The sequence below is a fragment of the Thermobia domestica genome, chromosome 12, assembly GCF_964235325.1.
Source record: "Thermobia domestica chromosome 12, izTheDome1.hap1.1, whole genome shotgun sequence".
NCBI classification, from domain to species: Eukaryota; Metazoa; Arthropoda; class Insecta; order Zygentoma; family Lepismatidae; genus Thermobia; species Thermobia domestica.
Window position 1 is genome coordinate 197,135,380 of NC_137465.1, and position 144,179 is coordinate 197,279,558.

The following is a 144,179-nucleotide window of genomic DNA, read 5'->3' on the forward strand; positions in this document are numbered from 1 at the left end:
TCTAAACGATGTAGTCTGAAACTCAGAATTTTCCGTTAAAGGTTTATTTTGCTTTCCGTTGTCCGCATAACACAGTTTCCGCTTAATGAAGGGACTTTTACATGTCATTTACTCCAAAATCCATGGGACCATGAAATATTTCCCTTTAAGACAGTTTTCCGTTTAATAAAGGGTCCGTTGAAGGCAGGTTTTACTGTAATAATAATAATAATAATAATAATAATAATAATAATAATAATAATAATAATAATAATAATAATAATAATAATAATAATGTGAGAATAATAGTTTTAGAGATCATAAACGATTCTGCATGGGAGAAATGCGCTTTTGAAAACCATGCTTATATTAAAAGGCATATAGGAGACTCCTAACTTCGATTGCGTCTAAAGTTACCACATTACACAAGAAAGTAAGAGGAGAGAAGTTGGAGTTCGTCAGTGAAAATCTTCGAGTGCACATATTTTCGTGGTGGTGGTGTGTAGAGGAAGGAGATCAATACTTTCCTATACTTTACACTGTTTTCACCTATACTCTACTCACCTATACTTACATCTCTCTTCTTTGTACATTTACTCGTTCATACATCCACTTACTCATTTGCACTTTTTCATTTTTCATTATACATTTCTCACTTTTCCCCACATTTTTAGCCCTGGCTACAGGGATGTACGCAGGGGGTGGGTCTTGGGGGTCCGGATCCCCCGAAAATTCGACTTTTGTGTAAATTTAGCCTAATTTTAGGGGCGATTTTAGGACCCCTTTTAATTTTAATATAAAATACCCTCATATAGACTTTGGACCCTCTCCGAAACATATTCCTGCGTACGCTACTGCCTGGCTATTTAGCCCTCTTTCACTGTTTGATCTTCTCTCCCGATTTTGACCTTTGGCCTATGTTTAGCAGAAGGGGTCCAGTTGTTTTCTCTAAAAAATGATACAATTTTGGTAATTTCTGTTCACATGCGGTTAATTTAGGGTAGGGTTGGTTAGTTTAAGTTAGGTTAGGCTAGTTTAGGTTACGTTAGGTTAGTTTAGTTTATGTTATATTAGTGTAGGAATCCCACATAATTTTCCAAAAAATGATAGAATTTCGCTTATTTCTACTAATATAATGTTAGTTAGTTTAGGTTAGTTCAGGTTAGCTTACGTTAGTTTATGTTAGGTTAGGATAGATTTGGTTAAGTTATGTTACATCTAATTACTTGCATCATTCATTTCTCCCGTATTTTTTTTTTTTTTTTTTTTTTTTACGAGCTTCTGGACCCCTTGTACTAAACATACTCCCGACCTTTTCCCAATTTTGACATTTCCAGATTTTTACTTTTGTACAATTGCCGTTTACTTTTGTACAATTTAGTTTTAATTTAAAAATCTTCATTGTGAGGTATACTAATGAAAATTTAGATTTGTGGTCTACATATTTATGTCCAATGTAGGTTTTCATAAGTTCGTGGTTTTGAAGAAGAAGAAGTGAAGCAGGAATTTGCCTGTTATAGTTTCTGTTGGCAAGCGCATTTGCCTTTTTCTGTCAATCCGTTCAGATTCTGCAAATTTCTTTAATTACAAAGCACAGAAATTGCAGTAATATAGTTATAGATTGGTTGTTTGGTGTTTTATTGATTTTAAATAAATTTCCTGCAAATTTCGACCGTTTGTTGCTTTCTTGGAACTTGAGTTGGCAACATTGGACCAGAGGTAAAGTTCTGTAAGTTTACGTATTCTCTGTATAAACGCGATTTATTTTACACATTGAAATATATATTACTGATTAGTTCTATATAATATGATCTGTAATTATAGTATAGTGTGATATGTCACTGACATTTATAATCAGAATGTTTAATGGCCTTTATCATCATGTATTCAGCAAGGACATAAGTTAATTGCAGAATGTTTATGTAGATGGTATGAACAGACACCTTTATACACTCGAAATGAAACTAAACATTACATTTGTTTTCTTTAGACCACTAATAATAATAAGAGATGAAGCTAAGTGCACACAATTTACGAAACTGTAAAGAAGTCGCTATATTCAGTTCTATTTATACAAGAATTGATGCTATTAAACAATGCCTTGTCATGTTGCTTGTAATGACAAGAATTAGGCCTACTTGTTTTCGGGACAGTTCCATACATTTACTGCAAATATGGGAAGTAAGAAATTTTCGTACAGGTTTACTTTAGGCACGCCACTAAGAATTTACTTTAGGCACGCCAGGAAGAACTTAAAAATTATAATTCTTTTCACTAATTTCCTTCCTATTGTCCCCCAAAAGATTGGATTTATTCCAAAGTTGGTCGTCCGATTAGTTTTTGGCTAAAAGCGCAATAATTGGTTTCTTTTTGTATAAAAGATTAATATTTAATTCACATAGTATTGCCAAGCGAGTGTCAGCGACAGAAGGCGGTTTTGAGCTCCTCAGGGCACGTTGTTTTCTGTGTGTATTACGACTAAATGGGAAGGGGAACCGTGTTCTAGAACCTTGCCGTTACATTGAAAAGTAACTTTCTCCACGTTTCTTTACAGTTATTTGCTTGCCGCATTTTCTGCAATTTATTTTTAGATTTAGTAAGCTATGACTTACACTAGCTTATATAGATTTTCCTGATTATCACAAGCCATGTTTTAGGAACGGACGACCAACTTTGGAACTTAACCCGTTGAAACATTAAAATTCTTTTACGATTTGTATATACAAGGGTTGTTCAAGGTTGACCAGGACTTTTATTTCTTCAGAGGAAACAGGTTGCACAAGAAGCACCAAACTATGTCAGTTTTTCAAAGTATTCTCCGTGCGCGTCGGAGCACTGTTGCCATCGTTGTGGCAGCTCTCTGATTCCTTTGGCGTAGAAAGAACTTGGTTGTTGTCGTGGCCACTGGAGGACATCCTTCCGCAGTGTTTCATCTGTCGTGAATTTCTTCCGTCGCAGATGGTCTTCAAGGGATGTAAACAAATGATAATCACTGATAGCTAAATCTGGACTGTAGGGGGAAAGGGGCAGGATTTCCCAGCGCATATCGGTCAGAGTTGTTGATGTCATTGGCCATGTGAGGGCGGGCATTGTCATGGAGAAAATGACATTTCTAGAGAACATCCCAGGTCTTTTCTTCCGAATAGACGTTCGTACAGCACCACTCAACGATGTGGAGTAATACTGGGTATTAATTGTGCTCCCTTTGTCCAGAAAATCCACATGGATAACACCCACTTGCTATGATCTTTCCAGCGGACGCCTGCGTTTTGCTTTTCTTGGGCGACGGGGAACCTTTATGCCCCCAATCCATGCTACTTCTTTTCGTTTCTGGAATTGAATTGTGCAAGCATGTTTATCACACGTGATGATGGATTGCGACAATTCATCACCTTCGGCTCGAAACCGATTCACGAGCTGTTCACAGATTGTCATGCGTGTCCACTTCTGCTCAAATGTCAGCTGGCAGGGAACCCATCTTGCACAGATTTTGCGGAAGCGTAAGTGGTCGTGAATGATTGTCTCAACACTCCCGACACTGATATTCACCGCGGCGGTAATATCCCGCACTGTTACTCACCGGTTCTCAAGAATCATTTGCTCAATACGTGCGATGTTCACTGGTGTGACTGCAGTCGGGCGAATTTGTCCATGCCTTCATTTGTCACCAGCTCCCGTCCTTTGCGAAAATGTTCACACCTTTCGTACATTATTCTTTGTGACATCGTTTGTCCATCATACTGTGCTTGCATACTTCTGAAAATCTCAGCTGGTTTAGCTTTCTCCTTCACAAGAAATTTGATTACTTACCGCCGCTCGACAGACAAACTGCTTGCCGCTATGTTGGCTGCAACTGCTGCGCATGCGCCGAATGCGTCATGCCGGGTGCTAGTTACTCGAGAATAATTCATTACGTCACCCGCAAATTTCATCATGATCCGGCTATTCATCGATTATTTATGTAAGAAAATCCCGGTCAACTTTGAACGACCCTTGTAAATATGGATTTCAGAAGTGTAGCATAAATACTACAATGTAAAAACACAAATCAACCTGTGCTAGGTGGTCACTGCACGACTGCTATCTAACCGGGATAGGCAGGGTGAAGCTGGTGGCGCGGGTGTGTCCGAATGGGACAGGTAGGTCATTGATGGTGGGTTTGCGCGCAAAGGAGAGAAGTGAAAGAAGTGGGTTTTGGAATTGATACAAGTTTCAATAACATGGCAGGATTTCATAATATAATGCTCCACTTGTAAATATAAAATACAGGTTCTGTCAGGGTTCGACCCACCTGAAAAAAAAAAAAAAAAAAAAAAAAAAACACCTTGAAACCCACCTGGGTTTTTTACCTTTCTGTTAGTATATTATTGGTACAACTAAGGTGATCACTTTGAAAGTTATTTTTATCAGATTTTTAACTTTCTTTGGGCGAATTTTGTATGCTTTCATGTTAAGGTAGTCAACAACATTCAACATAACACCTTTATAAAGTTCTGAATGCACTAACTAACTAACTAACTCTATGGCCTATGGAACCCGGAGGTTCAGTACCGCGTTCACAAAAGCTCTCCACTGACTTCTCTCCTTAGCTAATTGCATCCAGTTTCTACTTTGTATTCCTATCTCTGCGAGATCCATCTTAATATTATCCTCCCATCTGCGCCTAGGTCTTCCTAATGGTCGTTTTCCTATGGGTCTACCAGTCAAGACTTTGAAAGCGTTTCTACTTTCTTCCATTCTAGCTACATGACCTGCCCACCTAAGCCTCCTAGACTTGACGACCCTAACAATGTTGGGTAAACCGTATAAACTATGTAGTTCCTCGTTATGAAGCTTCCGCCATTCCCCATTCTCGTTCCTCTTGGGTCCGAATATTCGTCTCAGGATCCTGTTCTCAAATACTTTCAGTCTATGTTCTTCCCTCAGAGTAAGCGACCATGTTTCGCAACCATACAAAACAACAGGCATGATTATCGTTTTATATATTTTAAGCTTCAAATTCCTCGACAGAATTCGCGACGACAAGAGATTTTGAACCGAATAGTAACACGAATTCCCTGCTTTTAGTCGACATTTAATTTCTTCGTGAATATGATTCTCGTCTGTTAATATTGATCCTAAATATTTGAAAGTATCCACTTTATCAAAAGTATTATTTAATATTTTAACGCCTCCACAATTTTCAGTATTACGGTCCCGACGCACTTCCATGTATTTAGTTTTCTCTGCATTTACTTCTAAACCCATGTCCCTGCAAGCGTTTAACAAGATCTCTGCATTTATTTCTACTGTTCTCCTATCATCCCCTATTAAATTTACATCATCAGCATATGCCATAACCTGGTGAATGCCGTTCAACTCTAGGCCCTGGTTGCTATCTTTGATCTTCCTTATGGCGTATTCCAGCACAAAGTTAAATAATAATGGCGACAACGCATCTCCTTGTTTCAGGCCATTTTCGACGTGGAAGCTCGTGGACAAAAATTTCCCTACCCGGACTTTACTTTGGGATTCACTTAAACATATCTTAATTAATCTAATTAGCTTTCTCGGTATTCCAAGTTCTGGAAGAACGTTGTATAATGTTTCTCTCCTAACCGAGTCGTAAGCCTTCCTAAAATCAATAAATAGTATGCACTAAATGAATGAATTTAAAAAACTCAGCTTGAGATAATTATAGAGCAAATTAATGTGTGGATTATGCTTATAGGCTATTTGAAGTAAAATAAGCCATTTTGTACTTTAGAAAATACTTTCCGTGAATAGTGTGCTTCCTGACTCGGTGCCGCCGAGGGACGTTATCCCTCATAGGTTGACAGGTTTAAGAGCAAAGGTGCCGGTACTAACAGTAAATATGTAAATACATTAGTAAAACTATTAGTATTATTTCTTACCTTTCACGATAACAAAAGTATTCAGTAAAATTTGGTTTTCCAACAACAGTTAAGTTCAGTCATTTGTTGCTACCCTTCAAATAAGCATTCTATAGAATCAACACCAGCAATAGCGTAAAAATTCTTGTCAAAATTAAGAAGCTTAATGCTCTGAGCTCCCAAGACTACGTAACGCTTACTATTTTCAGTGCTGAATTCAAACTTCAGTATTAAGGGAAGTTTCGATGCACAGTAAAGGAAGCTGCATTTTCAAGGAAAATCCGTCGTGAAAGAGGTGTTCGGGAAATCCCCGCAATTAAACCGACAAGGCATCGGAAGTGAATACTTCAACAATAAAACTATTTCTTTTACGCTGGAAGATATTTAATTTCATTTATGACATTTTAGAACATTTGCTTTAATAACATATGAATTATAGACCTATCTTTGTTAATTGTTTTAAATTAATTTTCACATAAGAACCGTCTTCCAACAAGTGCTCGGGAAATTCCCGTAATTGAACGCACAAAGCATCGAAAGTGAACTTCAACAATAAAATAATTTATTTTAGTTGAAGAATATTTATTTCATATAAGACATTTTGATGAATTGTGTCTTAGCTATTTGGTATTCATATTTGGCGAACTTCACAGACTCCTGTACCACACAATGTTCAACTTTTGTTGTTTTAACTTTCAGGATACAAGCTGGAGACACTAAATTTTCTGTATAGATTTTTTCGGAATACCAACGTAAAATTACAAAATGGCGCCCTTTTATTTCTTTCTTTCTTTCTTTTTTTTTTTTTTAATAGCGGATATCCACGCTGCAAAGGACATTTTTCGGTCTTTCAAGTTAAAATTTTCAAAGTAGAAGCACGAGAGATTAAATTAGCTGTATATATTTTGGCGGCCATTATTCAAAATAGCGGGTAACCATGCTACAGGTTGCAGTTTTCGGACTTTTCAAGTTGAAATTTTGAGGGTAGAAGCACACGACATACTAAATTTGATGTACAGATTTTTTCGACTATCCAGTATAAAATTTCAAAATGGAGGCCATTTTTCAAAACAGCAGTGAATAGAAAATTGTTGCAAGTTGTGACAATGACAATCTTGATATGTAAATCATATTTTAATTTTTACCTCAAAGACATTGAAATATTTCGAAAAAAAAAACCAATTAAACCCAAAAATCACATCGGCCCAGGTGTTTTTTTTTTTTAATATCCGGGTTTTTTCAAACCCTGGGTTCTGTAAACTGTGCAGAAATATGCGGAAGGTGGAAAATAGCATCTAATAGAGCCATCTTTTATACGTACACTCGCTTATTGTATCCGTCGTAAAACACTTGTAATGATTTTAGACTAGTACCCTTATACTTGTGAACCTAAAGTGCACCTGTATTATTATTATTATTATTTTTTATGTAGTTCTGTCGCCTGCAGAAATTTGTTTCTTAAAAATATGTCTTTGCATGCAAAGTATTGAATTTTACCTGTAAATCTTCCAAAATGTGGTGCCAAAACTACACGTGCACCGAAAATTGGACGTGTGGGTCAAGTTTACGCACACCAGTCTAACTAATTGTCGAGAAATTGTAACTCACTAATTTCGTCGTTATTGTTTTCCAGAAGATTTACGCGGGCGGTATGACAGTATCTTGCCTCAGCATTAGTAAGGTTCGGCGGAAAGATCAGAAGTAATTGTTGAAAAATCATAATTCTTTCACGATTTTGTACAAATACACTGACCGAACATATGCCATAAAAGCTACAATACAGTAAAATACAAACCTACCTGTGTTAGGTTTCCACCAAGATGTATGAATTGTATCTAACTGGGACGGGGCAGCGCAAAGCGGGTGGGATGCTAGAGTAAGTCCGAAAACAGTAAATACGTAAGTGAAGGTAGTGAAAACCCGTTGATTTCGCAGTGATACGAATTCCTGTAGTACTTTTAATAGTTTTAACATTAGTAACCAGTTTCCGGAATGTTGGCGTATATGCCACAGCACTTACTGTGTGGTTAGAGATTCAAAAATCCAACAGGAGCACATTATGTATATCCCAAAAGATCGTTGCTATCAGATTGTCATTGCTGGGAGACCTTATGAGCTTTTGATTGTTGGAAATCCTGGATGCTTCCATGGTATTGATTATTCTTTTGACTGACTTCGTTTTGTTGGAGATTAGAGATTTACTCGTATGGTTTGGGATTAAGATTAGTGAGAGGAAAAGGGGAAGATTGCTCACTTCAGTAACGCAAAGCGTCTCTACCATTTGAAAAGTGAAATTTTTAGTGTTACGTCTCACCGTTATACCGTTTACGCTGAAGGAGACAGATAATTTAAGAATATGAACAATTATGAAAGAATTGGTGGTATGAAAATATTGGAGAATGCTGGAGTGCCTCTAGGAAACACACGTAGAAACACCACAGATTCACATCGCCCGGGATCGAACAAATATCCCTAGCATCAGAATTGAGCCGTCACTTGATAACTTAACGCGTCGTATCATATATGCGGCGAGTCGGAAACTTTAAGACGCTTTTTCTCCGCTATTTCTTTCTATTGCGCTCTTACAATTTGTAATATTAACACTTTAAATGTGTACTACTACCTCGCGAAAGATGCCCCCCTCCCCGAAGATCATTTACCAAAGTCTGCCTTCCCCTTGTTAGATGGACTGAGGAAGAACGAAGATTTGCTTAGAAGCATTGATTATTTACTTTAGGGTTTGCTGGTTTAAACAAGATGCGTTTTTTTTTATTTCTTTCTTTGAAGAAACGTTTTACCAAAAAATAATGAATTTAAAAGCAAAAATGCCACACATCGTGTGAACTTCATTGTGATATTTCTCGTATCTCAAACCATCCGCATTAGTTGTATCTAATTTTTGCCCTGTAAACAAGTGCTTCCGGGTTCGATTCTTGGTGAAAGCATAAAATTTCTTTCAAGTACAAACCGAGTAGTGGGACGGATGGATTAGATCCCGTTCTTCATGACTTCACTATTTCATAAGGACGTTAAGACCTGACAAACCAATCGAATCCAAATTGTGTCTCGCCTATCTGCTTGCTTGAATGTCTGTTGCTTCATAGAGAAACCAATGCTTAAATATATTAATAAAAGTTGGCAAAATTTATCGACTACATCCTTAGCTTATCAATACTATATATTTAATTTCTTTCAAATTAAGATCTTTTCGCGTACGTTACAAACTCAGGAAACATAATAACATTTTTTATTTCACTTAAACTGATGTTGCAACCATTCTTCTTGCACTGTTTTCTAATGACAGAAATACTAAAGTGGGCGTCATAAAGAGTCGCAACATAACCTTTCCAAAACCGGCTTAGTTTGGGCGGCATTTTGGTCAGAGAGCGGAAGCCCACACACTTGGAAACAAATTTAACACAACACTCACAACAATGGTCCTGTTTTGTGCGTTATTGTCGTTCGCGCGGAAAAAACAACTCCGTTCCCAAGAAGCCAGTGCACAACACTGCAGGACGCCACGAGCCAGGTCGGGTGAGTCCATTCTGTCCGGGAGAGGGAAGGAACGAAATCGGCCAAACGTAGGCTGAACAACCTCTGTAGATTCTATCTTTCATAACCCTGCTGTTGCATAAGGACATTAAGACTAAATAAATGATTTTTTGTTTGTAAAAACATACTTTTTTTCCAATCTGGTTTAGTGAATATTTTACTTTTACTACAGAATTATGCAGGTCTAATATTATTCTTTAATTTCTTCGATATCTTGAAACAAGTGAAAAATTAAGGAAAACTGATCCGTATCTGTAAACATTATGAACTTCCTTAACATTGTGAACGTCCATGGGAAAATTTTTCACTGCTCGGGTCAAGGATTGCTTCAGACTGTCGACAGATGGATGCCGTTTATGGCAGACCTTTGCCTGAAAGACTGCCCAAAGTTTGTAGTCCAACGGGTTAAGGTCCGGGCTGCTAGAAGGTCAATCAGCGGTAGAAGTGAAGTCGGGGACGTTCCGTGCCAGCTAGTCCTGGGTTGTTTTCGCTTTGTGGCCTGGAGCGGAATCCTGCTAGGTCCATCTTTCTCCAGGGAACATGATGACACAGTGGTTTCACTATAGGTGTTAGTACTGTGTCCTGGTACACCTTGGCAGATGTTTTAACACCTTGTTCGCAAAAATGCAGCTGGATTGTGTGAGTAGCTCACTTCTCACCAAACCATCACTGAGGTAGGATGATGTGCCCTCTGAACCCTTGGAGCTGCCTCAGCAGCTGCAGTAGATGACGTGGCATACACACGGTCATTTTGGGCGTTGTAGGCCTGCTCAATTGTGAACACCTTTTCGTGAGTGTAGAGAATCTTTCTGTACAGATTGTTGGCGTAACGCCGCAACAGCCTCCTTTGATTTAAGGACCCTCTGCGACATTAATGTTTGGGTCAGAAAGTGACCAGTCCGCCTCTTATACGCCCGTAGATGTAGGTCACTCCTGAGCACACGAGACATGGAATTTCTGCTGATGTTCATCTCAGCAGCCATCACACTTTGTGTTCGAACAGGATTTCTTCGAATTCTTGCTGCGACTGCTTTCTGGACCTGTGGGGTTTGTACCGTTTGTGGTCTGCCACTCCTTGCGCGGTCAGCTGCCGTTCCAGTCTCAGTGTATCGCTGTATGGCGCGATATACGAATCTCTTGCTGATTCGTAGGGGTTTCAGGAGTTTGAAAATCTCACCTGCTGTCTTCCCGACCTTGTGTAGTGCAGTTACTGCTACACTATTTTCGTAATTACCCCACTCCATCAGAACTCAGTACAATATCAACGTATGGCATGAACAGTCAAACACACACTACATGCATCTTCCGCTTTATAAACAGATGGTAGCACTGTGCCACTCCGGATGCCTATACCGCCACTCCAAACTTTGTGACAGTATTTATGATGTAACTAGGTATGTAAAGATTAGTACAACGTATTTTTATCAGGAGTGCTTCGTGAGTGAGTTGGTAGACTCATTGTGGTGGCCAATTAGTCCCGGTTTCGAGACCAAATGGAGGACAGTTTCTCTCGGATGTAAGCCGAGAAGCAGTTTGGATTCCGCTTTAAGCTTATGTGACTTCTTCCAGCATAACCCCGTTATTGCATAATAACACTAAGGCAAGACAAACTTATTTCTGTCCATATATAATATAAATGTATAGAGGAAATCATTTAAACAAACAAACAAACAAAATAAAAAAAAAAATAAACCAAAAAAACAAGGTTGTTTGGTTTTTTCGAAAGAGACCATGGTTTTTGCCAACCCTGTTTATAAGTGATCTAAAAGAAAATACTTTTTACTGGATTTCCATATCCACCAGCATTTATATCCTGGAACAATACAAGAGAACATCTTGAATTACACACAACAAAAAGTGCAACGCAAGCTCGGAACTCTTGATTGAAAATTTCCCATATATTCTTACAACAACAACAACAAATTATAAAAGGGGAAATGTTTGGAATCTATCCTCTGTTCGGCACAAAATCATGTATCTCTAGAACAAAATGAAAGATAATACAAAACCTCACTAGATCTGACACATATTTAAACAGCTAGATCTGATTCGACTGCAGCTCGCCGCAGGACCAAATTTTATCGGTTCTCTCCACTGTTAAACGAATAGCCTGCGCGAACTTCAATTCTGTTCGTTATGGCAATACTACGTAATGTTTATTTTTTTGTTTCCAATATAAGCTTTTCTAAGTGTTTGTCACTTACCACTATGAGATATTCTAATTATGAAAAAGGAGTTAAATCTTGATTATAATAATTTAAATGATGGTGAACTAATTTTATTTTGGAAATAAGTCATGAAAAGCAACAGGATCAGAGCAGAATCAAATGGTCGAGTAGATACATTAAAGTCTATAACATGACATATAAGACCGTAGTTACCTAGAAAATGATTTTTTTTTTTTTTTTTTGTATACAACTGTCATACAAATTATAATAAGTTGAGTACAATGGCTTTGTGTTGTACCTTGTAATGTACGAGAGCAGTTTGATAAGTAACTTGGTTCGCATAATAATAGATAGCGCTATCGTCATCTGTATTTGTAGTCATAAAGTTCCCTTTCTATGAATAAAATAATCCCTGCTTTCAAGTTATTCTGACAGTTACTTGAACAGAAGTTTCGAGAACAGTGAAAAATAGATAAAATTGGAATTCGTGGTGTGATTCAATTATTTTTTTCTGGAAGGAAAAACATCGAAGGAGATTTATGAGAGGACTTTACATACATTGGATGACTCATGTCCTTCTAATGAAACTGTTCGATTTAGGATCAATGAATTTGAGACTGACAGAACATTGAAGATCGTCATGTCCTGGAGCCCAAAATCGTTGATAAAGTCCATGATTTGTTTTTTTTTCCGACATATGAATGCGCGAGTCAGCAGAAGCCACAAGCATTTCAAATTAGCGGGTCTATTTCATTTTGCATAATAAACTGTGCATGAAAAAAAAAAAAAACGCGCAAGCGTCGCGTTTACTCACTCTAGAGCAGAGAAAAAGCGATGCCACTGACCAAAAATTTGAACTGCTCTGCCTATTCCCCAGATCTCCCTCGGACTACCATCTGTTTCTGAAACTTAAAACTTTCCTGGCAGGACGAAAATTTGAGTCAAATAAGGGAATTATACAGGAAGTAAACGAGTATTTTGAAAGCCTCGAAGAAACTAATTTCTTTGAAGGAATCTCGAAGCTGGAGAAACGGGGCAAATTCAAGGAAAGTGTCGAGAAATAAACTACGTTTAAAAAAATGTTCTTTTTTTTAAATAGATATTTATTAAACATATCAAGCTATTTATCAAACCAACCTCGTATGTTTTAACTTATTATTATTATTATTATTATTATTATTATTATTATTATTATTATTATTATTATTATTATTATTATTTACTTCTTTAAGTCTTCGGCCATTATTTGGACCGAAATATCAATCAATACTTTTCACAAGCCTACAGAGCGGAGAGAGAGATTATATTTCAATTATCTACAATCTAGAAGCTCCAGTGCAGATTTGATAATACCATGTTAAGTACTTTTTCTTTTATTTCTTATTTTCATGTAACTACTAGCTGAACCTGCGCTCTCTACACACCGCATCATTCACATATGAGCATGAATCTCCTTGTTATTCCTCACATCTGTACATGTCCCTTTACAGACACAAGTGAAAGACGTCTTGTTAAAAATTGGCAAGGAGATACCATAAAAGGGAGATTTTTCGATTGCTTTTTCAATATCTCGCACCGTTCACAAGATCTGAGCCTACTTCCGGTTGGAGTTTTTAATTCATGTACGATCAGTGTTTTCTTTCTTCTTGCATGTAGTAGGTAATAAGCAAATATACTACACACACAATTAATTATAATGTTAGTGATATATGGTGTTCATTGGGCAAAACACTCCAAACAATAAAGATTCAACTTAAGAGTGGAGAAGCGGTTATCCTTCGTTTTTCATTATCATTTGGCCATGAAACAAACGCCTGAGTGGTATGCAACTCATGTATACAATTGTGTGGTATTGGAATGTATAATGTGTAGGATATGATGCTTTAGTTTTTTTTCTCTTTTTTAATTTCAACACTTCCAGTGTACCCGTAAAAATGTAATAAAGAAATAATGGCCGTGTTTTTTTAAAAAAATATTCAATTAGAACTGGACAATCTACACAACATTTGCAATCGATCAGTGAAAACGTCATCTTTCTAGAGCCTGTAGTTTCCGAAATCTCATTGTCGAAAGGATTGGCCACAAACATATAAACGCCCCCAAACATATAGTTTAAAAGAACTCCAAAGATGGCAGCACAATTTATTTGCATTGATTTTGGAAAAGCCTTATTAAAATACAAAGGCTTTGAACAATAATTTTAAAAAGATAAACTTTATATGAAAAAGGTCTACTTAAATAATTTATTTAAAGTACACATAGTTTAAAATATTTGATTCTGTTAAGCGTGAAATCACAAATAACCGCAAATCAAAGGTTTGAAATCAAAGGTTATAGGTTGGAGCTCAGGTTCTTATGTTGCTATTATAGCATTTTAATAGATAGATAGATGCTGGATTTCTTTTATTCTAGATACAAACATATATCGAGTTATATGCTCAGTTGTCTCTTATATTAACGTTTTTGTTTATTTTTTCTCCGTAGGATGTAGCTTTCCACATATATGCCACAGAAATTTGTATTCCTGAGAAACGACAATGAAGCTGATAGTAAAACTTTTACAAGGAGGTGAAAGTACATTTAATGTGAGTTGAGTTTACTTTTGATTTGTTGTTGTTTCAATACAGAGATACTGACAAGTACATACTTTCTAAATATCTCTCTAAAATAAGAAAAAATATTTGTAATTTATTATAATATCACTGAAGAGCCAGAAATACGAAAGCGGTTTATATGAAAATTCGAAGAAAAATATTTAAACTCGGAAGAAGACCGACATAGGAATTAACCCTAGAAAGACCAAGGAGGAGGAGGAGTGTCAATCTTGCCCACGAATTCTTTTTTACTTAGTTTATATGGATGAATATGTATTCAGGATTCTCTATTTTTGTTATTGTTTCTTTTGATGACAGGTTCATTTTCGTTTTATATATATATATACTGGAATATACTGCCTTGTTTTTGTGTAAAAGCATATAATTCATGTTGTGCGGGCCGATTTGACTCCTCCTTGGTCATAGGTGCTACCCATTTTTGTTTTCCCCAAAATTCTTTTCATTTGGTTTTTATATCTAAAACTTGTATTACTTTTTTAAAATGATACTTTTCTCCTTTATATAAACACTTAGGCTTTCATAGAAATTGTGTAGTGTTCGTTATAATACTGGTTTTCTGCATAATATTATAAGAAACTTGGTATAATATATAAGCAGTTTTACGCACTGTATTTAGCTCATTTTTTTTACAAATAAAAAGCACAATTCCTTCAAGAGTTCCTGTTTTGAAATGTAGTTCAACACGTTAACTCAAATTGAACAAATATAGTCTGAAAGCTACTTAAAACCAACGCGGGCAAATTGGACCTTCCCCCCCTCCTTGTCCACGTAGCAGATGCGAGCACCGACTTTCTAGGGTTAACGGTGGTAGAAAATGAAACTTTGCATACATCAGGCTGCAGAAGTAGTAGGATATTTCAAACAAGAGAGACACAGATAAACATTGTGCTACGGAAGAGAAGGTGAAGAAAATTAATGAAACTACTGTTTGGGCAGAACACAGAGCTGTTGTAAAGGATGAGAAGATGATTTCTTAGAGACAGTAATGATAACGTTAACTCAAAAGATAGAGCATGGAAAGATGCGAGGATTATTACCTGCACCGAAAACCTCTTCAAATACTGATGATAAATTTACATGGGAGAACAACAACAACAACAAACAAAAAAAAAAAATTTGGGGATGATCATTTTTGTTTTAGAAGGAATTACAGAAGCTAGTTTTGACATGCAAACTGCATATGGGCCTTATAAACAGGTGTTTGTAGTGACGATTCGAGGACGTATGAGTACATAGAAACAGCCAATCAATATATACATCTATTTCGATGTTAGATTTCCGAAGGAAGTATTTGACGAAATCGTCCAAGCTCTTGAGGAAATAACTGGAACTGGACCTGTTTTTGCTAAAGTTGCAGACCTTGGAGGTATTAATATTTAATAGATGTCTTTGAAAAAGACTTGGAGATACCCTAATGCAACGTATTCTCTTTCATGTCGAAAACAATATTTTCTTTTTTTCTTCTTTACCGATATAATTCACATGATAAAATTCTTTACAAAAATAACTTTCTAAACATCATCTTCATGAGAGATGTTACAAAATTTCCCATTAGTCGATTTTGTGTAAGACAATTATATTGAAATTAGTGTGTTCCAATCTTTGTAATATCCATATTAAAACTCGTGGAACAAACAGACAATGTGTTAAATATGCTACAGAATTTCTTCCGAGAAGTGTTGCAAAGACAAAACTCATGTGTTCTCCAAGAAAGAAACATGACCGATTTTAATGTTGACTATAGATACATTTTCAACGTGTTTATATTGTGCTTCTCTTATGAGTTTAGAAAATCCTTCTGATGGAAATTATTCATCTCAACAAGTCTGTTATCGTCGCAAATGTTGATTTTTACCTTAAATTTAACGAATATGGGCGGCAGTAGTCTTTTAAGTATTTTGTCATTTCAGGGAGGTACTGATGGATCGATCAAACTTTTATTATTTCAGAATATCTTAACACAGTGCTTCCCAACCGATATGTCGCGCGGTCTCGTATGATGTGTTGCAAAATTATTGAATTAAAAAAAAACTATGAAACATTCGATAATTACTTAAAATCAATTTTGAGACTGATTATACTAGACAACACTTCCAGCTCAATACTACAGTCACTATTTTACAGAAAATTATAACCTTGCACTATTGTGATACATGTTATTATTAATAAAAATATCAAACAAATGTGTCGCGATGTTGTGACAAATGTGTTGTCATTCAGAAAAGATTGGTTACCACTGCCTTAACAAGTAGAAGGAAAGCAGAACTGGTCAGAGAATTTTTCACAGTTACGCTGTGCTGGTGTACAACATAATTGTTCCTTGTTTAACACCACAGTGCAATTGTAAGTGAAGGCAGCGAGGAGCTGTATGTTTTTTCTAAATTTTATCTTAGAATTTTCTTTTTTAATTGAAGATCTTGCATATTATAGTAAAGAATTACTCACCATTATCCATACAGATGAACAGTAGGTACTCCTACGGAAACCGTTAAAGAGCTGGACGTGGTCAACAATACAAAACTAAACCTGTCAATGAAGGATTCTCGTGTATATATAGTTTTCAAGAAAAATTTAAAAAAAAAAAAAAAAAAAAAGTTCAACAGGCTAGAAAGCAATTACAGTAATGAAAATTTCTTGGCTGATGTTTTTATCTAGGTCATGCTCATCCATCAAATGAATTGTACAAAGATGTAAATTCAATAAAGAATTGATGCAGTTTCGTGGTTCCATTTCATTCCATCAGAGAACAAAAATTGTGAAAATACTCATTGAATTGAAGGCGTGGAATTTACTTCATGCTTCTTTCAGTGTAACCGAGAAATTAGTAAGACACATAGCTATTATTAGAAGTAGACACATTAAAGATCATCAGGCCACATTCAGTGAAAGAAATAGAAAAGTTACATTAAGCAGACCTACATATACAGCGTGGTCCGGAAGTTGGCATACTCCTAATTGGTGTTTTCTGACGGTTTTAGGTTTTACCCTTACTTGTTTGGTAACATTGCTGTGATACAGCAAGATGGAGCACCAGCACACTTCGCGATTCACGTTCGCAATTACCTGAATCAGACGTTTCCTGACCGCTGGATTGGAAGAGGTTGTGCATCTTCACCAGCTTTCTTTGCCTGGCCTCCAAGAAGTCCCGATCTGACGATACCAGATAATGCTCTCTGGGGTTTCATAAAGCAACAAGTAAGAAACACTCGATATCACACAATACACGAATTACGAGCAGCTGTAGAATACGCCTTCACCTTCGTGACTCCGGAGTATCTCCGCAAAACATCTGCGAGAACGGCGCAGAATTCAGCTGTGTTACGACATGGATGGTGATCATACCGATGTTTATGACTCATAAGCCTTCAAGGTAACCGTATACAGACATTATACCATAACTAACACTATACTGTTGAAACTAAGGGAGGGGGCTACACCCACTTCCGGACCACCCTGTACAATTGAAAATTTACATTGTTACGTAGTGGAAAGACTAATCGAATAACTAAATTCCTTTATGTTAACCCTTTGACTACCAACGGGATACATGTGTCCCATGCGAATAATTCAAACATTGTTGGGATTTTTTTTTTTAAAGTTCTCCCATCGGGTCTCCAAAACGTATACAGATGTCAGGAATATCCCGCATTAGAGTCGTACATACAAAAAAAAAATGTTCACATTTAAAAAATTGGTAGTCAAAGGGTTAACAAATAGAGGAAACAACCGATTTTTAACTCACCAATTCTTCTATGAGTATGCTAAAAACATTCTCTTGTTCTAATTCAATGACACGCAAACAGTGAAAAAGGGCCTTACTGGGCCGGGACTTGAATCCAGGGTCTTTGGCGCACTGGTGACGATGCGCTAATCACTACGCTCCCTGAACAGCCATACTCTCTTTCAACCTTGAAGTCGGTGATCCTTCACTCAGAATACTTCTGACGGTTGTATTATTATTATTATTATTGTATTATCTCTCTTTGTGAATCGTTGAATTCGCACCTATAGAGGAATTGTTGTGTTAAAAATCAGTTATTTTCTCCATTTGTTAACCTAATGATAATACAACCATCAGATGTGTTCTGAATGTAGACATTGCATTGTCCAAGCAAACAGGAAGTTCTGGTCTGAGTAAAAGAATACCGACTTCAAGAGTTGTTTAGGGAGCGGACGGGTAGCGTAGTGGTTAACGCATCGGCACAATACGCCGAACATTCTGGGTTCGAGCCAAAATCCAGTCAAGCACTTTTTCATTCTTTGTGTATCATCAAATTCCTTTATGTCTCAAAATACTGTATGTGTGTGTGTGAAATTAAATTCTGGTAATTAACTTCTTATAAGTAATTTTGGGTTGTTGCTTTTTTTTTCTTTTTCTTTCTTTCTTTCTTTCTTCATAAAGTGAATGATATGTGATTACTAATATATTATTTGACTTTTAGGTTTCAGAAACTTCAACCGTTCTTGATGTAAAGCATCTCGCAGCGAAAGAATTTAATATTCCTGTACCTCAACAGAAACTTATCTTCTTAGGAAAACCATTGACAGGTGGGTATTACATTTTGTGTATTTACTAAGGAAATATTTAGCTTAAAAGTTTAGTCCCATGAGTGGAAACTAGAATGAACTTATGTTGGAGTGTGGGATAAATAATCCTACAGTAGAGGAAATAGTAAGACCAGTTCTTTCTTAACTTGGCCATGATTTTAAGAAAGTTTGAACTTTGATAGAGGTAGAAGGATCAAAGATTGTTATAATTTTCAATTTATTATTGTTTTTTTTTAAATGTGACTCTTTATTTACAACTAATCCAAAAAATATACCTCAGTAAAACTTTACTTCCCTTCGTTGTAACTACCTGCGCTACGTACAACCCGTTCCAGCAATTTGGAAGTCGTAGTATACATATAGCAAACTTGCTTTGTTGATGGTTCGAGTGGAGTGATCTATTGCCTCAGTAATCTCTGGAACAGTTTGGAAACGAATGCCACGAAGTGTTCCTTCTTCTTAAGAATAAAATCACTGTCACAGGAACTAAAATTTAGGGAGTATGGGGACAGTAGAGCAGTTCCCACACCCATCGAGCATATTAGCCATAAGTTGCATTATATGCTTGAGCTTGTGCTGCAAAATTACGGATTCTGGAGAAAGTGTTACGGCGTCTTTCGGAACGCTAGCTTTAGGTTATGTTCTTCAAAAACTGAACTCTAATACTGCTTATTGACGATCTGCCTTTCGGGTATGGTATGCGTTAGGATAATATAATCACAGTTGTAGACGAGAATCACCGTAACCTTCATATTGCTGGGGTTATGAGGAACTTGAAGATTTGACCCATAATAACACCAATCACTCGACTGGCGTTTTTATTGTGGCTCGTACGATTTTACCGTCATCTAGCGCAATGATACGCTATAGCCTTTACTTCGCGCTCATAGCTCTCCAAGTAGGTTTGAACAAGTCGTATTGTAATCTTTCTGTATTTCTTTCAAAACATGCGGAATCCATCGGTCGATGTAATTTTCCTCATGCCGAACCGTTTCTTCAGAATTTGAAGTGCTCGTATGCGATAATTCTGTCTCTTGGGCTAATTGACGTCCAATTATCTCCAGGAACGCTCTAACATTCTCCGGCAATTCCTCGTTATTGACATTGTGTATACCCAGTCAAGGCATATTTGGCATACTTTGACCTCATTCATTGAAGGCTAGTGTGTGAGGTAATTGAAATTTTTGATGATATTGTCGAGCTGTACGGTCTTGGGCACATTCAATAAATATCCAGCTTCGCTGTTCCTGTTTCAAGAAAATTTTGACGGCACAACGTGGGATCGCCAACATACACGAAACTGTATTCGTCTCGTCACGGCGCAAGTGCGTAGCGTTGGAAGAAAGAGTCAGTTTACTGAGGTAAGTTAGGATCGAACTAACGTGTGGTATAAGGGAGAACCACTTTTGATTCATGGCGTATATACAACACTGGGCACACAAGTCATCTCATACGGGAAGCCAGGTCCATTAATAATTAAGAATAAGTTTGCACCGTAAGTTAATCACTTGGATAAGTTACATATTTTCACATTTTCTGTGGAAACGAGGATAACTTAGATCAGTTTTACTTTACCTAAAATACAATTTCCACATAGAATGAAGGATAGCAGTCGAAATATGTTTGTGCTTTTTCAGGAATGAAAAGACAAGACATAAACGGTTTTAAAACGGGGCAAACATACGATTATATAAGGAAATCAGCTAAAAATATATACAGTAGTAATGCAGCATAACGCTAAGTTAAAACTGTTATGTGTGTAATGCTAAAGAATGCAGTGTTTCCCCTGGTATTTAATAAATGACTTGGCAATAGTTCAGTTAAAGTAGATAACAGACGACAACTATGATAAATGCATGAAAATAGAAGCAGGTCATCGGGCTGAGTTTTCAGTTATGTAGTAAGATAATTAATATTATGATATTCCTATTATTTCATAACCTAATTTATTCCTGAAGCGAATTTATTCCTAGAATGGGCGTGGTGCCTCAGTGGTAGAGCGTTCACCTCCGGTGCTTGGGGTCCGCGCCGTGTAGACTTTGTGCTGGACAAACACCGTGCTCGTGGGTTTCCTCGGGGTTCTCCCGTTTCCTCCCACTTTCTTCATTCCACCATTTTCACTCATTTCTCATTATCACCATCTCCTTTAGCCTAACCGGCATAATCATGGGACGTAAAACTTAAAGATTTCATTTCATTTCATTTTCCTTTCCTAGAATACAGTTCGCAAAATGCAATAGTTAAATTGCAGAAAATTGGCTGATACAAAAAGGAAGATACTAACTAAGCAGACATTATACAGGGTGCGGAACGGTCCAATATCTCGCGAAATACAGATCAGCAACAAACAAAAATACGTGTTAAATAGTTTTGAAAAAGCTATCCAATAGTGTCAAACACAACCCCCTAGCTCCACCCCTTTCGGGGATACGGGGGTAACTTCAAATTTTAAGTGGAAACCCTCATTTCGTATTGCACGTTTGGATTCTCCAGAAAAAAAAAAAAAAAAACTGATTTGATCCAGAATTGAAAACAGTGCCGTCACGGATGGCGCTTGAATCGACATACAAAAAAGGGGGTAGTGAAATATTATGAAAACGTGAATTGTCAGTCCCGTACTCTATGGCCATAAGGTTCGTGTACAGGAATGTGGAGTCAGAGGTCCTGAGTTCGATCCCCGCTCATGCAACCTTTTTTCTTTTATTTCCCCAGATAATAAGTCCATAGGTTTTAACTTCAATAGTACTTCATTCAAGTTACATACAACACAAATTTCAATAATTGTTTTGCAAACTAACTTCATGAAATGGTTCTTAAAGGGTTAGACGTCGTAGGATTATTAACAGCAAAAACAAATAATTTTTGTCGCAGTTTGTACTTTTCTGCAAGTTAATAAATTATGAACAAATTCATTATTTTTATCGAAGTTCAAAATGTATGAATTCATTACTTGGATACAAAAAATATACATACAAATGTTACTCTGCGCGGGAATCGAACTCAGGACCTCTGACTCCACAGTCCAGTACGCTAACAATATGGCCATAGAGAACGAGACTGACAATTCATATTTTCATAATGTTTCGGTACCCTCATTTTTGTGTGTCGATTCAAGCGCCATCCGTGAAGGCACTGTTTTCAATTCTGGATCAAATCACTGTTTCTTTTTCTGGAGAATCCAAATGTGCAATACGAAATGAGGGTTCCCACTTAAAATTTTAAAGTTATCCTCGTACCCCCGAAGGGGGTGGCGATAGGGGATTCCGTTTGGTGTCATTGGTAGCTTTTTCAAAACCATTTAACACGTGCTTTTGTTTGTTTTACTGTTCTTCATATTTCGCGACATATTGGACCGTTCCGGGACTTTTCCGCACCTTGTATAGTACTCATGTTAGGATGGAATCAGCAGTGTAAGTTACGAGATGAGACACAGCGCGCCACATGACTTATTTTTTCTTTCTTTTCTTTTAGATAACAAGACGCTGAGCGACTATCATCTGAAAGATGGTGCAAAGATTAATTTAGTTCTTAAGAAGAATGAAAATTCTGTTAACGATAAGAAGGAAGTGACTGTTTTATGGGACGCTTTATATAGGTTCCTTAGGAAATATTATAATGAAGGTGATTCGAAGAAAATACTAGAAGAATTCAAGAAGGTACGTATTTTTGATTGAAGAGTTCGCAAGTTAAAAACATATAGGGTATAATCTTTGTAAGTTAAACTAAATATTTCATTTAATTCGATTTTGTGATTTTTTCACAATTCCATTAGAAAAATGGATTAATCTTCAACGCAACCAAGCCTCTGATTGTATCTGCCATTTTGCATTTGTATGATTTAAATGATTACGTGCGGTTAAACAAACAAGCGAAAATCAATAGTCATTACTCACGCTTACCTTGAGTACCCTGTAGCAGTTGTGCAGGATACTTTGTATTTCAACTCCAGATTTTATCTGAGAAGCACCAAACGTTACTAAAGATAAAAAGGCTAGCTAAAAATAAAGAAATGAGCACAAGCAATAATCGTTAGTTAACACCATTTTTATAAAAAATAATTATTCGTTATCCACGACTTCTGGTAATATGCCTGCGGCTACCGCTCCAAGTTGAATTTCCGAATACCTTGTACTTCGAGTTGATATACAACTTTTAATAGGTAGTCGAAAGTGTAATAGAGAGGCACTTGTTTTCGCTCTCAGTATTAAATTTGTAGATTTTTTTTTGGTCAGGGATAGTGTGATTTCAAGGATAGTCCAAAGTAGGCAGGAAGTAAGCCTTGACAACAATGGACATCCAGTGCTTCGGAAGGAAGTCGGAAGTGTTAGGAAGTGGTAGCTCCATGTTTTTTTGCGTGTGTGTGTTCGGAATAACGTGTGATGCGATGTATTTCGTCATAGTATATGTAACGTTTTCTTCACTTATAAATGTGAAAGAAAACATCGCACCATGCGTTTTCCCGAGTACGAGAGACCGTTCTGCTGACGATCCTTAACACTTCCGACATTGCACCAAGTGATTCCGTGTTCATTGCTATCAAGGCTTATCATTTGCCTACTTTGGACCAATCATAAAGTCAGAGCATATCTCAAAATTCGGTTGATGTCATATCTTGGAATTACACTCTGCAGGGAATAATCTGTACACCGATTGAGCATTAATGAAATATGCATTTTTGGATTGCGTATTCGTGACTTCCTTTACGCTGATAAGGACCACCATCCACAGTTTCGCAATTTCGAAATAGAGGCCTCGTGAAATTTGGCTTTTTCGCGATTTTGGACAGCCCTAGCTGTGAAACTATGCACTTTTCCCCACATGTCCATATGAACTTTTTCTATTATTTTGATGTAAGGAATCATTTCTTACAGTTTGTCGGTATAGTTCATTAACATCCTGTATAACTACTTGAATAGAGGAATAAGATCAAAGATAGAACCAGTTCCTCGGATGCTGAATCCATATGAAAAAGCCATTACTCGCTATCTCTCGCTGCTTTTGCTTTATGCATAGTATTGAAACCGGAAATGCTAATTGATATTTACTACTTCCTGTTGCAAAGGGGAATAAAATCAGAGGTGAAATATATTTTTGTGCTATTGAATCCATATAAAAAAATGCTTGCCGCTATGTACGAAGTCTTGCTAAAAAAAATAACGGAACTGGTGTCAAAAGTACGGTTTATTGTCATAAACTTACAAATTAAAGGTGATTCCGTTCAACATACTCCCTCCCCTCTCTATACACGTTTGCATACTAAGTTTCTATTGTTGGAAGCAGTTGTGGAAATCTTCAAGTGTCACCATCTTGAGTACCGCGACCATTTTCTGCTTCACCTCTTCCACAGTCTGAAAATGAGTTCCTTTGAGGGCAGATTTCACTTCCGGAAAAAGAAAAAAACTCCGGCGAATAAGGTGGATGTTCCAACACTGTAGTCTTCTTGACTGCCAAAAACTGCTTAACGGTCAAAGCAGTATGCGAAGGAACATTGTCATGATGCACAATCCATTTATTGTTTTTCCACTAGAGGTTTTTTTTTCTTTGTCACATGTTCTCGCAGCTTCACCAAAACCTGCTGATAGTACTGCTTATTCACTGTGTGGCTTAATGGTACCTATTCAATCAGGAGGAGACCATTCATATTAAAGAACACAATGAGTACGACTCTTCACTTTCGATTTGCTCTTGCGTGCTTTTTTCATTCAGGGTGGTGAGAGACTTTTCCAATGCATGGATTACCTTTCGTTTTAGAATCATACTGAAAGATTCACGTCTTGTCACTGCTTCCATTGTATCACTGCACATGTAATGTATCTGCTCCTGCGTTAGTTTTTTTTTTTTTTGTTTGTTTGTTTGTTTGTTCGTTTGTTTGTTTGTTAGTTACCATCTTAGCGGAGACTTTGCGCATGCTCAAGTAGTTGTGCAGAATTAAGCGGACATATTCTTTTTCGATGTCACTATGTCTGCTGTCATTCGAATGTTGAGTCGGCAGTGCAGAATTAAGCAGACATATTCTTTTTCGATGTCACTATGTCTGCTGTCATTCGAATGTTGAGTCGGCAATCTTTCCGGACAACATCAGTCACTTTTATCATCAACGTCCTCGCGTCGAAAGCGTTTGTGCCACTCAAACACTCGCGAACATAATATTGTATTATCACCACACACATCTAGCATTATTATCACACACTCACTTGGCGACATCTTTAACTTCACAAGGAATCTCAAGTTAATGCGTTGCTGAGTTTTCACATTTGGCCGTTCTTCCAGCAACAAGATTGCACACCTCTCTTCAATCGCTACACACAAACTAAACCCGACTGAGAGCGGCAATTCATGTGTATCATTCTCTTCTCGAAGGTCTATTTGCGCGCGTGCGCTCCCCACTGCTTAACGTATACTACTGACAATGTTGCCTGTTTTTTATGCCAAACCTTGTATTTCCGTTTTATCACTGGTGTAACTGGAAATCGTAAATTTTCACTATTTCCGATTAGAACAGATAGAAAAAATTCGAGACAAAACTCTTTCTTGGGACGCCGAATCTGTGTTAAAAACTGCTTTTCAATATGTTCTATTCCGACGTTAAGCTGTAGGTCTCATATAGCCTCGCTGCTGAAAGAGACGCTAGACTGAAAATGAAATCAAATCGATATCTCTTATGGTTTTTGCTGTATGAAAATAAGTATTGGAATTGAATGTACTTTTAAATTTCAACCATTTCCGGTTTTGGCAATGTATTACAGTTGGTGATGTTATGTTCTCGTGAGACGCTGAATTCATTGCAAAAAGAAGCTTCTCGCTATTTCTTACCGTTTTTGCACTGATACGTCTCAACAGGCAAACGGACGGACATAGCAGTTCTATAAAACTTCCGACACTTATGCATAGCATAGTTTGAAAGTCTAACATAAAATGATAATAATGTCAGAGACCATTGGGCAGCTCAGTTATAGATCTCAGGTCTGAAAAAAATGCATGGCCGACGATGACTTAAAAGCAGGCTCCTACACAATGTATTCTTCCATAGTTATTCGCTATTCTTTTAGAGTATTTTCAGTACTCATATAAGTGAATTAAGACATCATGTAATGGTCGAAAACGTAGTCTGAGTAATAAAAACTCAGATATTAGTCATATTTGCAGGTGATTTTAGGGCAAATGTTCATACATACACACAATGTTCTCTGTAATTTTGAAATCATACGCAAGGAACACATTATTAAATATATTTACTAACCTTGGTATTATTTGTGTTTCTAATTTGTGTTCGCTCAATAACGTAGTATCAAAAATTGAGATATTTACAGTTCTCATATTTTTGAACTTCTACGTACAGAATCTACTTCTGCGCGAATTCATTTAGTTACAGAGCTTACCAACACTAAAAGATTTGACGGTAAAAATTTCAGCAACCATAATGACCATTTTTCTTAATGTTTATATTCGGTGAAGAATTTTACAATATCCAGCTATTGTGCAAATATATCAACAACTGAATCAAGAAATTATTGGATTTTTGTCTATGTATACTTTACTTTGTAACTAATATTGTAAAGCCCTCCATGCTGGTTTAGTCCTGCTGCGCTCACGTCTTTGATGCACGGGGTCCCGGATTTGATTACCGGGGAAAGAGCATTGAACACATTACGGTAGGCCGCATTCCATTTTATGTAGATCCACGCCTCATGTAATCTTGTTGCGTATAAGGGACGCTAAACATCAATGAACACTTAGTTGTTGAACGTATGGAACATAGGATACATTGAGACAAAAAGAACAATGTAAAGATCATGTTATGAAAAAAAGACGTAGGCAATTGTTTGTACCCGAGGATAACTGCCCCGAGTGTATTCCGTGCAGAATCTTATATTGTAAGTGTATAATGTATTTTTCTTTACAAGTAACTTCACTAATCTCCAAAGGAAGACTACAGAGGAGATAGTTGAAAATATCAAAAGATCTATTCAAATTAAGAACATATGGTTAGTAAATAGATAAAAATATTCTGTGATTAAAAGAAAGTGATTTAATTTTGTCTCTTCTAGGAGTTTAACACCTCCATTGCAAGTCTCAGTTTAGATGACTTGGAAAGCATTGCTGCTTCGTACTTGCAAGAACAGAAATGAGTGTAACACGTGTGCATGCATTTCATAATTTAAAAACAGAAAAAGAAGATACAAATGTAGACATTGGTGCCTGTGACAAGTTTTAAGTGTCAGTGAACTTCCGACTTGTAGCCTGTGTGAAATTATGAACAGATGAATTTTTTGCTAATAATGGATGAAGAGTGGTCTGTAATTATGGGACAGTTTGTGATGTATTAGCAGTTTTTGTTTTTATGACTGCATTATGAATTGATGTATCATGTACATATATAGTAATTGTAATTGTCCTGTTATGGGATTTTCTTCAATATATTTAAACTAGTTTTATATTTAATATAAGCTAATATATTTAAACATTCTTATTATTTCCGTATTCCTTACAATACAATCACTGTAGTTCACCTCTGGTGTTTGGGGTCCCGGGTTCAATCCCAGCCTCCGCCAAGTGAACTTTGTGGTGGACAAACACCGTGTGCGTGGGTTTTCTCGGGGTTCTCCCGTTTCCTCCCACTTTCTTCATTCCACCATTTTCATTCATTTCTCATCTTCACCGTCTCCTTTAGCCTAACCGGCATAACCGTGGGACGTAAAACTCAAAGATTTCATTTCATTTACAATCACTGTAGACTATCTGCTCTTATATGAGATGTGTCCTCACGACTTTATTTCTGGCTTTTTAAATTGGAGTGTTTATTTGGATTAATGGACGCATAGGATACATATTTGTAAATAAAAATAATACTAATCTTGTATTCGCACAGAAAGTAGATCTTCATTAAATAATTTCAGCAGTCTCTGCCACTTCATCAGTTAGTTCTTCAACTCATTCGCTAAATCCTTATAGAAACTCTCATTTACGAACTATCGCGTAAGGGAAAAACGTCATTGCGTGGAAACTTGTTGGAAATATAAATCCGAAATTCCAAGACACTGTGAAATCTTGTACACTTCTTTTGTGAACATTTTTATGTAACGGTCTGTTAAAACTGAGTAGAAAGGTGGCTGAGAGTGGTGATTACTAATATCCATAAAAAAACGTTCATACATTAATACTGCATCACAACGCCCTCTTGAAAAGTCAGTCGTAACCTTCAAGTATTAATTCCGGGAATGTATAAAAAAAAAAAAAAATCATTTTTTAAAAGGAATATCTTCATTCACAGGCACTTTACCACTCAGTTTTAACAGATAATATCAAAACATTCACAGAAGAAGTGTACAAGATTTCACAGTTTTCTGGTATTTCAAAATTGTTTTTCCAACAAGTTTCCAAACACTGATGTCTTGTTGAAACCACAGTTGGTCCATATTCACATTCAACATCTGTAATTAAGAAACAACGAGTCTTACAGCATCTTTATATAGCGTTCACTGGTGACAGTTACAGCTACACCACTATCTTCCTCAAAAAAATAGTCTCAATAATCCCAAATGAAGTAACACCACACCACGCTGTGACACAAGAGCGTGTAGTTTATTCGGGTTTACGTCACTTCAGTAAGTAAATTATGCGTTCACAGAACCACATAACTCGAAATGCCCTTCATCTAACATCATTATGGTGTGCAATGTTTCTGAATTTTTATGGAGATCACTGCTCTTGTGATACGCAAATCGCAAGGCTTAATTTCATGAACAAGTTGCAGCTTGTAAGGGTGGAAATGGAGATCTTCGTGTCACATTCTCCTGAAAGAGCGATCTAACATTTGTAAAGACTCGGAATGTTGACAAGCAGATCTTTTTATGCTACGTAATATTGCATCGCGAACATTGTCAATAGCTTCCAGTATCCCCATGTAGTTGTTTCGCTTGTTCTGGTTTGCGATTGCAAGTAGAAGCTGTTAATCGAAATTAACATACCAACCTTACAATGGTTCGTCCACGTTGAAATTTCTTATGACGCCTCACGTTGAAATATTAACCTGAATGGGCGCTGAGCAGCAATTACAGAATCATTCTTCTTGATAACTTTCAACGACAAAGGCACGTAGCTCTGCACTCTACCGATCCTTGTTGAATTAACAATCGAAAGGATAGCTCAGTAGTATATGCTGCACAAGATGGCGCACATTCATACATTACGTCATTGTAGTACGCGAGTCAAATTGCACTATGAACGCTACCGCACTCAGTATATACATTAAAAGGTCAAACCGTATTATCCCGATCCTGTAGTCTAGTGGCTACTAACGTCTCGGTTGCAGTTTTTCAGGATGATTCCTTAACTACGAACATATTATAGAATATTCCAAGAATACACCTTTTAGATTCGGCGTTGAATATCCGAGATTTGGTGTAAAAGCCGAGCAGTGGTTCTGTTTTGTTTTGCGGCACACCTAACGCCTTTACCTTTTTTTCCAGGATCAAATCATCGCGAATTCTCAGGAAGAAGTTGCGAAAGCAATATCTTCAAAACAGCACAATCATTAAGAGATTTCTGCTAGTTTCTCCCAATAGCCTTCAGAGCTTTTTCCATAGTACAAAAGCTAACTACACGACGACAATTCTCAACAGTGTGTTCATGTTAGATCAGCAAACTACTGACAATTAGTTTCTTTAGATTCGTGGGTCTGACCAATCATCCAGAGCCACTAATGTGCTGCGGCACTCCGGTTAATAATAACTGAAATAAATGCATTTCCAGCGTATAAGGGAAAGTAGCTGATTTATCTAGTATGGTAGTTCAACGTTTACCTCTGTCGCGTGAGGTCCCTGGTTCGATCTCCGACCAAATAAGTTTGTGGTGTACAACATAGTGTCCGTGGGTTTTCTCGAGGCGCCCCACTTTCCTACTCCATCAATTTTTCTATCGTCATTCACTTGCCTTAATCTTCGTCTCCCTTAGCCTAAAGGGCATAATAGTGGGACTTTAAACTGAAATATTCAGAGTGTCTATCGGTCACGAAAAAGTCACGAAATCAGAAAACTGTCATGAAAGTCACGAAATTTAGCTTTTGGGCCACGATTTTTTTAACTGTGCAAATGTACGTACAGATTGAAAAATTTTGTTCTATAAAACGTCAAAATTCACCACCAAAAATGTCTATGGTCGGCATTAGACGCTACCAAATCGCAAGCAAAATGCGTTTGTATCGCATGGATGAAAATTCGGCCTAATTCGCACCCAAATTTGCTCTTGAAAATGTTAGAGATATTTTATGATTTAGTAAAGAAAAAGTCACGAAATTTCATTTTGGAATTTTAATAGACACCCTGATATTTCATTTTATGAACACCTTTGTCAAGCTCCTAAAGAAATATACCTGAATTTCCAAGACAATGACATTCATTTTCGTTGCAGATACTGTTTTTTTCGTCCTTGTATTTTTCATTCTACTATGGATGCGAGAACTATGCTTGCTGTCTTTCCTTTCATTGGAAATGTTCTTTTGCGTATGGAAACGTAGGGGACAAAAGTAGCACGTGCTCAACGTATACATACTTTTGAAATACTGTATCATTTCTTATTTCAGTGAATGTTACTTTTTTCCACACTTAATAACATTCCAATATGTGTTATTGCACAAAAAAAAAAAAAAAAAAAAAAGCGAAAATCTGGCATTTTTAATTAACTGTTTACGAAGATACCCAAAGCGAAACTTAGAGAATTTTCAATTCAAAACAACCTAATCAATGCGGTGAGCCTTTTTGGAATAGGTTGTACGGACCTGGCGTAAAATTATTTGTATTAATACGGAAAATGGATTTATATTTACTTGTTGCATGGTTTAAATAAAGCTTTTATAGTTTAAGATATTACATAATGTCCGGAGGAATTGATACATTAATCATTTATTATTAAAAAAAAAAAGAAGAAGAAAGCAAATCAGTGGAAATCTGCCACAGCAAGTTAGTGTGGAAAGATTCAGCATTTTTGAAATAACAACAGGAATGTAGGTGATAGCCAGTTAGTCTATTCACAAACTACTGTGGACTAGAAAGAGGCCAACCAGGATTTTCCTATAGGAGCCTAAGTCATTGTCATTTAATACACATACTTTATAGGCCAGGTACGTACATTATTTTATTTATATCTAAAAGTGTATAATACAATATGAAAACCTTAACATATTAAGTGTTACAAAGTTTCTCGTGCCGTAACAATATTACATGATTATTCGATAATAATGGAACACATTCTAAATTTTTAGTGTTTTTGCTAGAGATTGGAATGGGTTAAAGTATTGTATAAGACAAATAGAACTAAAATTATAAAGAAAATTAATTACTCAGTACAAGATTTACAAACTAACCAAAAATAATGAATAGAATATAATTTTTGAAGTTTCCATAAACTAAGAGTTTCAAAGTGTTATTTACTCTTCATTAGTGATTGAGATCATATTCTATGGAATGTGTATTCCATAAAATTTTTCGCGTGATAGTGTCAAATCTGTTTATCATCAGTCTAATACAGATGCTTATGCAGTCATGTAATTTTTTGCCTGCAATAAACGTCAAAAAATCAAAGTACAATTTCATTATTTTAAAAATACTTTTTAACTAGTGTAATGAACGAAGTAATTTTGTATTTCAAGTATCTTTTACATTATAGGCGTAAAATTCCTTTATAAAGCTACAGAATTCATCCGCATGGTAGCACTGTGTTTCTTTTCCTGTACTTTTTCACTGGGACAGTCCGAAGATTCTTGAGCAGTATGTCTAAATTTGCTTAGAGTAACCCCGTTTGAGTCATGTTTGCGTTCGAGTTGTTCCTTTGAACATCTAAAGTTTATTCTGCCAAGGGGGTGAAGTAGCTCTGGACTTATATCATCCACAGAACTTGGACCTGTAAATAGAAAACATTTATTTATTAAAAGATAAGTGGTATCATTTTTTATTGACTGCGTGCGTGATTAGTATAGTTGAACTAAAATACTCTCGTATGTTATAAAATGAACATCTTTAGTATACAAGTTATCTATCGGCGTCGCAGGTATTCAATACACGGTTTGAAAAAGGTAGTCATACGAGCATGATAACGATTTACCATTCTTAATATAGTCTCATTACCGAAAGTTATTAAAATAGTTGGCGCACACACATGTTACATGTAAAATTTGAGTTATTAACAATGGATATTCGTGCATTGTGGCTGTCTTGTATTAGTGCTGTATGGGGTAATAACGCGCTGTTTGCGATGTGGTGTAATACGGATTTATGTGTGCAATTGGTCAGTCATTGGTGTTGCAAAATGGGAGACCTCTTCGTTTTCCAAAGAGATCAAATTGTGGGTGTACAGTTGATTAGAGCAAGTCTAGCCAAGACTGCCTGCGTAATAAGTGTACTGACTTCAACAGTGTTTACGACGATGGCATATGTAACTCGTAGCAAGATATCATCAGAGAATAGGAATAGTAAACAGAAACGAAACCACGTGTAACGAAATCGCCAAACGTTAAAGAGTATTTTCACAAATAAACGTACAGCTAATGCGTCATAACTGACTGCAGATCATTTTGAAACGACCAGTTGCTGTCATCGTAGTCCGATGAGAGTAACAATACTTCAACATCTCTAGTCGGGTTCCGATTTTAAAACCTCTAATCTCCGCCACTACGCAGAAACGTAAAGAAAATGTTGCCTAGAATATAAAACGTATATCGCTAATGATATGAAGAGAGAAATAATACTCAATTGGTCATCTATCTCGTCTTTTCCAACAACAGGCCGGGATTATATACAGTTGATGTCCAAAGATTGTATACTATAAGAGCGTTTGCACTGGCCCTCAACGTCAGGAAGGGTTAGTTTTTTTTTTTTTTTTTTTTTTTTTTTTTTAGTTTAGTTTAGTTTAACGTCCTACAATTATGCGCCGAGGCTGAGATATGGTGATGATAAGGATAATAATGGTGAAATGACGAAAGTAGGAGGAAATGGGAACAGAGAACGCAGAGAAAACCCACACATACAGTGTTTGCCCATTACTAAACCCACTTGGTGGGAGCGGGGATCGTAGCTGCTCTATCATTGAGCCACCACGGCCCTTCATTAGGGAAATTGAAATAACTCAGCGAGATGCTTCAAAATATGCCGGAAATCAGGAAAATTGCTATATTTAACAGAAAATTCAGTTTTTCTGTTTATCTTCCCACAGAAGATACGAAAACCTCAAGGAATCAAGGTAGACTTAAGAAGATGATGATAAAAAGATTGAAGAAAAATGAATCTTTAGAAATACAAGAGCTTGATGAGCTCCGAAAGGAGTTAAAACTTAAAGCGTAAGAAAAAAATAAGTAGTTTGGTTTGTTGCAGAGATCAGAGAGATAGATCATAAATTACATGTTTCTTATATATAAGCATGGATGTATACACAATGCCGAGGTATTAATGATACTGTATATCTTAGGTTTATAACTATTGTTTTGTTGTAATGTTTTATTATATACTTTAAATACAGGAAGTTTGACTTACAGTAAGGAAGTAAGCTTATGCTGTATTTCAAAAATCAAAAGGAGAGCTTTGAACTCACGCTTGTAGCTAAGGGGTCTCATCCCCGTAAAATTTTCAGTTGCTTGTTATTATGTATGAATAAATGTAAGATTAACTCAAGTTAGCCCTTCCAAAAATGATCTGTCTCCCCCTGTCCTAATGTCCTAGTTACGAGCTTGGTTGACCTGCTTTGACGATGGATGACTGTAGACTTGAACACGAGGTGAGCTACACTAGTAAGTAAAGTACATTTAATATTTATTCTAGCTTAGTTGCACGTTTCACATGTCATCCGACGCCGTTTAAATCCTAGTTCAGCCTCGCAATTTGGGTGAAGGGCGAGAGGGATAAGATCTTCAAACACTAAAACAGCGTTGTGGGAAAATATTTTTCATATCGGTCATCATATTAAAAATGTCCGCTAAGACATGGTGCCTGTATCAGATAGAACGTCCCGTACTACTAGCATGAAAAACGGTTGGCGATATATGAACAGAACAAAAAGTGAAACAGGAAAACAATACGGGGGACGTCGAATGATGATGTCTGCATCAGTATGTACCGTTTCGTTACTGAGGATCACAACTGAAATTACCGCTGAAAGTTATTCGGAATGTAACTGTGGACAAAATCTCAGTGAACCTCATATTATATCTTCTAAATTTCCCTCGCAGGTGGTATTGGGTAGGTTGAAAATTGGCATGCATCCTACTCCGCCCATTATAACTGAGATAGTCCTTGTCTTTCTTTTCCAGTAAGGGATATCGGGATGATACCTACAGTACCGCCACGGCCTTTGACTTTCCAAATCTTTGCCCACTTATCCGCAAACTGCGAATTACACAGCTGCACGTCATAAAACAAAGTCACGGCACGTCAATTCTCGTTCAATTTTCGTGATTTCCTTCGTGAGGTGTAGGGACTCACGAAGAAAAACGCCCCAGACGTGAGAGGTGAGAAGAATCACAAAGAAAAAGTCCTGGACATGACAAGCAAGAAAACACAAGGAAAAGAATTGAACCAATATCGTGCAGACGACGGTTGAACAAAACCAACATTTATACACATTGTTCTAAAAACTGCATTGTTGGAAATTTTGTTTTGAATTTCAGTTGATTAATTTTTGCATCAAATCATTAATTGCAATAAAAAGGGAAAATACCATTTAATAGGAATTTTACCTACTTTTTCTCACTACAGAGACATCCATCTCTTATAAAAACACATTTCAGATAATTTTGTTGCGTAGATTCAATTTGCAAAACCTAAGGTTCTCATTTGAAGTTTCAGTTTCTTCCCGCTTCACCCAGTTACGGAGGGAAGTTGGAGCGATAACACTCTAGGAATTGGATTTCCTCCTTTGCATTATGCTACTTTCACTTTAATTATCTTTTCCTCTGTTGCAACATTCTCGAGCCGTGGAACGATAAATACCCTCCATGATTTCTTATTCGAATTTTTGTTCTGTTCATTTATCTTTAATCGCTTTCATTCTATGGACAACGGACGTTTTACCTGATACAAATACCATGTCTTGGTGATCATTTTGAAAACGGTGACCCATATGAATAATCTTTTACCATAGCGCTCTTTCGTTTTTAAGGATCTATCGAACGAGGTATCATTTGCCTTATGTTTCCATTTAAAATTTCAAAGTTGGGTCCTAGCCCCTCATAAAGGGCGGCTCTGGGAAGCACTGCGACAATACCATTCGATGTATCCCGTGCCATTTCCTATTTGAGTTTTTGTTCGGTTATTTATGTTCAACCGTTTTCATAGTGGTACTGGACGTTTTATCTGATATAGGCACCATGTCATAGCGGCCATTTTGAATACGGTGACCGATATGAAAAATATTTTGCGACAACGCTTTTTTAGTTTTCAAAGATGTATCGAACGAGGTATAACTCTCCCCATGTTTCCATTTAAAATTTCAAAGTTAGGCCTTGGGCCCCCATGAAGGGCAGCCCTGGAGAGCACCATGACAACACCATTCAACGTTCCCCATGGCATTTCCTGTGTGGTTCATTTATGTTTAACCGTTTTCGAGATATTTCTGTGTATATGATCGAAAATGGCGGATATCAGAGAGCGCTTCAATAATAATAAAAAGTGACTGACGAACGGAGCATATTTCTAATTTTTCTTACTTTAACCCAACAAAGCGGGTTTTTGATGCTAGTTTTAAAATAAATGCATTTGTAGTTCAACCTAGATATATGCGTATAAAAATCAAATCGAGGTTGTATATGTCACCTTTCCACGATAAAATGGCTGAACCGTTTCAAAAATTTTTGTTAAACATAGCACTTGGATTCAAATTGGTTTTTATTATTTCACTTTGATTATTAACTATGCACAAATTGAGATAATAAATCGTCAAAACTGTTCGTTAAATAGGACGATGAAACAGGTAAACCCCCTACAATGTTAGATAATCCACGACATAGTTGTAATAAATAGTTATACAGACTATTCTGTTCATACACTTTTTTTGTCTTCTATATTTATCTGTCTTTTGTCTTTATATATATATACAAACAAGAGACATTTATTTTTATGTAGAATTTTATTTCTTTAGAGCGAAGCTAGTGTTAAACGAACTCTGGTAAAGATAGTGAAGGTGATCATGGGAAACTAAAGGATAATGAACTTTTTTTGCAGTAAGAAGACCTTCATATCTTTTTCTCATAGGCAATCAACAGTGTCTTGCTGCTGTTCAGGTTGTATAGAAGGTTGTGAATGTCATGTATTGTAAACAATCCAATATGTTAAAGTCACACGCTCTAGCTGTCTATTGCGAAAATCAAAATTCAAAAATTTACTTTTATTTCGAAGAGTTATCGTGTGGAGTAACGGAGAACGGATTAACAACACAATCTCGTAAGTCCCATTTCGCGATCTTATTAATCTTGAAATATAGAGACACTATTTCGAACATAGTTTGCACAATGTAAATTTTGAGATTTAAAGCATTTACGATTTGTCGTAATACTTTGTATCTCTTGATTTCTCAATTTTATCTTTTTACACATTGTTTCAGTATCTCATTTGTACTGTTGATTGTTTCCAATGAACTGGTACAAAAACATTATGCCTAGATATGTTTCCTTATAATTTGCTTACTAATTACATGAAATTGTGTTCTTAATTGATCCATATACGTAGATTACCCATAGCGTAAACACTCACCTGTCATATAACTAACAATAATGCCAATGATCATAGTCACCAAACAGCCAATCATACAATAGTATAGATACGATACTGTGTAGATTTTTTCTGGCCACGGTCTGTAATGAAAATTGTGATAATTAGGTCAATATATAAACATATTGCAGTTTGGTTATCCAGTATTAGATAAATATTTACTCACTGATTTTATTTGTCCTTTGTCAGCAACAAGGTTATTATGTGAGACAAGTCATAGTTTAAGGTGGGATCTGAACCAGTGTAGTGCATTTGATGTTCTTCCACCGGGAATCGAACTTGTGACTAGTGCACCAAGGCACGCACTCTAGCATTGAAGTAGGGATTAGGGCAATACTAGATAAATAATTCCATATATTGATCCCGGGATTTTTTTTTATGTTTTTCACTTTTGTATCAATATACAACTGTGGCCTTCAGAAGACTTACAATAAGATAGGGTAAAATATTTCTGATAACACTGAAATAAAAAAAAAATAAAATAAAATAAAAAGCTTTCTAGATAGGAAAAAAGTTCTGATTCTTATAGATATTTGAGAGCTGACTTTAAATATGTGTTTAGTTCTTCTCTCTCACGGTAGTTTAAACATTTTAGTATAATTCTAGAAATATAGTGATAGATATAGGTAGATAATTATGTTCATATTGTGGTAGATGTACTGACTGAAATTCAAGAAAAAGCCTATTATACTTAGAAAGGAACAGAAGGTAATATTTGACACTGTGTTCACAAAGACACTCAGCGTTTAGAAGTTATTCTAAAGGAATATTTACAAAAAATAAGCAAAATACGACCAGAATGTCTTGTTTTGACCATTCGAATTTCATACTGAGTGACCTTGTTCCGAAATGTAGTCCAGCAAGAATCTGCTAACATTGTGGTCTTCAGTTTCAATTTATACTGTTTTCCATCTAATACATCACTGCGATTTTGTGGAAAGAAGTCCAAATTTGAATTCCTGAAATGTATTTTCGAGAACATGTTGCATCATAGATCTTTGTAAGTTTTGATCACTTGATTCACATATTCCTTGTATTTGGCGTACACATGTACAAATGTTTGACTGCTAACTGCTCCTAGACCACTAAACCAATTTTGATAACTTTTGATACTTCAGTGAAGGTGTGACATTAATTAGATATTTATCACTTTGTCATTACGTAGATATTTATCACTTTTTTTTTTATCGGCATGGGAATGAGAAGAGGTGAGATGTGGGGTGGGGTAGGGATATGTAAAAATATTCGAACATGACCATAGCTTTCGGGATCCCGAGCCGCTTAAGCTCAAATTCATTCCCAATCGGCATGACGGGAGGAGTGGAGGTTGTAAGATGGTGACACAAAAGTAATCGAAAACCACAGATATTAGTGTATAATCCATAATTCATAGTGTATTATCCAGGGTTTCTAAGATAAATAGTGAAAATTTCAATGCTGTTTAAGTCCCAGTTTAGCCCCATCGGTGGGGGTTGAGAAGGAGAGTGGGAAGGTGTGACATTAATTTTTACAAGTTTTTTCTGTAAATTACAATGATTGGGAATTGTCCTCCAATCTTAGAACCTTAAGTTAACTCATTTTTCGACGTCATAGAACGATGAAATTGTGCACAGCGACAGAAGTGTAACAATACAATATTCCATCGTTACTTTCACATATTTCTAAATACGAAAATATATATAAATTAGTCTAGCGTACCAATTGCCAACTACGAAACATTGTGGCGGTTCGGTAATTGTGTGGAGTGCTTTCTCTGCAACTGGAATGGGTTCTCTAGATAGAATCGAACTACGCATCCAAGCTGTAATTGATGCAAAATGATTTGCATTAAAGTATTAGATATATTTTATCTGATTTTTTAATTTTAAATTCTATGAATGCGATTGCGGCTCTTCACTCTACGTGAAAGTTTCGTACTACATATTAACATATGCCAGCATATTGGACCGAAATCCGGACGTTGACATATACAATTTTATCCACACATAACTCAATGTATTAATAACCATATTAGCATGGGGGCAATTTGAAGAGTTTTCTCATAATAAACTTAACCATTAAATTTTAGGTAGAGCAAATAATTAGTTAAGATGGATAAATTAAATTGTAGAAATAAAAGTAGAGATATCAGATCAGAATATTACCCAAATCTGGTGCTGAGGCCTTACGTTAAAATTTATAATGGCTGTCATAATGAATTTTGAAGATAGGATAAGAATTAAACGAATTTTGAGACAAGGTCGAATAAATAAAGTGTGATATCAATTAATAACCAGCATTGTACTCACCCAGACTTTGACGAGTGAAAATTTGAGATGTCGATCCTTCCAGTCAGACGGTCACTTCAGAACTCTCTTTGAGTTCCCTACTCTTTTTCCACCTACCTTTTCTTCCTAGTTTTGGTAGCGTCATTTCTTCCGCTTACCATTACATTTTTAGACTTACTTCATAACGTGAAGTGGGAAGTGTTATTATTTCCTTGATACATTGCTACGTAACATATTTTTATATTTCCTATTTAGAAGAATGTTTTAACTAGACATAGTTTTAAATTATTATGAGACTTCCTTGATTTCTTTGCATGTGTGAATGACCTACAGCACCAGACTGAGAATTGCACTTTATTTACATTTAATATAACAAGGTTTACAAAATATTGAAGCCAAAACCAATAAAATATTAATCGCCCTTCACCAAAATGCTTTAGTCATATTACATTCCTCCCCGCTTGGATATTCGGCATTTCCAATGTCGATATAAATATTTAAAAATCAAAGTAACACCAAAACCCTAAAAAACTTGAATATATGTATATGACGTTTTGTTAAAGTCAAATTCAGTTTGTGGCAAGCTAAAATAAATGAATTATAAAACACTGCTTAGTCCCAGATAATCATATCAAACGTAGAAAGGAAGACGTTATGATTACGTTTGCATATTGCAAGGTCAGTAATACAGTCACAAGAATATGCATGCGTCCTTGCAATGTCACATGTAGAAAAAAAAATCTCCACACAGCAAAACAGAATATAGGTCAGTTTTACATTGTTTGTGTTCTGTGATGGAGTGAAATGTATTTGTTTTTAAGATTTGTTCGCTGATATATTGGTAAGTAATTATTTATATCATTATATAAAAACAAAATTCACTCGTTTTTTTTATATACACTGATTGTATGTTATGTGAATTTTTCACTGATGTTCGCAACTGTACTACACTAAATAATTGTGAATATATGTATATATGTGTATAAGTAACATGAAGATAATCATAATTATATCCATCACCAAATTATTCGTGAATTCACTCTCACTTTTCTTTTTGCTAGAATTTAAAAATATGCACTAAAATCACCACACTATTTTACATAATTATATATATAACATTTCACTATTGATACGACATTATTTCACACATAATCACTTAACACTGTTCATTTTCACACATAGATCTGGGGGAGGGAAAATCACACTAGGGGGGGTTCAGATGAGTATTTCCTGGTTCATCCTATTTCCAGTGGATATGGCAGGAATCCAAATGTGTCCTCTTCCGTTGTACTTGTAAAAATTTTTAGTGTCCATGGAAAATATATTGATGGAATTTAGTAGTTAATATCGTCTTGATGTAAAGAATGATTATTTATTAGCATATGGTATGTCGACATAGCCGTCTTGAATATATATTCTTTAAGGTCAATGGTTGGTGATTTGTAATTTCGAAACTGTGGGGATGTCTTAGAGTACATGCATGCTGGTTTGATTGACACGACACAAATTCGACTTAAGAAGAAATATTTGAAGTATAGTTGGAATAAGTAATTATGTAATTTAAACCATGAACGCGCAGAGAGATATTATCTGAAGAGAAATTAGGAATGTTTTGATTTTGTTCATTTTCGAAGTAGATATCCTCATATACAGGGTCTAGTTGAGGTAAAGATGGGATTTGAATAGAACAAATTTTCTGTTTTGGCTGTTGAATTACATTTTCTGAAGATTTTCTGCATTGAAAGTAAATAAAAATGGCTAACATAAGGAGAAATAAGATAGAAATGATAGTGAATATAATTATATAGAATATGGCGAAGTTCATGTTGATTATTTGCCTATAAAGGAAAACAGAAGAAAATACTATATAATTTTAGTATGGGAGTTTAATGAATAGAATTACATAAGACACAATATATATTTGTTTCATATGCGCATACACACTTCCAAAAATTCGCTTTGCGAATACCTTTTTGTGTACCTATTTTTTTTTATTTTTTTATTTTTTTATTTTATTTTTTTTTTTTTTTTGTCCAGTTTGATGTCTTCGTCTCGCTTTGCAAGAAATTGATATTCAAAACTGGAATTTTTCTTTCAAAGAAAATAATAGTCTGTCTTTGGATTTGCTTTGCAAATCATGTTATGACTATTATTTGATTACTTCAGTAATATATAACTTAGGTTTCTATCATTATGTTGCAATAATATTTTTCGTATAAGGAAACCTTTCATACACTATTCGTTTGCACGTGCTTAAAATCATTTAAAGTTTCTTCATTATGTAAATGTAATTTCGTATTTATATTCGATAACTCCCTATTAATTTTAAATAATTTTATAGATAAAAATATGATAATGAGAGGTGACAGTACAGCACTTGTAATAGATATTATTAATAGCAACGACATTGGGTCATTAGAAATTTGTAAAGATGGAGTGTAGGCATTTACAGTTATATTTTCTATTTGCTGCGCTAAAGATTCCAACTTATTCGAAAAAGTATCCATATGAGGAGAAAATGGGGGATAAGTGATGTTAGGTATTAACATTTTGTGAGTTAAATTTAAAGTGCGTCGTGAATCAAGAATTTGATCGGCTATTGTTATGGATTCAAAATCTTCGTACACGAAAAATGAAGCATTTTCATGATTGACGTTGACACTGCTATAGGCTGGTTTTCCGTGTATCCTTTTAATTAGGTGACCATTTACATTTGTGGAGAGAATTATTCCCAAAGGAGTATGCTTGAAAATAAACTTAGCATTTGTTTCTCTGGTTTGCATTTCACAAAATTCTGTAGAATTATGAAACAATAAGTTTGATAAACATTTCGCTTTAGGTAAGATTGACATTTGATTAGTGTAGCAAAGAAACAAGAAAGAAATCCAATGGCACTGATCTTTTTCTATTAAGTGAAGAGAATCTTGGTATAAGTATACATGTTCTGGAAGCTTGAAGGAAACAATACGATTTTGTGATAAATAACCCAAATTGGTTACTTGGTATAAAGGATTTATGTTTTGTGGAAGAATTAATGGAATGTCTAATAAAACAGATAGCGTATGAATGTTGGGATTATACTCTAAAAGAAGCGTTTTCGTAATAGCATAAAATAAACCTAAGTCTTTTTGAAACACACTATACTTGAGTAAAGAATGATTAGCAATAAGTTCTTTGGCATGAATAGAATTTAGAATTCGAAAAGTTAATTTATTTGATAGCACATCTCTAAAAGTACGTAAGGTTTCATCTTTTGAAGCTTCGTAAGCTTGTTTAGCTAATAACCAAGCATCAGATGACAGATGGTTGCAATATTGTTCAAACATGTCTTTCTTTAATTCATGAAGAGCCGATTGTATTACCAAAATAGTGTCATGTTGTATAGACATTTGATTCTTAAAATCTGCCTTCAATTTTGAAATTTCAGTAGTGAGAATTTGATCGTGATTTTTAAGATTGTTAACTACGTACTTTAACTTTTGTGTTTCGTAATAATTATATGATGAAAAGCCAAGACTTAAAAGTCCAGATAAAGCTGAGAAGAATAAGGAACGTTTCTTCTTAGATTCACATGCTAACGTGTTGTTTTGTTCCGAAAACATGAAATGACATGAAATGAGATTCGCTAATTGGTCGTAAAATGTCGTGTCGTTTTGAATCCAAGATTTCGCAAATAAATGTGAATTAGAACAATGGTTAATTCGTATTGTTTCAAATTTCAAATCAAAATGTATCCTTAAAGGAACGAAAATTTGGTCACTATGTTGAATCGAAAGTCCAATTTTATGAATAGCAACGCCGAACTTCTGTAAGGTTAACTGAGAATGTTCAATTAAATCGTGCACACTTGCGTATGTATCAACACTAGCGAAAACAATAATTGAAGCTATGATCAATTTCCTAATGATTTCGTTCATGTTGCCTGAAATAAAAGGAGAAAAACGAAATAATAGGTTGTGTACTTTACTAATGCAAAAAAAATAATAACATTAATTAATTTAAAATGCAATATGTATATATATATATCAGTTTCAGCTAATGACTCTAACGAAAATGTTTATTCTGGGGGGGGGAATGGGAGGGGATTCCGAAATCGAAATGACGTCCTATTCTACCCCAAAGATAGATGAAAGAGACAACACAATGTTACAAGAGTACTAAATCGTATTCAATGTTCGAAAAATGAAGGTTTGAACTACATTTCTGCAGCTCGATTTTGCAGCTTTTAGCTTAAGGTTTGGTTGAGTTTTAGGAGAGCGCCTTATACTCGCTCACCCACAAAGAATACTATTTAGTACAAATAGACCACACCAACATATAACCTAACTTAAACCGTATTTACAGAGGGGGAAAAAGGGGATGAAAGAAAAAAAATTCTAATTTACTCTTTTCTTTCATGAATTTCACTAGTTATGTTATTTAAGTTATTTTGATAATTTAGATATAGACTTCTTCTTGCACAATTATGCTGTGTTTCACTGGTTGCATATTTCCAAGGATGACGTTTGTCTCTTCTTGTCCTTTGTTAGCATTTTCATTTGCTGTTGAAGATTGCAGCGGCTTTAATCGACGTACTTCTATCTCATCTTGGACATCAGCTCCTTTTGCATTTTTAAAAGAAACAAGATATTTGTTTGAGCTAGGCAAACGTGATAGTATCACACCTTGCTTGTCATAACGGAAATCAAATGCTGCTGGTATTCCTTTATGTCTTGTTACATTTTGAATGAGAACCTTTTGTCCAGGGTGAAATTGTGTTTGCGCATGATGGTCTTCGTATTTCTCCAATTGCTTGAGATAACTTTTATACATATTCTGATAGGCATCATCTCTCGCGAGACGCATCGTTTCCATCCGTTCGACATTTTCTTCCTCTTGAATTGGAGTATTAAATTGGAGATCAAAAACAATCTTTGCTTCAAATCCATGGAGTAAGTAGAAACTCGAATATTTAGTAGTTTGATTCTTCAAATTATTTAATCCAAACACAATTTGCGGTAACATGATGTCCCAATTATTTCCAGTTGATTTGATGTAGTGACGTAACGCTCTTTGAATTGTGTCACTTGTTTTCTCAGCCAAATTGAGAGAATAATGTGAATTAACTGGAATGAATTTCAATTCTATTCCCAATAATTTTGCTAACTCTAACATGATCTTAGATTTATGAGATGGAAGACGGTCTAGTATTAAAGATGATGGTGCCCCGTACTTTAAGATGAGTTTATTATAAATAGCAGTGGCAATAGTGTCTCCCGTTAAATCCGGTATGCTTTCAGCTATGACATATCTTGTACACGCATCACACATAATTAAAATATACTTGTGACGATATGTAGAAGATGTTGGAAAGGGGCCGCATTGATCAATTGTGACTACTGAAAATGGGGCCGCTTTTGGAAATATTTGAGGTTTAATAGTAGCTACTTGGCTTCCTCTTTTATTCACTTGACAAGAAACACATTGTCTAATTTTCTGACGAAAATAATTACGCATATGTGGAAAATACACCTTTTGTAGCGCCAATTGATATGTACGATTCTGGCCTGCATGCGCTGCGGCTGACGGATGAGCGTGCAATAAGTTAAAAATTTCATCTCTCATTTTGAATGGAATACACAATAAATGCTTCGTGATATTTCCAAATCTATGTTCACGGTATAACTTTCCATCAATTAATTGAAATGCTCTAGCTTGCCGTTCGAGCCTGTAGTCTTCTGCTTGCTTATTTTCCTGTAAGCATCTGTATATGGGTCCAAAATAAGGGTCCGTCTTCTGCATTTTTCCAATGTTTTCGGGTGCTTGGAAATTTACTAAACATCTCTCTTGGTCCAAATCTTCTAATAACAGGTCTCCCGGTTGTGGGGGAACAACCGAAATGCGACTCATCGAGTCTACAGGGTTATTCTCACTGCGGACATGAACAGGGGTAAAATCATACTCCGACAAAATTAAACTCCAACGAAGTAGTTTGGGCGGTAGATTAGCTGCTGTCTTGAGGTAGACTAATGCTCGGTTGTCTATTTTCAAATAAAAATGCCTTCCTATTAAATAATATTTAAATGCCTTTACTGCGGCTAATACGGCTAGCAATTCCTGTTCTATTGTTGAAAGTTTCTGCTCTGCTGGTGTCAAAAGCCTCGAGTAATAACCAATGGGAGTCCAATCTTGTAATTTTTCGTCCGTACACTGCGTACACATTGCAGAAATTCCGATTTTGGATGCATCTGTCCATAAACACAAAGGTTTGTCTGGCCGGTAAGGAGCTAGTATTGGTGCTTCCAAAAGTTTCTTCTTTAATGTCTCAAATGCATGTTGGTGAGTAGAGTCCCAACTAAATTTCACGCCCTTTTCTAATAACTTTTGTAAATTTTGTACTACTTCCGCGTAATTAGGTAAAAATTTCCTTACAAAATTGCACAAACCGAGAAACGATCTAACGTTCTTCGTCGATTTTGGGACAGGATAAGTTTCAATTGCTTTTAACAGCCGATCTGAAATTTGGTAACCATAACGCGACACTTTGTGTCCGAGCGCTAAAATTTCTTGAAATAAAAATTGAGATTTTTCTACTGAAATTCTAAGTCCTGATTTTCTAAGACGTTTAAATAGATCTCTTAAAATCTCAATAATTTGTTCCTGTGAGTTGGCAAAAATGTATAAATCGTCTACATAACAGGCTATGTTTTCTGGATGGAGGTTAGCCAACACCATAGACATGAATCTATTGTACACAGCACCACTATTTACAAATCCTTGGGGAGTAACACAATACTGAAATGTCCCAAGTGACGGTAGAGAAAAGGCAAAATATGGACGAGAATCTGGTGTTAATTCTATATTAAAGTATGCCGAAGATACGTCCAAATTTACATACCAAACATGTCCAGCCATGGAAGAAATTATATCATGTATAGGTGGTAAAGCCAAGGAATGATGAACCACTTTTGAATTCAACAGTCGCATATCAGCTATTTTTCTCAGCTTTCCCGATGGTTTTCTCAAAAATAACACTGGCGAATTAAAAGGAGAATTAGACCTTTCCACAACACGTTGCTGAATTAAAGTATTCATGTATTCACGTACTTCTGATTGCAAGGCTTTCGGAATTTGATATTGTTTACGAGAGGTAGGTAACTCTGACTTTAGTTGCACCCTGTATTGATATCCTCTCGCACGGCCTAATTTATTTGGATTCCAGGTAAAAATATCGGCAAATTCCCAACATAGATCTATTACTTTTCGTTTATATTCCGGACTAGCTTTTTCTCCTATTTTCAATTTTGAAGCATCAAATAACCTTTGACCTTCTTCCAAAAATTCGTAATTTATATAATCGTCATCTTCTAATGCGGTAATAACATCTGTCGGTTGAATATATACGTCTTCTGCCTTACCAACTACAAGATTAGTATTCAATACTACCTTATGTGCTAATGGATTTATTATTTCAATAACTGGTGACTTATCTGACACAAGAGCTCTCGGAATTAAAATTCCTAACCTTTCCGGTAATTCTTGATTCGGTTCAAGAACAATTTCTTTATGTGACCTAGATTGTTTTAGTGTAAGTGGAACGATAACCTTAGATCTCGCTGGTAGCATAGATCTCTTCTTTACAACAAATTTAGGTGCAAGAGCTTCCTCAACTAAAAAGAATACGAAATTCGACACATTATGCTCCTTATTTACATCAATTTCTGCATTCTTGGGTGGTAATCCAAACCTAGTTAACGTTAAAAGATTCTTTCCTAGACACAAGTTAGCTTGGTGAAATATTAAGAAATCGTTTCCTATTAACACTTTCGGTTTAAAATGCTCCAAGACACGAAACTTGTGGTGAAAAGTCCTTCCATTTATGCAAAATCTAACAATTGCCATATATTTTATAATTACGGGGTTCTGAGATACACCCGACACTTTAGTCTGTGTTTCAATAAGTGTTACATTTCTGGGCAACAATGATTTTTCTATGATGCTGATAGTAGAAGCAGAATCAGCAATAGCATTAACTGTCTTAGAATTTACGTCTATAGGAAACTTAGCTATTTCGTTTTCTATATTTAAAGGGACTTGAATGAATTCCTTTTTCGATTTTCTAGCATTTTTACGCCATTCGTTATATGTGACTAGATTATCTTTCTGTTGACGGTTTTGATTATTAGGCTGTGCTTTGATATTCTCCGAACATGCACCGCCGTCATGCACGGATGAACTCAGTTTAAACCTTGCGTCTGAGATGCATTTGCGTTTGAACCCTGCATATTTTGATAAGTAGGAACTACATATTGGGGAAAGCTTTGTTGTATTGGTACCATTTGTGGAATGCACAGATTTCCCTGTGACATACAATTTGGGTCATTAACTACTGGTAATTGCCAAGTTTGATACATCTGGGGTACAAATGACCGTTGTGGGTAGTAATTATTTCGACCTCTACTTTTAAAATTATTTTTACCCCTAAAAGCTTTGCCTCTATATGAACCTGTTCCAACACTATTTTGTGACTGATAATTATTTTGTCTATAATTTCTCGAATTTCCTCTGAAATTTCCACGAAAATTTCCTCTATGGAAACCTCTGTTGTTCTGATTAAAATTTTGTTTCGCAGAATTATTTCCCTGTGTTATCTGGACATTAGTTTCCTCACATTGTTTTTGTGTATCCTCAAAATTTTCCATTTTCAACGTTAATTGTTCTAGTTGTTTCTGAACATTCTCCATTGCCTGCGATATTTTGTCATGTTCTTTGTTATTCCGTTCCGATCCACTAGTTTCAAATTTATTATCGTCCTGTTTAGTCACTTTCGCAACCTGCGAACTAGATCTTATATTAGTATGCGATCTCCTATTTTGACGCAAAACTATATTATCTTCATCTTCATCTGACTCGGATAATTCGGCCTCACTTGATTCTGATGTTTCAGAATCTGACGACATATATTTACGCAATTTTCCCAATTTACGCAACTCCTTTTTCATTGATGAATTTAGTCTAGCATGAAGCTCGTGTTTCTTCCTATTTTTCACCCTATACCTATTCGTTTCGAGGTTATTCAAGGCTTGAATAAACTCATCCAATGAATTAAATTGCTGCACACCTACTCTTTCTAAAAAGTATGGCCTCAAACCGTTTGTCAAAATAGAAATAATCTGAGCTTCCGTTAATGTAGGTGCTCCTTTCTCAATTAGTCCTAATACATCGTATATGTAACTCTGTACCGACTCATGTTTCTTTTGAATTCTATTTTGAATTTTGGCAAATATATCTACATTCTCTTTCGGTGTTTTAAAACACTTTTTTACTTCTTCCTTAAATGTGTCATATGACTTAGAATTTAACTGCTTTCTATTTACAAAAACACGTAATCTTTCTTTATCTTTTCCTGAAAAACACGTAATTACTAAATCTTTAGCCTCATCCGGGGATAATTTGTTTAGCTTTATAGTATCGTCAAATGCAGAAAAGAATTGCTGAATAGTCATTTCTTTCGGATCATATTTAGGAAAAGGAAAAGCATTGCTATACACATTTACAATAGGTCGTGAATTTTGGTTGGATGTTCCTGACTGCGAATTAGATTGAGAAACATTATGGGATGGAGATGGAGGGGTCGCCATGTCTGATCTTAATTTCACCCTACGTCTGCTCATAAGTTTTATAACAATAATATTTAATTCTTGAACGTGATTTCTGTACTGAAACTAACTTCGTTTTTCAAGATAACCTTCGCACACGCTAATGTCTACATAAGCATTTCCTGTTTCAATGCACTGCAATACGATATCCTAAGAATGCCTGACATATGAAAAACAACCCAAACATGAACGCAAAACGTATCTGTATGTATATGTAATATTTCTTTGTTGTAAGTTACCACAGAATTCTCTATAGGAAATGGTATGCACATATTCAAACATATATATCAGCACCATCCTGGATAATAACAAATCTGATATCCCATGTAATTTTTCTCTGCATGATTTAATTCCTTACTCATATATGTGTGGCTTCGGGATCGATATCTATATTTTAAACGGAAAATTGTTCTATAACGTGTTTCTAACACGGGCGCTAGCCACAAAATTCGGCGCTTATTCCACCATAACATATGCCAGCATATTGGACCGAAATCCGGACGTTGACATATACAATTTTATCCACACATAACTCAATGTATTAATAACCATATTAGCATGGGGGCAATTTGAAGAGTTTTCTCATAATAAACTTAACCATTAAATTTTAGGTAGAGCAAATAATTAGTTAAGATGGATAAATTAAATTGTAGAAATAAAAGTAGAGATATCAGATCAGAATATTACCCAAATCTGGTGCTGAGGCCTTACGTTAAAATTTATAATGGCTGTCATAATGAATTTTGAAGATAGGATAAGAATTAAACGAATTTTGAGACAAGGTCGAATAAATAAAGTGTGATATCAATTAATAACCAGCATTGTACTCACCCAGACTTTGACGAGTGAAAATTTGAGATGTCGATCCTTCCAGTCAGACGGTCACTTCAGAACTCTCTTTGAGTTCCCTACTCTTTTTCCACCTACCTTTTCTTCCTAGTTTTGGTAGCGTCATTTCTTCCGCTTACCATTACATTTTTAGACTTACTTCATAACGTGAAGTGGGAAGTGTTATTATTTCCTTGATACATTGCTACGTAACATATTTTTATATTTCCTATTTAGAAGAATGTTTTAACTAGACATAGTTTTAAATTATTATGAGACTTCCTTGATTTCTTTGCATGTGTGAATGACCTACAGCACCAGACTGAGAATTGCACTTTATTTACATTTAATATAACAAGGTTTACAAAATATTGAAGCCAAAACCAATAAAATATTAATCGCCCTTCACCAAAATGCTTTAGTCATATTACAATATTGTTTCTGTGCTTAATTGTGAATAACATAATTTTTCTCCAAGTTCTTATTCTTTCATGACGACACATTCCTTGTTCAGCAACTTACACTTCACTCTTCAACACACTATGATATGATTAAGATGATATAATTTTGGCCAATTCAATTTCGGGTTAATCATTTTCCGCCGTGTTTTCATTCCTTATTATTATTTAGTTCTAAAAGAGTAGAATTTTATACTTACATATCGTTTACTGAGGTAGTAGCGTTATTTTGAGTCAGTGTTACATTATAATAAGTTTTACTTAAATTGATTGTTGTATTTGATGATTTGTCTACCAAAGTAGAATTCAGGTCAGTTGTGGTGCATCCTTCAGTAGATAACGAGAGGAACGGTGGTTTCATTCGTAGACTTAATGCACCGAAACCAATCCACATTGCCACAGAATGACCGATCAACATCCCAACAATTGCACCCTGAAAGGAATATTTAAATTTACATTATAAAAACAATTTTTAGACAGTTTCGGATCTAGCCCTTGGCCGGGGACAAAGCTTCTACAGTTTTTTGAGTAAAATATTAATAATTTAAGCTATTATTTATATATTTTTTGAAGTTTATAGTAAACTCATGATATACCTATCATAGTCTGGGTTCTGGTCGCCCTCCAGTTTTTATCTTCTAGATCCGCCACTGTATTTTAGAACAAGGAAATCTGCAATGTGTGATTTTAAAATAAAACTTAAATTAAGAAAATATTAATGTAACATATTTGTGTTAATCAATGATGCAAATTTGTAAGATTCATTTAAGCACACATGTGTTGGAATTATATGTAGGAGTTTAGATACATACTCTGTAAAGAAGAGAAACAAAACACAACACACGATATAAAATCACCATTAAATTCTCATTTACAATTTTAGTATTTGCCAAATTATTTGTATATATCTACGTACAATATAAAATTTTCCAACAAGTCACGATTTCACATGGTATATATTTATCTGATATAACAAAAAAATGTTATTTATAGATGATGATTAAAATAATTAGCAGTACTAAAAATTGTCACAAAACTGTATGCAATATCGTTCATAAATGTTTGATAATAGTAATGTCGTGATTTTTTTAAGTTGCAAAAGACAAATGTTGTAGAGAAAACAAAATGTATTTTTACACGATATACACGGGGCGTCATTTAGGGGGGAAGGGGCAATGACCCCCCCCCCAAGAGTTTGAGGAATACATATACTTTAATAAATTGTCTACTAATATACTAGTACCAAACGTGGAAGTCTTATGTCGGTGGTGCTCTTGCCCCTTCCCCAAGCTAAGTCTGAAATGACGCCCCTGGATATACATAAAAATAAAACTCCTTTCCCGAAAAATATGAATTATATGGTTGAAACAGGTTTAACAATGGCTTAACCCTGGCAAAACCAATATGTATATCATTTCTCAGATATTTGCCAAAGTATAAAGAAACTATTTTCAACTTTAAACAAAATTTTTAAAAAAAATCAGAAATAAAAACATTAAAAAATCAGAAACTAAAAATATTAAACCAAAAAGTTTAATGCGACTATACTAACTATATGGCCTATGGAACTCGGAAGTTCAATGCTACCTTCACAAAAGCTCTCTATTAACTTCTGTCCTTAGCCAACTGGTTTCAGTTTCTACTTTGTACTCCTATTTCTGTGAGATCCATCTTAATATTATCCTCCTATCTGTGCCGAAGGTCTTCTTAATGGTCGCTTTCCGGTTGGATTTCCGATAAAAACTTTGAAAGCGTTCCTACTTCCTTCCATTCTGGCAACATGACCTGCTCACCTGAGCCTCCTAGACTTGATGACCCTAACAATGTATTTTCATGTAACAATGTCTGGTGAACGGTATAAATTATGTAGTTACTCATTATGAAGTTTCCTTCATTCTCCATTTCCGTTACTCTTGTTTCCGAAAATTCGTCTCAGGATTTTATTCTGAAATACTTTCAGTCTGCGTTCTTCCCTAAGAGTAAGTGACCATGTTTCGCAATCATACAGCACAATAGGCATGAATATCATTTTATTTATTTTAAGCTTCTAACTCCTCGACAGGATTCGAGACGACAAAAGATTTTGAACTGAATAATAACACAAATTCGGTTGACATTTAATTTCTTTGAGGATATGATTTTGGTCTTTTAATATTGATCTTAGATATTTGAAAGTATCCACTTTGTGAAAAGTATTATTTGATATTTTGACGCATCCGTAATTTCCTTATTACGAGCCCGGTGAATTTCCATGCATTTAGTTTTTTCAGCGTTTGCTTTTAAATCCATGTCCCTGCAAACGTTTAATAAGACCTCTGCATTTCTTACTATTGTTCTCCTACTATCCCGTATCAGATTTACATCATCAGCATACGCCATAAACTTGTGAATACCATTCAGCTCTAGGCTCTGGTTGCTATCTTTGATTTTCTTAATAGCATACTGTAGAACAAAGTTGAAGAATAATGGCGGCAACGTATCTCCTTGTTTCAGGCCATTCTCAACGTGAAAGCACGTGGCCAAGAAGTTTCCTACTCGGACTTTACTTTAGGATTCATTTGTATACATCTTAATTAATCTAACTAGCTTTTACGGTATTCCAAATTCTTTAAGAATGTTGTACAATGTTTTTCCTCCTAACCGAGTCTTTCCAAAATCAATAAATAATTGATGTATTGGGTTATTGTATTCCTATTTCTTTTCGAGTATTTGTCGAATGGTAAATATCTGGTTGATGGTTGATCAATTTCGCCTAACTCCGCACTGATAATCTCCAATAATTTCATCTACATATGGGTCAATCTTGTTAATAAAATATAAATTTTCAGCTATATTGACTTAAATCGCCCTTAGGAGACATATGTAAAGTAAGGGAATATATTTTACATTGCAGTAGAGAGTTATGTTTCCGTTTGAAGATCTGGGATAGATTGAATTACAATCAATGAATGCCGCTGAAGTGATATATATATATATATATATATATATATATATATATATATATATATATATATATTGTGAATAGTCTAAACATTCAGAATTTAGCTTATGATATTCCAAAGAAGAGGGTTCAAGATTTACATTCGAAATATATATAAGAACTTCTTAATAGATGAGACTTAAGTACTAACTATAGATGAATATAAATTAATTATCACTGTAGAACACATAGGTTAGTATTTGTATAATAGAATTTATAATGTGTTCTATACGTTCAATTAGTGGTTACACTAGAACCTCTTTAACTTGTATTTGAAAAGCTGAAATACTTACATATTTGTTGGTGCATGGTATTAACAACGCGAGCAGGAAAACTCCAAGCAATGGTCCACTGACAACACCATTTAGTGTAAATGTTGTTTGAATAAGACCTGTCATTGAACTCACAGCGAAGGCTATTCCAATGATAATAGCACCGAAAACAAATCCTATAGAAAAATACGTTGTTTTGTTTTAGTAACAATATATATTTTGAAAATGTGAAATAAACTAGCTACTTTAATAGTTTCACTATACCTGAGTAAACCCATTTTCCAAAGTAATTGAAGATGCCCGTGCAACCATCAAGTAAATCATTTTTCGATCAATAGTTTTTTTTAATATTAAAAGTTTATGGTACTATCTGAGCAAGTAACAAGAATACTTATTTTATTAATACGTAATTAGCGTAAAAGGACACTCATTATGTTAATTAATAATGATAATGATAATAGTGTAAAACTATACCCTCAATTAGTCATCAACATGTTGAATATTCTTCAATTTACTGATAGTGACACATTACCCAGATAGCACGAATACTTGCGGCAAATTTTTGCTTCGTTTAGTGGAGCAAACAATCTGAAAGTTTGCGAAGGTAAAATTTTTTGATATTTATTAAAAGCTTACAATATGATCTGCAAATTTTCGCTGATTTGTAAAAATAAATTCACCACTGCAATTAACTTGCATCTTTTTTGACAATATAGCGTTGAAAGTTTGCCGTCGCAAACAGTTTGCAACTCTAAAAAACTTGTTTCGAAAAACTTGCTGAAAGCAAATATGTGATGATATTACCGAGTGCGCGCGCATGGTACCCAGAATTCACTGCGCTACATCAACTGTGACAAAACAAGCGGGAAGTGAGAATCGAGAAAAACCAATACATCAGAGGACTCCAGAATAAACTCACTGGTCTCTTATCAGATGTTTTTATTGACCCAGGCAGCCTGACGTTATTTAGTGAATGTGTGTGAGTGTAAGTACAGGTATATGGTCGTTGAGTAAGTAGATAAATTGCGATATCCTTTGTCTGTGCGTTTATCGCGCGTAAGTTTCTTATCTTTGGCAAGTAGCTAAAGATCTCTAATGCTTGCCACTAAGAAAAGACGGATCCACATTATAAAAATTTTGATGTTTCATAAAGTTAGGTTTCACTTTATAAATTTGCAGCAAACATTACCTGATGCATTTGCAGCAAACATGATCTTGCGATCGTGAAAACACTTTCTGCAATGTTGCTGCAAACCTTTTAATATTTTCACCAAATTCATCAGCTCATTTTCGGAAATTTTGTCAAAATTTGCACAAAATATTTGCAGCAAAGTCCTGGCAAACTTTCTTGCTGTGCAGTCGCAAACATTTCGTTTGTATTGGCAGACGTTTTCATTTTCTGAGGCAACTTTGCTGCAAACTCAGCCAGCGTCAACTTCGTTATTTGCATTGAACTTTCGGCAAATTTTCTCATTTGAAAAGGCAAATTTTTTTGCAAACGTTTTAGTTTGCCGTTGCAAATTTTTAAACATTTAAAAAAAATTTTCTGTGCTATCTGGGTAATGGACGACACTCTAATATTACTTCTTCTTTGACTGCTTTGTACACTTCGACAACGACCAGTTCAAGGCTTGCAAGCTAAATGTTTCTGTTTGGTGCCAATTACGTGCAGTATAATTGCAAGCAGTCATAATTGTAACTAGCAGAAATGCTGCCCATTTTTCTCACGGGAAGTCGATTATGGAAAATTTTTTCTGGTTTTAAAGATCTTGTTGAAGCAAGTTTGATTTCAACGGAGATGCGTAAACTTTCACTGTGAACTTGTACTGTGAAGATTATGTAAAATAACTTTCTTGCAATCAAAAATAGTAAATTCATGCGTATCATGCTAAACAAAATTTGCTCATCACCCAGAGATTAGAAAAAAAAGTCGCCCGCAAATCGCTTTTCTACACTCAAAACTGGAAAATTGTTACCTGAATTCCTTATAAATTCTCCAAAATTAGTTCTAAATGTCTTTCCCAGTTTTGAAACTTAAGCAAATCGACTTGTCACATGAGATTCATATATTTATATGTCAAACTACATAGTAGACAAATTTCTTGGTTGTATGCTAAACGTTTAAAAGAAAACAAGTAATAATAATAATAATAATGGAAAACTTTTAATCTCCCTACCTATCCTCGAAGTAGAATTTTCCAATAGTCCGCTTTGCATATAATTCGGGTTAATTTTAAACAAATTTTCAACTTCCTAGAACGAGAAATAGTTAAACCTTTTTTCTACTCTCTTGGATGGCGAATTTCACAAAGCGCAATCTTATTCGTAATCTACAGCCGGAGAAGAACATTTATACAATATTTGAAGTTCATTGACTTTCGAAAATCTTCTGAAAATCGAAGAAAAGATTCAAGATGCTCTGTCCCACAGGATGGGGTGCACTTCTCAAAACTGTATATTGTCCCTAGTCTTGGGTTCAGAGGATTACATATCGGACTTAAAAGCCCACCCTCTGTTTTTCTTTCGCTTCTTAGTAATCGCATTTGGTAAACCTTTTGACTTAATCCGAACCTACGGTTTAATAACAATTTACACAAAATTTTTAAGTTCATTACGCCCAGCAATTTCGGAGATCTGGTAATTGGTGAACCAATGAATGAGTTGCTGTATTAACTCTTGTTTATAGGTTAATCATACTTACCAATTGTTTTCGTAACAGCCAACTGTCCTTCACTTCCCATATCTTTAAATTTTGGGATGCAACTTATGAAATCTTCCCACATAATTGCTGCAAGAGCATTGAGCAATGACGAAACTGAACTAAAAGAAAAAGTAAACTACTTAGAGCGAAAAAGAAAGAGAAAAGTCAGAGTTTTGTGTTTTTATTTATAGACATACGCATTATGACGTATAAGTACTGTTTATTTGAAATATAGAATAATATGGAAGAACATTTTTATATTGTAATGTTTGTGTGGGTAGAGACAATGACAGTCCGGGATTCTAGCCCTTTATCTAATTTATTTTACAAAATGTTACAAAATAGTCTTTATGTCTATAGAGTATATATCTTAAATTTTCCTTATAATCAGAGAGTTGAAGGAAGAAAATGTTTTGTACGGGAACCCTGTAGCTCATAGCAGCCTCCAGGGTGCCTTGCAGTGACTTCAGGATATGGTCCTTTTGGCAACCTCCTTAACTCATCGCAGCCTCGTGAGGTTCGGTTTGTGGTTAGGAATCCCCTTCACTCAAGGCAGCCTTCAGGGATTTTAGGCAAGGTAGTACTTCTTTGTCCAGGGCAACCTCAAGAGCAGGTGTAGGTTAAGCAATCAGTGGTCAACGGATGCCATCATGTTCTTTGGGTCCACTTTTATAGGCCATTTTCAGGTAGCTCGTTTCTCTTCGGTTCCCATCGTGCTGTGCTTCGTGTCTTCCTGGTTTTGTGTATCGTCTGCTTGTTTATAAACAATAGCACGCGTTGCTTGTATAACATGTGCTCACGCTGTAAGGTGGGTATCCGTACAATATACTTCAAACATTTTCAATAATTTCAAATTTTCAGCATAAAGGTAAATGTTTTATTAAAGTATGTAGGTTGGTTGTAACAGCATTATCTAGAATAGAGGTGGCCAACGCGTCAACCAGCAAATTGTGAGAGGTTTGCCCGTGGTGGCCTGTCTCAAGCTGTCTGTATTGATCACTGTTACTGTTCTATAATTCCTTGTAGAGGGCATATTGAAGAGATGCGTAGACTGCTAGTGATTTCTGAATTGAAAAGTAATTCTCAAATTACTTTTGGTTGGTCACTTTTGGTCTCTGGGTCACATTACGTATTTTGCTACAAATTTTTACATTTTTACTGAACTCATTCATACACTGAATATATACAGGGCCGGATTTAGGGGATTGCACGGGCATCTCCGCACACTATCTAAAGCGAGAAGCTAACAATGAAAATAGCAACACTTTCCGAAAATTTCTGCTGTCATGTTTCCGTTTGGAGCCTAAAAGAAAGCGGAGTTTTGCAAAGCAATAGTTTATCAATTTTCTGTAGGTTTAAGGAAAAGGATTCACCGTGACCAGAGATTTAGTATTTCCAGGGCAATTCCTCATTCACAACACAGATGCCTAAGGGCATTACAAAAATTCAAATTTATTTCAAATGTAGTGGTAGTTATTGGTGCACCCGCTGTCAGAAAATCCTGGATCCGGTCCTGAATACATATAATTGAATTAAACCACTCGCTAAGCAAAACAATAAGTTTGTTATAAAAATTATTAACGTGTAAGTTTCGCCAACTGTCCACTTTGATTTCAACAGACACTATGAATGCACAAGTAGTGACAGATCTGTATTCGATATCTTGTAGAGCTCCTTCGTGGCTAAGTAGTTAGGTTACGCGCATTTGGCGTGGGAGATCCGGATTTGATTTCCGGCGGGAACTTATGTGGTTCGGATTCCACGTTAATCAGTAGATCCCGTCTCATATAGCCTCGCTGCTGAAAGGGTTATTAAACTCAAAATCACCTCACCTTGATATCTTGTATTCGATACTTAAAGATAAGTTCCATAGAAGTAAGTTTGCAGAATCGAATATGGTACAAAATTTAATAGAATGTAACTTTAAAAAAATGTTTTTCATCATTTTGTTTAATGGTGGGTTTGATTTAATCATATATTGGGTTGTGTCATAAAATTGTACATTGGCAGAGATCGCTGTGTACACTGTTGTTAGCTTCAACGATAAAATCACTATGATTTTATGTTACGACCTAATACTTCATGGCCTTATTGAGTAAAACTCGAACACTCACCTCTCTTTAACAGAAACTGTTCTCGCAACCTTACGTAGAAAATTTGTAAAATTTTGCCTTCTAAAGAGATCCCAATTGATCAAAGAAAACCCATATTTACCTGATTCTGCCTATGAATAAGGTTATAGACCTTTTTAAAGAGAGGTATGTGGTCAAGTTTTTAAGATTACTTGTAACTTAAAAAAAGAAATTTCAACACTGAAATGCGTACACTTCGTATATGCATACTTAATGTTTATAACAACCTGAGGGATCCACTTAGAAGACTGGCGACGAAGAGACCCACCATTCCAGGCAGGAAAGAGAACTTCTGCAAAACAAAGAGCGGAACTATTTCATCCTTTCTCTGTATGCGTCCTAACGTCAGAGGGTCACAGTCAGCATAATTGGCAAACATCACAACTCCGGCGATCCACCCAAGGGAAATAATAAAAGTCATCAGTGGAGCATTTAACAGCAGTGACCTGAAACATGGGACAAATTATCATTGTTAACTTTTGTATAATTTTATTTATGTACTTATTTCACAATCACCAGATACAGCTCAGATACTATTTTATACTGGATATCTAACAACAGCAATAACAAAGGAAAGGATTTGCGAAGGTATCGGCCAGGGCCTGTTTAGTAGGTACCATCCCGGTATTTGCCTGGTAGAAACCCCTCTCAGGATGGTCGGTAGCGGGAATCGTACGCACGACCTCCTGAATGCGAAGCGAACGCTCTACAACTTGAGCTGCTTCACTCGATAATAATCTTCGGAACCTATTGCATCCTTGAAACCATAAACGTTTTTAACTTATAGTAATATTAATATGTGTGCTTTTCTTTACTTTGCGAACTGTGAATTGTTGGAAGCTCTAAAAAAAAAGACGGAGTTAGAATGGAAAGATCGAAGACTCTACCAACCAGCAACCAACAGGCAAGTGTTAGAATAAGGGAAGAAATGACAGAGGTGAGTGCAATTGGAAGGGGAGTTTGATAAGGATGTTGTCTCTCGTAAACGTTGTTTAATATTAGAAGAGACAGTGAAGAAGAATTTGCATAATGGAGACGCTATTTTGGTAGGAGATAGAAGGTTTAGATGTATAAGGTTTGCAGATGATATGGTGGTATGTTACTAAATCTGAAAAGACAAATAACAATATGTTAGATAATTTGAGGAGAAACTGCTTTCAATATGGGATAAATATAAGCATTAGAAAGACAAAAACAATGCTGTAACCAAGCAGAACTTCTATATCAAATATAGGAGTAGGAGGGGGATAGAGCAGAGCAGTAGTTTCTGGTATCTCGTTAGTATTATTATGGAGAACACGGAAGTGTGAATGTGAAATAAAAGCAAGGATAGGAATGGCAAAAGAGTTATTTAGGAAGAAGAGAAGTCTATTTTATTGCCCCTTGAATAAAAGAATTAAGAAAAAGACTTATAAAATGTTTCGTAGGGGGTATTGTACTCTATGAGAGAAAATACGGACATTACACTAAGACGATGAAAAAGAGTGGGAACTTTAGAAAGAGTAAGTCGAACGGGAATCGAGTTAGAAATAGTTGAGAAGAAAATAACAAATTTTCTAATTAAAAAAAAAGATAGATAAATTGTTTGGAACATTGAGTGAGAAGTAAATGTATCTGAGGAACATGATAGAACGTACGGTGGAAGGAAACAGAGAGAGGGAACAAAAAGTTACAGTTGATGGGCGGTAATAACACAGAGAATTGATACGTTAAGATGGAGAGTTTACCTACGAACCGTAGTGAATGAAAGCTTTCCAGTTTATGGCAAAATGACTTGCTAATAATAACAAGATACTTTTGATCATAATGATCTATCTCTGATCAAGTAGAGTAGAGATTTTTTTCAAAAGATATGCCGCATACTTCCCTGATTGTGGCTCGAAAATCCATTAAAACATATGGACACAATTGGCACAAATATGAATCTATGGTGACCGTTAGGATCTGAAAACGCCGAGCAGGGAAAACCGCAAAGAGAAAATTGATCTCTCGCACTCTATGCATTTCCATCCCTTTTGGCATGCAAATTTTTAATCATTCAAGTTATAAAGTGATTAGCTAAAAGGCACCTACTCCATTTCATATTTTAGGAAGGAATTGGGGAGGTAATAAAAATAATAATTTATGGTACGTACAGATTTCTTTTATCGTTCCACCGCTGCAATGAAGTAAAATAACTGATACACACAATTACTATTACTGTGTGTGTTAAACTAGATATATATTATGAAGGTGAATACGCAATAGGCCAATAATCTGTTAGAAAAGTGGAAGTTCACCATTCTATTGATGAAGGAAATTGGACGACAAACAACCCCTGTACTCAAACTGACATCTTCATTCAGCAGACTTTGATTTCTTTATTTGTAATTCTTTAAGAAGGGCAGATAATATCATAGTGGCGGTTATTATTTTAAGAAAGTAACGCTACTGGTTTCTGTCTCAAACATATTAGTTTAAAAGATGTTTTTGTAGAGGAACGATCACTTAATGGACAGTATATAGATGTACATTATTTTGCTTTATGATAAATCGTAATAGTAGGATTGATTACATCTGTATCTGAGTGCATTTTTTTAAGATATATCCCTCCAGCATATGTTAAAAAGTCCTTCTCACCTAAGATATTGAATTCAGGTTGTCAATCAGACAGCACAAGTGGCTATATTATAATCTAGGCACTACCGTTCAGATGTGCTGCAAACTTCCACAAGTTGAAATGAAATACGTTCGAAAAAAATGCTTGAAAAGCATTGGAGAAACGGTAATGCTAAGTCCTGTGTGATTTCTATGATTGTAGAAAATTTTTTAAACAAAAATCAATATATTGTCATTAATCATTATCATAGGTATTCTGCCGTTATTGACAGGTCACTTGCTGCAACTGAGAAGCTTCCATGCTCCACGGTCTTCCGCTAAACTCTTCGTTTTATAGCCATTAAGAGAAATATATTTTTTCGTTGTTCTTCGAATTGTGATCGTATGTGTATTACAGTGATAATTAACAAGTTCTTAAAGATATAATTACTATTATTAAGGTATAAAATGTATTTAAAAAGGCATCTCTTCAGTTTTTATTGGAAGTACCTTACCTGCTCTAAATAATAAGAAATAAATACCTGAATACCTAACATGCAAACATTAAATGTTTTAATGAAGTTTTATGTGAATTTCTTCACACACATACGAGTACATACAAGAATATCACTATTTAATGTTTACAGCGTGTAAGCTTAAGTTTAACAATATAACATGTTTGACAATGTAGTGTTTTGAAGTGTTTTTTATTACTATTAATGGGTTTAAGGATATCTGCTCAAGTATTGCATTTAAATGCTAATAAGATGCTTTCCTTTTAAACAATTCTACGCTTACAAAATATAGGAATCTTTCAATAAAAGGCTAATAAATAATTTTGTATATCGCATGACAGCAGAAAATAAAACTTTTGAAGTATTGCAACCAGGGCCGGCGAGAGCGGTCGCGGGCCCCGGGGCTGAGCAATCCCGGGCCCCTTACACGTTCCCTTACAACCTTTTACGTACTTAACACTTTGGACGGAGGTAAACTAAAATGAACATTAAGGCTTAGTTTGAACTCTTTATTAGACCATTAATGCGTTTAATTTACATGGTATTGCTATATCTCCAAATAAGTGAATAATAGAGCTCTACACAGAAGTCTCTGCCGCGATACAAATGCTTCACACCCCGCCCTTCTTACATGCATTTCATCGCCCCCTTCTTTCTAGCACCTGCTATGTTGCCACAATAGTTAAATTCTTGACACCGAGGAGGAAAGATAATTTAAAAGTCCTATGCGAGTTTATATTCCATATCGTTCTCTCTCCTTTTCACTGAAGTAAGTTTGGCAACTGCGCATGACACCTTTCATTATGACGCATATTGTTCTTTCCATGCTGAACTATAATTCGCTGAATAAAGTGTAGTGTTGCCAACGGCAGACAAAAGCAGCAAAAATATACCTTTCAGAAGCCCGGAGTATTCTGCAAGATTTCTTTCTAAAAAAGTCATTGTTAAAAAAACTTATTAGCATACGACAATAGAGATTAGTGGTGTTGAAGTGCCTTTTTCTAAGTGCGCGCGTTTTTCGAACTGTGGTGAAGACAGGCTTTTTTTTAAAAAAAAAAAGCTCGGAGTGTTTTTTTTAGTGTTCAAAGTTTTGTAGATAGCCTATTCCTAGTTTTTAAGTTTTACGCTTGTAAAAACGTTTATTTGCACAATGCCTCCAGTGTTGTCTAAATTGAAAACAAAGACTTTACATAGCCAAGCGAGAGAAATTGTGAGTAATGTCATTCATTTCTGAAGATGGAAGCTAGTGAAGGTGTTAATATTCCAATTAAACATTTTGGTAAAAGAGCGGCAGCTGCAACCGGGGTCCCGGAACGAACAATTCGATCAATTGTGAAGGAAAGAGAAGTTCTTGAGTCGTCAGAAGGGCCCTCCACATCATTCTCTACTCCTGGAAAGAGAAGACCAAAACCAGCACCTAAATCTTCAGTAGACAATTTTGATGAATGTGTCATCCGTAGGTGTGTGTATGACTATGCTATGCGTGAAAAGCAAGTGCCAACACTTAGCAAATTGCACACGACATTACAAGAAGAATTAAATTTTGCGGGTAGTAAAGAGAGTTTGAGACGCTTGCTGCATAAGCTGGGTTTTAAGTGGAGGAAGACACCAAATAATAGAACCATTTTAACCGAAAAGCAAGAGATTCGTGCTCAAAGAACGCGGTTCTTGAGACAAATAAGGCATTTTAGGCGGGAAGGACGACCAATCATATATGTAGATGAAACATACTTACATAGTTTCCATACTCCAGAATATGGTTGGTCAGATGATTCTGGCAAATGTTTTCGGGTGCCTATGTCCAAGGGACGACGTCTTGTGATAGTTCACGCCGGAGGTAAGGATGGGTTTGTTCCTAATGCTTTACTAATGTTTAAATATAATTCGAAATCAGGGGACTACCACGATGACATGAACAGCGATAACTTCATGAAATGGCTTCGAGAAAAACTAATTCCTAATCTTTCACCCAGATCTGTTATTGTTTTAGACAATGCCTCATATCACAACGCACAATTAAATCCTGCCCCCACTCATGATTCTTTAAAAAAAGATATGCAGAGATGGCTTCAAGAAAAGGGTTACCTTTCACGCCTGACATGACACGACCTGAGCTGTACGAATTAATCAAATTACACAAACCTAAACATGTAACCTACAAAGTTGACTCCTTGCTAAATGAATACGGACATAGTGTGTTAAGAGTTCCACCATATCATCCTGAATTAAATCCAATAGAAAAAAATATGGGCATTAGTGAAAAACTGGGTGGCATATCACAACACAACCTTTAATTTGGATGCGGTCATGCAGCTCGCACAATGCAAATTTGAGAGTGTCACAAGCGAAGAATGGGGCTCAAGATGTCGTCTTGTGGAAGAGATCGATAATGAGTTTATGGAACGCGAGGGTCTGATAGATGAATATGAAGATAATGCTGCATCGGCACCTTTCGTAATTTACGTGGACCCTGAATCAACTGACACAGCCTCGGAGATTGAGGAAGACTTCTCAGGAATAGAAGAATTAGACTAATTAATGCGTGAAGTGTGTCATCAGTCTTAGCCTTAATATGTTTGTAGCCATTGGAATAAGGTAAGCTCTCTCTTTATTAATAGGCTGTACATGTTATTCATTTACGTTAGTGTAATTTTTTTGTACAATGCATGGTAGTTATTATTTTGGATATTTAGATTGCAACACTGTGCTGTGCAACGATCGCGGCAGAAACAAGTGTGTTGGACTCTAAGAACTCTGAACCTAGCCTATGTTCACTGTTCACTGAAAACAAAACAACAACAACAACAACAAAACTCATTAATTTACTATTTATGATTTTGTTTAGACCCTATAGTTGTTGGTTCTAAGATTTTTGAAGGCTTCAAAACTAAAATGAATAAAAAAAAATATAATATATTTAATACAACGCTATCAAAATACAGAAAAAAGTAACTTATCTATTTGTAATAGCAAAAGTTCTCCCCCACTGCTCAATCAAATGCTCAAAGCAAACTAATTTGTGAAGTAAATAGAAAAAGCACGTATTAAATAGTTAATAAAAGTTGAGAAAGTAAATGTTCTCAACCATCCAACCTACCCTTTACTATGAAAATCTTTGCACAAATTGTTGCTAGAAATAATTAGATAGAAGTAAGCTATGCAGTTAGTCTTCCTTAATTAGAGACATGAGGCATTAGGCCTAATTTAGTTATTTCAATGAAATATTGCTCAAATTAACTATAGTGTGATTAATAATGTGATATTAATAGTAATTGTCTGTAGGAGAAATTTATTATATGTGTTAATACTAGACAACTGTTACAGTTACAATGTATCCTTTTCTACATATAGTAACAACAAAATTCCCTTTCTGGCCTTTTTCAGGGCGAATTCATCAATGATAGCTTCCAGTTTGGTACACTTGACAAGTTCTGTCTCCATTGCCAACAAGCCTAAGCTTGATAATCTGTCTTGACATACTGTAGTGCGTAAAACATTTTTTACTCTATTTAACAGAGAGAAAGAGCGCTCTGCACTAGCAACGGTAGCAGGGGTTGTGGGGAGTATACGAAGGGCCACTGTCAGATTTGGAAATAAAGTTTCTAGATTCAAAGTTTTGATGTTATTTAGGAGTTCCTATGGTGAAAGCGTTTTCTCACCAAAATTGGCTGAATATATCAATTTCAGGCTATGCAGTTCATCAGAAAGATCATCTCCTAAATCTTTTGGGTATCACTGGACTAGTGCAGCTGCTTGTTCTTGGATCTGGTCACCTGTCATTTCTTTGCAAGACCACAGTACACAAAAATTGTAACACAAAGAGCGCACTGTTTGGAAGCGAGTGAGCAAGAATATACAACATTTAGTAATTCTTTATTCTCGGCCGCCGGGCCCCCTTTGAGGCCCCGGGCCCCAGGGCTCTGGCCCCTCCTGCCCTCCCCTCTCGCCGGCCCTGATTGCAACATAGTAAATATATTTTCTAACAAAACAACAAATTTTAGAATATGCAAGAAGAATCTTACCGGTACTGCTCTATTTGTACAATAAATAAATAATAAGCATCTGATTTGAAGGACTCCGTTCTTTTTCTATAAGACATTTCCATGCTTAATTCTTGATTTTCTTGCTTCAGTTTAGTATATCAGTAACACCAAAGTCATTAGGTTGAGGAAATTCAAGGTTAAACGTTTTGTTAACAAGGAGCTCTGACAGACAAATAGAACACAATTTAACACATTCTGATCCAACAAATGTGAAGATATAATTAGTAATGGAGCAGGGAACATTTGTTTGAACACTTACATGACCGCTCTCCTCAAGGAGCTCATGCTGCAGTACCGCTGAACAGATGTTTGCTGACATCCGTACAAAGCTAGTGCTCCGAAGGCGTTTCCAAAGACACAAGCTAAGGTCGAGTGACGAACAAATGGACTGGGATTAAAGCTGAAAACAAAAACGAAACATCAGAACATTAGGAGCTGAGTTTTAGCAAGTGCTTCGTTAAATACTATTTTTTTTTTAAATATTTGAATATTAATGCAAGTAATGCAAGTAAGAAGTTTATTCAAAGTCTTATTTGCAAATACTGTTAAAGTTTATTAAATTCTAATACGGGCGTCTCTGGCGGGGGAGGGGAAGGAGGACGCGTCACCTCAGAAATTTGTGCAGAAGAGGAAATTGATGAAGGCTTAAAGTAACCATTTGGTAGAAGTAAAGAGGTAGAAGAAACACATAAATGGCATATTTGTTTTCAAGACATACAAATTTGTCTTCTGAGTAAAAACAAGAGATGTAGAGAATGATTACAATTAGTGGGTAGTATTAATACATATAATTGCTATGTGAATGCAAAGATGTTGAACATCAATGGTAAGAAAAGCACACACAGAAATTGTCAGAACGTCTTGTGCTAAGTTCAGAACCCTAGTGTAAAACATATTTAGGAAGAAAAGTAGGAGACAACACGTTAAAGATGGAGAAGTAAAAACAGATTTGTTTGAAATTTCGAAGAAAAGTATATACAGTTGAGGAAAAGTATATACAGGAATAACTAATGTGGAAGCATTTTGAGCTTTGAGAATAAAAGTATGGTATCATGAAAGTTGAATAGGTGAAGCATGGATTATGGGAAAAAGCTTTAAAAATCATGGAAAAAAATATAGAAATAAAGTTACACTGAAGAGTATAAAATATGTAGAAAGTTGAATGCGAATTAAGAAGAGAAATCCACAAAGGTATGGAAACATACATTAGACGTAGAAATGACAAGAGGAAGAATACAGAAATTTGAATGATGTGAACGGAGGTAAATTCAATGGAAATAGAAAGACAGCAAGGAAAATCTACTACGACAATATGGAAACTAATAGCTTAAATGAGTTTTCAATTGGCAAAATGCAGATTGAGATTATGAAAATAATACATAGAGTTATGACTTGTACGACAAAGAGGATAAACTGTGAGCTTTAGACATTAAAAAAGAAAATGAAGTAAAGGAGAATCACAAGGAATATGCGATACTAAGGGACAAGTTGAAGAATAGATAGTGAAATGAAGAATGAAAAAGTAGATAAAATATATATCGTGTATATTAAGGACACAGAAGAGAAAAATAAATATTCGGAATTTGTAATCAAATGATGAGAGAGTCCTCATAACACTTCTTACAAAGAGTTAAGACTTCGTTAGCTAAAAACATCAAATACAATATATTAGTGTAACGGAAGAGTTACGTGTATTCTCTCTGTTGGCTTGAAAGCATCCTTATTTCTTGATGTATAATTTTCAGACCAGCAGAGGAGTGTGTATCTTTTCATACTTTGGTTTAATGTTCCTTTGGGAAGAAAATATTATTTTAGTTCTTATATTCTATATTAGTTTTCTTGTATTATTTTAAATTTATTTGTATGCTGATCATTGTTATATTTAAGTCTGCATATTTAGACGTACTAAGAAAATTTCCCGATTCTTCGAAACTCTAGAAGTATAGTCTGTGGGTATGTTTTTGATTTGCCTAATTTTGAACACAGCTAAGACGATAAAACAGCTTATTGGCTGAGGCTTCTCCAAGTCTTTATAACAAGGACGCACTTGCCAGCATGAAGATGAATAGTATGGAAGCGCTGATGATCGTCCATCCTAAACTTTTGATGTTAAGTGAGGTATCGTGCATAATTTAGAGAATTAACTATGAAAAGAAAAGGTAAGCGATAATTTTGAGGAACATATATCTATCACGAGAACAGTTGAAATTTTTAGTTGATTGAGGTAATATCAGCATGATGTAAACCTGTTGCTATAAAGGAAGACAAACGTCCGTGAACCATGTTGAACGGTGAGGAGGAGAAATGCCATCCCTACTCATATATTTAAATAGCTCACATACTCTATTCAGCAACAATTTAAGCTGTATTACAATGGTGAATCATAAGTTTTGCAATATTTCCACAACCCAAACAGCAGGCATGTGTATATGTCGTAACTACAAGGTCAAACTGACCCAAGAAGTAGTGTGGCAAGAGGATTATTTAAACAAAGGCCGCCACTCTGTCAGTCTCTTCTAGAAGATTTTTAGTGGCAGTGACGATGAGTGCGCAACAAAGTCTGATATGTGAACTGTTCAAAGTCGGGGATAATGCTGCGGCAGCAACCCAAAACGTTTCTCATGTGCAATGAACTACAGCCCAGCAAATCGTTGGTTTCAGAAATTTCGTCCAAGTTGTAAAACTGTTCAAAATCAGTCAAGGTCCTTTCACCACAGGATAACAAATTCTGAGGTCATAACACGGTGTTGAAAACATACGTTTGTCATGTCAACATGGCATGTGCTAGTCCACTGTAGTGAGGAAAACCATCAGGAGCTGCCGCATTTGTGCCACATGAATTGATCTCAGCTCAGACCCAAAGGAAAGTGGATGTATTGTACAGTTTAAATTCTTAAAAATGCTTGCACACAAGAAAACCGGTTTCTATCCAAAGTATGTCCCTTATGAAGACTTAGTAACGAATTTTAGTTCTCAAACAGTAGACACTAGGAGATGGGCGTTTGATCTGTTGCTTTTACATAAATTATTAAATGGTAAAATTGACTGTCCAGAATTAGTTTCAGAAGTATTATTACGTATCCCAACAGGCAAGACTAGAACTGCAAACAATGGGACATTCTATTCTAGAAAAGCAAGAACATAAGTCTCCTCTGTGGAGAATGTGTGCTTCATATAACGAAATGATTAAATTTCATGTAGTAGATGTATATAGTATGTGCGAAAACAAGTTCAAAACAACTGTCAGACAATAACTTATGCATAATTAAACGACATATATTTGTGTATGTATAATAACGTATGCATAATAATGTATGTTAGATAATTATGTACACAACACTATAACTGGACATTCAGTCTGTTGTGTTGTCCTTACGAAATAAATAAATTTTACTTCGCCGTAGCTTGATCATTATTAAAATATCTCAAAACATTTTTTTTAAAAAATCAATTACCAACATAATCTGAATTCCTTGAATTTTGTTGATTTGTCGTCCTGGTGCCCCCTTCGTCGCGGCGCCCGGGACAATTGCCCCGGTCGCACCGCTAACGCGACATCCCTGAGCTGTTCCAAGACATTCATGGATGTGTGAAAACATAGATAGAAGAGGGTCATACCCACCGATGATCCGGTACTAAATCATGTAATGTTACCACAGTACAGCATGATCACTATCTTGTCCGCATGGCCGTAACGGACCGTACAGTTTCATTCACCGTGTTTACTCATCACTGGCACACTGTAATGGGCTTAGAATTGTGTGTGTCAATAGTTTGAGTGACACAGTGGAGGATAGGTTGAAGAGGGTCCTCGTTCGAGAACACTAACTTCGCCCTTCAGCAAGCCAGCAATGATGTTTACGTTCCCTTTGCAGTCTAATGCATTTCTAATTGCTAGTCAATGGCAGCCGATGGAATGGTCTGAGTGTCACCAGTCTATCCCGCAGCAGGCAGCAACGAACCGTTAACGCATACAAAGTTCACAACCGTTACAATGCTCCAGCGTCGGGTCAACACTATGAACAAATCTGTACGGTCCGTTAGGGTCAAGCCGACAAGATGGTGGTCATCCCGAGCTATGGTCACACTATGTGGTTCAGTGCCTGTTCTCCGCTAAGTAAGACCTCCTTCTAGCCACTGTTTACACACATACAAATACAAACAGACATCACGATCGAAATTGTATGTTGTGTATAAGTCGAAATGTCACGGTGTGACATACCCGTTTTCGAGAACCAATCGTTCCGCCGCGTTTAAACTCACTCACATGCTAATTTTGCGCTCTTTGACGAGGCCACTGGCGTTTGCTTTTATGTTCTCACTTCATCTGATGGCTTTCACACACTGAGCGTGGTAACATTACCACAAGTAAGAGTACAAGAAAGGGCACTCCTTCGTCTATGCGCCCGCCATCCGTCTGCAAACTCAATAACTTGTTCGCTCTTACACTGTTCTACCAATCCTCTGAGTTTAATTTCATTTGAGCTATTCTTTATGGGTGTTGCAATTTTCACAAGCAATAGTGTGTATCACAAATCACACAAATATAGATTTTTTGTGTATGCTTTTTTAAATGTACTTATTTTTCTTATTGGTTGTTAATAAATACTGAAAATTAGAGCTATGGTCAATATAATTCAAATTGAATATTGTATATATTTTTCACTTGCATTTTTTGTTTACTAATTATAAATTTCCTGGATATTTATGAATATACTTACTCCAAAAATTGAAGTCTACCGTGAGCATTGCTGATTCTAAATGCTTCAAAGAATCCTCCAACGTTTATACTTCCTTGAATTATTATTGCCAAAAGACCTCCAAACATCAGAAAACCTTGGAGAACGTCTGTCCAAACAACAGCTTTCAAACCACCCTAGGAATGAATATACATTTGAAGCCACAAGATATTTCAAAATTTTTATATAAATTATGTTGTAATTAGATAAGAAATTTCTGGCTAAATACACAGTTTACAATAATCTTTAATATAATATCTTCAGCTATTCATGGATCATTATTTTCCTGACGATGACACACATACTCCTAAGAGCCATACAGATACTTCTAACATCTAAGTATATACCACCTGTAATTCAGAATGCCAGTGCTTTCTTTCTATGGTGTCAAATGTAATCTCACATAAAATCCAGTATATATAGTAAAATTTACCAAAATGGCTAGCAAAATACGTATATTCAATATGTCTAATTTCAAACATGTGGATAATAATTTGAAATAAAAATGAAGTTTGTTTATTGATGTCATCAACATAAAAATAGATTGTAATAATTACTGACATATATGTATACACTCCTATTCTATTGCTATAGCTTGCTATTGCATGACAATCTTGATTCAGTAAAACATAATTCTCGGACTTGGAAACATATGGGCAAACTACATAAAATACTTGCAATATGTTAAGAAACCAACGATCCTGGTTTTAGAAATAGAAAGTATAACAATAATATGAAGGATTTCTATGAAGGCACGTAGACGATTAAATTCTAATTTACCCAAATTATTCATCATTGAAATATTTATTAAAATTTAAATTTACAGCAGAGAAGGAAAATAATGATTCTGTCAATTATTTCGATCTAATTATCTAGAAAAATTATAAATAAAATAAAACAAAATTAAAAAGAAGAAATAAACACACATAGTACTCAATAAAAAAAATATTCATTCACACTCAAAACATATTCACACGACCAGATAATGGGATTTTTTTTTTTTTTGTTAGATTCTCAAATTGGAAGAAGAATAAATTAGAAAAGCTAATTTATGGAGATTACGAATTAAGAAAACGACAAAAAGAAAACTCTTGAAATTGTAAATACGGAACAAAGAGATTCAAAATAAATAAAAAAAATGCAATATGTTGAACAAGTCCTTAAGTTCTTTACTTAAGTACTGTAGTTTTATCAGTGAAGCAGATATGAGAAAAGGATTTTGAGGTAATTTGTGAATATAACGCCTCTTATATAACATGACAAACATAATACAAGACAAAGTGGAAGAAACAAGAAACCCAAAAGATAAAGGCAAGGAATTCAAGCTTTTCAAAATATTTGTTTCAACACAAAACAGAAAAGAAATATAAAATATTGCATTGATGATGTACTTATATGTGAGATTTTCGCGGACTTTATTTTTATTATACATTTTAAATATCCATTGTTATTTTGTACTTATAAAAGTCTTTAGTGCTTCAGAAACAATTTATTAATACGTCGTGAAATAATTAATGTTTAATATATAACTTATATTATTAGTGCATTTTGCATCTACTAATTTCAACTGACATGCGGAAGATGGTGAGTGCTTCTAGTAACTTTGTGAAACAGATATATATACTCATAGGCATTTAGTACAATGCACAGTGGCGTATTAACGATTTTGTTTCGGGGCGGGGGGCTTTGCTAACTTATTCCTGGAAATATAAAAATTCTGAAAGATATTTCATTTACTTTAAAATAGTAAATAAATTTCGGGGGGCTTAAGCACGGAATTCCCCCCTTAAATATCCCACTTACAATGCATAATATGGATTACAGACACCAGGATACTTAAAAAATGACGTTCTATGTAAATGCTTCTCTCTTGGATGCTTTGTTCAATGTAGAAGGGCTTTCATGATTCATTTTAACATGTACTGTGGAATAGAATGTAAATGAAAAAAAAAATCTTGTCTGATCTGGCGTCTGACGGTTTAAAATACTACTCGTGACTCTCCGCTGTCTAACACGCTTTAAAATGATCTCTGAAATATTTTCCAACGATCGACCACAATACCTACCGAATCTTAGTGACAAAACTTATTTGGATGAACGCTTCCACCACCACAATTCAGCAAAAGCACCATAGCATAGTAATGACCTGACCCTTAACTCTTGACTGATGTAGATATAAGCAGGTGAATTCTGGTAGAGTTGCCTACTTAGGGAAGAGGTCGGTAAAATGACCTTTCAAGGTAAAACGGTCCCCCACCCCTACAGCAGAAACCGTAATGCCTGTCGTATTACGTGCTTACCATGACCCACACCAACGCTCCAAAGGTTATCTCTTTCCACACGAAAGTTGAAGAAGAGCTAATTTTTTTTTTTTTTTTTTTTATACTACAGAAGACAAAATTAGCATTTTACGCATATTCCTTACAAGGTAATTAATACTTTTTGCTGTTTTCGTACTAACGTATTCATTATTATGTAAATACTACACTAATGGTTGGAAAGTTAGTGACTTATGCTCTTCATTGAGCAATGCAGGCGGAAATCTTCTCCATGAATTGTCACGCAAGAATTTTATTTAATAGAATCCATATTGTAAGGCAAAATAATCCCGGAATCGTTTTTGCCTTCTGATGATACTTGTTGCTAGCCCTCTATGTTAGGAAATATAACAGCAAGAATAATATCGGAGGGTTCTAGGAACCAAAATCATAAATTTCATGTAGCTCTACTTATACAAGTCGAATTATGTATATACCTATATGCATGCATAGATACAAATCCTTATAATAAGCGGCCTAATAATAACGTGTCAGTCTGTTATGTCTACGAGGGTCATCCAATAAGTTATCTACCAGGACAGGAAGGAATGCAGATAGGCTCACCTGATCATCATTGATTTTTGATGTCCCCATGGAGGTCTATGCATCGTCGCCATTTTGTGGGCAGCGAAGAAATCCCAGAGAAAAAATATTCTTTGTCATGGCTTGCAAACCACTGGGAAACAGACTGTTGGACCCGCAGGTGTTCACACAGATAAAAATCCGTTCTCCAGACAGCGGTATATTGTACAAATATGTGGTATCCTCTTGCTTACTACAGGAATCAGTACGGAGCATACGTTATCCGTATGCTGCATAGGCACTACCCTTAGATGTTACATCATGCCGTTGCAGGATGTCTGACATCTAACAGTTTTCCGTATATCACATCCATATACTTATGTTACCTTGAGTTGAGTTGAGTTGATTTTAGTTTAGCGTCCCGTTCAGCAGCGAGGCTGTATGAGACATGGACCTACTGATTAACGTGGAATCCGAACCACATGAGCTCCCGCCGGGAATCGAACCCGGGTCTTCCACACCACAGGCGCGTACGCTAACCGCTTAGCCACGAAGGAGCTCATTATGTTACCTTCGTCAGCTATGTGTTATATACGTCCATTTGTATGTGAGATTCTGACCGCCTATATTGTTTCATATGGAAAGTACGTATAGATGGAACACTTATACGGAAAGTATTAAAAAACATGCGTTTTCAGTTATTTGTCTGCTGTACGTTAAGTCCAAAAAGTAGAGGAATTACGCATGTAACCTATCTTTTTAAGTACGCCACCTACAATTTTTTTTTCTCAGTGCAGGTTTCGGAAGAGGAAATAATCACTAGGAGTCATGTCCCTTTTCCCTTCTTTAGTGAGAAACTTGATGATCGAGCGGTGTTCCAACTTATGTAAATCTATTGTTCGCGGCGTCATATAAACATTTGGTACGTGGTGTAATACAAACACTCTGTTCACGGCCATTGTGTTGCTCCGACTGACGGGGGCTGACCTCAAACTGTGCAGCGGGGTTCCTCAGCGTCATTATGCTCCCTTACCAGTGTTGCCACACTTGGTACAATTGTACCAAATTCAGCCCTTTTTATCATTCATCGGCCCGTTGGTACCACGCTGGCATTTTCAGCCCCTTTTGTGAAAAAGTTGGTACAATTCTACCCAATTCAGCACCATTTAACAAATACTTCTCACATTTTCTAAAGTGTCAGTAAGATCTACATCTACATCTCACGTTACTTATACTGTGTGTTGGACTCTTAAAACATGCTGTTGGACTTGTATTCTGTGGCGTTGCACCGCTTAACACTAGGAACTTTGTTTGGGAAATTCGTAATTCGAACTATACTGGGATACAAATGACGCTAGATGGGCGCATCCTCACCGCGCATGAAGGAGACGAGAAGGAAACAGTGTGGTGAAAATATTATATTCAAATCCTAAAAAAAATAGAACCACACAAACACGTTGAATCAAGTGTTGAATATTCTGAAGAAGACCAGAGTTTGCTTAAGTAAGTAAATAATTTATGTCATTGCAAAGATTCTACACCAAAAGATAAAAGCAGGAAAAATACATTGATATAATTGCTGGCTTAGTTGTTTACGAATATAAAGATACCCGAACATTTCTGTATTTTATAGATCTATATCGACACGTTGATTTCTACTCTTGGAAGAGGCTTGGAGGGGGGTTGTTCTAGAACATTATCTCTTTCAGTTTCATGTTATAGAGCCGTGTATTACCCTGGTATAAAATTCAGCCCTTTTTGTTTCAATTTGGTACTATTTTTCAGCCCACTTCAGAGCTAGGACTGTGGCAACACTGTCCCTTCCTGTCTAGGTAGATAAGTTATTGGACGCTCCTCGTATTTAAGCAATTTAGGTGTCAAGAATATCTTCAATACCGGTATTTTGTGTCAAATTATGACTGTCATGTTAAACTTTTAATATAACAATTACACTTTAAAGTATTCAGTTATTAAATTACATAATTGTACTTCACTTTACAAATGCACACATTATTGGAGATTCATCAGATGTTTCCTATTATTTTCAATGGAGGGACCATTTTACCTAATTCCTAAGGCAAAATGGTTATTTTGCAATAGGTCAATGGTAAACATTCAAAATATATGTTACGATTCTCAGATAATGACTAATTATACTAACATAATAGTCACACTGTGGATCATTCAAAGTACAAGTAAGATCTAAAGGCAAATTTGTCTGAAGGGAATGATTTTACCATTCTCCTAAGTGGATAAATATAATACGCCCTATCATGTTTAAAGTAAAATTTTATTCGTTAAGTGTTACGTATACTTACGAGAGCAGTGTATAGGGTGCCAATACCACCAATGCTGAGGATAGATGCCCAGTATGGAAATCCAGCCACTGTATATAAAGCTATTGCGGGTGCGTAAACAACTACACCCAGGTACAGAAGAGACTGGACAATGCAGGTAAATGAAGCTATCCATCGAACAAGTCTAGATTTGAATCGAAGCTCTAAATACTGTAAAATGTAAAATAATAATAATAATAATAATAATAATAATAATAATAATAATAATAATAATAATAATAATAATAATAATAATAATAATAATAAAATAGGATGTTTATTTATTATTTATTGAAATATTAGACTGGAACATAATTTTTAGAATATTAGTGGTGGAAAACTGTGTCAAGGATAGTTTTAGATATTAATCACTTCATAGAAATTATATGTCAAGGAAATTTTACGAGAACATTTAAACAGTAAAAAGCAGTAGTGGAATTTAGTGTGTTTAGCATTTTTTTAACAATTATATTAGCATTATATATTATCTTGATCAAAGGCTATCTTTCAAAAAGTTTTGATCGCAGAAAACAAAACCGTACTTGTTCGATACCTTGAAACCTTCCTCACAAGCATTTTTTATTAAAACTACAAAAAATTATAAGTAGAGAAGTTTTGTAAGACAAGTTTGCCGGGTAGAAGACGTAAGTTTATACCAAGTAGAACACGATGGGATGGTCTGGGTACGCGTTATCTTGCTAAAGGTGGAGTCCCTGAAGTTTGCAGATAAAGTCGGAGGCAGAATTGGTGACGTCATGAATCCACGAAAAATTAGGAAAACTTTTCTAATGAAGACCAATAAACGAGAGGAAGTTACCTTTTTTCCCTCGCATACCAGAGCACAGAGTTTGGTCCTGTAAAGCGAGTGTGTGAACATATACGTACTTATTTTTTCTACTCACTTCGCACACGGCCTTTAGTGTGTCGGAAGTGGAAACGACTCGAATCGCTGAATACAACCGCTTCCATTTGCCTTGCTTCTGCACTCACTCCAGACAAAACCAAAGACATTCTCTAGGATATAAGGAGATGTCAGGGGTATTCGTGAAGGACGAACCCTAAAACGCAAGCCTATCTTCAACAATACGTTGCTTATTATTCGTGCGTTCACATGGGAGATACGGAGCGAAATATCATTGTTCAGGTGCAGTCACAGGGAATTGGGTATTATGTCTGGTATGGAAACCCTCTGCCTTCCACTGTATTCGCCAGCGATGACCACAGACATATCAAGACTCACACAAGCGTATTCTGAGAAACGTCCTTCACTTCACGCATCCCCAATATATGGCCACGCTCGAATTCGCTTAATTACACGATAAACATTCATTCACTAGCTTTGTCTTGTCACTGCAGACTCAGTTTGTGATCTACGCATAACTAGCCTGATCGTGTTGTCCAACTATTAGTGAGGGCACCTACTCCGGTCCCGTGTACTTTGATTTCAGATTCATGTTCGGAGTGGTCTACTTCTTAAAAGAAAAGTCACATGATTTGAGTGTGGTCGTAAGTCCTCCATCTTGAATTCTAATGTGACAGCCACGCGACTACATCCATTTATGCTTATATAGTAATATCTCATCATAAACCCGAAATACAAACTTCAATCTGATGTCAAATTGAAGATTGATGAAGTCTGCAACATTTCTGCATAAAATAAGCCAATTCATCGCAGAAGGCAACAATCTTCACCGATTGCTGATCACCTCCACTCTCTAGAACACCTCGTCTCGGAGAGCTCCTTTATCCTTACAACTCTCTAGGACACCTGGACTCTGAGTTTTGTCCTCCTTTCTAGGATGTCTGGTCTCTGAGAGGTACCTATACACGCTCCTTGGCCACAAGAGTCTTGGTTAAATTAAATGTAGTTTTTCATCCCATTGTCATGCCCTTTAGGCTAGAGAAGACAATGGTAAATGAACAAAATGGGATAATAAAATAATTTATCGAATGAAAAGTGAGGAATCCCACTAATACGGGCGTTGCTCATTGCAAAATCTATATAATATGATTTGGGTTTCATTCTATACACAATGTCACGATACTATCTTTTCAGAGTTCTACCTCTGATACTTGTAGAAGTCGTTCTGTCCTTAGTTTACTAGATAAGCTAATCAATTGGAAACAACACAAACCAGATTATAACGCATTATATGCTGTACTAAAAGAATTTATGTAACTCCCGCGGTAGATTTAATCTTCGTCACAAACAAACATATTATGTTCTCATCATATCTCTGCACAACTTTCAACCGATGGTTAGATAAACAACGTGCTTAAAATAGAAGAAAAACATTAAGAAGAGATATGCTATTGGAACATGGTGAATTATACTTTTATAAAATAATATTTAACAATTCATGGTAGAATAAAATAATATCGTGACTTTTGAAATGTCAAGGACTCAATAATTTCTTTTTAATGCAAAGAATTGTAGGATTAGTTCACAGTGACTAATACTGAACTTACAATATATTACATTGCATTCTTCATATAACTATGATTTACTATGCTAACCTCTAAGGATAATTGAAGTAACAAAGTTCGTTGAATTTATTCTTTTGTAACTCTATTTGGAGTTACGCACGTCTGATTGCACCGACCACTTCACAAGATCGCAGAGTATAATAGAAACCTATAACTCAAGAACCAGGATGAATAGCATCCTCGAATTTTTAAAAATAAAATCTTCTAAGTTTTACGTCCCACGATTATCCCGGCTAGGCTAAAGGAGACGGAGATGATGAGAAATGGCGGAATGAAGAAAGTGAAAGGAAACAGGAGAGCCTGAGAACCTCCCCACACACACGGTGTTTGTCTCCCCACAAAGTTTACTTGGCGCGAGCTCCGTTCTCAAGTTTGTTTCAAAACAAAATTTAGACTTTTTTTTTTTCATAAATCGTACATCTTTAACAGGCAAAAAGTTTCTCGTACACAACCCTAACTTACATATGTTGTCAAAAGCTATTGTAGAGTGAGTATCTATCCGAGAAATCAAGAATCTATTCTGAAAAATCCGAGTGCAAGAGTGATAAATTCTTGTTAAAAAAAAAAAAAAAGTTCTTAAAGGCGTAACGAAATGTCTGTGTATGACAACTCTGTTTACTATAATAGTAGAGTTGAGGAAAGATCTATTGACTCTCACATATGGGCGGAAACAAGTAAAGTTTGTATGTTGTAGCCCTATATCAGCACGCTCTCTACAGACACTACTATCAATCTGCCCTCTGTGGTGGCCAGTACGCTGGAATCTTCAAACTAAGTACACTATGCGAAGGGCGAAGTCAATGGTGCGTATTTTGTTCGAATTGGAGATGAATTTGGAATGTTCTTAAATGCGTTTTCAGCACCGAAAAAGAGTAATTACGTCTTGATCTGAAGTGAGAATAACGACAGGGCGACTAAGTCTCCAAGTTGGAATTCAAATCTTGACAAAAAGAATGATGTATAATGAATAAACATAACTAATTAACTAACTCTATCGCCTACGGAACCCGGAGGTTCAATGCCGCATTCACAAAAGCTCTCCATTGACTTCTATCCTTAGCCAACTGGATCCAGTTTCTACTTTGTACATCTATTTCTGCGAAATCCACCATAATATTGTGCCTAGGTCTTTCTAATGGCCGTTTTCCGATTGGACTTCCAGTTAAGACTTTGAAAGTGTTCCTACTTTCTTCCATTCTGTCTACATGACCTGCCCACCTGAACCTCCTAGATTTGATGACCCTAACAAGGTTTAGTACACCTTAATTATCTAGCTCCTCGTTATGAAGTTTCCGCCATTCCCCATTTCCGTTCCTCTTGGGTCCAAATATTCGTCTCAGGATTTTGTTCTCAAATACTTTCAGTCTACGTTCTTCTCTCAGAGTAAGCGAACATGTTTCGCAACCATATAGAGTAACAGACATGATTATCGTTTTTTAAGCTATACATTCCTGGACAGAATCCGCGATAACAAAAGATTTTGAACTGAATAATAAACGGCACCGTGCTCGTGGGTTTTCTCGGGGTTCTCCCGTTTCGTACTACTTTCTTCATTCCACCATTTCATTCATCTCTCATTATCACCGTCTCCTTTAGCCTAACGGCATAATCGTGGAACTTAAAACTTAAAGGTTTCATTTCATTTAGATTTCTTGAATAATAAATGAATTCCCTGCTCTTAGTCGACATTTGATTTTTTCGTGAATATGGTTTTCGTCTGTTAATATTGATCCTAGATATTTGAAAATATCCACTTTGTCAAAAGTATTATTTGATATTTTAACGCATATTATGTGATATTTGCCGTATTACGATCCCGACATATATCATGTATTTACTTTTCTCTGCATTTACTTCTAAACCTATGTTCCTACAAGTTCTTAATAATACTTCTGCGTTCCATTCTGTTTTTCTCTTATCATCCCCTATCAGATTTATATCAGCATAAGCCCTAGCCTGGTGAATACCATTCAACTCTAGGGCCTGGTTGCCATCTTTGATTTTCGTTATAGCGTACTCCAGGGCAAAGTTGAATAATAATGGCGACAGCGCATCTCCTTTTTTCAGAACATTCTCGACGTGAAAACTCGTGGACAAGAATTTTCCTGCTCGGACTTTATTTTAGGATTCATTTAAACATATCTTAACTAGATTAGATTAGATTAAGATAAGATATGATTAATAAACAAACATAAACAATAAAATGTATCAATTATTTTTGTTTCACATCCTTTCAACATTATTGGCTGGTTGCGTTCGGAAACTAATCCTGAGGCTAGCACAAAAATTCTTATTAAGCAGTTTAGTGTTACTCTTTATCTGTTGGATAGGCTGTATTCAGTTTTCAATAGGCTTACCTCATATACAGATGTCAATTGCAGTCGGTAAAACGTTGGAATAAAGATGTAAGCAGCCAAAGGATAAATCAGGAAATTATTGTAGAGGGTTTCCCAAAGCAAAGACCCATGGTAAAAAAATTCTGAAGGAATACCTGTTGAAACAAATAACCATAAATAAAATGTTTTGCATGGACTCTATTAGAAACAAATATACAGACAGTGTTACTTTACACGTATTAGAAAATCTTGAGACAGTGTGAACGCTTTTAAATCTTTTTTTATTAATGCAGTTTTTGAGTGAGAACATGTTACAATAATTCTATATAAAATATATTTTTTAAAAAATCATTGTCAAGGATGGGAATAACAATCTGCTAAAAAAAAATTGAATAAAGAATGAGTGATTACTCAGAAGGTCTATCATTACACTGACGTCCCAAGGACAACTTTTCTCTCTCATAATCTGAGGACGTCGCTGAAGCTACATTGTCAACAGTATCATCAACGCAGATCCATTCTGTGAACTCTTAAAAGTGAGATCTTACGTTACCTCAATATCAGAGACGTCATTTGAAAAAAATGAAATGAAATCTTTGAGTTTTACGTCCCACGATTATGCCGGTTAGGCTAAAGGAGACGGTAATGATGAGTGATAAATGAAATGGTGGAATGAAGAAAGTGGGAGGAAACGGGAGTACCCCGAGGAAACCCACGCACACGGTGTTTGTCCACTAGAAAGTTCACCTGGCGAGGGCTGGGATCAAACCCAGGACCCCAAGCACCAAAGGTGAACGCTCTACCACTGAGCCACCGCCTCCCCTGACGTCAATTGAGGAAAAGCAGGGTGTAGGCCTAATATATAGTATCCACAGATTCATTACATAACTACATACAAACAATTAAACTGAGTTCACTCGTGCCTGAGCGATTAGCGTACGCGCCTTCGGTGTGGGAAATCCGGGTTCGATTTCCGGCTGGAGCTCATGTGATTCGGACCGCATGTTAAGCTGTAGATCCATGTCTCATATAGCCTCGCTGCTGAAAGGGTTAAACTAGAATCAAATCAATGTCAAACAAAATATTACAATTTCTGGAATTGTACAATATCTCTTACAGTGATAAATAAGTGTGACGTGAAACCGAGAGATGGAGTGGGTCAGTGGGTCAAGATTTGTGAGTGGATCAGTGGGTCGAGAGTCAACGAGACGTGACCCACTGCGGCATAGCACTCAACGTGATCCACTGATTCACTCTGAGCAACCAAACCGACCCAGCGGTCCCGGGTTCCATTCCCGGTGGGGACACTCTGCCGAAAAAGTGTAAAACGTTTCTTCAGGCCAGCCACCCTGACTGAGGTTTTCCTGGGTTTTTCTCATTCACATTAGGCAAATGCCGGGGTGGTACCTAACTTATAGGTCCCAGGCTGGTTCCTTCCTTCCCCAATTCTTTCTTCCTTCCCTTTCCCCGGCCTTAGATGCCGAAAGCCCAGAAATCTAAATCCTAAAAATCCAACCCACTTTACCTTATCGACCCAATGATCCACTTTGCTCAGTGCATTGTAGACAGCATCTTCTGAACACTGGTGAATTTGCCTACGTTTTACTTTCAATGCGTTTTACTTTCAATGCTTCTTTCTTCCTTTTTCATTTATTTCTATTTATTACCTGAGATGAGTATATCTAAGTGAAAAAAAACTTCAGGCACTTTTGGATATTGATATTTGTAATTGTAATAATAGAAATAGAACTTACTACTTGGCTTTCGAGACACAGTCAAATTTTACATTGCTCTTTTTATTCTTTACGTTGTTCTACTTTACCTTGATTTGAGACTTTCAAATTTCATGCTATTTGCCATTGAAAAATATCTGTAATTCAACAAGAAAATAATTATATATGATAATTAAATTGAATTTCACCGTAATATAGGCCATGACAAACACTATACTATTTTACGTATATCGTAAAGGTCAGATCCACCGGGTTTGTAACAGAGCGGTGCTTGAGCGATTGACTGTAGAAATTCAAACTCCGACTAGTGATAATTTCATAACCTTGTTTTATATTACAAGTGTAAACTCTTTATTCAGTTGAAAGGAGGGCGTGGATCATGGGTCAGAGTTCATGACGATGGGTTTTAGTGGGTGGTGGGTCACGGTGGGTTGTGGGTTGAGTGGGTCATAGGTCACGATGAGTGGTGGGACAGTGAGTCGTGGGTCAGCTTTTCATTGACCCACGCCATCTCTGCAGTTCTGATTACTATTATTACTATTATTATTATTATTATTATTATTATTATTATTATTATTATTATTATTATTATTATTATTATTATTATTATTATTATTATTATTTTGTGGGCCAGTATGTAATGCGAGTGCCTTTGGTGCATCGGGTCCAGAGTTTGACTTCTGGTGGGAGAGCCTTGAAAACTTTGAACACATTACAATGGTCCTGATTCTACTTTGAACTGTAGATCCAAGTCTCCTATAGCCTAGGTGGTGCAAGGGACATTAAACTCCAAAATAACCAAGGATGTTATAAATAGAGGATCTGCCCATATGTATCTTCATCCTATTAAATTGATGAAGCCAAAAAACAACCGAGCATCGACACGTCTGATTGGCTACTGTCGTTTCTGCCATCATCTGATTGGCTACTTTCGTTTCCGCCATGATTGCTGGCTCAAAACATTGCGATCCTATTGGGCGGAGTGGGCAGAGTAGGGGTGGTGAAAATGTGACGTATGGCTTCAAGATTTTGTAGTAAGGGCAGATCCTCTATTTTATAAGATCGTTGAAAACAACCAATCAACCAATGCATATAATTTATATTTACCTAGGTCATACCTGGAGTTTGTATTATCTTCCCTTGGAAAAAATGTTCTAAGACATTCAACTTTATCATGAGAAATTATCTGAATGCTCTACCAATTTTGAACAAGCTTTTCCTTGGTTGACCATTTAATGCTTTTCACCTGACACATGAAAAAAAAAATGGCGGGCCCATACAGGACAGGTCTAATGAACCCACGGACTGGATGAAGGTAAAGACTCATACACTTTCTTAATTCCAAGATGTAGTCAGAATCATACTTTGGCTGCTTTTATCTACCCAGCGTGCCCTGGGTACATATTTCACAAAGGTTGGGTGACAGGCCGGTAGCCAGCCCAAAAATGTAGGGGGGGGCTGAAGGTAGGGGGGCCCGATCCAACTATATTACAGTTCATCACCATATTATAGTTCATTTGCAAGCCTACCGTGAAAATTTTAGGGGGCCAGCAAAAATTTAGGGCCTAGATCCCCCCTAAATACGGGCCTGTTGGGCGACCCTTAGATCCGTGTTGCGGCGAAAGCATGATTAAAAAAAATTCCAATCCCTACCAAGGTAGAACCCAGGACACCTTACTGACTATCCTACAGTGACCCTTCACTTGACATGAGGCTATATGTTTCTGAGCAAAAGAAGAGGAAAATATCTATTTATATTTTAATTTAACATCCAATACAGCCACTTGAAGATTTAATATTACATATTTATATTGTTTTTCAATAGATAACTTAACCGATAATTTTTGTGATTATGTAAATACAAACCTAAAGTAGAGATTTTTTAAAAATATTATTACCTTATTATTTGCTATTTTAAATAAAATATTCATAGCTTAGTATAAAAAGAATCATTCAAACATTATTTCAAGCAAAATAAAATAAAATTACTTGTGTATACGTTTTATACATCTTGATGTGACTGGGAATAAGGAATTATATTTCTGGGCTTTGGCTATGTTAGCTTGTCAAATATAAGGGATGACGTCCCTTGGTGATCACCTATCCGGAGAAAGGAAAGAAAGGAAGTGGCCTGGGACCTGTATGTTAGATACCATCCAGGCATTTGCCAGGTATGAATGAGAAAAACCGAGGAAAATCTCACTGAGAATGGCTGGTCTGAAAAAGCTTTTATACTTTCTCGACCGAATGTCCCCACCGGGAATCGAACCCTGGACCGCTCGCACCAAAGACGAGAGCTTTAGCGACTACGCTAAGCGGGACCACTTTGATGTGACTAGGAAATAATCACGTTCCGTATTGTCTATCCGGAACCACACTGAATCACTGGTGGTCCATGGGCTATCTTTTGAGAAGCATAATTCTATTGAAAGGAAGTAAGTGTGAAAATGTTTTAACGTACTACAATGACATTGTCTAGAAATTATCTGGGGAATTTTACAGGCAACAGTTACCATTAATAATAATAATAATAATAATAATAATAATAATAATAATAATAATAATAATAATAATAATAATAATAATAATAATAATAGTAGTAGTAGTAGTAGTAGTTACTAATTACATTTGTTAACAATCTCTCTCTTTTTAAATTTCAACAGTAGCTTGGGTTCTTTCCTTTCCTTCAAACTTATTATACTCATTGACACGATAAGTTGCTCGACTTTAAACTTGTTGGAGGAAAATCTTTATTGTTCTTCGTCATATTAAAAATCTAATATTATTTGTTTTCTACGAAAACAATACAAATCCTCCCTCCCAAGAGGATTTAAATGAACTCGAGACTCGTGACATGCGTTTTACATAAGCAGTTCGCTTCACTCAAATTATTCAATATGGTGTCACAAATATCGATGTGGTAGCAACAGTGATGATTGAAAAAAAAAATCATACTTATCTGACGCAATGAAGCATTTGTGGACTCAAGAAAAGGTCGCAATTGCTCATTTTCCTGATATTTTACATTAAGGAAACAAGACATTGGCCAGAGACTACATACGAACAATGTCAGAATTGATGTTATAACAACGAAGGGAATCGAATTCTACGGAAAATGCGGAAGGAACATAGCTATTTTCTAGACTTGTTTAATCCTGATTGGTGAGGGAGAAGACTTTGAGGTCGTAAGTAGGATGGCGTAGGGAAGTCTCGATTCTCAGATATAGAATTATATCTTTTTTGTCTTTTGGTGTCATTGTCCTCTTACTTTTCCTATTATCTTTTTTCTACTTTATCAATGATGGCACAACTCTTGTGGTTTACCATAGTGGTAGTAAGGTTTCAAGAAACTAGAATGTGCAATATAGTTCAGTGCACTTCTATGATAATATTTGCCATCCTGTTGTGATAACAAAGCTGAATGTTTTTGTCACACTAAGAGATTACCTACTAAGAGAAGTACAAACCTCGATGTGTACACTCGTGTCCAAAATTATTGTCTCATATCTATAACTATCTTCTTGTAAAAATATAATTTGATGATGATTTTGCAGGGTACTTTTAATACTGATACTATGTATATAATCGCGAAAAGTATATTTGTGGTAAATTTCATAGGAAAAGAATTATAAATACGGAAATTATATATAATGAGGAAAATAAAATGTTGCTAAATGGACAAGAAAGTTTTATTTTCGTTTTATTGTTCTTATTTACTGCTCTTTTGACATGAAATTTGCCACATACATGTCTTTGCCGATTATACACGTATCAACATTATAAGAAATACTGGACGAATTCGTTATCAAATTATATTCCTAGAATGATATATTTATAGACATGCGACAATAATTTTGGACATGAGTGTACAAATTTTATTTGAAACCAAAAATTTCTATGAAATTATTTCCTCTCTCTCTCTCTCAAATAATTACACAGCCAAACACACACACACACACACACACACAAACACAAATAAAAGTTCTGTTCAACGGTCCCTAGGATATAGATTCATATTTATATATATATATATATATATATATATATATATATACAGAATCCAAATTTCGAAACCCCAGGAAGATCTATCGTGTTAATTCCTTTTTATGGGCGAAACACTTGAGCAATTTTGGATAGGGCGAATATATATATATATATATATATATATATATATATATATATATATATATATATATATAACACAAATATACAGAAAATCAAAAGTTCCGTACAGCGGACTCCAAAGTATGAATTCACTGTATTTTGTTACACAGAATCCAAATTTCAAAACCCCAGGACGATTCACCGAGTCAATTCCTTTTTATGGGCTAGCGATTTTGTGTATGGAGGATACACGTATTTTGTCCATAAAATAAAATTGACACAGTCAATCATCCTGGGGTTTTGAAATTTGGATTCTGTGTAACAAAATACATCGAATTTATATCCTGGGGCCCGGTGCACAGAACGTTTATTTATTTTGTGTGTGGCTGCTCTTATTATTATTTATGAATAGTTTAAATGAAATAAAGATACAGCCAGTTGCAATACTTTTGTCTCAAAACCGATGAGTTTTATAAAAGTTATTGTGGAACTGTATACAAAGAAAAGGCGATCAAATCAGTCCTTTATTCTTTAGTTATTACAACTCCATGCAAAGTTAATGATTAAGAAGCCTACGTAAAACATATTACACCCAAATCGATTTAAGAGCTCCTCCGTGGCTAAGCGGTTAGCGTACGCGCCTTTGGCGTGGGAGACCCGGGTTCGATTCCCGGCGGGAGCTCATGTGGTTCGGATTCCACGTTAATCAGTAGGTCCACGTCTCATATAGCCTCGCTGCTGAAAGGGACGCTAAACTAAAAATCAACTCAACTCAACCAAATCGATTTAAAAAGAAGAAAAAAACGAAAATTATGCTAGAACATATTTTGTAAATTCAGGAAGGGGTAAATTCACTCTTTTATTATTGGCAAATTTTACTCCTAAGGTGTGGATATATTTACAACAGCGTTTCCCAACCGGTGTGCCGTGAATGGGCCGCTGGTGTGCCGCGAGGAAATCGAAACAAAATTGCTAATTCTATAGCAATCAAATTGCAAGACATAGGGAAAAATGTATATTTGTATTTCCCATTACTAGGAACCTCCACTATGAATCTACAATTCTAAGATTCATATCGTGTTACTTTTCTGTACATTTTTTAATGTTGAAAAAGTATTTATCATTGTTATAACCATTATTGCTTCATTGCTGCAGATAGTGCTCTCAAACGGGTCGGGTTACGGGTCGGGTCGGGTCAGGTCAACTCGGGTCGGGTTGTCGGGTCGGGTCAGCTCGGGTCGGGTTGTCGGGTCGGGTCACTCGGGTCGGGTTATCGGGTCAGCTCGGGTCGGGTTATCGGGTCGGGTCACTCGGGTCGGGTCAGTCGGGTCAGCTCGGGTCGGGTTATTCGGGTCGGGTCAATCGGGTCAGCTCGGGTCAGGTTGTCGGGTCGGGTCAATCGGGTCAGTCGGGTCGGGTTATCGGGTCGGGTTGTCGGGTCGGGTTATCGGGTCGGGTTATCGGGACGGGTCAGTCGGGTCAGTTCACTTTGGTCAACTAAGTTTAGGTTGAGCTTAAACTCGGCTGGAGTCGAAAACTGCTGTTTTACACTAGCTGCCTAATTAAAAATAGCAATTTTCAATTGATTTTATAGAAGCCATAAATGTATTTTGAACACTTGCAGCTAGTGTTTTTATGGTAAATGCTTATTTTTGTACTTGTGTGTACTTTAATTTTTAAATGTGGATGATTGATTTTACCAATCGACTGTAATATTAATATCTACGCCAATATGGAGTCTGGATTTAGAACAAAACTAGAAGTTGTTTAAGCAAGGCCAAAAGAAAGATTGGATATGGACGACCAAGCCCAAGCAGGGCCGCGGTAGCTCAGTGGTAGAGAATTCATCTCTGGTGCATGGTGTCCATGGGTCGATCCCAGCTTGTGCTAAGTTGGCTTTGTGGTGGAGAAACGCCGTGTAGTGGGTTTTCTCGGGGTTATCCTGTTTCCTCCCACTTTCTTGATTCCACCATTTCATTCATTTTTCATGGTCACCAGTAGATATCCCCCCGTTCATAAGCGTGGGAAAATTTTGGCCGTGGGAACGTTCCCACGGGGCTTAAATCGTTGTAAACCAGTGTGTTGCTATGCTCATAGTCTTGGACGCCTACCAGATATAAAAAACAAGATAAAACATGCCTTTTTTTCGTCTCCTCATCTTATATTGTTTAGTTATTTGAACCCCCGCCACCCCTGCTTCTCCTGGAAAGCCGAATATGTCGGAGTCAAGTTTCGACAAGCCTTTAGTTGCTATGTTCATAGCCTTTTACGGGTAGTACAGAAGCGCGTGGGAAAATTTTGGTTTATTTGAACCCCCGTTACCCCCTACTCCTCTTTAGTTGCTAGGTTCATAGCCCCTGGAATTGGGAGGCAAGTTTCGACAAGCCTTTAGTTGCTATGTTCATAGCCTTTTACGGATAGCACAGAAGTTATCATGATCGAAGCTCCCCAATTGATAGTCCTATCAGTTATCATGATCGAAGTTTTCCAATTGATTGATTGATTTTTGCTTTTCGTTATGTATTGAATAGCTAGATGCTCTTGGCCTTCATAGTCTTGGATGCTCATACTGTTGGACGGATCAGAGTCCTATTAGTTATCATGATCGAAGCTTCCCATTTGATTGAATGATTGATTTTTGTCTTCAAAGAGCATAAGCGATTTAGCCCCTTGGTCCTATTCCCACGAGATGTCTGGAGAATATGAACTGAAAGCATGATATTCAAATGATCGAAGCTTCTCAGGAGATTGTATGAAATTGGTCTTAGTTGCTAAGGTAAAGATTATATGTCATGATTTTTTTAAAAGCGTGAGATGAGACACATTATATGAGTCTCAGAACGAAACACATACCCATGCAAAATCGTGTTGCTTAGCCCCCCTTGGCCCTATTCCCACAAAGTGTCTGTAGAAGACGTGATAGTCAAATGATCAAAGCCTCTCACGAAATTGGCTTAGTTGCTAAGGTAAATATTGTATTTCACAATTTTTTTAAAGACGTGAGACATGAAACCAGATATAAGTCTCATAACGAAACACATACGTATACACTCCTTTCCCCCCACACCTCATGCGAATGGATTCCATTGATTGAGCAAATTCTAATAATGGAAACTTCTCATAACATATCATATTGTTTAAAACGTAGGGTGTGAAGTGTGTTATATGAATATTCACAGGATGATATCTGCTATGCTAAGTAAATCGATATCACTTCCTGTTTAGTTGTTATGTTCATAGCCTTTGAGAACATCATGTTGCTAGAAACAAGATGAAACATGCCTTTTAGGGTTACCATCAGCTATAGGTTCATGAAAAAACACGCCTTTTCTAGTCGCCTTGTATTGGTTAGCTAATTTGATTTCCCAAGCCCCGCCCCCCTCCCGCAAAGACTCTTGAACGTCTACCGGATCTTCATCAGAGTCCTTTCAGTTACCACGATTGAAACCTACCAATTGATTGTGTTTTCAGCTTAAACTGTAGTGAGTGTTTTGTGCTTTAAGTTCTTAGGATTAAATCCTATCAATTGATTGTGTTTTCAACCTAAAACTGAAGTGTATGTGTGTTTTGTGATACCGATCGTTCTTATTAAAATAGGTAAGTAAAATATATATGTTCTTTCTTCATTTAGTTATAAAGGCAGTTGAAAGAACAAGTGTATTTATTCAAAGTTCCGTTCATGTTCTAACATTTAAAAAAAACACACAGACACATATGTGAATGTCTGTTTTGTTAGTCTCTTTCTTCCTCTGTTTTGTTAGTACATTGAACTTCATCTTAAAATGGTTTAGTTTCAAGAACAACAGATAAGATGCCATTGTCAAATGTTTTGATGATACGTACTACAACGAGATAACAAGACTGCCCTAGTTAAAAACACATAAGCGAACTTCTATGATGCTTCTAAGAAAAATGATAAGATGGAATTCTTGAATGTTTTCTGGTTCGCATTGCAATTGTCGCAAGAAGTGTCTGTAGACTTGGTATTTTAATTTTGATAATATGATGTATACGTCTGTCTTTCTGTTTGTAAATGAAATCTTTTAAACAATGAAGAGATTTACGTCCAACAATAAAGCCAACAAGGTCTGTCTGTCTTTCTATGTCGGTTATGCTAATGGAGGCGATGGTGATGAGTTGAGTTGATTTTAGTTCAGCGTCCCTCTCAACAGCAAGGCTATATGAGACGTGGACCTACTGATTATCGTGGAATCTGAACCACTAAGTTTTACGTCTTACAGTTATGTCGGCTATGCTAATGCAGGCGGTGATGATGAGTTGATGAGTTGAGTTGATTTTAGTTTAGCGTCCCTTTCAGCAGCGAGGCTATATGAGACGTGGACCTACTGATTAACGTGGAATCCGAATCACATGAGCTCCAGCCGGGACGATGGTAATGAGAAATGAATGAATGAAATGTTGCATTAAATTCACGTACACGGTGTTTGTCCATCGAGTTTTACGTCCTACGGTTACGTCTACTAGGCTAATGAAGGTGAGGTGATAATGAAAAATGAATGAAATGATGTAATGAAGAAAGTGGAAGGAAACTGATGAACTCCGAAGGGAAATCCACGCATATGATGTTTGTCCACCACAAAGTTCATAGGGCACGAACTGGGATCGAATCAGGGACCCAAGCACTTGAGGTGAACGCTCTACCACTGAGCCACCGTGCCCTCTGGAACGTAAAATGAAATGATAAGGACGGTTTTCCGGGGACAGTCAATAGCATCTTTTCGTTAAGTTGTAAAGGAAGCAGGGAATTTGTGGTCGCTAAAATTAATGACAAGTATATAGAAAAAAAAGACGTGATTTGAACACGGGACCTCATGCACCAGAGGTGAACACTCTACCACTGAGGCACTGAAGTTAATTTCATAATTTTCTAATGTTAATAAGAGTGAAATCTAACGTTAAATACACATACACAAGTCAACGAACTGAGAGAGAGTTTCTGTATCTGCAATGTCTACTTGCAAAGAGCAGAAAAATAAGATAACAGAACATGTTTTGTATTTCAATGTTGTTCTCCAGCTGTCGCGTCAACATTATCTTAGGTCATGGTTTCAGACAACACGAAGCGAAGATATGTATGTGTGTGTGTGTGTGTGTTTTAGGTAATATTAAAAACAGTGTTTGAGATCTAAAACTTTACAAAACTAGTGTTGCTTATTCATCTCGGATGTCGTTACCTATGTCATATGATGTTGATTGATTTTTGAGTTTAACGTTCCGTTCAGCAGCGAGGCTATATGCACCACAAAGTTCACACGACGAAAGTTAGGATTGAACCAGGGACCCCAATCACCGGAGGTGAACGCTTTACCACTGATCCACAGAACCCCACGATTTCAACATGTGGCACAAATCTTCAAGTTAAAACAATTGTCTATTCTCAAATAAGAGAACATTTCTCCATTTCTTTAAGTTGATCTAGGAAGTTGAACTTTATACAGTTTTCTCCATATTATAGTCTAAGCTGTATGTGATATTACTTTAAAAGGACGAAAGTAGTTAAAATATTCCCTATTATTATCATCAATTTCTTCTAAAATGCTCAGATTCCCGTCATAGAATTCGTATACTAGCTATGTACACAGGCGTGCATTAAGAAATTTTTTGTTGGGAGAGGTCCAAGCTTTGGGCGACGGGGCTCAAACACTACAAGCCTCTGTGTAGTATTGAACGCGTATTATTTTGCATTCGAAAAGACAATAAGTACTTGTAAAATACTTTCAACTATATTGTCATAGCGTCCCTTTCAGCAGCGAGGCTATATGAGACGTGGACACTAAATCACCAAGGTCCCCTATCGCATCACAAGTGAACGCTTTACCACTGATTCACCGAGTCCCCTTAGATCAAAGTACAGTACTCATGTAATAATATTATGTAACATAAAGTTCACTTGTCGAGGGGCTCCCTGGGGGTAATATTCATACACGTAAAATATTTTAAAATAAACAATATTAGTACCGATTCCATAGTTTTCGAAGGTGCTGTATTCAATAAAGACACTTTGAAAATAGTAACATGACATCTAAGGGGTAAAAAAAGTGGTGAGCTCACGGGGTCTCCCTAGGGGGTAATATTCATACACGTAAAATATTTTAAAATAAACAATATTAGTACCGATTCCATAGTTTTCGAAGGTGTTGTATTCAATAAAGACACTTTGAAAATAGTAACATGCCATCTAAGGGGTAAAAAAGTGGTGAGCTCACGGGGGGTGATATTCATACACGTAAAATAATTTAAAATAAACAGTATTAGTTTCGATTCCATAGTTTTCGAAGATGTTGTATTCAATAAAGACACTTTGAAATCAGTAACGTGACATCTAAGGGGTAAAAAGTGATGAGCTCCCGGGGGTGATATTCATACACGTAAAATAAACAACATTAGTATCGATTCTATAGTTTTCGAAGGTGTTGTATTCAATAAAGTCACTTTGAAATCAGTAACATGACATCTAAGGGGTAAAAAGTTGTGGGCTCACGGGGGTAATATTCATACACGTAAAATAATTTAAAATAAACAATATTAGTATGGATTCCATAGTTTTCCTAGTGTTGATTCCATATCGTGACAGGATTCCAATCTGTGACTTCCCGTGCACTAAAGATGAACGCTGTATCACGTAAGAAAAAGAGATGAAATCTTTTAGTTTAAAATGTCTTCCATCCCTCATTCACACGTTAAGGGGAGCATATGAATAAGACACATGTAGGAACGGTTTTCCGGGGGAAGTCAATAGCATCTTTTCGTTAAGTTGTAAAGAAGATAGCATTGAATTTGTGGTCGCTAAAATTAATGACAGTATAAAAGAAAGACGTGTAGAGAGGAGGAGGAGGAGGAAATACGGATTTCGCGTTCACTAAAATTAACGATAAAATTCTAAAACAGAATAAGTATAAAAGGCCGTGTAATCTACATATCTTCATTAGTCAATACATTTGAAAGAGATTGTGAACATACATTTGTTTCACGCCTCATCCCGTGGAATAGGAAGAAAAGTTAAAAATATTTAAAAGGTATGATGAGAGATTATTTCATTGACATCATAAAGTTCTGTCTTATATAGTATATATTTATATATCTAATATATATATTGATTTATAAGTAACAAAATTCATTTCTTTTTTATTTTAGGTTGCATACAAATAAAGATAAGTGTAATCCTTTTTCCTATTCCTGTTGATATTATTATTATTATTCATTTTTAATTACTTATATATATCACATTTTACTTACTCGTATATTCTTTTAAACACTTATATACCCTTTCAAAATATTTATATACATATATATATTCCATTTAAATAAGATTTATATATCATATTCATATACCGTTTACACATATTGCATTACGTATATATACATCTGAGGAAGAAAAATGGCAAAAGAGAGCACGCAAGATTTACTGAAGGAGATTACGGTCTTCATTAATGACATTGAAGAAGAAGAAGAAGAAGAGGTAGTGGGCGTAAATAACGAAACGCAAGTTCTTTTAAGTGAAATAAATGCCATAATCGGGATAGAAGAAGAAGAAGAAGAAATGCAAGAAGAAGAAGAAGAAGACGCAAAAGAAGAAATGGAAATAGATCATCATGAAAAAATGCAAGAAGAAGAAGACGGAGAAGAACAAATGAAAATAGAAGAAAGAATAGAAGAAGCAGCAACAGAAGAAGAAGAAGAAGAAAGAGAAACTATTGAAATTCAAATTCCAGTAGAAAAAGAAGAATATGATGAAGAAGAACTATTACAAATATTGAACAGTGCTAGCAATAGAACGATAACAGAAGAAGCATCAGGCCGTATTAAAGAAATTATAAAGTGGTTACAAGAAGGAACAGAAGAAGACGTCGAAGAAAGGAGAAATGAAGAAGAAGAGCTGCTAAATCTCACGTTTTCCCAAATAATAGGAGAGGATTACAATAAAGAAGAGATGAAGATAGAAGAAGAAGATGATAAGTTTTACACGAATGAACTAGAAAATTGGATTAACAATTTGTTTCCCGACCCCAGAAAAGAAGAAGAAGAAGAAATATATCCCTCAATTATGGAAATATTAGCAGAGACTAGTGTAGAACACGAAGAAATGGAAGTCGATTTAGACGTCATAGAAAAAAGAATGGACGAATTGCTAACCGTATTTCAAGAACAACGAAATTCAAATATACAAGTAGGATTTGGAAATAACAACCGTAATGATGGACACAATAGATTTCATATAATAGAAGAACGAAGAAGACAATACAGAAGATACAATATGGAGGGTAGAATGCTACGATTCCGTCTAGCCCCCGTACGTGCAGATGAAAACCCTTTTACGGCAATTGAAGCAAGTCTACGGGCACTAATAGATTATTTACTACGTAATGTGGACCAGCATGATTACGTAGGAATAACAATTACAAATGAGAGAGAAGGACACCGCCCTTTTTGGTTGTCATTCAGAGAAGCAAGAAATCTCTCAGCAGAAGTTCTATGGATAAGTTATGAGAAAGTACTGCAAAGTAATGCGGCTTTTCTTATAAATGAAGATTGCATCGTGAATTTTCATCATGTACGTATGCCAAGAGGACAAGGTCCTTTGAAACAACATGTTATGAATACTGAAGAATATGTAAAGGCAAAACGTGGTATTATCACAATTAAGAATAAAGACACAAGATGTTTAGCACATGCAATCGTCGTTGCCATGGGACTGAAAAAATACAAGGCAAGAAATCAAACTGAATACAATAGATATGTAAAAAATCAAAGTAAATATATCATAGAAAAAGAAGCAGAAGAACTGTGTGAAGCTGCCGATGTAGATCTTAGTCATGGTGGTGGAATTCCTGAAATTCGTAAATTTCAGGAATATTTAAAGGATTATAAAATTACAGTGTATAGGGGATTTTCAGGAAGTGATGTTATGTTTGAAGCACCACCAAGTGATAACGAGAGAACTGCTTTAAATTTACTGTTTATAGATAACCACTACAACGTCATTGAAAGCTTGACAGCATGTTTTAGCTGTAATTTTTATTGCGAAAGCTGTCATAAGAAATATGAAAAAAAGCATGAACATTTGAAACATTGTACAGCTGTATGTTTTCGTTGTCATCAGAAGCCACCATGTGATTTTAAAGAACCCCATATTACTTGCAATGATTGTAATCGAGAATTTTATGGCCAGTCATGCTATGACTATCACAAGTCAGCGTCGTATCAAAATGGAAAGCCTTTATGTTCAACTGTGAAATGTTGTGCCCAGTGTTTGAAAATTTATGTAGTGAAAGAAAAACGTTCTCACGTATGTGGAGAAACTTATTGCAACATTTGCTATGATATAGTACCACCCAATCATGAATGTTACATGAAAGTGAATGAAAGAAGAAAATCGAAAAAAGCCAATGAAAAAATCATCATGGAGAAGAAATCTATGATTCTGTTTTATGATATTGAATGCACACAAGACACGAAAATAGAAGAGGAGGACGCAAACATATATGAACACATACCTAATGTTTTGGTTAGTCAACATGTATGTTACCAATGTTATGAAGATAACAACATCAAGAATGATTGTGTCATTTGTGGAAAGCGAGAAAATATTTTTGACGGAGAAAATGTAATAGAAGATTTTCTAAAACATCTTCAACAACGTCGACCAAACATTAAATCAGTAACCTGTGTTGCCCATAACTCAAAGGGATATGACGCACATTTCATCATTAAGACCATGGTTGAGAAGATGAATTGGACTCCAGAAGTAATCATGAATGGAGCAAAAATTCTCTCTCTTAAAATAGGAAACGTAACCTTCATCGATTCACTAAGCTTTCTTCCTATGCCCTTAAGTAAATTAAGTGGTGCATTTGGGCTTCAATCGTGCAAAGGATATTTCCCACACTTCTTTAATCGACGTGAGAACCAAACCTATGAAGGGCCGCTTCCAGACATTAAATATTATGGAGCAGATACTATGAAAGTAGACGAAAGACGCAAGTTTCTCCAATGGTATACCGAACATCAAAACGACACCTTTAAAATGAAAGAAGAACTCATCAAGTATTGTGTACAGGATGTCGAGGTATTACGTCAAGCCTGTATTTCATTTATGAATACATTTGAATCTGAAACTAATGTCAATCCCTTACTTGAATGTATTACAATTGCTAGTGCATGTAATTTGGTATATCGTAGAAATTTCTTAAAGGAAAATACAATTGGTATCATACCAAAGAACGGATATCGATGGAGAGATGTACAATCAGTTGAAGCAGTACAATGGATAGCTTGGGAAGAAAAAACCAGAAACATCCAAATTACCAATGCTGCACGTAGTAAGGAAAAACGAATAGCATCAATGAAAGTAGATGGTGTATGGACAGATCCCAACACAGGAAAAATACACGTCTGGGAGTATGAAGGCGATTTCACACATGGTTGTATCTACTGCTACCCTAACGACAGAGATAAACCCATCTATAACAATGCTACAGATACCATGGAATTTCGATATGAAGCAACAAAGAAGAAAATCCAAAAATTAAAAGATTTTGGCTGTGAAGTGCATGAAATATGGGGTTGTGAATTTAAAAAACAATTGGCAGGAAATGAAGAGATGAAGAAGTATGTTAGTAATCATCCGTATACAAAGAAAACACCATTAAATCCTCGTGATGCTTTTTATGGAGGACGTGTGAATGCCATACGTTTGTATCATAAAGCACAAGAATCTGAAGGAGAGACCATAAATTACAAAGATGTTATTTCATTGTACCCATTTATCTCTAAGACTAAGAAGTTTCCAATTCGTCATCCTACTATCTATCTGCCTGGAGATTCAAATATTCCCACCATTGAAGAAGTAGAAGGATTAGTTAAGCTCAGTATTTTGCCTCCAAAACAACTGTTTCATCCTGTACTCCCTTATAAATCAAATGATAGATTGATGTTTCCACTCTGCCGTACATGTTGTGATGAATTAAACCAAGCACCTTGTAATCACAACGATGAAGACCGAGTGCTACATGGAACATGGGTAGCAGATGAAGTAAGAAAGGCATTAGAAAAAGGATACAAAATAATAGATATTCATGAAATATGGGCATATGACGTTGTTCAATATGATGAAAAAACAAAAAGTGGCGGCTTATTTGCAGAATACATAAACACCTTCCTGAAAGCAAAAACAGAAGCAAGTGGATGGCCAGCATGGTGTGAAACAGATGAATTAAAGAAGAAGTACATTCAGCAATTTTATGAAAAGGAAGGAATACGTCTAGATGAGAACAAAATTAAACATAATCCAGCACTTAGAAGTTTAGCTAAATTAATGCTAAATTCATTTTGGGGAAAATTTGGTCAACGTGAGAACATGGGTCATGTCAGCATTATTAATGAACCCAAGGAATTATATGAGAAATTATCATCTCATGATATAGATGTTCATCAAATATTCCCAGTAAATGATGACATGTTATATGTATATTGGCAATACAACGATGACGTTCCTGTTTCACTACCAACAGTAAATGTTGTCATAGCCGCATACACAACAGCACAAGCAAGATTAGAATTGTACAAATATTTAGATCAACTACAAGAAAGAGTATTATATTTTGATACTGATTCCGTCATTTATACGCAAAAACCTGGTGAAAGTACAATTCCAACTGGTGACTTTTTAGGCGATTTAACAAATGAAGTCCTCGAATATGGTAAAGAAGCCTATATTTCAGAATATGTATCGGCGGGCCCGAAGAATTACAGCTTACGTATTTTTGATCCCAGCACGAAGAAGGAGTTTCAAGTATGCAAGATACGAGGCTTTTCATTAAACTATGAATCTTCAAAACACCTAAATTTTGATGTAATGAAGAAAATGATAGTAGATAATGAAGAGGATGCAGAAGAAGAAGAGGAAGAATCTCGTCCTACGGAAGTAAAAATTACCAATGAGAAAAAAATTTGCCGCAGGAAAGACCATACTATCGTCAGCATGCCCGAAACAAAAATTTATAAGATAAATTATATTAAACGACGTAGAATACCAAATTCATATGATACTTTTCCATATGGCTACACTACTTCCAACAAAAGAAGAAGAGAAATGTAATAAGGCCTTTATAAATATACGTATAAGGAAAGAATGATCATACTCTTTAACATGGACACGACGTGGAAACATCCCTTTTCATGTATTGTTGCCGGACCAAGTGGATGTGGAAAAACTTCCTTTGTAATACGATTCCTGTCCAATTTACCACGTATGGTTAATACATCGTTTCGTCATATTTATTGGTACTATGCAGAATGGCAAAATGCATACAGAGAAATTTCGACAAAAGTACAATTTATTGAAGGATTACCTCGAACAAAAGACTTTTTACCTGAAACTGGACCACATCTTATTATTATTGATGATCAAATGTGTGAAGTGAACCGCAATATAGTTGATTTCTTTACAAAGGGTTCTCATCATAGAAATCTTAGTGTACTATTTATTACACAAAACATATTTCATCAGGGAAAAGGAAGCAGAGATATGAGCTTAAATTGTTCTTATCTCGTATTATTTAAAAATCCAAGAGATAAATCACAAATTAAACATTTGAGTTATCAATTAACTCCTGAGAATCCAAAATTTCTTCAAGAAAGTTTCAACGACGCAACAAAGTTACCATATGGATATTTCTTTATTGATTTAAAACAGGATACGCCAGATGAACTTCGTTTTCAAACAAATATCTTTCCTGATGATATTTATCATTACGTTTATGTTCCATCGAAATAGAAGAAGAAGATGTTTATAATGTTTGTTTTAAACTGTGTTTCTTCATTCTGACAATATGTCTCCAAGAGTAAAACACGGAGATCTTCTTCGTACGCTGAGCAAAGCAAATCCTAAATTACGTAAAGCTATATTGGCCAATGCAGACTCTTCAGTGATTCGAAGTATTTGCGAATGTTGTTATAATGTATTAAAAGGGAATGTACCTCTTACAAAGACACAGAAAGCAAGATTAAAGCGATACAAGAGGACGCTTCGATATCTTGTGAAGAAAGGAAACTCCATCCAAAAGAAGAAGAAGCATTTATTAGTACAGCAGCAGGGTGGATTTCTACCGGCATTATTAGCTCCTATTTTAACTGGTGCATTATCAAGTTTACTATTCCGTTAGTACAATGGAACACGCAAAGAAGATGATTTTAGTTCCACCTGAAGTTCTGAATCGTATACAAACACCAACATTATCATCATCATCAGCCCTGGAGAAACGTGAATCTAATTTGGATCAAGAAATGCAAGAGATTTTACAGTTATCATCGCTTAGTGATGAAGAAAAGTGGAATCAGTATAATAATATTCTTCAAAAATATTTACATTTAATACGAAAACAAGAAGAACCTGTAACACTTTCAATTACGTCAACTAAATCAGAGAAGCCTGAAGTAGAAGAAGAAATATTATTATCTATACCCAAAATGTTTCGTAAAAGAGCTGAATTACTACTACATAGAATGAAACATGATGATAATATCACGTGGGATAATAAAGGAACTGTTTACATCAGAGGTGATAAACTAGAAGGATCTCACATTGTAGATTTAATTTCTGATGTGTCGCGACCCCGGAAACACACAAATCCACCGGGATGGGAGAAATTTTGTAATTATTTATCTTCTAATAACACACCTCAAGAACTTATTGGAAATCCAAAACGTTTGTCATATATTTTACGACGAACTAAAGCATCACCAACAGCATCATCGTCAAGGGAAAAAATACCTCTGAAATCGTTTGCAGAAGACGACGAAGAAGAAGCAGAAGAAGAAGAAGAAAAGGAAAAAGTAATATCTCCTATAAGGAAAAGGAAACGTGCCTGTAAACGTCCAGTATGGTCAAGGTGGAAACCGTAAACAAACAGTTAAGCAAGATTTACTACAACCCTTCACATCATGCCTCGTTTTCAACTGTTAAAAAATTGTGGATAGCTACAAAAAAGAAAATTCCTATACATTGTATAAGAAGATGGTTACTGCAACAAACAACATATACGTTACACAAACCTGTGCGTCGTCGTTTTAAAAGAGATTTCTATGTAGTGAATAACATTGATGATGAGTGGGAAAGTGATATTAATGATCTTCAATCTCTTCATAAATTTAATGATGGATATCGTTATATTCTGACAGTGATAGATGTGTTCAGTCGATATGCATGGGCTGTGCCATTAAAATCTAAAAGTACAAATGATGTCTTAAAAGCATTGCAAATTGTGTTCAAAGACAGAAAACCAATTACATTTCGAACAGATAAAGGAAGTGAGTTTACTAATAAAACAATACAGAAGTACTTAGTGGACAACAAAATAAAACATATTACAACTAAAAATCCTGATATAAAAGCTAGTATTGTAGAACGTTTTAACAGAACTCTAAAAGAAAAAATGTGGAAGTATTTTACAAAGTATCAAACGTATAATTATTTAAATGTATTACCTCTTCTTGTGAAATCATACAATGAAGGTTATCATTCAAGTATAAAGATGTCACCTGCAAATGTTTCTCAAAATAACCTATTACAAGTATGGCATAATCAATATGATAATAAAATAAAGAAGACGAAGAAAAAGAATCCAAATTTCTCAAAACATCTTAAGATTGGTGATACAGTACGAATTAGTAAAACTAAACGTACATTTGATAAAGGATATATGCAAAATTGGACTTGGGAAATATTTAAAGTGAAGAAGATAATACCAAGAGATCCACCTGTTTATGAAATTGAAGATTTAAACAAGGAACCACTGGATGGATTATTTTACAGAGAGGAATTACAACCTGTGACGTTATCAAAGACATTTTACATAGATAAAATCATACGTACAAGAAGAAAAGGCAGCAGAAAAGAATATCTTGTTCATTGGAAAGGATATCCTTCTTCTTTCGATTCCTGGATACCTGCATCATCCGTAAAGAAGATCGAGAAGTACAATGGAACCTGATGGAGATTTTTACGTTACGCTTCCCAGTAATAGTTCTATGGAATATTTTCCTGACAACACCTTAACATCATACACTACGAAACTTCATCAAAGAATGGAATTCCATGAAAAGTGGGAAGTGGCTATTGTTGAAATTCATTATCCTCATTCAATATTAAATATTAATGACAAAAATAATAAAATTTTTTACAAACCTGCAAAAAGTGATGAATGGAAATTTATAACTATTCCTGTACGTTATTACACTGACATATCAGAATTGATAAAGATAATAAATACGTACAACAGATTCACAAATTTACATATTTCTTATACTCGTGAGAGTAATACCTGTTTTATACGACGTCTTCATAAAGACATAGATGTAGACGTTGCATTATCACCAAGTGTTAGTGCGATGCTGGGGTTTGATCCAAGCGTTGATTTAAAGGATATGCAACAAGGCCAAAGCATTCCAAATTTACGTTTAGGACTTCCATCTACAATGTATGTGTATTGTGATATAATTCAATCTGTATTTGTTGGAGATACAGTAGCACCATTATTACGTATCATAAACATGAATCCTGTGAATCATACATTTGGAAGTAGTGTTATAGAAATTTTTAATCCTCCACATTATGTGCCTATAGAGAAGATGCATTTTGAACACATCAAAATAGATATAAGAGATAGTACAGGCTCTCCACTGGCATTCACTTTCGGAACTGTATGCGTTAAACTACATTTTCGACCAGTGCGTCAACATCGACAAATATGAATAATCCATATTTACAATATTATCAAAAACAAGCTCTTTCTGGAACTGGAAACGTTTATGTTGGCTCCCCTTATCAAGTTGGACATGGTATTGGAAGTTTCCTTGGAGGATTATTTCGTTCTGTCATGCCACTAGTAAAACAAGGAGCTAAAACAGTAGGAAAGGAATTATTAAAATCTGGAGCAAACGTTATTACTGATGTCATCATCGACAATCAACCTATTAACGAATCCTTTCATCAACGAATGGGTGAAGCGAGATCCGTCTTGCAAGACAAAGCAAAAAATAAACTGAAATCTATGCTAGGATCTGGATATCAACGAAGGAAAAGAAGAATTACACATCATTCCATCTTTAACCCTTCACCATTACACATCATCAAGCGCAGGAAGAAGAAGGAGAAGGGCAAGAGGAAACGTACACAGAAAACAAAGAAAAATCAGTCTTATAAGAAGAGGAAGTTATCACACGATATCTTTGATTAAATCATCACCATTATGGCTTTCTTACATCATCAATCCTGCGAGTGTGTAAAAAGTGAACTAGATATTTTTTCTACAAAACCAACGCAAACCAGTATATTGGATAATCATGTCGTTACATACAAACCAATCAGTTCACTAGCTGATAATGCTCCTATAGAGTTTGTCATCCCAGGAACAAGTGATGAATACATAGATCTACCACATACTCTTCTTTACATCGAAGCTCAAATCGTTAAGCCTGATGGATCAGCATTTGGTGAAAGTGATAAAGCTGTGGCTCCTATTAATGACTTTTTAAATTCTATGTTCAGTGAAGTGGAAGTGTATTTAAATAACAAACTGATTTCATTTCCATCTCATAATCATCCATATCGATCATACATTGAAAAACTGTTAAATTATGATGATTCTGCTAAAAATACTCATCTTCAATGTGCATTCTGGTTTCAAGATACTGCTGGACATATGGATGCAACATCTAGTGGTAATAAAGGATTTCAACAACGTTATGAATTAACAAAAAAAAGTGCAAAATTCGACATGCTTGGACATCTTCATTGTGATATTTTTAATCAAGATAAATTTTTAATCCAAGGAGTAGAATTACGTCTCAAGTTAATTCCTGCAAAGCCAAACTTTTGTCTCATCGCTAGTGATGCGTCTGTTGAGGCTAAAGTGAACATTTTAGACGCTGCTTTACATATTAAAAAGATTAATGTTAGTCCTACAATAAAACTAGCACATAACAAGCTTCTACAATCAACAACAGCCAAATATCCTCTCACAAGAGTACAAATGAAGTCGTTCGTCATTCCAAAGGATCTTCAATCAAAAACAATAGATAATTTATTTATGGGAGTATTACCAACTCGAGTGATTGTGGCGTTTACACAAAATGATGCCTATACAGGAACAATAACTTCAAATCCATTTCATTTCAAACATTTTGACATCAATTTCTTCTCTCTATACATTGATGGAAAAACTGTACCTTCAAAACCATTACAACCAATTTTCGAAAACAACCTCTATGTTTCCTCATATCATACCTTATTCTGTGGATCAGGCATTCACTTTTCAAATCATGGCAACAATATTCCTCGCCTTGACTTTCCTCAAGGATACACTATCTTTGTTTTCGACATTACTCAAGATGGAGAAGCCAGCGCTGTGCAGCATTGGAATCTTATACGTCATGGGTGTGTTCGTCTGGAAGTTCATTTTACGAAGCCTCTACCAGCACCTATCTCCTGCATTGTGTATGGAGAATTCCAATCTCTCTTAGAAGTGGATCATCAGAGGAACATCATCATGGATTTTTAAAGGTACGTTATTTAAATATCATATCATATATGTACATGTCTGCATTTTTATACATGATGTCCTCTACACTAGATTTATTAAATGCTTTGCAAACAAATTCTTTATTTCACAATCATTTCGTTGGCGTATATGCAGCCAATGAATTACCAGCACATGTTCCACTACCTGCAGCTATCATCATAAATACAGATCCCTCGAACAAACTTGGCACACACTGGATTTCCGTATATATTCATACTGATGGCCGTGCCCACTACTTCGATACATTTGGATTTCCTCCATATGTAATGCATCATATTCAATTTCTACGTAGAAATTCCACTTCTTATACATTTAATAATAAACAAATTCAAAGTGTGAAATCATCCCTATGTGGACATTATTCATATCTTTTCCTATGCTTCAAAGCTAAAGGAAAGTCATTAAACGAATTTCATTACACTTTCTCATCAACTCCAGAAAAAAATGATCGTCGTTTGCTGTATTTACTTTTACAGGTAATCATGTCTTCATTCTTCTTCTTCTTCGTTTGTTTTGATTACTTTCTTTTCATATTATTGCAGGTAGCCATTTCTTCTTCTTCTTTATTATAATGTGTTTGTATGTATTATTATTTGTTCATGATTATAGATAAAATAAATTTTAAGTTTGTTTTTCAATTTTTTTCATTTCAGAGAGTAAAAGATCGTCATCGTGTGTATGGACATCATCTTCAATGTACAGATTGACTTGTATCTACGTTTCATCATCAACATCAACAGCAGTAGTATCATCAGTGAACAGTATATGGCAGTTGTAAAGTTATCATCACATGGACAGTGGAAACAAAATCTAACGTTCTTTTAAAATGTACTATACTTACCGTCGTTTTAATTGTGTAAATAGTTTCATCAGCAATAAACAATTTGTATTATTTTTTCTCTTTGAAAACAAATGTTTTATTTCTTATTTTCTCCGTTTCCTAATAAATAAATATGTTTTATGATCAGTTATGTAATTAAATACACATATCATAAAACATATTTTTAAGTCATTGAATTAAAGAATTTCATAGTGATTTAAAAAAAAAAGATTCTAAAACTGATTTTTTAATTCAATGATGAAATCATATAACTACATAATAATAATAATGAATTCAAATACTTAATCAGTTATTCTTTCGTAAATTAAATCAAGTATGTGAATTCAATATTATTATTATTATTATGATAGGACTTTTGTTTTTAAAATTTTAATATTAATTATTTGAGTTCCTTTTTAAAAATTAAAAAAGTCCTATCATACTTAAGACAAAGTTGTATAATAATAATAATTTCAAATACTAATTTTTATTTTAACATTCATTTCAAGAATTTGAATTCATTATGATTATTATTATTATTATTATACGTATCACTTATAATATACGAGGAAAAAATATGTTAGGATTTTTTTCTTATAAAAAATTTTAAAATCCTAACATATTGAGGTGTATGAAACGAACACAAAACACACACACAAATAAAACATTTCACTTTCCACTATATATATATTTTTATTACATTTGATATTACGTTGTTTCGTATACATGAAAAAACAAATCAATTTCTCCTTCTTTATGAAGAGTCGTTCACTTCATTGATACCCTCCGAAGGTTGAGTTTCAGTTTCCCCCCACCATGGCTGTGTCGATACACTGTCAAATAAATCAGCCATTATTGAATCTATAAGTTTTTGTTTGCAAAATACTTTCATTTCCAATTTTAATCGTTCACCATCAATGTTCACATCACTGTTCTTATCAAGAGAGACACTTGGAAAACTGATGTTCATACCATTAATAATACTCTGTTCATCTACACAGGTATGGATTCCGGCAAGTCCTCTGCATGTAAGACACTGTAATTGTACATGATTACGAATAGTATCTGTACACAAGTCAAAATATTCACGTAGCACAACACTACAAACTTTACTGTTTTTCACAGCATGTTCAATACACGGTAATATTTCCAAGAAATAAAGCCAATCACTTGAAGATAAGTACACAGTGTTTCGAGGAGCATGAAGTGTTCCTTTCTTCTCTAACATCACTAATTTTTCACCCATTAGTTTTCGTACCACCAGTTCGTTTTTTCGACCAAGAGATTTTATAAATGTAATTTCCACTTGAGAATTTAAATAGTCCGTAACAAATGGGGTTAAATGTACAAGTTTCTCCCACTCTGCCAAATTTAACTCCACTCCAAACACAAGTCCTTTGCCAACACGAATCACTGGTTCAAATGTATCACTATCCAGTCCAATGCAAATTAATTTGGTTTTCATTGAATTAAGTCCATATTCAACATTTAACAAGTACTCTTTCTTGGTATCCATAGTTGATGCACAAGCACTCAAAGACATGTTACTCCAGTCGCTGGTCAGTACAGAATAACGACACTATGCATACAGATGACTGCGCATGCATGAAGAGGAGGGGCGAAGAGGAAAATTCATGTTTCATCTTGTTTGTACATGTCACCATACACTTACGATGAGTAAACCAGTTCAGTAAATTCAAGATCGTGCATGTTACGTCCAGATACATTAATCTTCATTCCTTTATATATTAAACAGACATTCCCACTTTGTAAATACGTTAATAATGCACCATTATCTGCTTCCAATTTTTCAGTACAACGTCCAGGTAAAATCACTTTTTCACCTCCTTCAAATGTCACACAGGCCTTCCTACCATATACCGTTGTAATTATCTCACAGTTTACAATACGAAATGGTACTCCAATCTCCAAATCTCGCATTTTTGTAAAGGGTACCATTGATGGCTTATTAAGTTTATCTAATAAACTCATTGACGATGACATCTTTAAAATTTTTGACGTTTCTTCCTTTGCAACAGCTGCTAACAGAATGATCTACACAAGCACATACGTTCCGCTTACGCTCTTCGCAGGAGGGGTGAGGGGTTTGGGGATTCAAATTATTAGCCAATAAACGACAAGAACACGAAAAAGGCATGTTTTATCTTGTTTTTTACATCTGGTAGGCGTCCAAGACTATGAGCATAGCAACACACTGGTTTACAACGATTTAAGCCCCGTGGGAACGTTCCCACGGCCAAAATTTTCCCACGCTTATGAACGGGGGGATATCTACTTCACCATATCCCTTAGCCTCGAAGCAGAATCGAGGGACGTTAAACTCAGGGGTGTAGCCAAGGGGGGCCATCGGGTCCAGGCCCCCCCAAATGGTTTCCTGCCCCCCCCCAAATGACCAGCTTTAAAACATCATAGTAAAATTACCTCGCTTCCTTCATTTAAAAGTAACAAAGTTATTGACAATTAATAATTTACGGTACAATAGTATGGAGAAATATTGTTTTTCCATACCGATCGAAAAATAGGATACATTTTTGTGACAGCAGATTACACAATTTACTGCGATTTATATTTGACAGTTTAAAGACAAATATTTTAACAAATTATTATAAATACAGCCATAAAACAAAGGTACTAAACTGATTTGTAAGTACATTATATTTTTATATGCTTTGACAAGTATTTTAAAAGACATAGAGGATGGAAAATTTGGTGAGAAACAATGTTTTTATTCAGTTTGGATTTCATTCGCTCTCTCTTTTATTTCTACTCAGTATAATAAAATAATTGTTTTTTTTAGTCACGAATAATAAATAAATATTTTTGTCAGGAAACTATAAAGAAATTAAGTGAAATTTCAAAGAAAATCAATCTTGTGTACATAGGTTCTGTATACAAGGTCTTAAATTTAAATATAAAGGTAACCAAGAAAAGTTTTGTTGCTTTTTCACCCACCACCTTCGAACATCGATATGTCACCTAACCTGGAAGATCAAAAATAGTCCCCATCAACATCGACGACCTTCTGAAAACGTTCTGGAAGGCCATGGAATCCATCGCGGTAGAAGTTGGTGGGCCGTGAAACGAAGAAGGTATCAGGTGCATTTTGGACTTTTACTAGGGATTTGAATTGGCGGCCTCTAAGGTGATTGTCCAAAGAATGGAACAGGTAATAATCGGACGGTGCAGTACCCGGGGAATATAGTGGTTGCAATATTGTTTCCCATCCAAGGCGGAAAATGGTGTCTTGAGTCATCCTAGCCACGTGGGACTTAGCGTTGTCCCGTAAACGAGGACCCATTTGCAATTCAGAAGAGATGGCTCCAGAGTTTTGAGTTTTTGTTGTGCACAGCTCAACTGCTGACACTACACAGTTGCATTGATACTCTGACCAGCTGGTAGCAGTTCCCGATGCACGATGCACCAAACACACAGAAGGACCTTCTTCTGGTACAGTGCTGGTTTCGGCTGTTTTGAAATCGGTTCATGGGATGCTAACCAATGATGACGGCGCCGTGGAGCTTCGTATAGGACCCACTTTTTATCACATGTCAACGCCCTGTCCAGAAATGGCTCCGAAACAGTAAATAAACCCATGCGACTGCCGCGTTGCCTTCTGGCCCGGAGTCAAAACATGTGAGACCCAACTTATAGTGCTTCCCAACTTCATGGATGTGCTGCCGAATGGTTTCTCCACACACTGAATTGTAGTCCCAGTTAATCTTTGTACGTACATGTGTTGGTCTTCTGGCATGTGGTGTTTTCGGGTGTTTCGTCATCGTCCTTAAACTTGTTAAACCATCGCTGCACTGTCCGCGTCGTCACGACACCCTCAACAAAGGCCTGGCATATTTTTTGTCCCGCTACAGCGGCGTTTGACGTCCATTTGAACTCGTTCAATATACATGCTCTTATGACGCTCTGTGGATGTCCCATGTTCCCTCTGTCTTTACGCAAGTTCACTGTGTATCTGAATTGCCACAACCGGGTAGTATGTTGGATATACCCACACCAACAACTGACGTTCGCCTTATCTCCACTCGCATTCAACTCATGGTGTGAGGTCCAATTGAACACAGACCTCCACGAAAAGGGACAGAACTTTCTGGTTATCTTTATAGTTATGCACAAAAGTATAGCGTTTGGTCCCGGGCAGTAGATCTTGATTAAGCATAATAAAAACTAAATTGAATATAATTTATGGATAATAATAATAATAATAATAATAATAATAATAATAATAATAATAATAATAATAATAATAATAATAATAATAATAATAATAATTAATAAGCTAAAATAGTGTTTTTAGTTTTCCAGAAGGAAACCAAAAATTTTCCTTTCTTTTAGGCCTGAAAAACACTAGCAGCAACACATTTTTTTGCTTTGTACATTGTAGCCGCCCCCCCCTCAAAAACGACGGGCCCCTCCTACACGAACCTGCTCGCTACACCCCTGCTTAAAGTGTATATTTCATTTTATTTCACCAAGCCCAAGGATATCGATACAAGAACAAGATAAAGATTGGATATGCAAGACGAATTGCATAGTAATCTTGCTCTTGGCCTTGTTTTGGTGATCACCAAGTAGCGATGAGCGTATGTTCTAGCTTTCCGTATAGTATGAAAGACCATAATCAAAATCACACTTGGTCTTCACGATGAGGTGAGCATTCTTGGCTCTTGTATAGCATGAAAGATCACCAAGACTACGAAATGCAGGACCAAGACTTGACTGCAAGACAAAGAATAAGACGCAGTATTGATGACCAAGACCCAGGGAGCGAATTGTTTGAATTTCATTTGTTGGGCTGAAAGTGATGAAATAAAATTAGTACTTTATAATTAAATATCAACCTGTATTTTTAAATTCATATTATGTATCTTCTTACGTGCAACTACCTAGGTATATATACTGTAAAATACGTTTTAATTACCGAGAAAGAAAAATCAAAGTGGTACGGGTCCCGAAATCATAAGAACCTATTTTGGAATGAAAGTTGAAGGGTTGGAAAAAATCACAGGTGTTCTCCTGTTTCCTCAACCCTTATCATTGTAGTTAAACGATTTCCTTTTGTCTCCGCCAAGAGACTCTTGCTACTGCCTTCCGAGAAGACGCCCTGCCGTCCAAGCAGGTGAGAACACTGACCTTGAAGAAAAATTTCGTCACATAGAACTAAATAAAAAAAATAAAATAAAAATAAATAAATAAATAAAAAAATAAAAAAAAATAAAAAAATAAATTTCTCCCACGTCGGACATTGGTATCAGTTATAAAAAGAAATAACCAAACCTCAAAAGTGCCAAATATTCATTAAGATGCATATACAAATCCCCGCTTGATCTAGCTAGTGGTTAACGTGTAACACTTCGGTACACGTGGTCCGGGTTTAATTCCCAATGGGAGTGCATTTTGGTGTTCACCCAGTGTTGTGACCATAGTGCTCTCAAACGGATCGGGTTGACCCGACCCGACCCGTGACCCGACCCGACCCGACTCGGATCGGGTCAGCTCGGGTCGGGTTACGGGTCGGGTCGGGTCAGGTCAACTCGGGTCGGGTTGTCGGGTCGGGTCAGTCGGGTCAACTCGGGTCGGGTTATCGGGTCGGGTCGGGTTGTCGGGTCAGCTCGGGTCGGGTTGTCGGGTCGGGTTATTCGGGTCGGGTTGTCGGATCGGGTCAATCGGGTCAGTTCGGGTCGGGTTGTCGGGTCGGGTTATTCGGGTCGGGTTGTCGGGTCGGGTCAATCGGGTCAGCTCGGGTCGGGTTATCGGGTCGGGTCAGTCGGGCCAGCTCGGGTCGGGTTGTCGGGTCAGGTCAATCAGGTCGGATCACGGTTCGGGTCAGTCGGGTCGGGTCGGGTCATCGGGTCGTGTCAGTCAATTCGGGTCACGGGTCGGGTCCAGTGACGACGCCAGCTTTAAGTTCTTAGGGGGGCAAAGGAGGGGCAGATACATTTTCGGGGGGGCGGCTATTTGCCATACCAAAAATGACATATTTATTACGTTTGACTTATTTTACATTACATTGTGTAATTTCGTTGCTGTTTTTTATATTAGACCTATATGATTATAAATTAAAATAAGTAACGTCTGCACATGAAATATTTTTCAATGAAACTTTTGAAGCCTAAACATAAATTGAATTACTTTCGCGTATGCTACAAGTAACACATTCGTCTAGTACTATATGCTACGTCTCTCTCTCTCTCTCTCTCTCTCTATATATATATATATATATATATATATATATAGAGAGAGAGAGAGAGAGAGAGAGAGAGAGAGAATTTACGAGGAGCTGCTGAAAGTGTCCTAGTCCAATCCAGAAGGAATGTAGGTACTAGGTAGAAAAATAAAACCGTAGTTTAGAAAAATATAGACCCTATCTCTGTATGTACAAATACAAATTTTCATATTAATAATGAAATTCTTATTGTTTCTCAGGCCTCTGAAGTGAGTATTATTTGTGCCCAAACAGATAATTTCACGAACATCCAGATCCTATAACATTTTTGTTCCACCAAGGAAAGTCACCGAAGTATATTAATGAGGAAATCAGTGAAACACCACGGGACTCTCCTCCGTTATATACGGTGGTGAAGAAGTAAATGGCTTAGCATAAACGTTGCGATTTCTCAACAAATTATGCTTTACATCCAGGATAATTAAAAGCAATGACTCTTCCCGAAATCACGGATGCAATTTGTGACATTATTCTTGAAAACTGCAGTATTTCAGCCAGTGATGGATATAGCCCGGGGCCGGAGAGCCTAGGCCTCCCCAGTTTCTGAGTGACAAAAATAATTTAAGCTATTATTTATATAGTTTTTAAAGTGTATAGTAAACTCACGATATACATATTATAGTCTGAGGTCTCGCTGCATCCCGCTTTCTCAGTTTTTACCTTCTCAGCAAAACTTGTGTCAGAGATTCTGGGCATTTCTTTGGAACTCGTCGGTGGCATAATTCAGAATGGCTTGGGTATGCTCAAGTTCTCTACATAATGGGTTCCCAAAAAAGAGTGACGGCATTAAGAGAAGTCTTCTTCCAATTTGAACGTAATGCTGATCAATTTCGCTGACGAATAGTAACCATAGATGAAATATGGTTGTACTACTATGATCCGTAATCGAAACAACAGTCAATGGAGTAGTAGCACTCATTTCTCCATCGCCCCAAGAAGTTCAAGACACAGAAATAGGTTGAGAAACTGTTTGCAACATTCTTCTGGAATAAGTATGGAATCGTACTCATAGACTACCTCCGCAACGGTCAGATATTGGATCCAGAATCTCTACATTACTTACAAAACTGAAAGAAAAATTCAAAGTTCAACGCCGCGGAAAATGAAAAGAAAGGAATTCTGTTCCTTCAGGAAAATACACCTATCCATCAAGCCCCTGCGAACACAACTGACATTGCATAATCTAGGATTTCAATGTCTAGATCATCATTCTTATTCCGCAGATTTAGCTCCTTCTAACTATTACGTGTACTTATTTCCCAAACTTAAATAACACTTGAAAGGACGCCATTTTAGATCTGATAGGGATAGTGCTACGAACAGTGGTGCGAGGAAATCTTCAGATTTTTTTAACTTTTCTGCAAAAACTGGAGCACTGTACAAGGTATTATATTGACTCTCGGGGGAAGTGTAGAAGAAGTAAAACTTCATCATTCCACGTGCAGTCCTTCTGGGTTGGGCTACGAATTTTTCAGCAGTTCCTAGTCAATATGGTAGACATCACGTCAGTACTTTGAAACAAAATAAGTAAGGGAGCACTAGTATAAACCAATTACTAAAAAGATCAGCACTCTGACAATACGTTTTATTGGGAATCAATTTAATTCCATAAATTTATTATTATCATTTGCAGGAAGGGAAAACACAACTCTTTTTATCCCCTTCAAAAAATTAAGCCCTGGTAGTTGCAAACTAAGCTGTTATAACCACATCCTTTGAATATTGAAAGTCGAGAATAATGTTTCGGAAAAAAGAAGTATAGAACCTTTAAATAAAACAAAATATGAAACTGAAAACTTCAAACCTGGATAAATACAAACAAGTTACGTAACTGGTTTCACTTTTCTGTTGTTTCCAATCGAAGTTGATCCAATGAGAAGAATACAAATCGACCAAATCTACTGTTCTTCGCTAGACACAATAATTAAAAATCATAACAGAGAAGTATAACTAAAATTTACCTCAAAAGGCGCTAAATTAGAAAACAGAAATATGCGTGCATACGCAGATGCTCAAAGAAGAAAGCTTGAGGACTAATCTTCCACATAGTAAATGCATGGAAAGTAGACTACAATTTGACAATGAGATTGGTTATGATACTGATATAAAATACTATATATAGAATGTTTAAAGATTGTAGGGGTCTGGGGGGGCAGTCTAGATGGCAGTCAGGGGGGCAGAAGTAGCTACTAGGGGGGCGCTCGCCCCCCTTGCCCCCCCTCTGGCGTCGTCACTGGTCGGGTCGGGTCGGTCTTCAACCCGACCCGATCCGACCCGTTGAGAGCACTAGCTGCAGACTACCGGTATTTCGTAACTTGAAATGTTAAAAAATCATTCAATCATTTCGACAAAGCAAACGTGCATACAAATTACCTACATTTGTGTTTTAAAAGTAAAAGATTTGTTTGTTCGTTCGTTATTTAGTGATCTTCCTTCTTAGTGAAAGGTTGGATACAGTTTGCGAAAAAGAAAGCGTATTTTTAAAAACCTGAGCGCAACATTCCATTGCAATTGTTTTCTATTTTTAAATTAGAATGAAAATAAATAAGCATAATGATTTACTACGGGGGAAACCAGTGATCGAGCTTTCTTCTCTGTGAGGAGGAGATCAGTAATCACAGAAAGAATACCACGCTATTTTATATTTACAAATAATTTCTGAGTGTGCCACGAGAATTCAAGTTACACCCGTAGTGTGCCGCAAGTTGAAAATGGTTGGGAAACGCTGATTTACAATTTCATCAAGACACAATACACTCAGTTTTATCATAAAAAAATAATTGTTACGTGGTTCATATTGGGTAATTGTATTTGCATGCATGTGTTCAAACCTACAACATGGCGGGTGGAGGGGTAGATTTAAAACGTTAAGAAAGATTTTACCCCATTTTATCCTCATATTATTGATGGATTGTAAACCCCAATAATATGGTTATTTCTGTAGGTTAAAGAAGACACATACCAAGTTTTATTAATTGACAAGCATTAATGAATTCCTATATTCCCCCCTCCCCCAACTGGTTGAAACAAGTCTTCTTCATCATGATTACGCACTTTTCAATGTATTTGTTTTATATTACAGGATGCAAAATACAGGATGCTTATTTCCAAAGAACATTGCCTATGATATGGTCAACCATAATCAGGACATTTCTCAGGAGGAGTAATTTCCAGTAGTTTCGTTGAAGATGTCTCCCTACAGACCAAGAAACCACAAACGAAACCAAACTTTTCGCGGAACTCTGCAGATAAAGCTTCTGCAGGACTGAGTTTGTTCCTTGTCGACGAAGATTACAATTATCTAAATAAGGGATCCAAAAGCCACGTGTATGAATATTTCACGAAAGCAATAATGTAAATTAAACGATTTCTGAAATTATCATTGGTGCGTATAATTCAATAGAATGTGATGTTGTTTGTAAGAAAGACGACCAAATAAAAGGTTTAAATTGAGTATAGTACGAGGTGGGGGAGGAGAACGGTGACTCAGTAATAGAACGCTTGCCTTTTGTGCGTAGGGCCCTTGGTTCGATCCCGGCCAAGTAAATTTGTGATGGACAACTTCATGTCTGTCTTCTTGGTTTTCTTGGAATATCCCCGTTTCCTCCCACATTTCCATTCCTCAATTTTTCCATCATCATTCACTTGCCTTAATCATCCGTCTCCCTTAGCATAAAGAGCAAAAACGTGGAACGTTAAAGATTTCATTTCACCAATTACCTTACAGTGAGAGGACAGATGAACAGAACAGATACACAAATTCTAATCTAGTGGAATGGTTGAAGCTTCGCTATGCTCGCTTCAAAAATTTGTTTTATCAACAATTTTAAGATGAAGACACAGCGAGTCTCAAATCGACTCTCACCCTTTAAAGAATTAATTAACAATAAATTTACGTAGGTAGATTTTTACTTGCGACTGGACTGTGATAAAGTGTAGGAATAGAAATGCCTCAAGAATGACTTTCTCAGTGTGTAAAGCCCTCCTCCCTAGTTAGTGGCTACAGACGTGCACGAAAAACAAGGGTTCGATTCCTGGTGGAAGAGCATCGATCGCACTTTAGAATTTAGCCTTGCTGTAAATATGAATGTCAGTCAGTCTCACAATAAAATTCACATTTTGCTGCTAGGTATCAAATACTAAATTTATGCTTTAGAGATAAGAACTAGTATTTTTTTGTGCATAAAAATTTCTCTCCCTTGAAATACGAAATGTTAGAAAGAAAAACAAGAACTTGCATAGGTAAGCTTTGGGAGATATTATTCTGATGTTTCATGCGCACAGTAAAAAATAATGATGTTAACACAGGCCTGTGGTTCCAGCGTTACTATACCACTTTTGGTTGTTATTTTAACATCAAGAACCTGGTGTAGGGATGCGCACGAGACGAGTCAAGACAGGATTTTCCTGACAAAATCCGAGTCGAGACACGGCTCTTCCAATAGAGAAATATACATTTTTCGAGTTGAGATATCACTTTTACAGCACATTTTTGAGACGAGACAGCTACAAATCTTGTCTCGTGCGCATCCGTAACCTGGTGTTACGGTTCATACAGGTCTGGTGTTACCGATTTGACACATTGACAGTATTGGAACGGTGTTATAGAACTAGGTGAATGAACGAAAGCGAACGTAAGACCAGCGCGACGGTGATATATTACAACGTGGACCCTTGTAACTTTTAAACTAATAAATGCAAGGCTGAAATTTCGTACCGTGCATATACCAATACAGGGGAATCGTTTGACATAATCTTTAATACCTCCAGATTAAGACAGTCAACCTAACACAAAGTTGTAGTTTTCAAATGGTTATTACATAGACCTATTTCAAATCTACATGTAAAATGAAAACTTACAATTTCACATTTATTATGAAGTGTTGCTAATTAACCTGTAAGTACTCGCGCCTTTTTTGTGACAACAGTGCTCGCGCGGGAGTCCAATAGACCCCAAATTGATATTATTTTTTTTACAATAAAAATATTTTTTTAAAAATAATTAAGACAATGTAGCATAACTCAAGACATGTTTTTAGAAGTATTTGCTGCAATTAGATTGTTTGCATTTGTTTTGAGACATTTTCTTATATTTTTCCATCAAGGCATGTGGCTAGCAACAAAAAATTTACCTGTTTGAGGGTCTATGTACATCTCGCGTGAGTGTTTAAGGGTTAAGGACACTACAGTATCACAAACATTGAAAAACAACCGAATTTCGTAGGTTCTGCAACATAATTTAAGCAAGTGACGTGGACAGGGTAGCTCATATCCAAAGCATATTAGTGTCCAATACCACGGCCATCATCAGGCGCGGATCCAAGGGGGAGGGGGACTGACGCTCAGGTTTACACTGGATAAAATGGGTTTCAATCCTGCTTTACGCTGAATAAAGCTGCTTACTATGGTTTAGCGCCTCCCTTGATCATATCCTGGATCCGCCACTGGTTGTCATATTACGAACAAGAAGAAACAAAGTTACAAGAAATTGAAAATTTGACTTTTTTCAAAGTATTTTATTTTGAAAAAGTATTTAGGTAAGTAGCACATCGAATTTCGAAGATGATTTTCAACAGACATCATAAAAATCACAATATCGTTTACAGTATTTTGATACAATAGCTTGATACTGTGTGGTGAATTCTGCTACAAAGTCTACAGCATTAATTTTCGTATGTTTCGTGTTTTAATGAGAGCATTCAGTGGCGAAGCGTACTATGAGGCTCTGAGGCCGGGCCTACCCTGTTTTCTATTGTATATTTTCTTTATCTTTAATTTCTTATAAAATAAAGTCAATACTTTAATATTTCGGTTTTTTCGGTGAAAAAAATAGTAGGTTGGAAACACTTGGAGGCATCTTTCAATGCTAATATGGTATTAAACGATTTCCTTAACACAGAGTAAGAAGTTTCTGTGTACAATTATGTATATTACTGATAACTTGTTTAATTTAGGTATATACTCTCACGAGTTGTTAAGAGTAGCTGTTTTTTTTTTTCCTGGTCCATAATAGCTTGTAAAGTATGTCTGATACATTAAACATATGCATAAATTTACCAAGCGCTACCGTACGGGATAAAATAATAATATTTGTGTGTATATATTTTAGTTGAGTTTTCCATTGCATAAAATCAGTGGGGTATTTACAATTTTGTTTCGGGGGATTTATTGTTTAGGGAGGGGCTTTGCTAATTTTATTCCTGGAAATGTGAAAATTCTGCAATATATATATATATATATATATATATATATATATATATATATATATATATATATATATATATATATATATAAACAATAATAAAACGTTGCGATAAAATTTCGGTGAGTGCTTAAACCTGGAAGCTACCCCCTTAAATATGCCACTGCATAGAATACAATATTAACTACCTTGCGTTGATTCAAATTAAGTTCTTTCTGAGCATTAACATTTCTATTGAAGTCATTATCACTTGATGCATTAGTTAAATGTAGTATTGTACTTACTTTAAAGTGGGAGATGCAAGTAACAAACGCTTATCTGAGAAATTTGACAGCTAACAGTAGTATTGTACTTTCTTTTTCTTTCCCTCCAATTTCAAATATGAAGCAAATGAGGAGAAAATTCCCCTCATCCCTCCTGCAAATCCCAGACTGGAAAAAATATTTGTAATGGAGCTAAATGGGAATATTAGTTTATAAGGCCTACCCTTCTTGTAGAATTACGCTTCGCCACTGAGCACATTAATCTGAATTTGAATTTTCGTTACTTAAAACTTTCGATTTCTTTGATGAATCAGTTCTTTTAATACGTCCGTAGTTTACTACAGAAATCAACCTAGAATATTGATTGATTACTACGATCTGAACCAAATTATATCCTGGGTTCAATTTCCTATGTGCAGTTTCCAATAACAAATAACAATTTCCAATCTATTTCTAGCCTTAACCTTGATACAAAAATACTTTTCTGCACAGTAATTGACTTTGTTGTGTACTTCCTATAAATACATCCCCAACAAGTTGCTACCTAATGTATCGAACCATTGACGGCCCACTATTGGCCCGCAATTATAAATTTAACTCAACGTCGTCGGCCCAAAGTCAGCATGCTTATGGGGGATCGTTAACTAAACAATTTTGTTTTAATTCATATCAAATAAAATTGAAGTTTACCAAGCTATTACTACTTCTCCAAATAAAGTATTCTTATAATAAAAAACTTGAACTCTATTCGTAAATGATATGTTGAATAATAATAATAATAATAATAATAATAATAATAATAATAATAATAATAATAATAATAATAATAATAATAATAATAATAATAATAATAATAAAAACAGTTCGTCTTTTTTACTCGTAGGTTTAGTGGAAAGCGTTGCGGAACATAAGCATCGGCAAATTACATGCATATGGCAATCTGTTGGAGTTTACTCCAATTAAGCTCCGTAAATAATACAACTGAAGGTAATTAAAGTTTGGAGAACCTTAAGATTTTAAAATTAATATCTTTGATTTGAACTGGAACACGTAAATACTTTTACTATAATCCTAATACTAATAATTCTTTATAATTTAAATTTTAAAAAAATGAAAATTATTTTCTTTCCATTGCGTTGTCGGCCAGAAAGACGCCCGGTTAAAGTCAACAAATGCTACATACAGTATTTTTTAATCTTTTTCAGTTTTTAGCACAGCACACACATAAAAAATTTAGTTTTTACTTTTATATTTATTTATCTTTGCACGGCTAATAATTAAGTTACGTAGTATTTTGTATTTTTGACCATAAAAAAATGTTATGATGTACAGAAGAAATTCAATTCAATTCAATAACGTAAAACTCAAAGATTTCATTTCATTTTAGTTCTATTTCATCAATTATTCCATCATAATTCAGTTTCCTTAATTATCGTTTCCTTTAGCCTAAAGAGCATATTCTTGGAACGTTAAAGTGAAATATTTCATTTCAATTTTCAGAAAATGAAAAAATCTGGAATGGAAATCTTTTAGTTTCGGTGTCGTAACGTTTTTCGCGGTACACGACATACATTTGAAAATGGCCAACCAAATATAACGTGGTGTGTGTGTATGTGTGTGTGTGTGTGTGTGGCGAAGGATAGAGGCAACATCTTTTGATCGAAGTATTCAGAGTGAGATGCCTTTCTAAACGACTTAATTTTTCTTTTCCTCTTCTTTCGAATTGAATTGCGATGCATGTATTAATTTCGAATATGACTTCAGTCAGTGCCATGGATTGAATGTCATGGACGGGAATAGGGAAGAGTTTAAGCACCTAAATTCATATCACTTCAGGAGAGTTTTTTTTTTTTTTGGTCATATCTCAATACAATGAATTTACAATTTAGTGTAATATCATATAGAAGGGAAGTAAAATATGGTAACCTTTTTCGTTTGGGTACAACACTGACCTCTATGAAAGAATTACAAGTGTACATCAACTGCCAACAACAGGGAACATTAATAGAATAGAATTTTAAATTTTACTAATACTGTATTCTTAATTTCAGTTAAGAACGACATTTTGTGTATTTTGGTTCTAACGCCATATTCTGCTGATCTTAACTGAGCTGCTGTTTTACCTAATCCCTACATTACTTGTCGATAATGTACCTCCTATCAGCCACGAGTGACAAAAAGTCGCATCTGTAAGAAGCGACTATTGATTTTCAAATTGATTATCACACCATAAATTAATTTAAGAAAGTTTTAGTTTTTAAATTCAAATGTTTTGATAATAATTCTTTCTTGAACCCATCCTGTGTCCTTGCATTTTCCGCTATGAAGATAAGATATTTTTATTCAAAAATTGACATTAATTCAAATGGTAAATTTAATAAATCCATTGTACTCTACAGTACCGGTACTCACCTAGGATTAAGATAGCTGAAATATAGCTGGCAAGCAGTGACATAGCTGTTGGAAAAACTGGCATATTTCTTCCACCAACTAAATAGTCCGCATTCGATTTTTGTTTCTTTAAACAGCCATAATATACACCAATGAATAACGAAGATGCTAGCAGTCCAATAAACACTATGTAATCTACAAGAGTCAAACCTTTTTCAACATCCATGGTTACTAAAAACTATTTCGGAAGTCACACAGCAGCAAGAAAATTTTTCTTGTAAAAATTAAAACTATAGGGTTCGTGTTTGAGATTTTTTCTGTGTAGTGAAGTAATTTTTCTAACATATGTAGGATATTTACGTATTTTATGTTGTGTTTGGGTAAACTTATTAACGTAGAAGATGGCACTAATTCGTTATTACATCTTAAAATTAGGAGTTAATCACTTGCGAATTAATGTGACATATGCTGCCGCAAACTTTGTATAACGTTCAGCAATTCACTTCACTTCAATTTGAAGTCTGGAAACAGAAAACTCATTATCTTTCAAGATCACACCAGGCAAATTATAGTCAGTAACCCATCAGTGTCATAACAATGGCTCTAAGTAGATATACACTACACAAGATCACAATAAGGAATTCCTGAGTTGCAACTGACATTGGAAAAATTGCGAACCGCTGTCCGTGTTACTTTCACTGTCCCTTCCTCCCTGCGTCCCGCTATCATTCTCTGTGTTCACGTCACATAATTCGTTTCTTACTCAATACTTCTCTCTTCTTAAGAGTTGTTGCATCTTATTTTTTGAGGTCATTCAACGTTTGATCGCCTGCAGTCAACAACAAACTACTTCCAGTTTGACGTTCTACTTTGACAAAATAACAATTCATAGAAAATGCCTGATGAAGTGTTAAGATTGTTGTTGCATATCTTCCTTTTTAAAACTTTTGTTTAATTGTCAACAACGTTACTCTACTTCTGGTTGCTTCCGAAAGAATCTCTTCATATACAATATCATATGTCCAGCCAGTAGGTGCAAATTAGCCTACTTTGAAAATTGATTTGATCTCGGTAAGGAATTATTAAATTGTAAGTTGACACATCTTCACTATAGGTATTCTGCCAGTATTGGCAGGTCACTTGTTGCAACTGAGAAGCTTCTATGCTCCACGGTCTTCCGGTAACCTATTCGTCTTCACGTACGATTTTTCTGTGTTGATATCGTCCATTAATTGTAGTCTCCTTCGCCCCTCCTCTCTTTCCTGCCACCATACCCTCTAGCACAGTGCTATTCAACCGGGGGTACGCGAAGATGTTTCTGGGGGTACGTAATCCTAAAATAAGCATATTTCCAATATTTGTTGAATGATCAGAGTTGGAGAATTTATTGAATGATCAGTGCTATTTCTCAACATCTTCCATTTCCATCAACATACTTGCGTACAGAGTTTCTCTCCATTAATATGAATAAAAACGAAGCTTGAATCACAGGTTAGTTCTAAAGTTACTTTTAGTTTTTGAATTTTTAACATTGTTCTCAGTGTGTGAATTATCAGGGAGGATGAGAGGAAACTCTCCTCAGTAGAGCTGGATGCCTCCCATATTTTTTGAAATTTTCCATTTTACTTTTTTTTTCTCGGATGTGCACTTTATCCCCCTGTCCATAGTCTTTTAATACACACACTGTCCTTTTGCTGGGTCTCTATTTGCCCCTTTTTAATCAACAGAACATGTGTATTACGTTTAATAAGTTAATTTCAATTTAATTTCTTTTAAACAGCTTTAAGGGCACATAATTGTATGGCGAACTGTGTCTAGGAGTACGCGAGAAAAAAAGGTTGAATAGCACCAGGCCTGTAGCCAGCCCAAAAATGTAGGGTGGGCCCGGTAGAAGTTAGGGAGGCCCGATCCAACCATATTATAGTTCTTCACTATGTTATAGTTTATTTGCAAGCCTACCGTGAAAATTTTACGGAGGCCAGTAAAAATTTAGGGGGGCCCGGCCCAAGACCCCCCTTGGATACGGTCCTGAATAGCACTGCTCTAGCATATCCATTATACAGTTCCTTCTTAGCCAATGTCCCAACCAATTTCCCTTTCTCTTCTCAATAATACCTAAAATTATTATTTAAAATTGGAGATAAGGTTGACACATTAGAGTCGAGTCAAAAAAAAAAAAAAAAATATATATATATATATATATATATATATATATATATATATATATATATATATATATATATATATATATACAGAGAAACCTCTACTAACGGACACCTCTATAAAGCGGACACCTCCCTTAACGGACATATTTCGTAATCCCCAAACACTGTAATAGGAAAAAACATATTGGTAAACCTCTCTAAAGCGGACACTCTCTAGTACGGACACGGACAGTCTTTTCTGTCTTTTATAGATATTATTTATCTCCGTATTACGGACACTTTCTCTAGAAACAAGTTGAAAAGTGTACTAAAAATACATTTTTAGTAATTCATACATGTGTCACCAAGGAAGCATTGTGACAACATTTTGCCCCCTCAACTGCCTGCTCAGCAACCCAGACGAAGCATCTCTGTTTAACAACACTCCCACCCAAGCTGTTTTAGACACAAAAGTGGTGGACAGTTGCCCGCCGTTTGGAGAAGACAAGTTTAGTATTTTTTGCCCTCAGGTATGTATATTGTCTTAAAAAGGACACTTCTGGACTGCAATTACCCCACAAATTAAACCGCCATACTGAAAACATAGGAAGTACTGATAAGTGTAAAGTGCAGAGAACTATAACATGTTATTTCCATGTTGTGCCTCGAACATAGAGAATTGGATGACACAGGATAATGCAGATAATATTCGTTAATAGTCTAAATATGTCATTCATGCAAAAATATTTTTTTCTAATTGTATATTACCTTGTTCACTAATTTACATAAGAAAATATTGAAACCTCTTTAAGGCGGACACCTCTCTATAGCGGACAATTTTTGGTTCCCCACGGCTGTCCGCTTTAGAGAGGTTTCACTGTATATATATATATATATATATATATATATATATATATATATATATATATATATATATATATATATATATATATATATATATATATATATATTTATATATATATATATATATATATATTTCACACATAGTAATGGTCCATTCTTAGACTTGCTGAGCAATCTTTAAGATAACATCAAACTTAAACTCAAGATGTGAACGACCAAAAGTTTAGTTATATACAATTCCCTTACGGCCGCTGTCGATTTGGCCACATTACTTCCAATACGCTATGTGTTGAAGTTAACCAGGTCATTCAGAAACTCCGTAGCCTAACAATGAAACAACACGAATTAAAATATCAAAGTACATTTATACTTCAGCATATTCTCCCTTAAGTTGAATACGTTTTTCTAACGATTTTCCAAATCATTTACTCCATCTCAGAAGTAATATTTCTCTAGACCTCAAAAATACTCATCTACTACTCCTATAACTTCTTCATTTGATGAAAAACGTTTGCCACGTATGATCTTTTTTTTTTTTTTTTTTTTGAAGTTTGTTAACAGATGAAAATTAGAGGGAATAGAACTGATGCGTATAGTGGATGCTGCAAAAATTTCATAGTGTAACGACCATCTTCAATTTGGTTACTGCAAGAACACTTTTGTGAGCGGGCGCATTGTCTGCATGAAAAATATATTTTTGTTTGCTAAACCGGGCCCTCTCCCGGGTTTCTCCCGAATTTTTTGCATCTAATTGATCAAAAAAATTTTAAATGAAATGAAAATTTTGAGTTTTACGTCCCACGGTTAAGCCGACTAGGCTAAAGGAGACGGTGATGATGAGAGATGAATGAAATGGTGGAATGAAGAAAGTGGGAGGAAACGGGAGAACCCCGAGGAAACCCACGCACACGGTGTTTGTCCACTACAAAATTCACTTGGTGGGAACAGGGTTTGAACCCGAAACCCCATGCGCCAGGGGGATGAACGCTCTACCACTGAGCCACCGCGGCCCTCTCAAAAAGATTTGAGTAATAGTCTATTCTCCTGTTATTGTTTAACCGATTTGAAGGTAATCAATAAACCAAATACTTTTACACCCCCCAAAAATTGATGCCATAACCTTCTTTGACGATTTTAACCACTTTGGCTCCTTTAGAGCTGAACAACCGGGATCAGTCCACTTTGAAGTTTGTTGTTGCAATTCAGGATCAGAGTTGTAAATCAAAGTTTCATCCATAATCATAAATCGATGCACAAAGCCAAGTTTTATTCCTTTGAAAATGACGCAAGTGTTCTTGAGAAAGTTTCTTTCCAATGAGACACTCAAATACAAGGAATTAAATATTTGACTATTTTAAAAACGCTTTAAAAAAAAGTGCTCAGATAAATACAATATCTAAGAATTGACAATAAATAAAGCAACCACAATGCCACTTATAACAATTTGAGGTCTCGAAACATTTCGGTGATATGATAAACATTAGAAATTTTGCAACACTGCTTAATATGATGTATTTCAAATAGTGGTTGCTTTCCTTTACTTCTACATGTATCATTATAGTGATAGTGTTTGGTAGCACTAACTGCAACAAGTTGTTCTAATTACATAATTTTAAGCAGTGTCGTTTTTTCGTATAGGTTTAAAATGTCCTAACGCAGTGCTATTTGAAATAATATAATTTTATGTTGGATTGGCAACACTGCTTATCTAATGGTATTTCAGAGTATGTTAAACTACTTTCCCCTCTTGATATTTGCTTGTTACTAAATTACAGCCTCTTTTTTTCAGTTACTTTAAATAGATCACCGTGTACGGAAATTAATTACTGATGTAATAAAGGCCACTTTTAGAGACACACTCCTGTTAGCAATCTAGTTTGATAATAACATTTCAATTTCTACACTACTATAGTGTGCATGTACACTCATGTCCAAAATTATTGTCGCATGTCTATAAATATATTGTTGTAGGAATATAATTTGACAACGAATTCTCCCTTTATTTCTTACAATGTTAGTAAGCCTATGTGTATAATCGGCAAGACATGTATGTGGCAAAAAAAAAAAAAAAAAAAAAAAAAATCAAAAGAGCAGTAAATAAGAACAATAAAATGAAAGTAAAACTTTCTTGTCCATTTAGCAACATTTTGTTTTACTCATTCTAATTTTCGTATTTATAACTCTTACTATGAAATTTACCTCAAATATACATTTCCCGATTATACATATAGTATCAGTATTAAAAGTACCCTGCAAAATCATTATCAAATTATATTCTTACAAGGAGATAGTTATAGATATGCGACAATCATTTTGGGCATGAATGTACAACATGCTTCAGTTCAGGCGAGCACCCAGAAATTTTTGTCAGGAGAGGTCCAAACTTTAGGACGGCGAGTCTAAGGCTAGTTTTAGAGGGAAGCATTTATCGTAGCATTTCTCGTAGCAGACGTGCTGCCAAAAATTTCATATATTATATGGCATCAAAAGTATATGGTGCTTTTAAACGATAGCATTTTGATAAGCATCTGTCGTGACGTAGCAAACAAATCACTCTAGAAGAGCGCGATTATGACTCCGAAATTAAGCGTGAGGTAGCTAAAGCTATAGTAATTGTAACAACAGTTCTCGTCGGTCATATTAAAAAACGAAAATCACAAAGAAGTATGTGGGCAAACAGCATCCCTACTCCAACTTTTTTTTTTTTTTTTTTTTTAACTACAATTCAATTTCCCACACAAAACAGCGCACGGATAATTGGCACAAAATCTTTCGCTTTTTTTTAATACACCACGGCGCTGCAATCGGACCAGAAATGCTGGGGAAAATGCTACAAAATAGAGCAGGTTCTATCGACAAGAAATGCCATATGATATGCCATGGCATGCAAATGCTATAGCATTTGCTACTTTACACGGTAGGATATCGATGATACGAATTTTGCTACGAAAAATGCTACGATAAATGCTCCCGTCTAAAACTAGCCTAATACTCTAAGTCTCTACGTCTTTGTAGTGTTGAACGGGTATTATTCTGACTCGAAAAGACGATAAGTAATTGTAAAATATTTCCACATATATTATCAGATAAAATGATAGAACTCGATTGTTTTCATAAGAGAAAAAGAGTACAGATGAAGATAAGATCAAATTTTCATGCTACATAAATCATTTCCCTGGTAAAAAAAATTTATGTTGAATTCGGAAGTTTTTTTTTTTGGGGGGGGGGGTCTGGATACGGTGGACCCCAGTGGGTGAGCCTCTGCTTTAGTTATAAATTACAACTTCAATATGTAGAAGACCCGCTTGGTCTAGTGGCTACCGCGCTTGACTTTGGTGGGCGTGGTTCCGGATTCGATTCCCGGTGGGAGTACAGTTGAACGACCAAAGTGGTTCGGATTCCACTATAATCAGTAGGTCCATGTTTCCTTTAGCCTAGCAGGCATAACTGTGGGACTTTAAATTAAATCAAACCAAACCTTAATATATGCTATGAAGATTCCTTAGTGTAGCTGTTTTAACGTATCTGTCGTTTACACTACTGAACTATTGTTCCAATAAAAAAAAATATAGACCTCGAACAATATGTTAGATAACAAGGCAATTTACCAATCATTTTTTTATTATTAATGGCTAAGAAGTATCTAGCAAATTGTCTAGCCACTCAACATTAGTCATTCAGACATACATTTCCCTTCTGATCACGAATTCATTTTTTTTTTCATTGTAAACTCCATTCGATGTTAATTCATAAATAAATACCTTTTACAGTATATCTTTTTAGCTAACTCAATGGGATTTCAAGGTCAGGCCTCTTCTCCTATTGAAGTTTTGCACAATTCGCATACAAATCAAATTGAATAAGCTTGATTGTTGAAGAGAGAGGAAGAGATAACCTTAAAGGGAGACCACATAGCAAGCAGATTTCCTTAAGAAAATTTCCCTCTACTGACTCAAAAATTTTCCCTTTTCTTATCAGATTTTTCCTAGTTTCTTGATTGTCCAGTTCCTGTGACATTAATTCGGCTATAGCAGTGGTGTCCAATTATAATGAGCCTGAGGGCCATAACCGTCTTTGCTAACAAGGTGAAGGGCCGCAGCTAATTATTATTATTATTATTATTATTATTATTATTATTATTATTATTATTATTATTATTATTATTATTATTATTATTATTATTATTATTATTATTATACTACAAAAGAAAAATATAAAAATGTATTTGAAATATTACATTCAATGTGATAAATGAGGATGACTAGGAGAGTTTACAAGGGCTGGGATATCTACATCCAATCCTGTTGTTGCGAGCCGCAGAAGATGTAAAAGAGAAGAATCTCCAAGGCAGCTTCTGAAGCGGTTCTTCACAATTTTTATGGTGAATTGGTATGGTTGGTTTGGTTTGATTAATTGAAGTAATCGTTCTTTCAGCAACGATGCCTTGCCTATAGCTACATTACTGACTCCAGTGTTGCCTTGGATGTCCGGGCCTTTTTGTTGTACAGAAGCGCTAAATGGATGCCTTATTTCGAAAGAAGAGTGGAAACATTAAAACAATGAACATAAATGAAAATATTATCAGTAATAACAATCGTATGTTGCGAGAGCTTTATGGGCTGCAGAAAATGGTTTGGCGGGCCGCATGCGGCCCGCGGGCCGCCATTTGGACAACTCTGGGCTATAGTAACGAAAGTGCCAACCACATTTGTTTTATTCATTTTTTTTTTTTTTTTTACTTTTTCCATAACTTTTTCTTTACAAAAATATACCCAGCCAACAATAGAGTAGAGTAATCTGCGTTTCTCTACCACTTTCAATTAGTGTTTCTACCTTTTTTAATTAGTTTCAGTACATACTCTAGGTACTCTAGGTACATACTGTCGTTGAAGTAATGAATATTGTAATTACTCTAAGTACTCTCATTGAAGTACAAAGGTTCAATTGTAATTAAATTATTACGGCTTTTTTTTTTACCGGTACTTTAGGAACAATTACTGACATGTAATTATGCTGTACCGGACTGTAGTTTCATTATTTTGCGTACGTAATAACGACCTACATATTTTTTGTCCACTTTTTTATATGCGTTCCTTTGTAGAGCATGTTAAAGTGACAGGATGAATTATTTTTTTTGATAAAGGTTTAAATATAAAATTAAAGGAAACGGTCGGCTGTGTTTGTACTTCATGTTGATTAATTATTTCTTGTGTATTTTGTAACATTTTGAATGTCTAAACGGAGTTCGCCCATATATAATGATCTTTGCATTTGGTTTTTATAAAGTGATAAGTAAATGCATTTCTAATGAGGGTGTGATATTAGATGGATTGAATGGGCAGACTTTGTAGTGCTTTGAATTATAGCGACAAATTTAAATAAAACAACGTTAGTTACTGAAAATAAATTGTTTTGAGTTTAAGTGAGAAAATAATGTTAATTTAGTTTTGGGTATAGTGGACATTTTAGTTGAGTATAATTAATGTCAACCGTTTGATTTTAAAAGACTTTTTGAAACGGAAACGGAATCCTTTAAAGATTAATTGTTTGGGTAAACAGGTAAACACTGCAACGTGACAGGAAAATTAATTCAGAACGAAACATGGAACGCGGCAAGGGTTCTTTAAGAAAAGAGACCACCATCTGTTTTAACATAAGTGCCCGCAGGCAAGGTTGGGCGACACGGAGGATGTAATATATGAGTCACGGAGAGTGATAGTAATTAAAAAAAAAAAAATGGTTCTAGAATTTCGTAGAAGCTTCTGGATTTATTTTCGTTGGTATATAAACTTTGATGCAAATCCAATGGCAACATTTGAAGAAATAAAACTGCACGATGCGTTTGAGTTGGTGGATTGTATTCTATAGAAGTTAACAGAGAAGAAGAATTTATCTGTAAGTACTGGCTTTGTGTTTCTTTTCTTGTTTTATGTTTGTTTTCTTTTTTTCCATATGAGAAGGGACATTGGAAATGAAATACACGTAAAACACTTGTAATGGCTGGAAGTGTAATGGGGACGGATGTGTTTGTTTATAACGGAAATTGATTGCGGATTTTCCGGCATTGAAAACCATATGACTCGGTGTATTTTTATGGAATTATAAATTAACTAATGTATAATGTAATGTAATATGGAGGCTACAGGGAATCAAGATTGTTTATTGCACTTGGATTCGAACCAGGGCTCTCCCACGTGGAAAACCGTACGCTAAATATTTTTGCTTGATGGAGTTTTTACTTATATGGCATTAAAATTGAACACAACCTGTGACGTTGCCGGGAATCGAATTATGATCTTCCGCGCCGAAAGCCAAATACAATAAACAAATAGCGAAGAACTTAAGTTGTTTGGACCTCTCCGTCAGGGCTAAATGCAGTTATTATTTTACATATTAAAACAATAGTTGCATAGACACACAGACAGATAAATTTTATAATAAATATGCGATTATTTTCTTGTTTATAGAATCCTAGCATCTCTTCAGAATATAAGAAGTTAGTGTTACATGAAAAGACCATTAATTGATGGATGAAACTGATTATTTATGTAATATAGTATTAATTGTTTATTATTTTTGTGTGTGGTATTAACATTTACAGTAGGGGAAAGGAACTGGGTAACCTACACCTGCTTTGAATTTTGCTTGTTTTTATCTTTAGTAATATTGAACTGAACATAAGTTTGAATTTTGAATAATATTTTTATGTTTGTTAGCATATGTCAGTGGTTCCCAACTTTTTTCATTTTGAGGCGCATCTAGAAGAATGCTCAGTTTGTGAAATGCAGGAGCTGAACAAAGCTTGGTATGTGATATGTTTTAATTGTGATACTTTTGTAATCATTTTATGAGAAAATTCAGATTTTTTCTTATCGTTCCTTGAAGGTACAAATAATCGTATTTGATTTGGAGTTTAGCGTCCCTTTTTAGCACCATAGTTATGTGGGACATGGACCTACTGATGAACGTTGACCCCAAAGCACATTGCCTCTTGCCGGAATCGAACTCGAGTCTCCCACACCAGAGGCGCATATGCTAACCACGTAACTACAAAGAAGATTTATTTGTGTTTAAAACCGTTACGTGAACTAAAATACGGTATATTCACCTCGTGATCTACAGCCTTCGTAAATTAATAGATAGGATTTTTGTGTTGTAAATGGGAGGAAATGTTATTTTGCTCAAAGTCACGTTTCAGTTTCATTAATTGAATGCCGGACAAGTGCCTTTTGTATGTATAGAGCATATGATTGTTTACTTTAACGCCTTAGGGTTACACTTTCTGGCTATGAAAGATGCGAAAATAGTTTAAAAAGTAAAACGATTACTATGGTTTATATGAAAGAAGCACCGTGAATTAAACTTGGACCTACGTTTACGAAAAGCGCCCATGCTAACCATTAAATTATCGGAATATATTAGACAGTATGGAGAACAAGAATTAGTACCAAGAATGTAATTTTACGTGCGTATGTGACATACAGGCTGGGACGTTTTTATACTAACATTATCAGTGAGATTATTTTGTTTCGTTAGTATTATATATCTAGAGTTTAGGGTAAAGTAGACGGATGAAAGCGAATACTTATAAGTAATTTATGAAGGGAAGAAATAATAGTGGTAGAGGGAAACATACATAATGTTTCTTCGGATGAAAGGAAGACATTTCGTATGAGACATAACCACACTATTTTATTGAGGCATTAGGTCATAGATTTTTAGATCAAGAACTTTTAGATGGGGATAATGTAAAAGTAATTAGAACATGATATGGTATTAGTTAACGAAGAATTCTCTTCATTGAAATTCTGTGTATGAAATTAGTACACAGTACTAATACTGCGTACTGCAGTGGCTAAAATGAACCAAAAATAATAAGTTGTCTAATACTAATCACGTTGATTGCATGGTTTAAAGGCACTTTTTAAATATAGAAAACATATTTGTTTCTCGCCGAGCGACTTTGTATGAGAAGTGACCAGTAAGAGGAGATATATATGTAATAACAGGTAGTGTACGTCAGGGACAACTTGGTGTCATTTAAACGAGGTAGGTAGCGACACTTTTTTGTTATAAGAGATAAACGTTTATTCGGCAGCGCAGGTAACGGCATCTAATAGTGTGATTAATGTACTTATTAGAATTAGCCTTATATAATGATTATAGTATTAAAGTTTATGACAAGATTTACTAGCTTTGAAATTCTGTAGGTCGTCCGCAAATTTCCTGTACACTAGCGCCATGTTTGCCGTCAGATACGAGGCAGCGCAGATAATAACAACTATTGGCTTAACCTTCCTATTAGAAATGACCGTGACTGAGTTACCGAGACGCCTTGCTGTTACAATAAGGATAGTAGTTTTAAATCGGTAACAATATCTATTGTATAAAAGCTGCCAGTTATGCAGGCAGGGCATATAGTGAAGTCTATTAATGTGATATACAGACTGAGACATGCTGTTCATTATTAGGATAACAACATGGTGCACGGGGTAAATAGAAAAACTGTTTAGAATTTGTCCGACATGCTTGACATATTTTGCATTATCATCAGGGTAACAGAGTTGCCAACTTAGCATAAAGTTTTATCATTTTTTTTTTGAAACAGCAGGTTATTTTGATGATTGAAATAACTAACTAACTAACTCACTCTATGGTCTATGAAACCCGGAGGTTCAATGCCGCGTTCAGAAAAGCTCTCCATTGACTTCTATTCTTAGCTAACTGAATCCAGTTTCTACTTGGTATTGCAATCTCTGCGAGATCCATCTTAATATTGTCCTCCCATCTGCGCCTAGGTCTTCCTAATGGTCGTTTTCCGAATAGTCTTCCAGTCAAGACTTTGAAAGCGTTTCTACTTTCTTCCATTCTAGCTACATGACCCGCCCACCTAAGCCTCCTAGACTTAACGACCCTAACAATGTTGGGTAGACCATATAAATTATGTAGTTCCTCGTTATGAAGTTTCCGCCATTCCCCATTCCCGTTCCTCTTGGGTCCGAATATTCGTCACAGGATCTTGTTCTCAAATACTTTTAGTCTATGTTCTTCCCTCAGAGTAAGTGGTCATGCTTCGCAGCCATACAGATCAACAGGCATAATTATCGTTTTGTATATTTTAAGCTTCAATAAAATTTTTATGAAAAAAATTTTGAACTGAATAACACAAATTCCCTGCTTTTAGTCGACATTTAATTTCTTCGTGAATATGCTTTCGGCTTGATCCTAGATATTTGAGTTTCCACTATGTGGAAAGTATTATTTAATATTTTAACGCATCCATAATTTGCTGTATTCCGGTCCCGACGCACTTCCATGTATTTAGTTTTCTCTGCATTCACTTCTAAACCCATGTCTCTGCAATCGTTAAATAAGATGATGATTGAAATTAATTGTGAAAAATAAATATATACATTACTTAAGTATGTGATAAGACACAAATTGCTTTGAAATCACTTATTGTTGGAGTTACAAATGGGAGGAGCTAAGTTAAATAACATGTAACAGTAAGGGAAGTGATGAGTTGTACCTTAAAATCCTTGAATATTAGAATACACTTGGAGTACGGGAACACTGTGGCATACAGAATTTAGCTTACAAAAGATAGATTGATGTTTTATACATATATGTGTCTATCTATCCTCTGTGGATACATTTTCTAAAGCGCGACTGTAAATGAAATCTTCAAGTTTTATTCTTACGTTCATGATTTGTGGGACATTTGAGAATTAAAACAAATAGTTGAGGAGCACACGTCATCACAAAAACCATTAATAGTATGGAAGCAGGTGGGTCCCACGTACTAGGGTTGAGTGCTCTACTCTTAAGGTAACACAGCCTCTTCAATTGATCGAAGAAATCGATCCCCACTTTTCTGTTATTTTTTTCTTTGAAAGAGGCATAGTAATAATTCTGCTTGCATAATTTTGGAGGGCACTAAATTAAAAATACCGATAGGAGGTATTGTTGGATATACCTTTTTTCCTCTAATATAATTTTGAACACATATATAATACATGATTATACTAAAAAAAGCTTCAGATATTCGACTTAATTTACTATATTTTCTATTATTTCAGTTGCATATTTTACACTTTTTTACTATAATTCTTGTATGAGCGTTGTCCATTGCAATTACAAATGACTTGATTTTCATACATAGGTAATAATAACATTGCAAACGTGGAATAAAAGCAAGGATATAAATGACAAAAGAACCCTTTAGGAGGAAGTTTATTCTATGTTTCCGTGAATAATGAGAAATGGTTCGTGTGATATGAAAACAAGTACGTGAAAGAGAGTACAAGGTTGAAACTATGGGTGTGGAGAAGAATAAAGAGAAATAGGTCGCGAACCAGGCAGTTTCAGAGAAGAAACTGTTTGAATAGAAACTGTATAATAAGAGACTGCATAATGCCAGGGAAAACAGAATGTCATATGCTATATCGTTGCGAAAGTTGACGAGAACAATACGATAGGTTACGGGAAAGATGAACGTAGTGAGATGAAAACTTTTATAGTGTGAGATAATTTATATATTATCAAAAGATGACCAGATCATTGACGCACAATGTTATCAATTATAACTCGTCCATAATATATTTGCATAGAGAAATGGAAGTCATTGGTGAACGTTTCGTTATTGTCGACATTCTTTCTTACTTACCATCTTCATGTAAATTGACATGATATTGTACATATAAGACCGTTTTACTTTTTCATTCTTTATCATTTCGTCTTCTTTAATTTCTACTAATTATGTGTCACTGTGTGAATCTGATATTGAAGATTACGTTCCCTTCTCTGTCTCCGTCTTTTTCAGTTACGTTGATATTTGATGTTTTATTGCGTATCTTGCAAATGTCATGTGCTGGAATTCCTTTAGAAGCTAATTCGTTCAGTTCTATGCATTGTACCTCTTTCTTCACATACTCTTTAATTCTTATGCTTCCATATTCGTTTGTTTTATGATTAGTTGTAGAACAGTTTCGTTTCTTATCAGATAATTCTATTACAATGATTGATTACCTCATTTTATTTTTCCTTGTTCTTTAGCATATCATAAGCATATGACTAGCATTTTAATTGTCTTGTATACATTTTATTAGGAATATTATTGCTACTATATATATTTTCTTCATGATTACATTTCTGTGGTTGATCTTTATAACTTTTTAATATATCTTGTATAAATTTGACTGCTATGCTTTTCTTTCAACACTATTTTTATGGTAATCTTATAAAATATATGTATTGAAAATAAGAATAGTATATTCTTGTGCAATAATTGTTAGAAAAAAATATTACATTCATACATTCTTAGGAGATACATTTATTCATAGAAATGTATCTATACGCTTAAAATGTTTTACTGTTATAGCTCAAAATTGTATTTATTACTACATCTAACATTAAGATTGCTACTATTACTACTATTATCTGAATTATGAATAGTGTTTTACCGAAACATGTGATTGAGTAATTACTACAAAGGTAATTATGTTTGGAGTAATCTATATAACATGCTGAAATAAGTCATAATTTAAACAATGAACTAAATAAGGCGATAAACTTGTTTGTTAGTCTACTACACGCTACAAAGACCAAGAAAATGACTTAAATGTTATTTAAGCGTAAACAATAATTCGATAAAATAAAGCTCAGAAATTAAGATAATGTTTTACTTTTATATATCTTTAACTTGCATAATAGTGAGAAAATCTAATGACTAAAAGAAAATTAACGATTTCTCATATGGAGAAAAGAGAACATCTTTATGATCTAAGGAAGAATCTGTTACATAATTAATTGGAACTTCCAAAACACTGCCTTGTAGTTGCACAAACTATGTATCAGAAACTAGTAGTAATGTTTCTGCTTTCGAATTCATTTCTTCAGTGCTCTTTACTTTAATCAGTTGCAAGATCCTTTCTAAATCTTGAGTAAAACTGAAAGAAATATACTTTGATGATTACACTGAGAACCATATGAAGTAGTGACTTAATTGCAGCTGAATTGATAGTTTGGCTCACTTTACCTATAACCGAATCTTTTCACCATTGTCCATAGGATTACTAAACAGTTAAATATGAACACCCGAATCTTAACTGAGAAGAAAGAGAAGAGGGATAGACTGTAGAAGAGAACTTAGAAATTTATTTTTTGATGATAAATAAATAACATTAAGGTAGAGACAAATATAGATAATTGTAATTTAAATAGAACATGAAGTCATAAAACTTTCTTTGAATCTATTACAGTGTTGCACAACAGATATTCGATTGCTGCATTTTACAACAAGTTTACGTTTCAGCATAGTTTGAATAAATTGATCGGTAAGTAACAGTACTGATACTTTTATTTTGTACAATTTACAAATGAAATATATCAACGGAAAATTGTGTCAAAAGTGCAAATCCATAGATAAATGATAAGAAATATTTTTCTTCCAAGTTACTAGTTTTTCTTAGCGTCTGTAGCAACACTATGAACTTAAGTCTTAACATTTAACTAAATGTCTTTAATTCCTAGTCTTTACTGGTTAATTTCTTTTCGAAATAACTATTACATCATTTCAATTCAAGTAATATTCCCAACGTGGTTGCGAACTTAATTATATTCCTATTTTTCCGTAATTTCAAAACACATGAAAACTCTTTCGATTTTGAAGACAATACAAAATTACTTATATTTAAAAATGAATGCGTTAACTTGCCGATAAGATTTGTCTAAGAACATGTAATGTAGTTAAACTTTTTGGTTAAAATAGTTTCAAGTATTATTTTCTAAAAATGAAATTTAACAATTTGCCTTTTCATCCAGCTAGTTTACAGTAACTTTCTTGTTATACTAATTACTATTATTATTTGTTCTTAGTGTCAATTCCTTGTGTGCAATAAAGGTCATAATTTTCTATTTTAACTTTTCACTTTTCTGTTTTTTACTTTTAACATTTTTTTCTTTTTTTCTTTTTATTTTTTTTTTGTCTTTTTAACTTTCCTGTTTAAAGTTTTTAACATTTTAGTAGTTACTTTTCGTTTGAATATTTCACGTTTTAACTTTTGTTTTAACATTTTTCTTTTTTTAACTTCTTGTTTTCAATTATTAAACAAAATTTTTAAACTTAATTTGGTTTTCTTTTAACATTTTATCATGTTTTAACTTTTAAAACTTTTTTTTTTACTTTTTTTGTCTTTACACTTTGTTTTTTTTGTTTTCACGTTTTTAAGTTTTCTGTTTAAACTTTATAACATTTTTAGTAGTCGCTCTTCGTTGTATTACAATATGCGTTAATTTCTCTAAGTGTAATGTGAAAAATTTTTCAGTAACTTTTATTGTTACAACGATGACAAAAAATTTTCTACTATCATTTGTGTAGTCAACTTTGGTCACTACAGTTAGCCATAACTTATATTTTGTTAGTATTAAACTGTTTGTTTTATTTTGGTTGAAGTTGAGTAATCTTTCAATTTATATTTATAAAAGTGTAAAATTTACAATTTTTTAAATGTACGTTTAATTTTCATTCGTGTAGTCTTTTGTTTATGATAGAGTAAAACATTTTTCTATAAAATCAGAAACATTTTTACGGAAAAACCAATTAGAGTATTACAAATACAATTTTTTTTGTCTTTATAAACACATGAAACTACAAATAAAATGTATTAATCAATTTGAACTATTATTAATTTAAATTGAAAATGCTGTTATTATAATTAAATTTAAAAAATGATAAATACTAATTAGGAATATGTCAAGTGTTTTTTTCTCTATATTACATATTTATTGTGCATATAACATTTTTACGGGAACGAACACGTTATAATTTATCGGAAACCACGGGTCCGTTTCCCGATACTTTTATTATCTTCGGTAAACTTCAACTACTTTGACTTATAAACTTTGTATTTAAAACATTACCTTCGGTAATAACTTTCCTTTTTGAAATTTTGTATCTTCGCTTCGTTAATGTTTGTGTTTTGACTTCGGGAATGTTCGGGTTTTCACTTCGGTATGTTCGGATTTTGACTTCGGGAATGTTCGGATTTTGACTTCGGGAATGTTCGGGTTTTGACTTCGTGAATGTTCGGGTTTTACTTCGGGTATGTTCGGGTTTTGACTTCGGGAATGTTCGGGTTTTCACTTCGGATATGTTCGGGTTTTGACTTCGTGAATGTTCGGGTTTTCACTTCGGGTATGTTCGGGTTTTGACTTCGGGAATGTTCGGGTTTTCACTTCGGATATGTTCGGGTTTTGACTTCGTGAATGTTCGGGTTTTCACTTCGGGTATGTTCGGGTTTTGACTTCGGGAATGTTCGGTTATTTTCGGGTTCTTGTGAGAGTATAAAAGGGACATATCTTTGCCGAAATTTCAGTATACGGTTGCTCTTCAAAGTAATATCTATTACTCATTCCTTGTGATATTTTGTAATTCACCGAACGTCAAAGTTACCCTTTATCGGCAAGTTCAGGAACATTTTCCGATACTTCAGTCATCCTCGGTAAATAACTCATTTTCTATCGTAAAACTTTCACTGATACTCTGTCAATGTACAGTCTTGTTACGCTTAAATTCAGCTGATACGGTGTTTAGCTTAAATTCTACACGTAAATCACAAATCTAATGTAATAAGATAAAATATAATCAGTAATTAAGAGAATTGACTTAAATTAGTGTCTATGTTAATGTTCTGATTAAACGCTATTATTATGTAGCGACAACAACAAATTATTTGTTTTTTTCTTATTAGATTCCCTGTCGTTATGAGTCATTACTAGTCAAGAGTGAGCCTTTCAGTTCAATATCAAGTATTAATGTAAATTATTGTTTGATATTTTAGACATACATTTCTATTTTGCATCAAATCTTATACTTGATTAAAATTACAAATATTTCCATTTTGTATTAAATATTTCATTTACCAATACTGTTCTAACTTTGTAATTATCATTACGAATTTGATAAATATTTTGATAAATATAGCATATATTACTCGCTTATCATTTGTTTTGAAATATTGTTCTTAAGTGATTAATTTATTCTTACAGATGGACGCCATTCGTACAATCAATACCATATTGGATTTCATAGAAGAGCGAGACTACTTTGACGCTGAAGAGGTCTTTTTCTAATGGGAAATTGTGACGCGTTGTCATGCCACAGGTGTTAGAGTTGACAATCTTAAATATTTTAAATTGCGGCGTGCGTTATATATTCACTACTATGAAGCTCAAGATGTTGTCCTCAACAGTTGTAAGACGGCAAAAGATATCATTGATCTCCATGAAGCTGGGTTTTTTAAACATGGAGAAATAAGGGATCAAGCGCGTGAAAAGATAATGCAATTCATATCAAATGATAAAATTTCTGGTTTAACTCTATCCGACTTCGTTGAATATATGAAGGACACTGTAAATTCATCTAGTCCTACATCAGACACAGTATTTTTTGGTACGATTCCATCAACATTTTCATTGTACGGTACTGGTGGTAAGCAATCTGACTTTCATGTTGTCAAAAGTACATCTAAACACTATTCTTACTTTGGTTTACAAGGAAAAGAAGTGACGATTCGGCGTGATAATGAAGGAATCACAGACCCTGAAACGCACATTCGAAACCTATTTGATTTCGTTATTGATAATACGCTTAATGACGTTGACAATGACACGTATGTAGGCATAACTATTGAAAGTTCTGCTTGTAATCTGAACAAACCAATATACATGTCATGGCGTCCAAAAGCTGAATTGAACCCTGATGTTCTCTTCTATATAGTAGAGAACACATTAAACAGTAACGAAGAGTTTCTTTTCGCAGATGAAGTTACTTTTAAAGTACATATCGTTGACCCTCGTAAAGGAAGAGGACGAACCCTTGGTACTAAGAAATACACTGATTTAATTACTTTCCTAGAACAAAATGTGATTAAAATGGAAAAAGATGTATACTGTCTTCCCAAAAGTATTATTCTTGGGAAGGCTAAGGCCGATCATAGCCATCAGCAGTTATATCGTCTTAAGACAAATGAAAAACGATTGTTAAAGCAAGCCAAAATTCTATGTGCAGATGTAGAAATAGACATTGTGAATAAGAATGGATGTACTTTAGATGACGTAAAAAAGATTCAAAATCATCTGTTACCAGATTACCAAGTTATTGTTTACGAGAAAAATGCTATGACTCGAGAATTTAATGTAATATATCCTGGAGTCCACGCTGTAAAACAAATTTATATTTTATATGAAGATCAACATTATCAGTTGATTACGAACATTAGATCACTTTTAGGAAAACAAGGATACTGTCATTATTGTTTGGAAGCTTACCATCATGTACATGATCACAAATGTGTATTCAAGTGCACTTACTGTGAGAAATATCATGAAGTGTCTTACTCAGACAATATAAAACTCGAATGTACAAATTGTCACAGACTGTTTCCTACAAAAGAATGCTTTATAAATCATAAAAGTGTAACAGAGAATGGGAAGAGTGTTTGTGATAATGTCAAACTTTGTATGGAATGTTGTGTTTTATATGATTTTCGCCGCCGAAGATCTGCACACACATGTGATGAACGCTTTTGTAAAACGTGCTATAATCATGTCGAGCGCGATCATGTATGTTTCGTTCAAAAAGTAACTTCGACTCATGTAAATACTTTTTTATATATTATATTTGATGTAGAGACGATGTTACTTGATAAGAATGAGCGAGGTGAACAAGAACATATTGTTACTTTAGTACACGTAATGCATCTTTGTACAGATTGCAAGAGCAAATCCTTAGATGACCCATGCCTAAAATGCGGAAATAAAGATGGAAGTCGCGAGTTTTCCTTTAAGAACATGGAAGACTTTATACGTCACGTTCTTATGGATCGGTCCTCCTTTAAATCAATCATAGTATTATCTCATAATGGCAGTAAATATGATATGATTTTCGCTGCTAAGACGTTAATCGAAAGTCAAAATCTTTCACCTTCAATAATAGCACAGGGGCACAAAATCATTGAGATGAGATTAGGAAATAAAATTATTTTTAGAGATACTTTCCTGTATATGGGTATCAAATTATCTGCACTCCCAAAGACATTAGGCTTAAATCAAAAATTGAAAAAGGGATATTTTCCATACCTATTTAATACAGAGAAAAACCAAAATTATGTAGGAAACATTCCAGAGTTACATTACTTTGACCCAGATTCACGAAGTCCGGAAGAACGACTAGAATTAATGCAATGGCACAAAGAGTGTGTAGATAACAACATGCAGTACGATTTGCAAAAGGAAATGTACGATTACTGCCGGAATGATGTTAAAATCTTAGCCGAGGCAGTAATTAAGTTCTCTGATTTAATTGAAGAAAGAACTGGTGGTCTCCAATGCTTTATCTCAGCAAGCACTATTGCAAGTACTTCAATGTTAACTTATCGATCATTGCATTTACCTGAAAATACTATTACAATTATTCCACCCCTTGGATTTGATCATCGTGACCGACAAAGCCTAAAAGCGTTGCAATGGTTACGATATATGGAACGTACCAGAGGTACAAAAATCGAATATTCCGCAAATGGATTGGAAAGACGGTTCGGTAAATACAAAGTCGATGGGTACGAGAGTGAAACAAACACAGTATTGGAATTTCATGGCTGTTTTTGGCATGGGTGTAAAATTTGTTATGTTAATCTTCGTCATACAAGTCTTGATTCATCTTCAAATCATCGTACAACCATGCAAGATCGATATGAATCAACGATCACAAAAATTGAGTACTTGAAAAAACGAAAATTTAATGTTATTGAAATTTGGGAATGTGAATGGGACGCCAAAGTAAAATCAGACAAAACAATACAAGATTTTATTAAAGATCAATGTGATGATCTTGTTGATCATCTTGTCCCTAAAGAAAGTTTTCACGGTGGTCGTGTAGAATGCTATAAGGCACTGCATGAATGTAATGATGACGAGACTATCTCTTACTTAGATGTTACTAGTCTTTACCCCTGGGTAATGGCTCGTAAAGCTCTCCCAATAGGTAAACCGAAAATTCACAAAGGGCCGTTTTTTCCAGAAGTTGAAAAAATCCATGGTCTCGTAAAATGTACTGTTCTTCCACCATCCGATTTATATTTTCCAATCCTTCCTTACACATGGAATGGAAAATTATTATTTGGTCTATGTCGATCATGCATGCAGGAAAATAATATTGGAGAATGTACACATTGTGAAAGTGATCGCGCCATTACAAGTACCTTTTGTACTCCTGAATTGCATAGAGCAATGAAATGCGGATACAAAATACTGAAAATAAAAGAAATTTGGGAATTTGAGCTTATGGGATCTGAAGACGACCATTCAAATAGTTTGTTTCGTAATTACGTGAACACATTCCTTCAAATGAAACAGGAAGCTTCAGGCTTCCCTGCAGAATGCACTACAAAAGAAAAACAGGAAGAGTACATTCAAGAATATTTCAGACATGAGGGAATACAGTTAAATTATGAGAACATAGAGTACAATCCCGGATTAAGATATATTTCGAAAATATTTTTGAATTCGCTGTACGGGAAATGGGGACAAAGAACAGATCTTTCACAATCTGTAATCGTCGATACTCCCGAAAAATTTATGTCGTATCTATATGCACCACAATATGAGGTGCAGTCTGTAATACCTATAGAAGAGAAACATTTAATTGTAACATATAAAGACAGAGAAAATGAAAACAAACCAAACAAATTTTCCAATGTTGTGCTTGCAGCATTCATAACATCATGGGCAAGGGTTAAACTTCACGATCTACTGACTACTGTTGGACCTGACAACGTACTGTACTGTGACACAGATAGTATTATATTTGTTCAACCACGACATGAAAAATCTAAGCTTAGAATAGGGTCTTACTTAGGAGAATTAACAAATGAGGTTCCAGAAGGGTGGGAAATAGATGTCTTTATAGGGTGTGGAGCAAAGAATTATGCTTACAGAATGAAAAATATTCAAACTGGAAAATTCGATTACGTGTATAAAATTAGAGGAATTACTTTAGATTCTAGGACACGTCAAGAAATTACCTTTGAGCATTATTATAATTTAGTAAAAGGAAAAATTGAAAATAAAACATTGTTGAATCCACGTAAAATTACTCGTAAGCCTGGATTTACTATAGTTACAAGACCTGAAACTAAGACGCATAGAGTAGTAAACAATAAGAGACGACGGTTAAATCCCCACAGTAAAACAGACTATAGAACACTACCCTATGGATACCAAAGTTAAAGTTTGCTCAATTATTATCCATGCATGTATGTGAATTTTGATGTAAAACCAATGAAAATATAATTTTACACATGTGAAAAAAATAAAACGTTTTTGATAATGATACCTGTTGATTCAACTTAATAGTATTTTGTATAAAATACAGTATAAAATTACCTAGACACTTTCATGTGTTACATTAATGTGTATGTAATAAGATTATTATTGTTACTCTACTGTGCAACATTATTATATGTGTATAAATATTATCTTGATCACCGAATGTATGTACCTTAAATTGTACTCATAATGGTGAATGACAAACACATATTCTCTCGTACAATATTAATTGCTAAACTTATATATATTTAATAAATGTATATCATTTCATGTAAGAATCACTATATGCATAACTGCATATGTAACTTTTTTAAATTTCTTTATAACAGTATAATTTGAATAAAATATTTAAAATGTAAAATATTGTTTCATTTATTTCAGCCTCATAATACTCAAACATATATATGAATTTTAAAAAATCATATGCAAAGTGTATATACGCAAAGTCAAGGTTGCGCAAAATAATTCTGGAATTACGTAAAGATCATATAAAATACGATCATTCCTACCAGACAATTACGCAAAAAGAATCATTAATACAAATCAATTCCATAAATAAATATAAGAGAGCACTAAGTGGTTAAACCAATCAGGTTTGACCTTGGGCATGGTGCTCAAATAAGAAAGTTTACCTTGCGGCACATCCAGAAGGGTAAATATAAAGGGTAAATAACCTTTAGCCGTACATTATTATCATAGGCTATGTGTATGTAACGTAATACCAAACTGGAATTCTAATAAAAAAGTACATTACGATACTCACCGACTTCAATAACAGTGTAACAATGAAATTACATACGCGAAATGTTACGTTATATACATACATAAAAAAATGACAGTAATGAAACTGTTAGTACGAAAACTAATTACGTTCAGTGTTACGTACGCAAAATAATGAAACTACAGTCCGGTACAGCATAATTACATGTCAGTAATTGTTCCTAAAGTACCGGTAAAAAAAAAAGCCGTAATAATTTAATTACAATTGAACCTTTGTACTTCAATGAGAGTACTTAGAGTAATTACAATATTCATTACTTCAACGACAGTATGTACCTAGAGTACCTAGAGTATGTACTGAAACTAATTAAAAAAGGTAGAAACACTAATTGAAAGTGGTAGAGAAACGCAGATTACTCTACTCAATAGGTGTAAATGATACGACATTGAACACACATCACAAACTAATGCTATTATGTTACTTTATTTCTGAAGAACAAACAAAAATTTAAATATGTATATATTAGTCAATCAGTCAGTGCGAGAATTTCCCTGGCTTTTCACATTTTATCAAAACATTCCCTTTTTTGCTAAATTATGCCTCCGAAATTTCCCTAGATTAGGGAAATTTCCCTCAAACTACAAACACTAGTTGACTGCAGTGAGAGATAGTCAGTCCGAGGCAGACGAGGTACGGAGAGAGAGAGAGAGAGAGAGAGAGAGAGAGAGAGAGAGAGAGAGGTCTGCCTGTTTGATCACCGCACATTAAAAGCAGTCAGTAGGCTATGCAATTGAGGAAGAGAATTTATTTCTCACTAGTAAAGGCGCACGATGAACGAAACCGCTGAAATAATAGTGATTTATTACTTACACAGTGATTGTTAGAAATGACATTCACTGCGTGTTCGTGGTGGTCATTTTTGACATTGAATTTCACAAATACAACAGATGGAAGTAGTTCATTAAGTAACAACAAGGAACCTAATAGTTTTTTTTTTTTAAGTGTATAAAGTGTATCTTTTTTTATAGCACGAAAAGCAGGTACTCCGATATGTTAGTGCTCATATTGGGATAAAGGATTATTATGCTGTAATAACCCTTATACTGACTGATATGGTTTACGCTATGGGTAGTCTAAATTCGTATATCACAAATATTGCCAGTTAATAACCAATATATTAATTTACTTGGAACAGTAAATGAATTCTTAACAAGTGATACCTACATCTATATCTATATATCTATTAAATATATCTATATCTATCTATCTATATATTTAATATATATATATATATATATATATATATATATATATATATATATATATATATATATATTAGGGATGGCCAAAATTTTCCGGAATCCGGAATTCGGAAAAATTCCGGATTTCGGAAAAATTCCGGAATTCAGAAAAAATCCGGAATTCGGAAAAATTCCGGAATTGAGAAAAAATCCGGAATTCGGAAAAATTCCGGATTTCGGAAAAATTCCGGAATTCAGAAAAAATCCGGAATTCGGAAAAAATCCGGAATTTAGATAAATTCCGACATTCGGAAAAAATCCGGAATTTAGAAAAAATTCGGAATTTTTCCGATTTTACTTTCCGGATTCCGTAAAGTAAAAATACTGGAATTGGCCATCCCTAGCTAGTAGCTGTTAAAAGAGAAACACAATAATGAATATATATACTGTATTAGTTTCTTGTAGTTGGATATGTCTTTATCACTTACGTAGACAATTGCTACTGCAGTTATTTACTGCTTTATGAGGAAGGTCTTATTTTCACACACAAAAAAGTCGCCGGTATGTCTCAAACATTATCGCGTTCCCACTTGCAGCTGCTCCAAAGCACTGCAAATTACTTTTTAACCAGGCGAATCGCAGTGAAGGAAAAGAAATATCAACAAATATTCTAATAACATTCGCTTATTGTCAACATACCTACAGTGAGCACAGAAAGTGTTCGTACACCGTGCATACTTTATATTTATATTGCATACTTTATATTAAACAGCTAGCATGAGAACGGGAAGTGGAATATATATATATAACCAGAATT

At 35.3% G+C, this 144,179-nt stretch overlaps 4 protein-coding genes across 6 annotated transcripts; 3 read left to right on the plus strand and 1 right to left on the minus strand.

The window, feature by feature from the left end:
• Positions 1–1,491: 1,491 nt before the first annotated feature.
• LOC145666923 (ubiquitin-like protein 4A) lies at positions 1,492–30,397 on the plus strand. 3 transcript variants are annotated; one of them, XM_081734524.1, is made up of 5 exons: positions 1,492–1,708; positions 14,057–14,157; positions 18,630–18,735; positions 22,207–22,391; positions 26,784–30,397. In XM_081734524.1, the coding sequence occupies exons 2-5, from the start codon at positions 14,110–14,112 to the stop codon at positions 26,862–26,864; spliced, it is 420 nt and encodes a 139-aa protein (XP_081590650.1). In that variant the 5' UTR covers positions 1,492–1,708; positions 14,057–14,109; the 3' UTR covers positions 26,865–30,397. The 3 variants fall into 3 exon arrangements, with proteins under 3 accessions (XP_081590650.1, XP_081590649.1, XP_081590651.1); XM_081734523.1 differs by having other exon boundaries at positions 1,492–1,698; XM_081734525.1 differs by lacking the exon at positions 1,492–1,708 and adding an exon at positions 1,727–1,908.
• A 139-nt stretch (positions 30,398–30,536) lies between these two features.
• LOC145666922 (sodium-coupled monocarboxylate transporter 1-like) lies at positions 30,537–119,638 on the minus strand. The gene is made up of 11 exons (XM_081734522.1): positions 119,028–119,638; positions 79,656–79,789; positions 74,794–74,982; positions 69,618–69,772; positions 65,156–65,296; positions 57,989–58,207; positions 55,630–55,748; positions 52,950–53,104; positions 49,877–50,109; positions 36,468–36,568; positions 30,537–31,632 (listed from the first exon to the last, which is right to left on the minus strand). The coding sequence occupies exons 1-11, from the start codon at positions 119,230–119,232 to the stop codon at positions 31,412–31,414; spliced, it is 1,872 nt and encodes a 623-aa protein (XP_081590648.1). The 5' UTR covers positions 119,233–119,638; the 3' UTR covers positions 30,537–31,411.
• Positions 101,091–103,969, plus strand: LOC145665846 (uncharacterized protein F54H12.2-like). The gene is made up of 2 exons (XM_081732961.1): positions 101,091–103,052; positions 103,725–103,969. The coding sequence occupies exon 1, from the start codon at positions 101,740–101,742 to the stop codon at positions 103,048–103,050; it is 1,311 nt and encodes a 436-aa protein (XP_081589087.1). The 5' UTR covers positions 101,091–101,739; the 3' UTR covers positions 103,051–103,052; positions 103,725–103,969.
• Positions 119,639–137,353: 17,715 nt separating the features above from the next.
• On the plus strand, positions 137,354–141,789 carry LOC145666229 (uncharacterized). The gene is made up of 2 exons (XM_081733295.1): positions 137,354–139,613; positions 141,782–141,789. Exons 1-2 carry the CDS (start codon positions 137,354–137,356, stop codon positions 141,787–141,789), a joined length of 2,268 nt encoding a protein of 755 aa, XP_081589421.1.
• The last annotated feature ends 2,390 nt before the right edge of the window (positions 141,790–144,179 follow it).

Excerpts from the sequence above, each read along its gene's own strand:
- LOC145666923 (XM_081734524.1), top strand. The coding sequence starts at position 14,110 with ATGAAGCTGATAGTAAAACTTTTACAAGGAGGTGAAAGTACATTTAAT. Across the intron at positions 14,158-18,629 it reads GAGGTGAAAGTACATTTAAT|GTTTCAGAAACTTCAACCGT; the intron begins GTGAGTTGAGTT and ends TTTGACTTTTAG. Across the intron at positions 18,736-22,206 it reads CTTAGGAAAACCATTGACAG|ATAACAAGACGCTGAGCGAC; the intron begins GTGGGTATTACA and ends CTTTTCTTTTAG.
- LOC145665846 (XM_081732961.1), top strand. The coding sequence starts at position 101,740 with ATGGCTTTCTTACATCATCAATCCTGCGAGTGTGTAAAAAGTGAACTA.
- LOC145666922 (XM_081734522.1), bottom strand. The coding sequence starts at position 119,232 with ATGGATGTTGAAAAAGGTTTGACTCTTGTAGATTACATAGTGTTTATT. Across the intron at positions 65,297-69,617 it reads GGTAGACTTCAATTTTTGGA|CTTTAATCCCAGTCCATTTG; the intron begins GTAAGTATATTC and ends TTTTGTTTTCAG. Across the intron at positions 58,208-65,155 it reads TCCTTGAGGAGAGCGGTCAT|GTCACTGCTGTTAAATGCTC; the intron begins GTAAGTGTTCAA and ends CCCATGTTTCAG.
- LOC145666229 (XM_081733295.1), top strand. The coding sequence starts at position 137,354 with ATGCAATTCATATCAAATGATAAAATTTCTGGTTTAACTCTATCCGAC.